General features: G+C 45.3%; 1 protein-coding gene across 1 annotated transcript; it reads left to right on the top strand.

Annotated features, from left to right (window-relative positions):
- The first annotated feature begins 14,599 nt into the window (after positions 1–14,599).
- MMP28 (matrix metallopeptidase 28) lies at positions 14,600–109,078 on the top strand. Its single transcript, XM_030186051.1, has 8 exons — positions 14,600–14,812; positions 39,954–40,033; positions 58,550–58,743; positions 59,384–59,605; positions 72,853–73,095; positions 90,201–90,347; positions 98,191–98,358; positions 108,486–109,078. Exons 1-8 carry the CDS (start codon positions 14,600–14,602, stop codon positions 108,878–108,880), a joined length of 1,662 nt encoding a protein of 553 aa, XP_030041911.1. The 3' UTR covers positions 108,881–109,078.
- The last annotated feature ends 35,101 nt before the right edge of the window (positions 109,079–144,179 follow it).

Raw genomic sequence — 144,179 nt, forward strand, 5'->3', positions numbered from 1 at the left:
AGAAAAGCCAGCTGCGCCCAACTCAGTCCCTGGAGTATCTGGGAGTTCGATTCGACACCCAAGTGGGCAGAGTGTTCCTGCCAGACAATCGGATTGTCAAGCTTCAGGCTCAGGTGGACCAGTTCCTAGTAGCCTCTCCTCTTCGGGCTTGGTACTATGTGCAGCTGTTGGGCTCTATGACGGCCACGATGGAAGTAGTGCCCTGGGCCAGGGCTCATATGAGACCACTACTACACTCTCTGCTGCAGCGCTGGACTCCGATGTCGGAGGATTATGCTGTGCGCCTTCCCTTGGACCCAGCAGTGCGCAAGGCGCTGAGCTGGTGGACGCAGACAGACAAGTTGTCTGCAGGAATGCCTCTGGTGACCCCGGAGTGGATTGTCGTCACGACGGACGCCTCTTTGTCGGGCTGGGGAGCCCACTGCTTGGGAAGGACAGCGCAGGGGCTCTGGTCTCCTGCAGAGGTAAAGTGGTCTATCAACCTCCTGGAACTCAGAGCCATTCGGTTGGTGCTTTTGGAGTTCATCCCGGTACTGGCGTTGAAGCCAGTACGGGTCCTGTCGGACAATGCCACGGCTGTGGCCTATGTCAACCGCCAGGGAGGTACCAAGAGCGCCCCTCTAGCCAAGGAGGCCATGAATCTATGCCAGTGGGCGGAAGCGAACCTGGAACAGCTGTCAGCGGCCCACATTGCCGGAGTCATGAATATCAAGGCGGACTTTCTCAGTCGCCATACCTTGGAGCCCGGAGAGTGGCAGCTATCTGTTCAGGCGTTCTTGGACATCACGAAGCGCTGGGGCCAGCCGAGCCTAGATCTGATGGCGTCATCGGCCAATTGCCAAGTGCCGCGCTTTTTCAGCAGAGGACGGGACCCTCGATCCCTGGGAGTAGATGCTCTTCTCCAACAGTGGCCGACACAAGAGCTTCTCTATGTGTTCCCGCCCTGGCCCATGTTGGGCAGGGTGCTAGACCGGGTGGCAAAGCATCCGGGCCGGATAATCCTGGTGGGTCCGGATTGGCCTAGACATCCCTGGTATGCGGACTTGATCAGGCTCTCAGTGGACGAACCTCTGCGACTGCCAGTGGAGCAGGGCCTGTTACATCAGGGTCCCGTGGTGATGGAGGTTCCCTCCCCCTTTGGTCTTACGGCCTGGCTATTGAGCGGCAGAGTCTAAGGAAGAAGGGCTTCTCAGACAAGGTCATCGCCACTCTGCTGAGAGCGAGGAAGCGCTCTACTTCTACTGCTTACGCCAGGGTTTGGCGTACCTTTGCAGCGTGGTGTGAAGCAGGTTCACTTTCTCCATTTACTGCTCCAATTTCTTCAGTGCTGGCGTTCCTGCAAGAAGGTCTGGAGAAAGGCCTGTCGCTCAGTTCCCTGAAAGTCCAGGTAGCGGCCCTGGCTTGCTTCAGGGGCCGCCTGAAGGGTGCTTCCCTGGCTTTGCAGCCAGATGTGGTGCGTTTCCTCAAGGGAGTTAATCACCTGCGCCCTCCTCTGCACTCAGTGGTGCCTGCGTGGAATCTCAACCTGGTGCTAAGAGCCTTACAAAGCCGCCTTTTGAACCCTTGTCGAGGGCATCTCTGAAAGACCTGATGTTGAAAGCAGTCTTTTTGGTGGCTATCACTTCAGCCAGAAGAGTTTCCGAGCTCCAGGCACTCTCTTGTCGAGAGTTTTTTTCTGCAGTTCACTGAGGCAGGAGTGACTATTCGCACAGTGCCTTCCTTCCTACCCAAGATTGTTTCTCGCTTCCATGTGAGTCAGCAGCTCTGTCTCCCTTCCTTTTGTAGGGAGGACTACCCAGAAGAGTATTCTGCTCTCAAATATCTGGATGTGAGACGGGTCATCATCAGATACTTGGAAGTTACCAATGATTTCCGGAAGTCGGATCATCTGTTTGTCCTGTTTGCAGGTCCTCGTAAGGGTCTGCAGGCTGCTAAGCCTACAGTGGCAAGATGGGTCAAGGAAGCCATTGCAGCGGCTTATGTGGCCGCGGGGAAGGTGCCGCCTATTCAGTTGAAGGCCCACTCCACTAGAGCTCAGGCGGCCTCGATGGCAGAGGCCGGGTCCGTCTCCTTGGAAGAGATTTGCAAGGCGGCAACTTGGCCGTCAGCCCATACCTTCTCCAGACATTACCGCTTGACTGTGGCTGCTCGGGCAGAGGCCCGGTTTGGAGCTTCAGTGTTGCGGTCAGGGATTTCAATGTCCCGCCCTGGGTGAGTACTGCTTCGGTACATCCCACCAGTCTATGGATTGATCAGCATGATGATATGGAAGGTAAAATTATGTATCATACCTGATAATTTTCTTTCCATTAATCATAGCTGATCAATCCATAGCCCCTCCCAGATATCTGTACTGTTTATATTCTGGTTGAATTTTAGGTTCAAGTTTAGTCTTCAGTTACTTCAGGAGGACTTCGTGTTCAAGTTTTTTCAATGGATTCTTCAAGAGTTGAGACGAGTTTGTGTTACAGTGAGCTGCTGCATTCCTCTCTCCTCCGTTTTACGGGGCTGGATTGAGACTTAAATTCTGCCGGCACTCCCTCCCGCTTCGTGCGGCTGTAGGGCAGCTTTGTACCCCTCCCGCTTCGGCGGTGTTAGAGTCAGTCAGCTCCTCCCGCGGTTGCAGGATAAGCCAGATCCCCCCGCATCGGCGGGGTGGTGTCCCTCCCCCGCTCCGCGGGGAAGAGCTGGATGGATTCCCCTCCCCCACTTGTGTGGGGATGAGCTGGGTTAATTCCCCTCCCCCGTTTCGGCGGTGGTGAGCTGGGCAGAGTGTCCCTTTGTGGGTGTAATTCTCTAAGTGCTGAGTCCTGCGGATGGAGCTTTGATATCGACATACTGAGGAGTTTCCGGCAGCACATGACCACATATAGGGAGGCAAAGTTTGCTCTCTATCTCCACCTGCTGGTAGACGGACACAACCCACCAGTCTATGGATTGATCAGCTATGATTAATGGAAAGAAAATTATCAGGTATGATACATAATTTTACCATCATTGTATTTTATAATTATGGCAGCTCTTCATGAGACATTATGCTCTGTTCAAATTATTAAATAAACTTTCCATGACTTAAGTACACCACCCTTTCCAATAGGATAGTCAGACAGCTTACGGATGTTTAAACACCAGGACACATTAGAAGAAATAGTGGTAGAATAAAAAAGGTATGTACCTGCCTCTTCAACAAACAAGCAGTTTTCCTCAGTGACTCTCCGGATTGGTCAAGACGCTTGGGTTATGCATGCCTACCAGCAGAGGGAGTGTGAGAACACTAAACTTTGCACACTATATGTAACCTGTGCATAACCCCAGCCATCCAGTATTTCTCAGTCTCCAGCAGAGGCTATAGCAAATGCCAGTTCCAAGCCAACAGGGACGTTGACCCAGTTGTGAGCAATGGCATAGCTAGGTGGAGCCACGGGGGCCTGCGCCCCCCCCCCCCCCCCAGATTTCATCCAAGCCCCCAACTCCCGCCAGCTGAAGCCTTCAGCACCGGTCTCCGGCGTGCCGCATTCGCTGCCCTGTGCTTTCTTCCTCCTGACGTCCTGTACGTTCCTTTAAGTGAAACTGAGCATGCTCAGTTTCACTTAAAGGAGCGTGCACAGGACGTCATGAGGAAGAAAGCACAGGGCAGCATGCCAGCGAACAGCGCTGAAGAAGGCTTCGGCTGGCGGGGGTTGGGGACCCCCGCTAGCAAAGGTATTTGCTTCTGTGGGGTGCTGCGAGGCAGTGGGGGGAGGTGCAGCGGGGTGCAGACTAAAATGTCCCGTCCCCCCCACCCCCACATACACACCTCAGGCTCTGGCCCCCTCCCACCACGAGGGAGGTTGTGAGAATAATCATCCTGCTGTCCTCGGAGAATACCTGCTTTGGGTAAGTATCTTCGCTTTTTTGCTCTAATTGGATTCCATCCTTTTTCTGTATAATGTTCCTCTGTGTTTATCCAACACATCCTTGAATTCTGTTACTGTTTTTGTCTTCACAGCCACTCTTGGGAAGGCATCCACTATCCTTTCTGTGAAAAGTATTTCCTGACATTGCTCCTAAGTCTCCTATCCTGCAACCTCAACTCATGATCTCTTGTTCTACCACTTCCCTGTCTCTGAAAAAGATGGTTTGCATATTAATATATATTAAATATTTAAGCATATGTATCATAGCCCCCATCCCTCCGTTTCTCTAAGATACAGATACTGTGGTTTTCATATGTGTTTAGAAACAAGTTGCTTATCAATTTTTGGACAATTTTCAGATTAACATATCCAATTCGTTCCCCTTCCCCCCCAAAGGAAGCTGCGACAGTGCCCTTTGCCAGAGTCCTGAAGCAGGTGAAGATGATGTATGCCTCCCCACCCAACCTGTACAGCAACAAGATGGTCTCTGTATAGAGTTCAAAATGCTCTGGACTTCAAGAAGCTGAAGCTTTCTCACCTTTTCATGGTTATTAACTCTGTTCTCAACAAGGCGAATAGTTCATAGAATTTCATCTTGGTGCCCCCAGGAAGAGATGTAAGAATCTTGGAGTCATTTGAGAAGATTTTATCGAATGTCTTGCCCTTTCATAGCATCTTATCAGCTATTTATGGACATGCACTTGCGGAACATTGTGTGCAATGTGGCAGAGATTGCTGGAGTGTGGAAAATACATGAGCCATGTAACTTACACATTTTTCATAAGGCATCCAGTGTCTCCACAACTAGCTTTCACAGAACTGCATGACTACGGACTTGAAGCAAGAAGCGCAGGAAAAGCTGATGGACTTAGAGGCATATTTTCAAAGCACGTTGGGAGGCTAAGTTCCATAGGTTTCTATGGAACTTTGGGAGGCTAAGTGCTTTGAAAATATGCCTCTTAGTGTGCTGTGGAGAAAAGTTGCAGGAGGCCTTTACCCTCATTAAGCAGCACGTGGACCTTTTAAGACCCTCTCCAGGCCCATCTTTGGGCATGTGCAGAGTTCTCGTTTGAAATCCGTTTTGTTAGGCCACATGCTGACACGCTGTTACATCATTCTTTGCTGTTTGGAATAACTACAAATTAGGAAGCTCGCTACAACATCTGTGTAATGTTATCTTTGCATTGTATCTCTCTTGACCACCGCCGCCGAAACACAGCTGTGTTGAAGCCAATTCTTTGTGCCACTTAAACCTGTAGTTGAGTGAGATTTACTTTGTGTTGGTTTCCTATTGGAGTTCCCAAAATTTCTAAGAGTATATGGTTGATTGACCCTTGTCTTTCTGATATTTTTCCTCGCTGCTCTGGTCCCCAGAAGATTCTGTTAGGATCTCTTCCTTTTACTTCCACTGCAGTCAAGGTCTGACATGTTTCTTGTATTGTAGTTTATTGCTTTGGAGGGGGGGGGGGGGTTCTTGTTCTTGAAGTTGCTGTACAATTTTACTTGTGTATTTAAAATTATAAGTTCAACTTATTTCTGGTTGTTTTAATTGGTGACTTATGCAATTGATATGCTGCTATATGTTACATATACCCTACCAACTGTTCTATCCCTCAAGCCCACCTGAAATGCTTTTGCCTTTACTTTATTACAGGAGAGGCAGAAATAAACTCATATTTTTAGCAGTGTATTGTAAAGGTGGTTTCTATTCTCATCACTAAAGTTTTGTTGTAATTCTCAGGGTGTGGACAGTGAACCTAACATCAGTGGCCTCTCTCCAAGGAGCTCATCACAGCTGCTGCAGGGGAGGAGCTGGAGGAAAGTTCAAACCTCCATGTCCCAGAGGGAGGGTGTGTGTGTGCTGAGTGCAGGCGCACTTGTGTGCAGACAGAGGAAGGGAGTGTGTGCTTAAGTGCAGGCAGTATTACGCAGAGTACTGGGGGAAAATGCAGCTCTTGAGGAACTGGCTAGCAATCCTCCTGCTCCTGGATCACCACCTCCTGGATGCTGGGAGGCTGGTCCTAGAGGAGTCCAGTCAAGGCACAGCTGAGGTAAGGCAAGTGCACCTCTAGCTCAGGCTGTTCTCTAGTAAATGTGTGAACTTGTCTGCACACTGCCAACTATTTCAGTATACTGGGTGATAAGAAAGAATGGCTGGTAGTGTATGAAAGCAACAGCAAAAGCTTTAAGGTATGTTCTTTACATAGTACTAGCAGAGTGCATTCACTAAACTCTTGCAATAGGATGTTTCTGGATTTAAGCAAGTTTCAGCAGTAGTGTGAGAAAAAAAACCCCCCACAAAATCAAGTTCTGCTCACTAGTATCCCTGACTCCCATTCTCCGCCCCCCCAGGCTGATGCTCAGAACTTAACGCTGGCACTAGAGCTGATAAGTTCTGGACTAGTGCCGGCATTAATCAGCACAGTGTTCAGAGGGCCGCAATGCAGGAAACCAGCCACGCCAAAGATTAGTGCAAATCATATTTAAACGTCAAATGGATGTAAATGAGGTAACTTTCTATTTCCAATGCTCAGAGAAAAGTGCCCAAACAAACCCTGCCCTTAACGCTGGAAACCTAACGCCAGCTCAGAGCTGGCCTTTCAGGTGTTTGAAGAGAGGATTTCTAATTTTTTTTCAGCTTAAAATCTGCTAGGAAGTGCTGGAAGTGAAAAACAAATGTGTTTTGTACTTAAACATAAGCCTTTCAATTGAAGAAAAAAAATGGTAACAGCTTATGTTTAAAGGCTCAGAAGAACAGTGCTGATGTATGCTTCATTTCTGGTACAAGAGCTATGCTTACCACAAAATTCTGCGCATGTGCCAGGCACATTCCGCCCCCTTACTTTGTCTCACAGCATGCATACCATTTTCATATTTTTATCCCATTACTAAAGTTTTGAAACCTTTGAGCACTGAGGAGCTAAGGTTTGGTGCTGTTCTTGCAGTATGGATTTGGCGCTGTTACCTATAACGTGGGAGTTCTGAGCATTGGCACTACTCTGGCTCTTGGATAAGCTGGGATTTGCATGATATGGAAATCTCATATGCATATTCATTGTGGCTATCCTAAAAACCCAACTGGCTGGGTCTACTAGTGCTGGCCAGACTTATACGGTCTGTGCCCTGAAAAAGACAGGTACAAATCAAGGTAAGGTATACACATGAGTTTATTTTGTTGAGCAGACTGGATGGACCGTGCGGGTCTTTTTCTGCCGTCATCTACTATGTTACTCCAAGCACTTCATTAGGCTTCTTTGTCTACACAGTATTTGGGACTAGGGGGCTGATGTAGAAAGGTTTGTATGAGAGCATAATCCTGTGCTATGCAGAAAGTTACATGTGTTCAAACTTGCAGCTAATTGGGAGTGGGGGGGGGGGGGGCAGGAGCATGCCCGACATATGCTTGCAAAGGTTTTCATGGTAAGCACATGTCCAAAGGAAATGCCAGTACACATCGACACCTGTTCTTTTGCTCCTAATGTGAGCCTTGCAGAAATTTGTTGTTGACTCTGCCCCCAGGCTGGCCACTAAATACCTGGTTTTCACATTTAATGGTCTGTGGTGGTAGTTGCACTGACCAGTTATGTACTGCTGCATACCAACAGATAGCCCCACACAAACAAACAATGTAATTGGCCAGGGGCTCTTTCTGGGCAGTTAAATCACTTTAAATATTAGACCTGCATGGTCTTTCCAGTCTATTCAACAAGATGGACAGAGCCAGCATTATTGCTTCAGCATAGTCACATTCGTTATCAATGTATGATTAAACCAACAATCCAACAGCATTGCTAACTAACATTTTACTCACTAATTTCAATCTTAAAATCCCCATCCTCACTGAGCAACAACTCATACTCATACCTTATGATATGATTGTATAAAAGTCTGCCCGACACCTTACTTCCCAACTGTTGGAGTTGCCATTAAGACCACTGCAGCTCATCTTGTCACACACTGTCACACACACATTCTCAGTCAGTCAGTCAGTCAGTCACTGCCCCATGTAAAGTTCTTGTATTTTCTAAAGGCCTGTGGCAGACCCCTCACACTACTCCCATTCCTGTTAAACTTCTCAACAAGCCTTCTCTACCCAGGAAAGTTCACTAGTTTCGATGGCGCTCTAAAATATCCACTCTTTAGCTGTCATTCTGGCTTTGAGACAGTTAATGTAGAAATCTGTAGAATCCTGGAAAACTCCAGCAGCCTCCCGAGTCCTGAGCACATCGGATAGGGCCCCCTAACCTTGTGGGCTCATGCCAATTTGCCTGTGCTTTACCACATCTCTCATAGCCCTCTGCAAATTCAGAGAAGGAGGCTTAAGATGAGGATTATTAAAAGGTCCTCTGTTCCTAACTAGTTGAGGTGGAGGAGTGGCCTAGTGGTTAGGGTGGTGGACTTTGGTCCTGAGGAACTGAGTTCAATTCCCACTTCAGGCACAGGCAGCTCCTTGTGACTCTGGGCAAGTCACTTAACCCTCTGTTGCCCCACGTAAGCCGCATTGAGCCTGCCATGAGTGAGAAAGCATGGGGTACAAATGTAACAAAACAAAAGTGTAAAATCAAATACGGGGGGGGGGGGGGGTGCAGACGAGAGTATATTAAAATTAAGTCTGAGAAAAGAGACTCACAGAACTCAAAATCAGAGAAAATGATGGCTGACTGGTCACCCAAAGTTGGTGTGCAAATATGGGGGGTGGTGCGGATCTGTTCATAAACTAATTAGTTAATGAGATGTTATAATTGGTGTTAATTGGCACTCAGGATTTACAGTGGGTATGAATATTCTATACCATATGTGACAGCAGTATGGTTCATCCAGTATGTCCAACAGTCACACTCGGGACAGAGACCATAGAAATCCAGCCAGCTCTGTTATAATGTTCCAACTACTGGAGTTGCCGTCGAAGCCCACTCCAGCCTATCCGAATCCATCTTGTCATTGGTGGGACCCAGACCATAAATGTCTGCCCAGCACTGTTTTCAGTTCTGGCTACTGGAGTTGCCGTCGAAGCCCTTTCCAGCCCATCCTAAACTGGGTTGCCATATACAGAGAACACAGCTGGAGTCGCCATATAAGCGTCACTCACATCCACACACGTAGCCATGTAAGGTGTGGGGTTTTTTTTAATACCATCCATTTTCTAATTAGATATCCTCTGTGTTCATCCCCTGCCTTTTTGAATTCGTCACTGTTTTTGTCTCTACAACCTCCTTCAGGAGGGCATTCCAGGCATCGCCCACCATCTCTGTGAAAAAGAATTTCCTGACATTACTTCTAAGTCTACCACCTTGCATCCTCAGCGCCTGTCCTCCTGGTTTTATCATTTCCTCTAAATTTTATGGTCTGCAATTCCAAAGGGGGGCATGGCCATGGGAAGGGATATGGGTGGATCAGGTGCATTCCTAGGATTTAGACACATTATAGAATACCTCCAAATCCATGCCTAATTCGCTTTAGTTGTGTTCCAGCATCCCACTGCAGCTCCTTGTGACTCTAGGCCCCTGTAGGCCTTGATCTGTTGCCCCAGGTGCAAAATAAATACCTGTCTATAATATGCAAACCACTTTGTAACCAAAGAAAGGTCCCCCCCCCCCCCCCACCACCACCACCACCTTCCCTTTACACTAGGTTTTAGCTGGTGTAAGTGCTTTCACTTAACGTTAAGGCACAAGGTCCATGCTAAGTTAATATTCTGCAGAGAGTGCCCTTTACAGCATACTGGCTTAGTGTGGATCTTCCCAGTACCTAACTTTGGGCACCATTTACTAAATTCCTGTCTATATGGCTTATCTAGTCTTGCTCATCCATACCAACTACTAAGCTTTGCAATCCTTTCCTTTATGCTTATGTTATGTATGTTTGAATTCATGTCGTTTTTGTCTTCTACACCTTTGCTGGGAGACTGTTCCAGACATTTCTGAGTCTGTCACCTTTATCCTATCCCTCTTTGTGCTAGAGCTTCCTGCTCTGGAGTGGGGAAGCCTGTTTTGCCTGAGTTCATACTTTTATATTACTACTACTATTTAGCATTTCTATAGCGCTGCACAAACATAGAAGAAAGACAGTCCCTGCTCGAAGAGCTTACAATCTAGTAGACAAAAAAATAAAGCAAACAAATCAATTAATGTGTAGAGGAAAGAGGAGAGGAGGGTAAGTGGAGGCTTCAGAAATTTAAATGAAACAATACTTCTATCACACTTGGGAGCCCTTGGTTTGCCTTTGGCCATTGTCTGAAAGAGAAACAGGGTTGCCATTAACACTCAATGGCTGCACTGACTAATCTTCATTTCTAAAGCACTATCAGGAGTAAGCATGTTCAAACACGTGAGACACTCCCTGTTTCACAGAACTTAGAAATATTTGCAGCTATAATTTTACATTTCTGTAGAATTGTAATAGTATCAAACAGAAAATATTGTAAAGCAATGTTGTTGGGCTCATGCCTTTTCAGTAATAGCTCTGAATTGACTACATCTGAGGCACCCTAATTTGCAAGATTGCATCTGTCCCTGCAGCAGGAAGGAGAGAATTGCACTTATGTGATGATGAAACTTCCTATGAATTCTTATTTGTTATATCAAACTTTAATGTACACAGTTTGAAGTGTGACACCGAAATACGAGCCAAGCTCCACACACAGTCATTACATGTTTCTATCCTGTGCATAAAACAAGTCAGTGACCTCACCCTCATTGGTGAGCAGGTCCAGAACAGTAATATGTTGCCCACTTGAATACCATGCTTACGTGTCTCAGTAGAAATTGCAGACAAAAAAATGAATCACCCTTTGAAATTGATAGTTTTAATTTGTTGTAAAAGTGAGCTTAGTGCATATCATCAGCTTGTGGGCGGCTTCCACTTATGATTACCTTGCTGGTGAGAAACTCCACTAATCTTGGGCCTTTGAATGTTAGATTCACATGTTGCAGTAGCATTTCTTTTGCTTCAGAAAATTCCTTCGAGAAATGGCTATTAATTCAGCTGTGAATATTCTCTAGGTAGCTTTTTCTCCACACCTTGTTCTTAGTCTGTGCAAACCATTCTCCAGTGCATTAGATTAGAGAGACAGAAACTGAGGGGGGGGGGGGGGGGGGGGGGGGAAGGGACTTGTATATTTACATAAGGAATTGGGCAGGGTAGGAACAGGGGTGATGGTACTGGAAAAAAGGAAAAATTAACTTTCCCTTCAGCTGCTTACAGAGCAGTAATTATTATGTAATTTCTTATATAACACCTGAAAGGTATTGAAGCAGTGTACATTCTGGTACTGTAGATATTTTTCTGTCCCTAGAGGGCTCACAGTTTCTGTATCTGGTACAATGGAGAGTTAACTGATTTGCCCTCGGCTGCAATGAGATTTGAACTGGGCTCCCCTGCATCTGAGCTGCTTATTAGGCTCCTCTTCCTCCAGTAATGACTCATGGAATATTAATTACCCTCAACCCAACTCTGCATCCAAAGGCTGTTGAAACTGTTTTTTAAAGCTGTTTTTCACTTGGCTCTGATTGTGTTTTCAGCCTGGTGCTATGGGATTTCCGTAAATTCTACTATACTAATTGAGATTATATTTACTTTTCTACCCTCCATCTTTTATCTCTTAGTTTTGTCATGTACACCACTCAGAACTTTCTCTAATGAATGTAGCAAGTTTTGAAGTTGAAATTAGATTTTCCCATGTCCTTGCTTGTGAGAATGGGCTCCTTTGGTCCTGCCTTTATCAAGTGAAGTAACCTGCTATGACTTGCAGTAGAAGATAAACACAATGATTCTGTACAACCTGGAAACACCGAATGCAAATGTTATTCCAATTGAAAACGCACCAGTGAGTTCACAGTAAGGATCCTGAAAGGTAACTTTAAAACAATACAAGAACGTAAGACCTTTGAAGTTAGAATGATTGAATATTTTGACACCCAACAGACAGGACTTAATAAGGATCTGGGTTTTCTAGCCCATTATAAACCATAAAGATGTATTTCTCTGTTTATCACCCTCCTCTCACCTTCCCACACCATCCTGTTAGAATATCAATGAAATGCTTTGATGTCCCCATGCATACCCCCACCCTCCCACTCTGTCAGACTGTCAAAGTAATGCTTTGATGTTTCTCTTACATGTACTATCTGCTACCACATTTGCTTATTTCCGATCTGACGAAGAAGGGCAACCTTCGAAAGCTAATCAAGAAATGTATTATGTCCAATAAAAAAGGTGGTATCTTATTTTCTTTTCCTTGTTTTATTTTGTTTGATTTCTATTGATAGTAGTAAAACAATGTAAAGTTGGGCTTAGTAGTGTATGATAAGTTGAGCTATAAAATATATGACTAGGATAAAAGAGGGTAGATAGGATAGTGTAATTTGGGAGAAAGGGTAAGGAGGGATAAAATTAAGGAGAGATGGAAAGAGAAGGATGGGAGGTTGGTATTTAAGTCAGAACAGAATTGGGGGTGGAAGTTGGCGAGATTAGGTTGGGGCATTTGGGTAGGCTTGCTTAAAGAGATGAGCTTTCAGCATTTTTCTAAAGGGCAAGAAGTTGTTTATTAATCGGATTGGTCTGGGTATAGCGTTCCAAAGCTGGCTGCCCAAAAAGGAGAAACGGGATGCGTAGTAGGTCTTGTACTTAATTCCTCTACAATTGGGAAGGTGTAGGTTAAGATAAGTTCATGAAGGAATAGATCTGTTTCTAGCAGGGAGGTCGATCAATTCATTCATGTAGCCAGGGGATTCACTGTGGATGATCTTGTGGGTCATTGTGTTGATCTTAAAATTTATTCTTTCTTTGATGGGGAGCCAGTGAAGCTTTGCTCGAAGAGGTGATGCACTTTCGAATTTTGATTTGCTAAAAATAAGTCTGGCAGCCGTGTTCTGGGCAGTTTGAAGTCTTCAGTATTTGGTTTTGCATCCTAAAAAGATACTGTTGCAGTAGTCGGCGTGGGTAATAACAGTAGACTGTATCAGGTTCCGGAAAGTGTTGAGTGGGAGATAAGGCTTCACTCTTTTCAATATCCACATCATATTAAACATTTTCTTCGTGGTGAGCTTAGCGTGGTTATCAAAAGATAAATGGCTGTCTATCGTTACTCCCAGTATCTTTAAGTTGTCAGTTATGGGGAGTTTGACATCAGGGGTGTTGAGAGTAGTCGGGAGATAAGGGGAGTATTGGGAAGAGAGAACCAGGCACTGCGTTTTTTCTTAATTTAATTTCATTTTAAAAGCATTAGCCCAGGAGGTTAGAGTGGTAATGGTAGTATTGATTTTGTCATGAATTTCAGATAGATTGAATTTAAAGGGGATATATATGGTGACGTCATTGGCATAAATGAAAGGATTTAGACCATGTTTGGTTAGTATTCTGGCCAAGGGGATCATCATAAGGTTGAAAAGTATCGTGGAGAGTGGAGATCCCTGTGGTACTCCACATTCTGATGACCATGGGGATGATAGATTTGTAGCTCCTTTGACTTGATAGGATCTGGTAGTAATGAAGTTATTAATCCAGTTGATAATGTTTCCACCAGTCCCAAGTTTGTCCAAGTGTTTGGTAAGGATTGAATGGTCAACCATGTCAAAAGCGCTGGATAAGTCAAATTGTAAGAGGATGATGTTGTATCCGTTTGCTATTTCAAGTTTGAATTTAGATATTAAGGTTAGAAGAACCATTTCAGTGCTGTGGGCAGGTCGGAAGCCCGACTGGGACTCGTGGAGGATGGAGAATTTCTGAATATATTCATTAAGTTGTGAGGTCACTCTGTTTTCCAATAATTTGGTGATTAGAGGTATGGATGCAATTAGACGGTAGTTGGTAACGTCATTCACAGGTTTCTTTGTATTCTTTGGGATAGGTGTTAGTAATATGTTACCATGCTTGGTGAGGAAAGAGCCTTTTTGAAGTAAAAAGTTTAAATGGGAGGTGAGATTGGAGATAAAGCATGAAGGGGCGCTTTTCAGAAGGTAGTTGGGGCAGGGGTCAAGGTGGCATTGTGATCTAGAGAGTTTTGATATGGTTATGATGACTTTTTCAGTAGTAAGGGGGGTAAAATTAGTCCAGTAACGGTCAACAGGTGTTTCATCAGTTCCAGGGTCCAGTACGTCAAGGAAGGTGTCAATAGTGGAGTTACCTTTAGAGATCGAGTTACGAAGATTAGTTACTTTTTCTCTGAAGTATTTTGCCAATTGATCTGCAGAAGGACGATTTAAAGGTGATGATGTCACTGGATCTGTGTTTAAGAGGTTTTTTATAAGTTGGAATTGTTTCTTCATATCTGTGCCAAACGTTGAGATTTTTTGTGTATAATAGGTTCTTTTAGCATGTTTGATGGCGTATTTATATTTCTTTGTGATTGTTTCCACGTGATAAAGGCAAGATTATCTCTGGACTTGCTCCATGCTTTTTCCAGCTTCCTGGTTTGAGATTTTAAATTTCTCAGCAAATCGTTAAACCATGGCGATAGGTTTCGTTTACGTGTAGTCATGGATCGTAGAGGTGCAATTTCATCCAATATCATTGTGCACCTATTATCCCAAAGTGTAAGAAAGAGATCTGAATTAGGTGGATTGACCAATTGTTCGCATAGATATTTTGCCAGAATTTGACATTATCGATCCGTCCTCTGGTAAGGATGGTGGTAGGGACGTGAGATGTGGGCTGACCTTTTCTGCGCCATTGCAAGGTGAAGGATGATTTGTAGTGATCCGACCATGGAATCTACCTTCATGGATTTCATATCTAATTTATGCATCAGCAACCCCAATGTAATTATTTTAGGTGATATAAACTTTCACCTAGAGGATCTCAAGTCTACCCGTATCCAAGAATGCATGGATCTTCTCTATGTGACCTCACCATACCTCCGTGAAGTATTGGTCGGAGGAGAATTTATGAGAAATGATGTCAAGAGAATGGCCCCTGATGTGAGTGGGTTTTCACGGAGGTATGGTGAGGTCACATAGAGAAGATCCATGCATTCTTGGATACGGGTAGACTTGAGATCCTCTAGGTGAAAGTTTATATCACCTAAAATAATTACATTGGGGTTGCTGATGCATAAATTAGATATGAAATCCATGAAGGTAGATTGGTTATGGTTCCAGTTGCATGGGGTCTATAAAATAGAATGCAAGTTAGTGAATCACATAATGTAGGGTTGGATATTTTAAATGAGGCAATTTCTAGTTGAGGAGTGATGCATTCTGAGATGGTTTCAATGAAAAATTTTGATCTATAGATTAATGCAATTTCTCCACCAATTCTGTCTTTTCTGGGCCAATGTACAATTTTGTAGCCAGGAGGGCACAGTTCAAGTATGATGGGGTCGATGGAATTACGGATCCAGGTTTCGGTGATGAAGAGCAAGTCAAGATTGTCAGATTTGATCCAGTCAGTTATAATTTCGGTTTTATTAGCTGTTGATCTGGCATTAACGTAACCAATACGTATATATGTGTTAGGCGGGGAGAGTCTGATAGGTACGGACGGGGAGAGGGATCTTGGGGTGATAGTATCTGAGGATTTGAAGGCGACGAAACAGTGTGATAAGGCGGTGGCCGTAGCTAGAAGGTTGTTAGGCTGTATAGAGAGAGGTGTGTCCAGCAAAAGAAAGAGGGTGTTGATGCTCCTGTATAAGTCGTTGGTGAGGCCCCACCTGAAGTATTGTGTTCAGTTTTGGAGGCCGTATCTTGCTAAGGATGTAAAAAGAATTGAAGCGGTGCAAAGAAAAGCTACGAGAATGGTATGGGATTTGCGTTACAAGATGTATGAGGAGAGACTTGCTGAACTAAACATGTATACTCTGGAGGAAAGGAGAAACAGGAGTGATATGATACAGACGTTCAAATATTTGAAAGGTATTAATCCGCAAACGAACCTTGTCAGGAGATGCAAAGGCGGTAGAATGAGAGGACATGAAATGAGATTGAAGGGGGGCAGACTCAAGAAAAATGTCAAGAAGTATTTTTTCACGGAGAGAGTAGTGGATGCTTGGAATGCCCTCCCGCGGGAGGTGGTGGAAATGAAAACGGTAACGGAATTCAAACATGCGTGGGATAAGCATAAAGGAATCCTGTTCAGAAGGAACGGATCCTCAGGAGCTTACTCGAAATCGGGAGGCGGGGCTGGTGGTTGGGAGGCGGGGATAGTGCTGGGCAGACTTAGACAGTCTGTGCCAGAGCCAGTGGTGGGCAGACTTATACGGTCTGTGCCAGAGCCGGTGGTTGGGAGGCAGGGCTGGTGGTTGGGAGGCGGGGATAGTGCTGGGCAGACTTATACGGTCTGTGTCCTGAAGAGCACAGGTACGAATCAAAGTAGGGTATACACAAAAAGTAGCACATATGAGTTGTCTTGTTGGGCAGACTGGATGGACCATGCAGGTCTTTTTCTGCCGTCATCTACTATATTACTATGTATAGATGAGTAAGGTTTAATAGTATTTAGTGATGAAGGAATATTTATGATTTGTCTTGTTTTTTTGAACTTTGGTTTTAATTATTTTAGGTATTTTCAATATTGTAGGATTTATTGGATTTTCGTCTTCTAATGTAGTCAGGTAAGGCTGTAATGGATTTCTGTAGTTGTCACGTTTTCAAAGCAGGAACTGGGTTGTGAGCCCTTGGGCCGCTGCCGAGGAGCAGCAGTGGCAGGCGAAACCATCCCACACCGGAGACTAGGCAAATCTCAGGCAAGCAGTTAGGCTTCACCTGCACTTGGCCACTTTTCACCCAGAGTTGAGCTCTGGGCTTCAGGTGGCTGGCAGGACTTGCTGGACAGGGCAGGACTGGATAACAGCAAGGCAGCACAGGGACTGAGGGTCAGAGGGGAAAGGGAGGAACATGGGCAGCAAGGCAGGAGACTGGGCAAGGAAGGGAAAGCTAAAGGGCAGAAGAGAAAGCTGCAGAACAGCCACTAAACAGGGAACAAACACTGACTAACAAGACACAGAACTAAGAGCTGCAAGCAGCCCCAAAGCCAGAACACAGACAAGCAGAAACTAAACACAGAATTACAAACAAGAAACCAGGCAAGGAAAGCAAGTAAAACCTAAACTAAACACAGACTAACTAGAAACAGGCAAGAATCTCAGGCAAACAACCGGACTAGCAGAAGTGCAACAAGCACCAACATACCAGGGCCTTAGACGCAATGCAAAGGCAGAGAGGTTCCAAATGGCTAATAAGCCCAGCAGGCAGCTGAGACTCAGGTGCAACAATCACCAGGCAACTACTACTACTACTACTATTTAACATTTCTAGAGCGCTACAAAGTGTACGCAGCGCTGTACAAACACAGAAGAAAGACAGTCCCTGCTCAAAGAGCTTACAATCTAATAGACAAAAAGTAAAGCATTTAAATTTAAAATATTTAAGCAGTCAAGCACAAGAGAACAGTCACAGAAGGACAGAAGATGTTGAAGGGTGGTCAGTGTGATTAGGTGTAACTCTGGTTGGAGTAGTGGGAGAAGGTGATAGGAGATATACTATAGGATGTCATTCTGAGGCCAGGCTAAGTCTAAAGCAGGAGAAGGTATTCTCTGCAGCCTATCTGTGAGATGGAAAATGCTCTCTGAAGCTGCTGCTATAAGTTGTTAGTTTTCTCTCCCTGAAAGAGATCCAAGCCACACCCACGAAGTTCAAACTGTCAGTGGGGAGGGTGAGGGGAGGAAATGGCAGTGCTTGATGAAAAAGAGAGCTCAGTTTGATAGGAGATATACTATAGGATGTCATTCTGAGGCCAGGCTAAGTCTAAAGCAGGAGAAGCAACTAAGGGTCGGGCAGCCTGGAAGATCCGGACTGGACTCAGCTGAAATCTGGAACGGGTAACAGCACACTGACAATCTAATACAGCCAGCACACAGAGACAGAGACAGAACTAACTCACAAAGAACAGACAGAAGCCCGCTCAGAAGCTGACCACAGGAAATAAGGTGAGTCTGAGAGGGGTCACGGCCACAGACGTGACAGTAGTTGAGATCATTTTGTGAAGATATGGTTAGTTTGCTGAATCTTTTAAAGTGATGTTGAACTGGTATGAAGTTGATATCAGGAGGGAGGGCTTTTGAGGTTGAAAAGATAAGAGCAAATGAGTGGATAGCAATAAGAGTATTTAGGAAGAACATTTTGTTATATGTCTTGGATAAACCAAGCCATGCAGGAAATCAGCAGCTCTGCTTTCCATCGTTCTGCCTCAGAAGCTGAACCGTGCCATGCAGTAAAGCAGGAAATCAGCAACTGTGCTTGCTGTCTGCTTGCCTCAGAAGCTGAATAGAGGGAGAACGAAGGATCAGTGAAGTCATATCATGGTCTGCCTAGGCCTTTTTAAAAGCCCACTTACCACTGTTTGCTGTTAAAAGTGGGCTGATCGGGAGGCAGAGGCTGGGAGAAGGGAGTCAGTCCCAGAGTTGCCAGCGTTGATGACGAGGGCTCCTCTCCAGAGCTGCCATAAAATCCAGCTCATCAAAGGTATGTGCTCCTGTGCATCGCATGGAATGCTCATTAGAATACTAATAAGCTGCGTGTAATACATTTGCATAGGGTTGTTGGTAGCTGCTACGGCAAACGGTTAAAGCCACGGAAAACCCCAGCCAGTCAAGTTTTTAGGATATCCACAATGAATATTCATGAGAGATTTGCATACCAAGGAGGCAGTGCATGCAAATCTTTCATGAATAATCATTGTGGATATCATGAAAACCTGACTGGCTGGGGTGCCTCCAGGGCCAGGTTTGGGAACCACTTCATTAGATGCTACATAACGTTTGCTTTTATACTGGCTACAGCAGGTACAAACATTGCAAACCCAGTAAGCTTTATGCATCAAGCTCATAGAAACATGGGCAAATAAAGGCCAAACAGCCCATCCTCAATCTCCTCCTCATCTCCCTAAGAGATCCTACATGCTTCTCCCACGCTGTCTTGAATTTAGACAGTCTTTATCTCCACCACTTCCACCGGGAAGCAGGGGGTGAAGGTCGGGGGTATGTTGGGCACTTATACATGCAAGTTATACCATTATAGAATTCATGCTGCTTGTACATTATTCCAGTGCTTAAACTTCAGATAACTCAAATGAACATAAGAATAGCCATCTAGCCCAGTATCCTGCTTCCAGCAGTGGCTAATACAGGTCACAAGTACCTGGCAGAAACCAAAATTGTAGCAACATTCCATGCTACCAATCCCAGGGCAAGCAGTGGCTTCCCCATGTCTGGCTCAATAGCAGACTATGGACTTTTCCTCCAGGAACTTATCCAAACCTTTTTTTTTTAACCCAAATACGCTAACGGCTGTTACTACATCCTCTGGCAGCGAGTTCCAGAGCTTAACTATTTTTTGAGTGAAAAAATATTTCCTCCTATTTGTTTTAAAAGTATTTCCATGTAATTCCATTGAGTGTCCCCTGGTGTGACAAGGTGGTGGCCATAGCCAGAAGATTGCTAGATTGTATAGAGAGAGGTGTGACCAGCAGAAGAAAAGAGGTGTTGATGCCCCTGTATAAGTTGTTGGTGAGGCCCCACCTGGAGTATTGTGTTCAGTTCTGGAGGCCGTACCTTACTAAGGATGTAAAAAAAAATGGAAGCTGTGCAAAGAAAAGCTACAAGAATGGTATGGGATTTGCGTTACAAGACGTATGAGGAGAGACTTGCGGACCTGAACATGTATACCCTGGAGGAAAGGAGAAACGGGTTATATGATACAGACGTTCAAATATTTGAACGAACCTTTTCCGGAGATGGGAGGGCGGTAGAACGAGAGGACACGATATGAGAGTGAAGGGGGGCAGACTCAAGAAAAATGTCAGGAAGTATTTTTTTCACGGAGAGAGTGGTAGATACTTGGAATGCCCTCCCGCGGGAGGTGGTGGAGATGAAAACGGTAACGGAATTCAAGCATGCGTGGGATAAACATAAAGGAATCCTGTGCAGAAGGAATGGATCCTCAGAAGCTTAGCCGAGATTGGGAGGCGGGGCTGGTGTTTGGGTGGTGGGGCTAGTTCTGGGCAAGACTTCTACGGTCTGTGTCCTGAAAATGGGGCTAGTTCTGGGCAAGACTTCTACGGTCTATGTCCTAAAAATGGCAGATACAAATCAAGGTAAGGTATACACAAGAAGTAGCACATATGAGTTTATCTTGTTGGGCAGACTGGATGGACCGTGCAGGTCTTTTTCTGCCGTCATCTACTATGTTACTATGTTTGGACTTTTTGAAAGAGTGAAAACTCAGTTCGCGTTTACCTGTTCTACACCACTCAGGATTTTGTAGACCTCAATCAACTGTCTCTTTTCCAAGCTGAAGAGCCCTACCCTCTTTAGCCTTTACTCACATGAGGAATTCCATCCCCTATATCATTTTGTTCGCTCTTTGAACTTTTTCTAATTTCACTATATCTTTTTGAGATACGGCGACCAGAATTGAATGCAGTAGGCAAGGTGAGGTTGCACCATGGAGTAATACAGAGGCATTATAATATTCTTGGTCTTATTTACCATACCTTTCCTAATAATTCCTAGCATCCTGTTTGCTTTTTTGGCCACCGACGCACACTGGGCAGAAGATTTTAGCATATTGTCTACAATGACACCTAAATCTTTTTCTTGAGTGCTGACTCCCAAGGTGGACCCTAGCATCAGGAAACTAGGATTTGGATTATTCTTCCCAATATTCTTCCCTTTCATCTGTCTGCATGAAATTTCGTCTGCCATTTGGATGCCCTGTCTTCCAGTTTCCTAACATCTTCTTGCAGCTTTTTCACAGTCCGTATGTGTGTTAACAACTTTCAATAGTTTTGTGTTATCTGCAAATTTAAGCACCTCATTTGTCATTCTGATTTCCAGATCATTTATAAATATGTTTAAATAGAACCGGTCCCAGTACAGATCCCTGCAGCACTCCACTATTCACCCCATTCACTCTTTTTTTTTTTTTTTGCCTAATAAGTTTCCACCTTGAACCTTGCAATTGTGGGTTCTAAATATAGCCCTTGTACTGTTGTAAGACAACTTTGATTTGTTATCCCATAGTTCTATAATGGAGCTGGGGAACTGAAACCCTGCCTGAGGAATCAAACCCATTGCTATGTGTCAAGTTTTTTTTTCAGTATGCCTCAGGGTGCTCTGTTAGAATTCAATAATAACATAGTTTCTTCTCTCCTTGCTATGAAAACCTTAATGAAATTTGGTCAACAAATTCATGCTTTAATTTTTTTTTCAGTCCATGATTTTTTATTAATTTATATTTATATTAATTCATATTTAACCATCATTAGAAAACCCCCTCCATCCTTATTTTATTAATTTTTTTATACTCAGTGCCGTAGCGAGGGCTAATGGCACCCGGGGCGGGTCGCCGCTGCGCCCCCCCCCCCCGGGTGCAGCATGGCGTGACCCCCCCCCCCCCCGGACCGCATTCTTACCTGCGGGAGGGCCAATCCGCCCCGAGTGCACGTCACTCAGAGCTGCGTCGGCCCCGCTGGTTCCCTGCTCTCTCTGCCCCAGAACAGGAAGTAACCTGTTCCGGGGCAGAAAGAGCAGGGAACCAGCAGGGCCGGCACCCCCGAGCGCGTGCACCCGGGGCGGACCGCCCCTCCCGCACCCCCCTTCCTACGCCACTGTTTATACTTAGCTTATTTTTCTCAGTCCAACAATTTAAAAAAATATATTTTATCAAAAAGAATCTTATCTTGAATAAGGGTTGATTCTTCTTAATATAGATATTTATCACCCTCACACAGCTTAACAGCCACTGATTCAGTTGGGCACTTTAAATACACTTGAATATGTTTAGGAGCTGTTAAGCTGTTGAGGGTGATAAGTGAATCTGTATTAAGAAGACTCAACCCTTCTTCAAGAGATGTAAATCTTTTTGATAAGGTAATTTTTTTTTATTGTTGGACTGAGACAAGAAAAGTATTTACAAAAGTAATAAAATAAGTATGGAGGGGATTTCTGACTAATGATGGTTTAATGTAGTTGCTGCATGTACACCAAAGTAGGAGGCACTACTTCACTGAAGTCTTTCCTCTAAAATGCAAAGAGAGTTTTTGAAATTGTTTTGTAGCATGCTGTAAGGAGACAGACTATGGTTGGTAGTTTGCATTTTTGTCAGCCAATTTGTTTGGGGTGCAATAAAATTGTAGCATTAAGCAGTCTGTTTGGAGGTCTGTGGAAGAAGCGCATTACAATATGAAGTAAATTATAATGCATGTTTTTTCCTGTGGGAAGAATGAGGCGTGGGAGCTGATTGATGGAAAATTTTGACCCTCCTTCACTGAGCATTGTTGGAGAAACAAGACTCAAAGGCCATGGGAAAAAAAAAAAAAGAAGCATTCGGACATGGATTGGAAGTAGGTGAAAGGAGAAAGCAGTAGCCAAAAGCCACCAGTCTTCATAAGAGACCTGATTTTCACAGGCTGCCTTAGACAAACTAATCTCAACAGCAGCTTGTATGTTCTTATTGGACTAGTGACAAGCTAAAAAGGGTGAAAGTCACCATTCCACAAGTCCAAAAACGACAAGCTCCAAGGCCATTTAATTTTAGTGTTCCAAACTAGTTCATCAGGTGAAGACCAAACACAGGCTGTGTTTTGGCACAATAGCCTTCATCAGGGGTCCTGCATGGAAGCAGTGAATCTATAAAACCAATATATGAATAAACAGCTCTGTCACAAACTGTAGTGCATAGCTATCATAGAGCTCTGCAGTCGCAGTGATCAGCTTGTAAGCAGTGTTTGGGTTTTCTCCTGTATGTTCTATTGATGAATAAACAGTGGAACACTAAAATTGAAAGTCCTCTGAGCTTGTTGTTGTTGGGACTTGTGGATGGTGACTTCCACCCTTTTTGGTTTGTCATTTCTAACTTTCTGTGTAAGGTTTTTGTTCTCTCTCTCTCTTCATCTTGTTTGAATAGTACCACTAGACAGCTGAAGAGTGTGGCCATCCAAATAAAGAAAGTGACAAAGTGGATGCAGTAGCCCTTTGTATGTCACACTGTGGTATAAAAGAAACCCTGAAGTTGGTCAGAAGCTTCCTCACAACAATCGACGTGAGAGATCAGATGCAACCCTGAGCTGTTAGCACTCAGTATCACACTGAGCAACTTCCTACAAGGACAAAGGAGAGATGGCCCTAAATTGCCTCTATCCCCAAATAGCAGGTCAAGAGCTAATAATGGTAACAGGAATACTCTGAGATCGGCAATTGTGGCAAGAGGCAGCCCATAAAGCAGCATGTGCTCTTCCTTGAGAATGACCCTATATAGTATAGTATAGTATGCGTGGGATAAACATAAAGGAATCCTGTTAAGAAGGAATGGATCCTCAGAAGCTTAGCTGAGATTGGGTGGCAGAGCTGGTGGTGGGAGGTGGGGCTACTCATTCTCCCCGTCTCATCTGCCCGCAACCTCGGAGTCATCTTCAACTCCTCCCTCTCCTTCTCCATGCATATCCAGCAGATAGCCAAGACCTGTCGCTTCTTCCTCTTCAACATCAGCAAAATTCGCCCTTTCCTTACTGAACACACCACCCGAACCCTCGTCCATGCTCTCATTACCTCGCTCCTTGACTACTGCAACCTACTCCTCACTGGCCTCCCACTTAGCCATCTATCCCCCCTTCAATCTGTCCAGAACTCTGCTGCACGTCTTATATTCCGCCAGAACCGATCTACTCATATCACCCCTCTCCTCAGGTCACTTCACTGGTTTCCAATCAGATACCGCATTCAGTTCAAGCTTCTCCTCACCTACAAATGCACTCAGTCTGCTGCCCCTCACTACCTCTCTACCCTCATCTCCCCTTACGTTCCAGTCCGAAACCTCCGTTCATAGGACAAATCCCTCCTCTCGGTACCCTTCTCCACCACCGCCAACTCCAGGCTCCGCTCATTCTGCCTCGCCTCACCCTATGCCTGGAACAACCTTCCTGAGCCCTTACGCCAAGCCCCCTCCCTGCCCATCTTCAAGTCTTTGCTCAAAGCCCACCTCTTCAATGCTGCCTTCAGAACCTAACTCTCACCTCTCAGGAAATCTAGACTGCCCCAATTTGACTACCCCTATCAGACTGACTGTTCACTTGTCCTTTAGATTGTAAGCTCTTTGAGCAGGGACTGTCCTTTATGTTAAATTGTACAGCGCTGCGTAACCCTAGTAGCGCTTTAGAAATGTTAAATAGTAGTAGTAGTAGTACTGGTTGGGAGGCGGGGGTAGTGCTGGGCAGACTTCTACGGTCTGTGCCCTGAAAATGGCAGATACAAATCAAGGTCAGGTATACACAAAAAGTAGCACATATGAGTTTATCTTGTTGGGCAGACTAGATGGACCGTGCAGGTCTTTCTCTGCCATCATCTACTATGTGGTATAAGATCATGGGAGGACTAATTGATGAGCACTGAAATGTATTCTTTATTGGAAAGATATGACTTTGGATAGATTACAAATTCAGCAGGACACAAATCACACCTTTGAATCATTGTGGGTTGAAATTCCATGTATAAAAGGGAAAAGGACGGTGATAGGAGTGTCCTACCGTCCGCCTCGCCAGGATGAGCAGGTAGACGCAGAAATGGTAAAAGAAATCAGAGACTCAAACAAAATGGGCAATGTGATAATAATGGGTGACTTCAATTATCCAAATATAGACTGGGTAAATGTAACATCGGGACATGCTAGAGAGGTACAATTCCTTGATGAAATCAAGGACAGCTTTATGGAGCAGCTGGTACAGGAGCCGACGAGAGAATGAAAAATTCTAGATTTGGTCCTTAGTGGAGCGCATAATCTGGTGAGGGACGTTATGGTACTGGGGCCGCTTGATAATAGTGATCATAATATGATCAGTTTTAATATCAACAAACACGTGAACAAAGGGGAGCCGGTTGATATTGTGTATCTGGATTTTCAAAAGGCGTTTGACAAGGTACCTCATGAAAGGCTACAGAGGAAATTGGAGGGTCATGGGATAGGAGGAAAAGTCCTATTGTGGATTAAAAACTGGTTGAAGGATAGGAAACAGAGAGTGGGGTTAAATGGGCAGTATTCACAATGGAGAAGGGTGGTTAGTGGGGTTCCTCAGGGGTCTGTGCTAGGACTGCTGCTTTTTAATATATTTATAAATGATTTAGAGATAGGAGTAACTAGCGAGGTAATTAAATTTGCTGATGACACAAAGTTATTCAAAGTCGTTAACTCGCGACAGGATTGTGAAAAATTACAGAAGGACCTTACGAGACTGGGAGACTGGGCGGCTAGATGGCAGATGACGTTTAATGTGAGCAAGTACAAGGTGATGCATGTGGGGAAAAAGCAACCCGAATTATAGCTACGTCATGCAAGGTTCCACGTTAGGAGTTACGGACCAAGAAAGGGATCTGGGTGTCGTCGTCAATAATACACTGAGACCTTCTGCTCAGTGTGCTGCTGCGGCTCGGAAAGCGAATAGAATGTTGGGTATTATTAGGAAAGGTATGGAAAACGTGTGAGGATGTTATAATGCCTTTATATCGCTCCATGGTGCGACCGCACCTTGAGTATTGTGTTCAATTCTGGTCGCCGCATCTCAAGAAAGATACAGTGGAATTGGAAAAGGTGCAGCGAAGGGCGAGTAAAATGATAGCGGGGATGGGACGACTTCCCTATGAAGAAAGATTAAGGAGGCTAGGGCTTTTCAGCTTGGAGAAGAGACGGCTGAAGGGAGACATGATAGAGGTATATAAAATAATGAGTGGAGATAGGAGCGGGTAGATTTAGAGGGCAACAATGGAAATTTCCATCACATATTGTGGGGGAAGCACACTTTCAGGAACATCTTAGGCAGAAATGGCAGTTGTTTGCAGACACTAATATACAACATGAGGAAGACGCTCTTCTCTATTGGGAAACATCTAAGGCAGTTATGAGGGGGGAGGTTATCTCTTACATGTGTGCCAGGGCAAAGAGGTTAGCCCAGGGTATTGTCCAACTGGAACATAAATTTCAGGTAGCAAAACGAAAATACTTGGCGGCCCCCTCAACCAGAAATAGAGAAGAGATGGTATCGGCTCTTACAGCATTGAATTCACTCATTCATGAACGTACAAAAAAACAACTGTTTCATAGATCATTCACTTTTCACAGATTTGGTAATAAATCAGGGAAATTATTGGCTAGAGTAGTAAAGAGGTGGGGGGTAACAGGTTCATCCCATCCTTGATAAAGCCAGATGGCACCCGTGAGACTCGACCGGGAGGGATAGTGCAGATCCTACATGATTTTTATGCATCCCTCTATAGTAACCCAAGTGAGCGGAGTGGACCGGACTTGGTAGATTATTTAGAAGATTCAGGCATCCCACAGTTAACGGAGGAGGCAAGAGATCGGTTGAACTCTCCTTTGAGCGCTACGGAAATTCAGAAAGTGGTTAAAGCGTTAAAAAGGGGTACGGCCCCAGGCCCGGATGGGTACACGGCAGAATATTATCAGTGTATGTTGCCGCAGTTGGGTGGAGCTCTGGTCTCTTTTTTTGATGCCTCGGTGGAGGGGGGAGGGGTTCCACGGCATTCCAATGAGGCGTGGATCACTTTGATACCGAAGCCGGGGAAAGATCCAGAACGCCCGGAATCATACAGTCCGATTTCCCTCATCAATGTTGACCTTAAAATATTAGCTAGGGTGTTAGCAGAGAGGTTAAGTCCGCACATGGCCACATTGGTGGGAGAGGGGCAGGTGGGATTTGTGAAGGGTAGACATTCATCTATTAATGTACGTAAAGTTTGCATGGCCATAGCTTATAGTCGCATGTCACAAGAACCTTTGCTCTTGGTGAGTCTCGACGCAGAGAAGGCTTTCGATAAAGTACGTTGGGATTATCTGTTTGGAGTCTTAGAATATGTGGGCTTGAGAGGCTGGTTTGCACGTGCGATTGCTGCCTTGTATTTCCATCCTCAGGCCGCTATACTGGTAAACGGGACCCGCTCGGACAAGTTCCAGATAATGAGGGGAACGAGGCAGGGGTGCCCTCTTTCCCCGTTGTTGTTCCTGCTCTATCTGGAACCTTTGCTACGCACGATTCAAAGAGACCCTGGGGTGGCGGGAGTTGAGATGCCCTCCCTCTCAGTAAAAACTTTGGCATTTGCAGATGATATCCTGCTGACTTTGACAAATCCTTGCAGGTCGCTGCAGGGCCTCCTGGATATTATTGGAGAATTTAGCTTCTTCTCGGGGTTTACCCTCAACTTACAGAAATCAGTGGCATTCCCAGTGCAGGGCTCGATTAGAGAGACGTGGGTGGGGGAATTTCCCCTTACCTGGTCTAGGGGGCCCTTAAAGTATCTGGGAGTATTAATCCCTGTGGATTTGTCAGATTTGTATAATATAAATGTTGAGCCGCTTCGGCGCAGCACTCAGCACACACTGCAGAGCTGGCATTCGTTTCCGTTATCCCTTATGGGGAGAATTGCATTATATAACATGATATTGATACCAAGATGGACTTATATGCTCCAAATGGTGCCGTTGTGTCTGTCACAAAAGGATGATCGGTGGGTAACACGACTGGTAGCAAGGTTTATATGGCAGGGTAAGAAGCCACGTATGCGAGTGGCCCAACTCTTTTTACCAAGAACAGGGGGGGGGCTGGGGTTGTTGAGTATTAGACTCTTCTCAATTGCTAGTAACATGCGACACCTCACGGATTGGTTCCGGGGATCATCTTATTTTTCATGTACGGGAGCCGAGACGCAGCTGTTTGCCCCAGATCACTTTAGCGCCTGGTTGCATGCGACGCCGGGGAGTCTTCGGACTCCGCCGGCTTTTGCATCAATAGTGATGCCTCTGAGGAAAACTTGGAGGTGGGTCTGTAAGTTCTATGGTATATCTGCAGAATCCTCTCTGTTGCTGCCAATACAAGGTAATAGAGACTTCCTGCCGGGCATCAATTCAGAGGGATTTATTGGGTGGGGGAAAAAAAATTTACAATATTTATATCAATTATATGATTCGGAGGGCACTCTGAGGTCTTCGACAGAACTACAGTTGGAGTATGGGGTTAGGGGACTAAATTTTTTTTCTATGTTCCAGTTGCGCCACTATCTGAGATCTTTGCCAGCCATTACTTTGACAAAACAGGCGTGGGAGCAATTAGTTACCATATTGGGACTAGATGCACAATTAAGGGTTCCCCTTAAATATTATCATGTTTCATTGCGGGAACATTTGGGAGAGGTGGAATATGGTAAATTGGCCACCTGCTGGAATACAGAGCTAGCGATGAATCTTCAGAGGGAAACTGTAAAGGTCTGTCTTTTGGACACCAAAAGACTGACGGAGAATGTGACGTTGCAAGAAACACATTATAAATTTGTAATGAGGATGTATATTTCACCCCATAGAGCTCATAAGGCAGCAATGGGGACGGAGGACAGATGCAGGAAATGCGCTCAGTCCCCAGCTGACTTAGGACATATGTTTTGGAGGTGCCCGAAGATCCTGGGGTTTTGGCGCCAAGTTAGTCAGCATGTGTCTGGGCTATGGGGGGTAGTTTGGAGACCAGCTCCAGCACAGCTGTTTGAGAAGTTCAGAGTGTCACCATCCGCTCCGCGGGGCCTTAAATGCTTCTTGAAAAAAACAGTCTTGGTTGGGAAGAAGTCGATTCTTCAACAGTGGATAACTGGGGATCCGCCTACACTGCAACAGTGGAGATCTAACATGATACACCTCTGCGCATTGGAGCGTAAGGGAATAGAAGATCTAGCCTCAACATCAGGAGATAGACTTTGCCAAGTTTGGTCCCCTTTTTGGGACTCATTGACTGCAGTAGCGCGTAGTAGAATTTTGAATTCCTAAGTGCGCTATGTGAGAAGTCTGGGGGGGGAGGGGAGGGTGGGGGGAGTTGGGATATCCAAGGGAAGGGGAAAGGGGGGGTGGAGGGGGGGGGGGGGAAAGAAAATGTATTTGTACTGTTTTGTATTTGACCTGGCTGAGAAGATTTTAGTGATGTATGGAGTATTCCTCCAAGGGCAGTATTGTGTTTTGTTTCTCTTTGCAACAATAAACATATTTAAACATAAAAAAAAAAAAAATAATGAGTGGAGTGGAACAGGTGGATGTGAAGCGTCTGTTCACGCTTTCCAAAAATACTAGGACTAGGGGGCATGCGATGAAACTACAGTGTAGTACATTTAAAACAAACCGGAGAAAATGTTTCTTCACCCAACGTGTAATTAAACTCTGGAATTCTTTGCCGGAGAACGTGGTGAAGGCGGTTAGCTTGGCAGAGTTTAAAAAGGGGTTAGACGGTTTCCTAAAGGACAAGTCCATAAACCGCTACTAAATGGACTTAGGGAAAAATCCACAATTCCAGGAATAACATGTATAGAATGTTTGTACGTTTGGGAAGCTTGCCAGGTGCCCTTGGCCTGGATTGGCCGCTGTCGTGGACAGGATGCTGGGCTCCATGGACCCTTGGTCTTTTCCCAGTATGGCATTATTTATGTACTTATGTACTTCCCTCTAAAATCTTTGGTGGTTATTTTAGAAGCTCTATTTGTGTTTTGACCATGTAAAAACTGGAATTTAGACATTAATATAGCATGAATGTCCAAAGCCAGGATATGGATGTCTATAATTGCAGTATATCCATCTGGTGAGGGGCGTGGTCTAGGTAAGTGTTAGGTGGGACTAGGGAGGGGCTATGGATGTTTGATTGCAGAAGGCAGGAGCGGACTGCCGCTCGCCCCACTCCCATCATGGCCACCACTGCTGCTGTTTCAGAAGTGATGGCAAAAACAGAGAAAAAGATTGCAGGGCCGCACTGTTCCTGCTCACAGCTGCCAGTGCCGCCTTCCTCTGACATAATTTCCTGTTCCAGAGCCAGTCAGCCGCGAGCGGGAACAGTGCATCCCTGAATTCTTTTTCACTGTTTTTGATGCCGCTGCTGAAACAGCAGCAGCAGCAGCAGCGATGGCCTTGGCAGGGGGGTACTGGGTGGGAGTGGGGAGAGTCTGGTATGCCAGTGGTGGGGAGGGGGCTTGGTGTTGATGGGGCTGAAAAAAAAAAAAGACAGACACTGGATGGAGGGGGGAGAGGGACAGAAGCTGGATGTAGAATGGGAGGGAGAAAAGATGGGACAGATGCTAGGTGGATGAGGGAGGGGGATAGTCGGTGGATAGAAACGAGGAGAGAAGTGGCAGACAATGGATGTAGGGAGATGAGGAGGGTCAGATGCTGGATGAGAGGAAGAGAGGCAACAGATGTCAGATGGAAAGAGGGAGAGGAGGGACAGACACCGGATGAGAGGGAAAGGACGAACGGACACTGGATGAGAGGGAGAGGAGAAACAGACACCGGATAAGGGAGAGAAGAGAGGGAGAGGGCAACACTGGGATGGCAGGCATCGGCTGCAGCAGTAGGGGACGTTGAGCCCAGACCATACTCAGTGCCCGAGGGCCTGACCACTCTCAGTCTGCCCCTGGCAGAAGGGGAAAGGACATCTGTCATGAAACACCTAGCCACCCGCCTGGGTTACCCCATGGCCACTTAGACCCAACACACAAACCACCAGGATTCTTTATCAGTCCAGACAGGCAGAACGAACAAACAAATGTGTTTATTCTCAGAACTTGAAACAGTGGACAAAAAAAAAATAAAAATGTGCAAATAGCAAACAACAAGTAATTGAAAAATGGATCAATTAGAAAACTAACTAAACATATGCATACTTCCTAGAAAGTACCTGTGGAGATCAGGACATATATCTGTTCACAGAGCTTCAGCAAAAAGATCTCTCTCTCTTCTCCTAGGCTGAAACTGAAGCAACAGCCAGCATCAAACTCCAGGCCAATCAGAGCCCAGAACAGTTAAGTTTCAAATAAAAACTGGGTACATCACTACAGGCACTTCCTATTATCTGTGTGCCAACCAGGGGCATAAATAGACTTGACATTTTGGGGGTGCCCAGAGTTAACATGGGGGGGCACTAGGCATACAGGTTGAGTAGTGCTTGGTATACTCCTAAATAATGCCTTAGAATGTTATTGATGATGGATTTCTAAGTAAACAGTCTGCATCAATATAAATCACATACACACTCAATACCATATACTTTGTGAAGTAAAATGAAATCCTGCAAAGATATTTGTTAGAGCCCATGTAGCAAACTTTAACAGTACCAGTTCTGAACACACAAATACCAATAACTGTACAGTACCTTTAAAAAGGCAGCAGTAAAAATACAGAACAGCAATATGCTTCCTATTGGAAAAGCCAGACAAGTCTGGATCCCCGCACAAACTATGTACCAGCAGAATCTCTCACCTTGGTCACTCATAGAACACAGACCAACCCTCACCAACCAAAGGTTAGAACAGGAAACACTGAGAAATGACATCCTCTATAAGGAATATAGCACAGGAGAAATAAAAAATAATAATAAAAAAAAAGCATTATCTACTGTTAGGAGCAAAATGCAAGAACATTTTCTACCCAAAACAAAACCCACAAATAAATTATCTGGATACCCATGAAATGTTAAAAAAACTTGTGGGACACAGTCTCTCCAGCAACAGGTTTTAAAAATATTCTGTAGAGGAGTGTGGTAGCCATGTTAGTCCACTCTTAAGGTTATCAATAGAAATCAAACAAAATAAAACATGGAAAAAAAATAAGATGATACCTTTTTTTATTGGACATAACTTAATACATTTCTTGATTAGCTTTCGAAGGTTGCCCTTCTTCGTCAGATCGGAAATAAGCAAATGTGCTAGCTGACAGTGTATATAAGTGAAAACATTCAAGCATTACTATGACAGTCTGACAGGGTGGGAGGATGGGGGTGGGTAGGAGGTATGCATGGGGACATCAAAGCATATCATTGATATTCTAACAGGATGGGTGTGGATAGGTGAGGGGTGGGGTGATCAACAGAGAAATACAACTTTATGGTTTATAATGGGCTAGGAACCCCAGATCCTTGTTAAGTCCTTTCTGTTGGGTGTTAAAATATTCAATCATTCTGACTTCAAAGGTCTTACGTTCTTGTATGGTTTCAAAGTTACCTTTCAGGATTCTCACTGTGAAGTCACTGGTGTACTGGTCCTGTAAAATGCTGACCAACAGGGGTGGGAACCCTACTGGCACCAGTATTGTTCATGTGATGTCTATGTAAATTGAATCTTGTCTTAAGCATCTGGCCTGTTTACTTCTTGTGAAGTAAAATTAAGTAAAATATTCTGCAAAGACATACCATGTAAGTTAAGCGGGCATTTGCCAAATAGTAGTTAGACAACATTCTTGTAGTGTATACGTGTGTAAAGGGACATGTACACATTCCAAACATTTACACCTGTAACAAAAGTAAAGCACCTCTTGCCCAGCCAGATCCATCAATATGAATCCGAGTAAATCACAGGAAGGGTGGGGGAACACATCAGTGCTGATCAATATTACCCCCCCTTCCCTTAGCACTAACATCAATGAAACATGAATATAGGGACGTAGATCAAATCTGGATACCCCTACAGTGTATACCACCTTAAATCAGGGATAAGGCTGAGCAGAGGACTGGGAAAAAGCCAGATCCCCGAGCTTTGAAGTGTTATAGACTGGATCAGGCAGATCCAGGAGATCTGGCTTTTACCCAGCAACAACAGCAGAGGCTGTGTTCTTCAGAGCCTTAAAAGGTACACACATTCAATAAGAAATTTTTTTTTAAAGATAGTAGGAATATGCAGAAATTGTCCCATAGCCAAGCATCTTCCCTGCCCTTCCATACCCCCACTCCCTCATTGACTGGCATCACCCTCTCAGAGCCCCCCCCCCCCCTTCTCCTCTACTCTACCAGTATCCCCACAATCCAAAATCAATTCCCACCCCCCACCTGGCATCAACTCCTGTCCCCAAAGCCCCAGTATAAGATGTTAATTTTTTATTTATTTCTTTTTTTACCTAGACAGCAGGCAGGCACTAGCAGTGGTGGAAGAGGCCCAAGTTAAATTCAGGCAGTAGTGGCAGCGGGGCCACGGACAAGGTATCCATCAGCTCAGCAGCAGTAAACATTTTCTAAAACTGGTCCGGTGCAGCAGCTGCCAATTTTGGGCTCTTCTTTGCGCTGCAGATATTCAAATTGGCAGGCTCACGGCTCTGTGATGAGCTTTTTGCAGCTCACTCTTCCAAAGATTGGCTGTGGTGGCTCTTCATCAGATCATCGCAGCAGCAGCTTATTTTTATTTCATTTGTTACATTTGTATCCCACATTTCCCCACCTATTTGTAGGCTCAATGTGGCTTACATAGTACCAGAGAGGCCTTTGCAAGCTCCGGTGTGAACAAATACAGTGTGATGTGGTGAAATCAAGTTCATGTGGCACAGCCACATTAGGGAATCGGAGAACGGAAGAGTTGTGTTATGCCGATTTTTAAAAAAGGTTCCAGAGAAGATCCGGGAAATTATAGACCGGTGAGTCTGACGTCTGTGCCGGGCAATATGGTAGAGACTCTGTCTATGTTTCACTTTCTACTCAGCCTCCAACTGGACACAGGCCCTTCGGATCATGCTCTGTCTGTGTATCATCTATGTGCATCACTACTTTTGTACATCCAACTACAATGAAATCATACACATTACAGCACTCCTCGAATTGTAACACAGAAGGAGTTGTATACCTGATTACCTGTCCTTGTGATCTAATTTACATAGGTAAAACTATTCGCAAAATTAAAACTCGAATGATCGAACACAGGAGTAACATCAAAAGGCAAGATGTCTCAGCACCTCTAGTACAACATTGCATGGAATATTCCCACAGTTTCTGAGATCTCCGTTTCTGTGTATTTAAAGTTCCAACAAAACCTTGGAGAGGTGGTAACTTCGATCAAATCCTACCACAGCAAGAACAGCTCAACACAGTACATCCAGCAGGTCTCAACAACGAGTTGGACCTAGCTGTCTTCACATAAACTGTTTCATTTTTAAACATCATTTACAGATTATTATTTTTCATCTTTTTGCTCATGGGAAGAAGGAGAGATATATACGTATATACACTTTTTTGTACTTTCAATTTTTCATATTATCTCTGCAATTTTTTAAAATAATTTTTCCACTTTTTTATTTTTGATTTTTTATTACCTGTTAATTTGGGAGCACTTGGAAGAATTGGACATGAGTTGTTATTTTTTTTAATATATTTTTTATGATATTTTTTTATTTTGTGATTTTAATTTTTAATTTTTATTTAACTGACTGTTATTTTTCTTAATATGCCACTTCTTTATATATGCCGTTTATGTACATTTTTTCCAGCCCATATCATTACCAAGCATGCCCCTTAATTGTTTAAAATTTCATACATTATTTTATGTTTAACTCTCAAGCATACCTCTTAATTGTCAATATTTCATACATCACTTTGTCTAATTTTCAATACTTTAAATATATTTCAATACATCAGAATTGGCATCTGAGCTATTATATGAATGGATATGGTTATCTATTTAGATCCTGTCTTCCTATAAAAATATGCTATATTAATAAAGTATGTTAGTTGCTATAAAACATGACAGCTCCTGAAATTTCATGTTCGAACACAGAAACACAAGGTTTATCAGACAACGAGTTTCATACCTTAAGACACACATCATTCACTGGATGTGTACTGCACATGTCATTGTCTTTTATTTGCGTTACTGTCTGAGTATTCATTATGTTCCCTTGTGACGTTCACTCCATATAATTTATTACTTTTGACGCGATTACGTCACCTGTTCGTTTTTAATAGCATTCTCTTTTTTTTGCAATTCAGGCCATGTGAGCCATGCTATTTACAGCTTTGAATTTTCCCTTATATCACATATGTTTTCCCAAAGGATTTTAAATGTAATTTAGATGATGACATCACTACGCCATCTCCGCCCCTTACGCCCACAGCTTTTGGCGCCTTTCTAGAATTAAATTATATGCTTGGCGTTCTTCTCACTTTCATTTTCGCTTTTAAGCACATGAGAGGGCTCTCCTTAGAGCCATGTTTTTGCGATTGCTGGGAACGGCGATTTTGTTTATATCACACGCTGGGGTAACCAGACATCTTCATTCTCACCATCTTTTTATGATTTTACAATGAGTAGTAACTAGATACATTAGCACTCATAATGTCGGTAACCCTACTGCGATGCACAGCGGTTCTTTATATCTTGTGCTGGGCTGAGCAAATGCTTCCTTACTGATTACCATATTGCGATAAACGATATCAAGTGCTGGGGTGAGCAGATTTTTCGTTTTTTCATTTCGATTATCTTTCTGAGCTAGGCATATTATCATTTGCAATTTATGACCCAAAAGACGCTATTCTACTGATTTAAGTATGAACCTTTATACTCTACACAGCTCTATAAGATGTATTTCACTCTACCTGCACAGGCATTGAATTTGACTCCAAGTACATCGTACTGTGTCCCCCCTTTTGGTGAGAATATTGCCTCTAATATCTCAATATTACCCTAATGAGCCGGATATCATTAGGAATTACTCATCATAATTAACTATTGACTATTTGTAGACATCTCTTAGCAATCATAAAGTGAATCTTTTACTTATTTTAAGTAGAATCTGCATTTTATGTGCAAATTAATATTGTCTTACAAAATACATTTAAGTTCGCTTTTTTATAACAATAAGTTCATATTATTTATATACATATTTTTTGATATTTTTGATGCTATATTATTCCTCTTTAAAACTTAAATGTACAAGATAATTTATTTATGTTTATGTATATTTATGTGGTTGTTTTTATCCTTATATTTTACTGTTAGACCCCTGAAGCAGGCGCTGTTTAGCGCCGAAACACGGCCCGTGTCGGGTCATCAATAAAGAACTTTTATTGTCCCAGTCTTGAAGGCCCAGTGTTGCTCTTTTTTGTCTAGAGACTATTATAAAGAACAAAATTACAGAGTATATTCAAAAGCATGGATTAATGAGACAAAGCCAAAATGGATTTAGTGAAGGGAAACCGTGCCTCACCAATCTATTACATTTATAAGTACATAAGTAATGCCACACTGGGAAAAGACCAAGGGTCCATCGAGCCCAGCATCCTATCCACGACAGGGGTGAACAAACATGTGGATAAAGGTGAGCTGGTTGATATTCAGGCATATTTTCAAAGCACTTTGGGAGGCTAAGTTCCATAGGTTTCTATGGAACTTTGGGAGGCTAAGTGCTTTGAAAATGAGCCTGATTGTGTATCTGGATTTTCAGAAGGTGTTTGACAAAGTACCTCATGAAACACTCCAGAGGATATTGGAGAGTCATGGGATAGGAGGAAGTGTCCTATTGTGGATTTAAAACTGGTTAAAGGATAGAAAACAGAGAGTAGGGTTAAATGGTCAGTATTCTCAATGGAGAAGGGTAAATATGGGGTTCCTCAGGGGTCTGTACTGGGACCACTGCTGTTTAACATATTTATAAATGATCTAGAGATGGGAGTAACTAGTGAGGTAATTAAATTTGCTGATGACACAAAGTTATTCAAAGTTGTTAAATCGCAAGAGGATTGTGAAAAATTACAAGAGTACTTTACGAGACTGGGAGAGTGGGCATCTAAAAGTCAGATGCTGTTTAATTTAAGCAAGTGCAAAGTGATGCATGTGGGAAAGAGTAACCCAAATTATAGTTATGTAATGCAAGGTTGCACATTAGGAGTCACCGACCAGGAAAGGAATCTAGGCATCATCATTGACGATACATTGAAACCCTCTAATCAGTGTGTAGCGGCAGCGGCTAAGAAAGCAAATAGAATGTTAGGTACTTATAGGAAAGGAATGGATAACAAAAGTGAGGACATTATAATGCCTTTGTATCGGTCCATGGTGCGACAGCATCTCGAATATTGTGTTCAATTCTGGTCGCCGCATCTCAAAAAAGATATAGTGGAATTAGAAAAGGTGCAGAGAAGGATGATGGAAGTGATAAAGGGGATGGGACGACTTTCCTATGAGGAAAGGCTAAAGCGCCTAGGGCTCTTCAGCTTGGAGAAAAGGCGGCTGGGGGGGGGGATATGATAGAGGTCTATAAAATAATGAGTGGAGTTGAACGGGTAGACGTGAAGTGTCTGTTTATGCTTTCCAAAAATGCTAGGACTTGGGGGCATGTGATGAAGCTATAGAGTAGTAAATTTAAAACGAATTGGAGAAAATGTTTTTTCACTCAATGTGTTATTAAACTCTGGAATTCGTTGCCAGAGAATGTGGTAAAGGCAGATAGCTTAGCAGAGTTTAAAAAAGGTTTGGATGGTTTAATCCACTATTTCTGGGAATGAGCAGTATAAAATGTTTTGTACTTTTTTGGGATCATGCCAGATATTTGTGACCTGGATTGCCCACTGTTGGAAATAGGATGCTGGGCTTAATGGTCATTTGGTCTGTCCCAGTATGTCAATACTTATGTTCTTGTATAGGGGGGAGGGATAGGGGAGTGGGGTGTTGAGGTGGAAAAAGAAATTTTAGGATAAGGTACAATTGGTGGGTGCATAGGCGCTGACTCCGTGGGTGCTGTGGGTGCTCGAGCACCCCCAATATTTTACCCTCCGGAAGTTCGTTCCCTCCCTCCCTCCGAGTTCCAGGGTCAACGTCCGTCCCTCCCCCCAAGTTCCAGGGTCATCTGTCGTCCCTCCCTCCGAGTTCCAGGGTCCCTGGTCCCTCCCTCTGAGTTCCATGGTCGTCCCAGGATCCCCCCTCCCTCTGAGTTCCAGGGTCCCCCCCTCCCTCCGAGTTCCAGGGTCTCCCCCTTCCTCCCTCCCTCTGAGTTCCAGGGTTCCCTACCTCCGAGTTCCAGGGTTCCCCCTCCCTCCCTCCGAGTTCCAGGGTTTCCCCCTCCCTCCCTCAGAGTTCCAGGGTCTCCCCTCCCTCCAATTCCAGGGTCCCCTCCCTCTGAGTTCCAGGGTTCCCCCTCCCGCCCTCTGAGTTTGAGTCCCCCCTTTGAGTTCCAGGGTCCCCCCTCCCTCCACATTCCAGGGTTCCCTCCCTCCCTCCCTCTGAGTTCCAGGGTTCCCTACCTCCCTCCCTCCCTCCCTCTGAGTTCCAGGGTTCCCTACCTCCAAGTTCCAGGGTTCCCTCCCTCCCTCTGAGTTCCAGGGTCCCCCCCCCTTCCCTCCGAGTTCCAGGGTTCCCTCCCTCCAAGCTCCAAGCCCTTGCAAAAACAGGAAATGAGGGCGGGACCAGAGCTGAGAGAGAGAGAAGGGAATACTGAAGTAACCGCAGAGCCTGCATGCTTTTTACCGCTGCTGCCGGCCGCCGTAACCCCAACGAGGTAAGTCAAGATGACTTTTAAAATTTGGAGGGAGGGGGCCTGGAACTGGAGGGGAGGGAGGAAGGGACGATGACCCTGGAACTCAGAGGGGGGACCCTGGAACTCGGAGGGAGCGAGGGAGAGAAGACCCTGGAACTCGGAGAGAGGGAGGGATGACCCTGGAACTCGGAGGGAGGGAGGGATGACTCTGGAACTTGGAGGGAGGGGGAGGGAAAGGAGAGAGAGGGGAGGGAGGGGGGCCTAGAACTCGTAGGGAGGTGGAGGGGGATGAGGGAGGGGGATGGGGACAGGGGAGGGGGAGAGGGAGGGGGAGGGGGGACAGGGGGAATGCACCACCTGCAAAAAAAAAACAAAACATTTCAGCACCCCCAATCATTTTGAAAAGTTGGCTCCTATGGGTGGGTGGCCGATAGCAACAGGATAAGGGGTGGAGAAGGAGAGAAATTGATTGGTTAGTGTTTACCAAAAAAAAAAAAAAAAGTAGGTGGAGTTGTGGGATAGGTTTCTGAATAATTTTGGCAGGCTAGTGGGCATTGGTTATTGGGAAGGGTAGGGTATGTGAGGTCTTGGTGACTTTTCCCTCCCTTCTGGTGTATTATCTTGTATGTTGTAGGTATTTATGTTTTGTAACTGTGGATGAGATTTGTAGGTGTGGTTATATATTTGGAAAAGGGGAGTGGGGTGATAGGTGACAGCTTGTGGTTATTGGCCCCAGATGTGGCTAAGGTATGAGCATTTACTAAAATAGTTGTAGGGAAGTATGGCACTCGTGGGTGACACCGCTATGAGTGGAGACACGGCCTGATGTCACCATGGGTCATGCTCTCGTATGATGCTGAAAAAGGTTATGAAAGTCATGGTGAGCTAGTTTCAACACCAAATAGCTCCCTGGGGATGTGAAGCCACATTGGGACATTTATCTATTGTATGCAAATTGAATTGAGTTATAATATTTATTTATTTATTAATTAATTATTTAATAAAGCTGAAGCCAAGTTTTTTTCCACAGAAATTTAGTCCAGCATGTGTATTTGATATTGGTTCTATGAGTTAATGGTATCAGCAGGGACAGAGTGTGAATGGTTGCCCTTACTGACACCTATTTTACGGTTGGGCTCATGCTCTAATCCTGTGTTAACCAGTTAGCGTGTGGTAATGTGGATTAGCACAGGAGCACCCACTCTCTGCCCCTCCAACAAATATTTTAAAATATTTTTTCAGCACGCTGCTAGTGTTCACTGATTTGGAACTTACCACAGGCGCCTGAGTATGTCTCGTGGTTCTCTTTTACTAAACCATACTAGCGATTCCCGGCATGGCAAATTGCCACAACCCATTCAGGAATCACTAGCATGGTTTAGTAAGATGCTTTTACTGCAGTTTTTTGTAATATTTGTACCCCGCGCTTTCCCACTCATGGCAGGCTCAATGCGGCTTACATGGGGCAATGGAGGGTTAAGTGACTTGCCCAGAGTCACAAAGAGCTGCCTGTGCCTGAAGTGGGAATTGAACTCAGTTCCCCAGGACCAGAGTCCACCACCCTAACCACTAGGCCACTCCTCCACTCCACTAAAAGGGCCCCTAAATTTATAATGTGTAAAAACATTAGCAGCATTCATAAGCGGCTTAGGAAGGAAATGCACAATTGAAACATTTCTAATGGACAAAAATTGTATCTTCTTTTTTTTATTTTGGAAAGTTATTGCTTTGCAATTGTATTCCAAAGAGATGCCTTTTCTAGGTGCTTTGTGAAGTAGAGAAGCCACTGTTTAAGCTTTTTCACTTATTTTGCCAGGACTTCCTCCAGAAGTATGGATATCTGGAGAATAAGGTTATTACAGAATCCGGTTCTGCACAATTCACGGAGGCATTGAGGTATGTTTGCATGTGTTGTACTTGGGAAGAAATTCGTAATGCAAATCCAGCATTGCCACTTGATGCAGGCCCTGTTGACCAGCCTGGTTTTATATTATCACCTTGGACGTCACACTCCATCCTTAAGGGCCACCAATAGGTTAAATTTTCAGGATATGCATATTGAATATGCATGAGAGAGTTGCATACAGTGGAGATAGTGGGCATGCTGGTCCTAATAGTGCATCGGTGTCTGTATCTAGCTGGTGACTGGCAGCCTTCTTTTCTGTCACCCAATAAGCATGAGTTGGCGGATTGTCCTACCATTTTGTTTCAAGCTATCTGCAGACCTAGAGTCTCCAGGCTGCACTTCAGACCTGCTGTTTTTTCCTGAGTACTTCCTGCACCTGTTCTAGCGCACGAGGTACTCAGACCTTCTGGCACCAGATCCTGCTATAGGACTAGAGTCGTTTCTGGTAGTTTCTAGAAGGGAACCTAGAAGCAGGGAGAAGTTGGACCTTCTGAAGGGGTGTTGTTGCTAGTGGCAGTAGTATACTTCTCCAAAGATTTAAACTCTGACTTTGCTGTCAAAAATTTCCTTGGAACCTCTCGTGCCACTGACATACCCGTCAGGGGAGACCATTCTTGCCAATGCCTGCAACTGGCACCTGAGAGAGAAAGAATCAGCCCATCTATACCCAACTGGTTAGACAGTCGCAGCACTTGCAAGAGCAAGGATTCAGAGGCTGGGGCATTTAACAGGTCCAAAACCTGCTATAGTAAGAAGGTGTGGGGACCATTCTCACCACATATAGTCTCTTTGGAAGGAGTAAAGAGAATCCACGCGTGGAAGTAATGAGAGTGTGAAAGTAATCACCTTGGTTTATCAAGAATAACACTGCACTACAACACCAGCAAAAAGAAAAAAATGAACTGAGTTTAAGCATAGATGAGCAGCGTATCCAACCCTGACCGCACCCAGCACTTCCAACGATAGCAAAGCTAAGTACTTCTATATGGCAGTGTGCTGTCTGAATTGTAAGAATTTAGTTCTAGTATTATACAGGCAGGAAGGGAGGGCTGGCAGTGCAATGATGGTGGTAGTGGTGTTGAGATCATAAGCTGCCCTATAGCTTGACTCATGCACCTAGTTCTGAGCACTGTTTATATTTAGCTATATTGCTTACCACTATCTACACAGGGTTTTTTTAAGTTATAACCAGTAGAGTTATACAATAGGTTTCTGTTTCCTTCTCTTTTATTGATTACATTTTAACTGCCAGACCCTCGACCATTCTTCTAACGTTTGGAGATCCCTTCTCATCGTTTCTACTCCCTCCAGGGTATCCACTCTATTGGCTATTTTCATGTCATCTGTGAAAAGGCAAACCTTTTCTTCCAACCCTTCAGCAATATTTCCCACAAATATATTAAACAAAATAGGCCCCAGCACTGACCCCTGAGGAACTCCACTGCTCACCTTCCTTTCCTCCGAGCAGATTCCATTTACCACCACCCTCTGCCACCTTTTGGTAAACCAGTTTCCTATCCAGTTCACCACTTTTGGTCCTAAGTTCAGCCCTTTCAGCTTATTCACGAGTCTTCTGTGGAGAACCTGATCAAAGGCTTTGCTGAAATCCAAGTAGATTACATCTAACGCACGTCCTTCATCCAGTTCTTTGGTCACCCAGTCAAAGAACTCAATAAGATTCATTTGGCAGGATTTTCCTTTGGTAAAGCCATGTTGCCTCGGGACTTGTAACCCATTGGCTTCTAGAAAGTTAACTATCCTTTCTTTTAGCAGTGACTCCATTATTTTTCCTACCACCGACATGAAACTTACCGGTCTGTAGTTTCCCACTTCTTCCCTGTCTCCACTTTTGTAAAGAGGGACCACATCCGCTCATCTCCAATCTATTAAATAAATCCTTGAGGTCCCACCAGTACCTCTCTGAGCTCCTTCCGTATCCTGGGATGTATCCCATCCGGCCCCATAGTGTTCTCCACTTTCAGATTCTCCAGCTGTTTATAAACTCTTTCTTCCATAAATGGCGCAGTATCCACTCCATTTCCAGATGTTACCTCGGCAACCGACCGCAGTCCTTCACCAGAATTTTCCTCCGTGAACACCGATGAGAAGTAATTGTTTAGCGCATTCGTTTTATCTTCATCACTCTCCATATAGCCATTCTCATCATCTTTCAGTCTTGCAATTCCATTCCTATCTTTTCTCCTTTCTCCAATATATCTGAAAAAGGTTTTGTCACCTCTCTTTACATCTTTAGCCATTTTTTCTTCTGCTCGCACTTTCACTAGCCGTATTTCCCTCTTCACTTTTTGTTTAATCTGATAATCTTTTCCATGATCCTCTCGTTGCGTTCTTTTGTATTTCTTGAACAAAGCCTCTTCTGCTCTTATATTTTTCAGCTGCTTGTTTGGAGAACCATATAGGCTTTCTGCATCTCTTGTTTTTGTTTGCTTTTCTTGCCTAAAGATCAGTTGCCATATTTATAGCAGCTTTTAGTTTTGACCAGTGATTTTCCACTTTTCCCATGCCTTCCCACGATAAGAGCTCCTTCTTCAGGTATTCCATCAAAATCAGTATGTTTGAAATCAAGTACTTTAAATTTTGTGCGTCCGCCTTTGCCCTTATGTCAAACTGGTGTGATGATCACTATTACATAGGTGGGCACCGACCCGGACATTGAAAACACTTCCTCCATTCATGAGCACTAGATCTAGCATTGAGCCTTCCCTTGTGGGTTCCATCACCATTTGTCTGAGCAAGGCACTTTGACAGGTGTCCACAGTCTCCCTACTTCTTTCCGATTCTGCAGACGGGACGTTCCAAGCCATGTCAAACAAATTGAAATCTCCCAACAGTAGCACCTCCCCTTTCATACCAATCTTTTGAATATCTTCTATCAGATCTTTGTCTAACTTCTTCGCTTGTGCTGGAGGTCTGTAGATAACCCCCATGTGGATACAGGTTCTGTCTTCTCTTTCCAGGACAATCCATAAAGCTTCTTCCTTTCCCCAGGTTCCCCACATTTCAGCCGCTCTGATATTGTCTCTCACATACAGCGCCACTCCTCCACCTCTTCGGCTCTCTCTATCCTTCCTAAAAAGATTATAGCCCAGTATGGTCACATCCCATTCATGGGAATCGTTGAACTACGTCTCTGTAATAGCAACAATATCCAAGTTTTCTTCAAACATCAGGGCTTGCAAGTCTTGAACCTTTTTACTTAGACTACGAGCATATGTGGACATAGCTTTCCATGTGCTTAGTGAGTTTAGGTGGTTTTCTATATTTACATGACCTTTCCCTCTGCCATCATGTTTATTCTAGGAGTGACTTTCCGAATTCCCTTGTTTCCTTTTGTCACCCCCACCCTCTAGTTTAAATGTCTAGACACATACTGTCTGAGTTTTTCCCCAAGGATCCCTTTTCCCTTCACAGAAAGATGTAGCCCATCATTACAGTACAGCCTGTTAGTTTTCCATGTATTACTCCATGTGCCTATATATTTAAAACCTTCTTCTTTACACCAAGACTCAAGCCACTTATTGAATTCCACTGTGTTGCATAGACTTTCCTCTCCCATCCCCCATATAGTAATTACTTTAGAAAAACCCACAGTCCGAACCAAAGATTTCAGTCCCTCCCCAAGCTTGTGGAAAATTCTCTGTGCTGTAAACTTGCTATTGTTGGCCAGGTCATGTGTCCCCAGGTGAATTACATCAGCGTTTGAAGCCTTGCTCTCTTCTTGGATCACTTTCAATATTTGGTCAGTACATCTGGTAGCTGATAATCCTGGAAGGCATTTCACTAGGTTGGAACCCTTGAACTGTGTTCCTAAGTTAATGCCTCTGATAATGGAGTCTCCGATCAGTAAGAGTTTTCTGCTTTTCATCAATCTGTCATTGTTTGGGGGATGTTTCTTGGGTTGTGCTACTTTCATTGCCTCTGGTTCCACCACAGTACTACTTTTTCCAGCATCATGATGACGCAACGCAAGAAAAGAATTTGACAAGGGCAAAGGTTGGGAGGGGTGAGTGCTTCTGTGTCACAGATCTTAGTCTACCAGAGCCTACTGTGACCCATCTATTCCTCTGTTGTTTCATTCTCTGTGGATGTGGTGGTAGTAAATTGGCTGGGGAAATGAGTAATCCTGGATGCTTCTTTAATTGTAGCTAATTCCCAGGGCTGTGCTGATACGGTAAGTGGGGTAAGCACCGCAGGGGGGCGCCGACCTCTGGAGGGCGCCGCACCTGAGCTCCGCGCCACCGAGGCCTTTAAATCTTTTACCTCCGGTCACAGCAGCGTCAGTGAAAGCACTGTCGACGTCTCCCTTCCCTTCGCGCTGGTTGGTTCCCTCAGTGTCCCGCCTTCTTCTGCCATCAGAAGAAGGCGGGACACTGAGGGAACCAATCAGCGCGAAGGGAAGGGAGACGTCGGCAGCGCTTTCACTGATGCTGCTGCGACCGGAGGTAAAAGATTTAAAGGCCCCAGGGCGCGGAGCTGAGGTAAGGGAAGGGCAGAGAGGCATGGATAGGAGGGCAGGGCCCAGGGAGAGGACAAATTGCTAGAAATAGAGGGGAGGGGAGAGAGGAGGATTGCTAGCTATGGATGGAGGAGGGAAGGGCAGAGATGGACATGGATGGGAGGGCAGGGCCCAGGGAGAGGACAAATTGCTGAAAATGGAGGGGAGGGGAGAGAGGAGGATTGCTGGCTATGGATGGAGGAGGGAAGAGCAGAGAGGGACAAGGATGGACATGGATGGGAGGTCAGGGCCCAGGGAGAGGAGAAATTGCTGGAAATGGAGGGGAGGGGAGAGAGGAGGATTGCTGGCTATGGATGGAGGAGGGAAGGGCAGAGAGGGACAAGGATGGACATGGATGGGAGGGCAGGGCCCAGGGAGAGGACAAATTGCTGAAAATGAAGGGAAGGGGAGAGAGGGACAAGGATGGACATGGATGGGAGGACAGGACCCAGGGAGAGAGGAGAAATTGCTGGAAATGGATATAGAGCAAGAAATGAAGAAGAAAGGAGGAAAGTAAAGAAATAAATGGAAAGGAAGCCCTGGAAACGGAGTTAAGAGGACAGATAGCAGCAGAATCAGATACTGGGCCAGCATGATCGGAAAAAGAAAGTCACCAGACAACAAAGGTAGAAAAAAATCATTTTATTTTCATTTTAGCGTTTGGAATATGTCCACTTTGAGAATTTACGTCTGCTATCATATTTTGCAATGTATAGCAATTTGTTTCTAAGAATATTGCTGACAATTCCTTTCAGTGTGGCAAGTGGTGAGCGATCATTTTCACGGGGGGGGGGGGGGGGGGGCGCCAACTGATAGCCTGCAGGGGGGCACCAGAGACCCTAGGCACGGTCCTGCTAATTCCTTCTTGAGTTTGTTGATCTCATCTTTCAGAGCTGATATTTGGAGACAGGACAAGGTCTAAGGTTCCAGATAGTTTGCCTTAGGATTAAAGCAGAACATGTATTGCACTGAATGAAGGTCATATCGATGTGATTCACAAGTGTGAAAAGGTGTACTATGATGGGGAATAACAAGGAGAATTGGATTGACCAATTAAGTGTAATGAAGATACTTGTCCCTTGATTGTCCTATATAAAGGGAGTTCATCTAGGGGTGGGTGGCAGGGACTAGGACACAGGTGACCTCAGTCTGAAAATGCCCAACTTTGCTCAGACAACTCTCAAGGTAAAACCAAGTTCTGTTTTTTTTTTCTTTTACCACACAGCTGTATACAATTGCCCTTCCTGCAGAGGTACACAGTCTATGAGTCACCAGATGTGAAACCAAATTGATTGAATTAAGTCTCTGGCAGTGAAGATTCAATACACAATTCTAATGAATGCCTTTAAGACAGACACCACAGTCACTAGATTCTGTGTAACCAGATTGAATGGATTAAGGCACAGGTTCAAAACACTTGGCACAGGTTAGAACATAGTTTCAATGAAAGCACCTTTAAGACAATTCCAGCATATAAAAAGATGAAATCACTAGTACAGAAGTTTAAAACACAGTTCAATAAAAGCCCTTTAATACAATACCAGCATAAAAAATATGAAATCACAGTGCAAGAACAATTTTAAGTTATAGGCAATAGGATGAAGACAGATTAGAACTTTTAGAGGTTAAACCCTCTGCAAGTTAAAGGACATGGTTTTTTCCCTAATAGGATAGAATTAAAAAGGGGAAAAATAGAATAGAGTCAGTAGTTTATCAAGAAGTTATTAAGAGCAGGACACAGGTAAACTCAGTTTACAATCAAGCCAAGTCTGAAAATGCCCAACTTTGCTCAGACAGCTCTCGAGGTAAAAAGTCATACAAGTTGACATTTTAGCAGAAATATATCAATCTAAGCTCCAAGGGTAATTCACTCCATATCTTAGCTGGTAGGAAAAAATTAACATATAACTAATTATACCCTTCCAAATCACACTCATGGATATTCATTAGGGATATCCTGAAAACCTGACCTGTTGGTGGCCCTCAAAAGCCCAAGGCACTATAATATGCACGAAATGTAGTCATATTTTTCATCAAAGAATCAGAACCATAAATGAAATGGGACAAAAGTAAAACAGAGTAACTTCTCTAAATTGACTTGGATGAGATGACAGTCCTATACACCTCTTCACACACATGATCTACTGTAGGTGATGAGGTTGAACTTAGCCAACCATTAATTTTGTCCTTCTGTCATGCATTGGTGTGCTAAATGTCTGTGTAATTTTCTGATGTACTTTTTAGAGCTTTATGTTAATTTAATACCCTTACCCTCTTTTGAAAATCTCTGCATACACATGGCCCTTCCTGCCAGAGTGTATGGCATCTTTTCCTGCAGACTGACTCTGTAGATCATCCAGCTCATTTTCGAAAGGGATCGCCGGCGATCTTCCGACACAAATCGGGAGATTGCCGGTGATCTCCTGATCCCGGCCAATTCGGTATTATCGAAAGCCGATTTTGGCCGGCCCCAACTGCTTTTTCGTCGCAGCGCCGGCCAACCTTCAAGGGGGCGTGTTGGTAGGGTAGGAAAGGCGGGATGGGGGCATGGTTGTGGGATGGCCGGCTTCACCTTATAATGAAAAAAAAAATGGCCGGCTCAAATGAGCATTTTGCCGGCTGGACTCGGTCCATTTATTTTTAGGACCAAGTCTGAAAAAAGTGCCCGAACTGACCAGATGACTACTGGAGGGAAGCGGGGATCACCTCCCCTTACTCCCCCAGTGGTCACCAACCCCCTCCCACCCAAAAAAAAAAAAAACTAAAACTTTTTTTGCCAGCCTGTATGCCAGCCTGAAATGTCATACTACTACTACTACTATTTAACATTTCTAGAGCGCTACAAAGTGTACGCAGCGCTGTACAAACACAAAAGAAAGACAGTCCCTGCTCAAAGAGCTTACAATCTAATAGACAAAAAGTAAAGCATTTAAATTTAAAATATTTAAGCAGTCAAGCACAAGAGAACAGTCACAGAAGGACAGAAGATGTTGAAGGGTGGTCAGTGTGATTAGGTGTAACTCTGGTTGGAGTAGTGGGAGAAGGTGATAGAAGAATAGAAATGGGTGAGGTAAAGTAATGAGTGGGTTGATAGGGAGGTTATATAAGACATGTCACTCTAGGGGTGGGTGGGTAGGATTAAGTCTAAAGCAGGAGAAGGTATTCTCTGCAGCCTATCTGTGAGATACCCAGCTCCTTGACAGCAATATGCAGGTCCCTGGAGCAGTTTTTAGTGGGTGCAGTGCACTTCAGTCAGGTGAACCCAGGCCCATCCCCCCCTACCTGCTGCACTTGTGGTGGTTAATGTTGAGCCCTCCAAACCCCCCCCAAAACCCACTGTACCCACATGTAGGTGCCCCCCTTCACCCCTTAGGGCTATGGTAATGGTGTACAGTTGTGGGGAGTGGGTTTGGGGGGATTTGTGGGGGGGCTCAGCACCCAAGGTAAGGGTGCTATGCACCTGGAAGCTATTTTTGTTTTGTTTTTTAAATTTTTTTAAGTGCCCCCTAGGGTGCCCGGTTGGTGTCCTGGCATGTGAGGGGGGCCAGTGTACTACAAATGCTGGCTCCTCCCACGCCCAAATGCCTTGCATTTCGCCGGGTTTGAGATGGCCATGCCCGGTTTCCATTATGGCTGGAAAATGAAGCCTGCCATCTCATGTAAACCCGGCCCCGAAGCTGGCTGGCCATCGAATTGGCCGGCGCCGTTCGATTATGCCCCTCCACGTCTGCCAAAGGCTGATTTCAAGTTTTGATGGGTTTACCTGGCTTAGGGTGATCTGTTTGACAAGACAGTTGTGAAAAATTACAAGAGGACCTTACGAGACTGGGAGACTGGACGTCTAAATGGCAGATGACATTTAATGTGAGCAAGTGCAAAGTGATGCATGTGGGAAAGAGGAACCCAAACTATAGCTTCGTAATGCAAGGCTCCACATTAGGAATCACTGACCAAGAAAGGGATCTCGGTGTCGTTGTTGATGATACGTTGAAATGCTCTGCTCAGTGTGCTGCGGCAGCTAAGAAAGCAAATAGAATGTTAGGTATTATTAGGAAGGCAATGGAAAACAAAAGTGAGGACATTATAATGTCTTTGTATCGCTCCATGGTGCAACCACACCTCGAATATTGTGCTCAATTCTGGTCGCCGCATCTCAAAAAAGATATAGTGGAATTAGAAAAGGTACAGAGAAGGGCGAATAAAACGATAAAGGGGATGGGACGACTTCCCTATGAGGAAAGGCTGAAGCATCTAGGGCTCTTCAGCTTGGAGAAGAGACGGCTGAGGGGAGATATGATAGAGGTCTATAAAATAATGAGTGGAGTGGAACAGGTAGATGTGAATCATTTGTTTACTCTTTCCAAAAATACTAGGGCTAGGGGGCATGCGATGAAGCTACAAAGTAGTAAATTTAATACGAATTGGAGAAATGTTTCTTCACGCAATGTGTAATTAAACTCTGGAATTCGTTGCCAGAGAATGTGGTGAAGGCAGTTAGCTTAGCGGGGTTTAAAAAGGGTCTGGACAGCTTCCTAGACCATTATTAAATTGACTTGGGAAAATTCACTGCTTATTTCTGGGATAAGCATCATAAAATGTATTGCGCTTTTCTGAGATTTTGCCAGGTATTTGTGACCTGGATTGGCCACTGTTGGAAACAGGATACTGGGCTTGATGGACCTTTGGTCTGTCTCAGTGTGGCAATACTTATGTACTTAATAAAGTGAGAGTCACGTATCCGGGAGTCAGGGCTGGCAGAAAGGTATCAGATGCTTTAGATGAACCTTCAGCTATGCACCCCTCCCCCACCACCACTTCCCTAGGCCAGCTCAGTGCCTTTACCTCATTCCCGTACTCCGGCATCTCTTCTTTCCTTATCCTGGCCTGCTTCCTGCTTTCTCATATGAAACAGCAACCAGGACACAAACGTGACCTCTGACATTAGCTCTCTGCCTCTGGCCATGATTCTCCTTTTATACCCTTTTCTCTCATAGGCTAGTATTGGAAGTACAAAGTCAGCATATTCTAACATATTCCAGCATATTCTAGTAAATTCTATCTTACAGAAGCAAAGTTCTTCATAACATATTTGCTTATCATAAGTGAGGTCACTAAGGTTATCCTACTTTGCAAAAAACATCTTCCCAGGAGCCAAAGTTGTGTCTTTTCATTATCTGCTTTCATGGTCAGCAGCAAATTCCCCCTTACATTACTACATTCATGCACAGTATTCTCCTGCCACACATATCTCTGTTATGACTCCATATCTGCCTGTCTCTCCAACAGAAGGGCAAGCTGACATGAGATTCACATTCTGTGTAATTCTTGTTATTTAGCTTCTCAGTGACTCTTAACCTGTCCGTAGCCTGTTCACAGAGGCCTAGCTTTGCTCATAATTCTCAGTTACTGTTGTAAAGTTATTTTATGGTTCATGACCTGCATGTCCCATTTAAACAATTCCTCCCTTGAAGGTCTTTGTAAGCAAGACCTTCACCTTACCAGTGTTTTTATTATGACACCTACAGTAGTCCTGCTCCTAGGTGAATATTCACACCTCAAGATCTGTGTGTTCTCAGCAAGCAGATGATCAGTGCTCCAATTCCAGGCTGTGTTAGGTTGCAGGCCTGAGAATCCCTTAGTAGGGGGAAAGACTGAGTTCTGACTTACCCATTATGGCTAGGCAATTGCATGAGCACCAGGAGGTGGATAGTAAATAGGAGAGACACTAGTGTACTATAATTGTGAGGTATGGTGGCTAGGATGTGTAACAGATAGAGGGTAATGTGTAGCAAGACAATAAGGTGTAGGTGGAACCCTTTAAAACAGCCACCCATGGTCTTATTAAGTTACCCATTGGCACTTGGTTACAAGGGACGATGGTCTTGCGTGGATGCATTATATATGACTTTCATTAAGAGCATCATCTATAAGGTTTATATGTGCAAGATCAGCATACAGTTCAGGTGTAACAGTACGAATCATTTTTTTTCATACACTACATATTGTCCCATAGGATCTTGCTTGCTCAAAGCGGTTTCAATTAAGCGTTCCACTAAACTTCTAGCACAAGGTATAATGCAACAGCCGAGAAGTATAAAAACAACAATCACAACAATAATTGTGGTCAGTCCAGACATGAGGCAGTTTTTCCACTTTCCAAAGGCATTGTCCAACCATCCTATCCAGGAGGTATCAGTGCCTGAGTTTTCTGCCAACACATCAGCCAAAGTAGTAAGTCTTTGCAAAGCTGTGGTTATAGTCTCCGATCAGATGTGCTTAATGAGAGAGCAGGATGCACATTATCCCTTTCAGCTTCTAAGCAGCTTGTACATCAAAGGAATTAACACAATTTGAAGTGCCTATATACAAATGCTAGAAGCCTTAAAAATAAGATGGAAGAGTTAGAATATGATGAGGTAGACATAATAGGCATCTCAGAGACTTGGTGGAAAGTGGACAATCAACGGGACACTGTGTTAACAGGGTACAAATTGTACAGCAATGATAGAGAGGATCAAATTGGAGGGGAGGTTGCGCTATGTGTTAAAGAGGAAATTGAGTCAAATAAAATAAACATTCCACATGACACAGATAGCAGCATGTGTGAAGGGAAGGAGTATTCTTATAGGGCTGTACTACTGTCTGCCGGGAAAGAACGAACAGATGGATAAAGAAATGTTTACAGAGATTAGGAAAGCTGGCAAATTGGGCAACACTATAATAATGGGTGATTTCAATTACCCTGATTGTCCCCAAAGGGATAGTAGAATATAATCAACAGTAATAGCAATGCAATTCTACTAAGATACAACCGAGTATTGGAGGTGTACAATCGCTAGTATACATGAAATGTGGAGAAAAAAAGACTTCAGAAACCCTGGAGAATACTCCTTATGTAAGAATCACCTTTCAATTTTCGAGTACTCCTGTTCTTCAATCATTAGTCTTCACAAAAAAAACTCCACTTTTCTTATTCATGAAATACATGCACATACTCCTTCCACAATACTCAATGGTAAAGGCTTATACCAATTATACGCATTCGGTGAATCAAATGTTACTTAGCTTGAATGTTCATAAAGCTGTCAATCCAAACTGTCTTCAACAGCATACAGCGTTCACAAAGCCCAACAGGAGACCCTGTTTCGCCACAATTAGGCTGTTTCAAGGGCCAGAACTTTAGTCCAGACAGCTATCTTCCATGTTCCTTACTTCACCGCATCAAACTGCCTCTCGTCGGCGTCCTCAACGTGAACCCCGCTTCCTTCCTATATATACGTCATATCCTTCATCCCAGACGCGATACGTCCCCAGCAACAACTTTATTGACAAGTGCACAACTCACAAAAAAGCTTTCCACTCAATTGAGATGTTCAATCCCTTAGGGATTACGGTCTGCAGCATGTATATCCATCTCTGTTCTATCTGTCTTAACTTCTTCCTTATATCTCCTCTGCGTTCTGAAACCTGAATTTGCTCCAGAACTACACATTGCAAATCACAAAAATCATGATGTTTCAAAAGGCAATGAGAAACCAAAGGTTCATATGTCTTCTTAGCTTGTATACAGTGTCTATGTTCAATTAACCTCGTCTTTAACATCCTAGAAGTTTGTCCCACATAGTATAGATTGCAAGTACATTTCAATAAATAGATCACATTCTTTGATTGACAATCCGTCAAGGTTTTTAAATGATAAGACTTGCCCGTATGTGCATCCGTGAACTTATCAACTTCCAGCATGTTATGACACACCGAACACTGCCCACATGCTTTATGCTGTCCTATCCTGGCAGCCCTATTATGCTCACGATTCCATGTATCAGCAGCACATAACAAATCATTCAAATTGCTCTGTCTTTGGTAAGCAAACAAAATCCTTAAATCACGGAAACAAGGATAAATATGCAACATTGCCATATGTTTTTTAATGATCCTCACCATTCTATTAGTATGTATATTATATTTTGTTACAAAAGTCACCACCTCTTGTTGCTCCGCTGCATTTATGTCAGGATTGAGCAGCCATTCTCTGTGGTTAAAAAAAGCACGTTTCCTTGCTCGAGATACTAAGGACTTAGGATAACCTCTATCTTCTAAATTTCGTTGTAAATGAGAAGTCTGTTGAAAATATCCCTCAGTAGTTGAACAGATTTTACGATATCGCAAAAATTGTGCAAAAGGAATATTCGTTTTGCAATGACTAGGGTGCATACTTTGAAAATGTAATGTGGTGTTCCTATCAGTAGGTTTAATGAACACAGACGTCTCCAATTTGTTCTGGACTATGTTAACCTGTACATCCAAGAAGGAAATGGAAACATCACTATGGGCATATTCAAATTTGATAGTCTCATGGCACCCATTTAAGTATGTCACGAATTTATGTAGTTCAGTAGAAGTACCATTCCATAGGACAAAAACGTCGTCTATGTACCTCCACCAACATTTCAAAAAACGATTCCATCGTGATTTGTACACCCATAGACGTTCAAAATGTTCCATAAATAAATTTGCGATGGTGGGCAAACAGGCTGCTCCCATAGATATTCCCGTTTTCTGTATGTAATATTTTTTATTACAAGTGAAATAGTTCTCAGATAATGTAATCCTAATCAAATTCAATACAAATTCTGTGGGAACCAAATGAGGCCGCTCTCTTCTGTCCAATGTATATTCCAAAATCCCAATCGCTTCATTTTGAGGGATCGAGGTATAAAGCGAGCAGACATCTAACGTCACCAACAACGTGGTGCCAAGCATTTCAGCTCTCTTCGTTTCCAAAAGTCGTAAAAAATGAGAACTATCCTTCACATAAGAGTCAATCTCAGACAAAAAAGGTTGCAAAATCTTGTCTATATATTGTGCTGGACGTTCTAATAACGACCCCCTAGCTGCCACTATAGGGCGCCCAGGTGGTTTGAATAGGCTTTTATGAATCTTAGGTAAGGTATAAAAAATGGGAATTTTAAAGCCACGAAAATCCAAAAAAGCAAATTCTTTCTTAGTAAGAAATCCTAAGCTTCTACCCTCAATCAACAAATCTTGAAGAAGAGCTTGTATCCGAATCGAGGGGTCATCAACCACTTCTTCATACGTGGTCGTGTCAGATAATTGTCGATACAATTCTGCCATGTAATCAGCTGTATCTTGAACCACGACAGCCCCACCTTTGTCAGCCTTACGAATGACAATGGCGATATCATTTCTCAAATCTCTCAAAGCAGTCCGTTCTTTGACATTTAAATTTAAACCCCTCTTCGGTAAAACAGCCTCCTCTCTCTCTAAATCATAAAGAATGCATTTTTTGAACGTAGCTAACCCCGCATCCAGAACACCTGAAGGGGTCCATTTTGAAGGTTCACTTACGATAGACCTATCTAATGTATGTTCTTGATCCGACATTGAAAAAAACAATTTCAAATTCAACTTGCGAATGAACTTTTCCACATCCATACGTATTTGGAAGGCATCATGAAAATTGGTCGGTACAAATGTGAGTCCTCTACTTAACACACTCATTTCTTCTTTTTTCAACACTCTAGTAGACAAATTTACCACTGCTGGCCGTGCCGCTGTGATCTCGTTTGTGGCCGCTGACCCTGGCCTCTGTATCCTCTTCCTCGAGCCCGCCAACCTTTGTTCCCCTGCCTTCCTCGCATACTGTTGTCCTTCTCCCCAGACGTCTCATCTGCATCTTCCCCGCTACTGGAACTATTAGATGTAAATTGAAACCTAGTTTCTTTTTTATTATTGCCTTTTTCTGTTTGTTCCTTTCTCATCCACGGATATACATAGCCTTCCCCATAATCACGTTCATCACGTTGGAATTTTTTTATCTTTTGCATTTTTAATTCTTTCTGAAATTTTTCAATTTTAAATGTTAACTCCCTATGCTCCTCTACATAAGTACTAGAGGCTTCTTGAGCTTTCAATAATTCATCACACCGCTGTTTTTCAATAACAGTTTGCTCCTGCGATCTTTTAACCAAGAGCACCATTAAATCCAACGAACACCTATTTAGTATCATGTTCCACTGTGAGACAAACGTTTCATCTTCTTGGAACATCCTTGGTCCTCTCAACATGCGTAAACCTCTAGGAATTATCTCTTGCCTGCAATAATCCGCTAGAGAAGCGCTGTGTAATTCCAATTTTACAAGTGTCTTGTGCAAATTCAAAATTTCTGACCATTTATCAACCCCATCTGTTGCTGTTTTATTCAAGGATAAACCAGGTATATTCAAAATTTCATCCTTCTGATTTTGCAGGAAGCCAAACCCTGTTCTCCAATCTTGCGCCATTATAATTCTCCCTCACGTCAGTTACACTGATTGTCCCCAAAGGGATAGTAGAATATAATCAACAGTAATAGCAATGCAATTCTACTAAGATACAACCGAGTATTGGAGGTGTACAATCGCTAGTATACATGAAATGTATACTAGCGATTGTACACCTCCAATACTCGGTTGTATCTTAGTAGAATTGCATTGCTATTACTGTTGATTTCAATTACCCCAATATTGACTAGATAAATGTTACATCAGGAAGTGCCATGGAGATAACATTTCTAGATGTAATGAACAGCTGCTTCTTGAAGCAGCTGGTCCAGGAACTGACGAGAGGGGGAGCCATTTTGGATCTGGTCATTGGTGGTGTGCAGGGCATAGTGCGAGAGGTGGCGGTGTTGGGTCCCGTGGGAAACAGCATAACATGAGGCACCAGAGATCCTCTTGGAGGAGGGTCCTCTGGCCTTGCCCCAGACTCCTCCCCTCCTCACAAAAGGAGGAAGTCTCCCTCAGGGAGATGGCTAGGTTCATCCCATTTGATTTGATGATGAGCCCTGAGCTGATTTCAGTTTGATGCAGTCCCCTTCTCCACTAAGGAAGCTGTAACAGTGCACAGAATCCTTAAGCTCATATAGAAGAAGCAGTGGGTGACACCAGATGAACAAGAAGGCCCACTATCTATATAGAAAATCTCCTGGATTCGGGAAGCTCCAGCTTCCTCACCATTCCATGGTGGTCATATGTACTCTCAAAAGGGCCAAAAGCTCCAAGACTTATTTCTCAGGACTTTCAAGGAGGGGGGAGGCTAAGACCTTGGAGTGTTTTCAGAATAAGTTTTATCAGAATGCTATGCTTATCTGCCGTAGTTGGCAGAGTTTGCTTATACTCTTCCTTAAGCAAAAGCTAAGGAACTCCTCAGCTTGTAGCGAAAGAGTAGGAGTATGGAAAACACATGGTATGGACAATGTATGATGCTTTTGACATGCTATGCAGACTCTTCTGGGTTGTGCAGACTCATCTGCTTGTGCACTTCAGACCTTGAACCAGCAGTTCAGGAAAAGCTGGTGAATGCTTCATGCTATGAGGACAGCCTTTTTGGTGACAAGGTAGAGGTAACAGACCTCATCAAGAACCATTCTGAAACCTTCAAGTCACTGTTCCAGCCCACTCCTGGCTCAGCATCTGCATCTGGGAGGTATTCTGGATAAAGGCAGTGGAGGACCTACCACTGGAGAAACAGGGGTGATATGATACAGACGTTCAAATATTTGAAAGGTATTAATCTGCAAACGAGCCTTTACCGGAGATGGGAAGGCGGTAGAACTAGAGGACATGAAATGAGATTGAAGGGGGGCAGACTCAAGAAAAATGCCAAGAATTATTTTTTCACGGAGAGAGTGGTGGATACTTGGAATCAGGAGCGTAGCTAGACACTCAAGTTTGGATGGGCCTGGACCCAAGGTGGGTGGGCAGCACTCCGCCTTGTCCTACAAGTGATTTGGTTTCTCCCTCTCTTGTCTACATGCCATATGGTCTTTCAAACATCCCCTCTCCCCCATATACCTTTTAAATAGCAGATTTTCACCGGCAGCAAACAGTTGTTGGGAGTTTTTGGCTGGTGGGGCCTGGGGTCCCTGCCAGCCACATTATAGGTGTGCTGCTACTTGGTGGGCCTGAACCTAAAGTGGGTGGGCCTGGGCCCACCCCAGCCCACCCTTGGCTACGCCACTGCTTGGAATGCCCTCCTGCGGGAGGTGGTGGAGATGAAAACTGTAACAGAATTCAAACATGCGTGGGATAAACATAAAGGAATCCTGTTCAGAAGGAATAGATCCTCAGAAGCTTAGTTGAAATTGGGTGGCAGAGCTGGTGGGGGGAGGCGGGGGCTGGTGGTTGGGAGGCGGGGCTAGTGCTGGGCAAGACTTCTACGGTCTGTGCCCTGAAAATGGCAGATACAAAAGGTAAGGTATACTCAAAAAGTAGCACATATGAGTTTATCTTGTTGGGCAGGCTGGATGGACCGTGCAGGTCTTTTTCTGCCGTCATCTACTATGTTACTATCCAGATCATTTTCGAAAGAGATCGCCGGTCATCTGCCGACACAAATCGGAAGATGGCCGGCGATCTCCTCATCCCGGCCAAATCGGTATAATTGAAAGCCGAATTTGGCCGGCGCGAACTGCTTTTTCATTGCGGAGCCGGCCAACCTTCAAGGGAGGGTACAGAAGGCGGGGCGGGGCTGGGGTGTTGTTACCAGATGGCCGGCTTCACCCTATAATGGAAAAAAGATGACTGGCTCGAACAAGCATTTGGCCGGCTGGACTTGGTCCATTTATTTTTAGGACCAAGTCACAAAAAAGTGCCCCAATTGACCAGATGACTACCGGAGGGAATCGGGGATCACCTCCCCTTACTCCCCCAGTGGTTACCAACCCCCTCCTACCCTCAAAAAAATAATGTAAAAAACATTTTTTGCCAGCCTCAAATGTCATACCCAGCTCCCTGACAGTAGTATGCAGGTCCCTGGAGCAGTATTTAGTGGGTGCAGTGCACTTCAGGCTGGTGGACCCAGGCCCATCCCTCCCTACCTGTTACACTTGTTGTGATAAAGGGGAGCCTTCCAACCCCCCTCAAAACCCACTGTACCCACATGCAGGTGCCCCCCTTCACCCCTTAGGGCTACGGTAACGGTGTGGAGTTGTGGGGAGTGGGTTTTCGGGGGGATTTGGGGGGCTCAGCACCCAAGGTAAGGGACCTTTTTTTTTTTAATGTTTAGAAGTGCCCCCTAGGGTGCCCGGTTGGTGTTCTGGCATGTCAGGGGGGCCAGTGCACTACAAATGCTGGCTCCTCCCACGCCCAAATGCCTTGTATTTCGCCAGGTTTGAGATGGCCGGGTCCGGTTTCCATTATGGCTGAAAAACAAAGCCGGCAATCGCAATATTTACCTAAATGTTGATTTAGCAGGGCCCAACCGTATTTCGAAAATACGGTTGGCTCCGTCCGTTTGCGGAGCTGGCCCCGAAGATGGCCGGCCATCGATTTGGCCGGTGCCGTTCGATTATGCCCCTCCAAATTACTATGTTCTCCAGGCAACAGAGAGCCCAGAAGTCCCAACCTGCTTCCAAGTCAAAACAGGGAATGAGTGTTTGACTGGCTCCAGATGAGCATAGTCACAATTCCCATATCGGTCCCAGACAGCCTTACAGTAGAGGCTGAATTTTTTCTAAGCAAGGTTGACCCCTTTTAATGCCCCATGATTCAGGATCAAGACTGGCTATGCTCTCTTGACTTGAAGGATGCCTAAACTTGGACTGCCCCAACTTGACATTTTGTCCTTTAGATTGTAAGCTCCTTCGAGCAGGGACTGTCCTTCTTTGTTAAACTGTACAGCGCTGCGCAACCCTAGTAGCACTCTAGAAATGTTAAGTAGTAGTAGTACATCCCAGTCACAGAGATCTGAGATTCTGCTTGATAAACATTTGGTCTGACCTTGTATGGCAAGTCTGCCTGCAGGAAGGATAACTCACCATATCTCTAGATCCTCTCTTTAAACACTTAATGCCAGCTATGCATCTCATCACAATGACTTATTGCCAGATCAATTGTGAATCTGCTCTTCTGTGAAATGATTGTACTGTCATGGAGATGGGAAGGGGCTCCTTAGTGCTGTGGCATTGATTGTTTCCTGTTCCTTCCAGAGAGTTCCAGTGGGTCTCCCATCTCCCAGTTAGTGGGGTGCTTGATGCTGCTACATTCCACCAGATGGCCAAGCCACGCTGTGGCGTTGGAGATGTTGAAAGCCATGGTCAGTGGGCAGAGCGGGTGAAAGCCCTGTTTGTGGGGAGAGATTCCAAGACTGGGAGAAAGAAGCGCTACTTGAATTTCTATCAAAGTAGGTTTTCTGTGTTCTCTTCCTTTCTGAGTATAACAGTAGGGCACTGCAGAACCTCGGCCAGAGGAATAAGGTGACCACTGATTTCTCTTCCAAATGGTTATAATTGATCACATGTAGCAATGATTTCTATAACACATTGTTATCAATAGAAAACAAACAAAATAAAACATGGAAAAGAAAATAAGATGATACCTTTTTTATTGGACATAACTTGATACGTTTCTTGATTAGCTTTCGAAGGTTGCCCTTCTTTGTCAGATCGGAAATAAGCAAATGTTTAAAAAATGTCTTTATGCCTAATCTAAATGCTAATAATGTCAGCATACCCCTGAGCTCCTGAGGTAGTTTGTTCTAATAAAGGGGACCTAAAGTGCTAAAAGCTTTATTCCTCCATCTCACACCGGGGCAAAGCTCTAAAGGTGGAATATCCAGCAATCTGTGGAAGGAAGATCTAAGCATATGGGAAGGGACATACTGATGAATTACACTGATAAGTATCCAGGTGATTGAACATTGAATAGCTTATTCTCATCAATTTAAATAAACACTGTTCTTTATACTGGGGAAAAAAACAGGTTTATGATAAGAACTGTTTGTGTATAGATGATCTAAAACTTTACTGTTTTGCACATTGCAGGCAAGAAGTGGTATAAACATCACCTGACATACCGGATAGTGAACTGGCCGTGGTATCTTGCAGAACAGCAGATGAGGATGGTGGTGAAGACAGCCTTCCAGCTCTGGAGTAATGTGTCTTCTCTCGTGTTCCTAGAGGTATTGGAGGGCCCTGCAGATATCCGGTTAGCTTTCTTCCATGGTGACCACAACGATGGACTAAGCAATGCCTTTGATGGGCCAGGTGCTGACTGGTTCTTATTTATGATGTGATAGATTATGATGTCGGTTTTTGCATTTAAAATTACCTATCTTTTCTAAATCCAGGTTCCAGGCAAGAAACATTCAGTACAGTGAGTAGGTCCCTGCCCCAGAGGGTTTACAATCTCGATTTGTACCTGAGGCACTAGAGGGAGAACTGACTTGTTCTAAAACCAGACTATTCCTCCACTCTTGCAGCTCATTTGCATATCTTTTGTTCTCCCACTTTTGCCATAACAACCTCCTTTTAAGAAGATCTTCAATCTCCAAAACACATTTATCTCTGTATACAACAGGGGCATCACCCTCCTGACAATGTCATGGTCCTGATGCAAAACAGTGTCAGAAAGCAGAAAACAGAGGAAGTGACGTCACGATAGCAAATGGAGCAGTGAAAACGGAGCTCCCGTCTACCAGCTTTAAAATAGCGATTATCTAGCGCTCCTACCCCCAGGGGAACGATAGAAGAAGCAGATTCCGGCAGGTGAAGCAAAGTGGAATCGAGCGATGTCACAATCTAAGCTTAAAACGCCAGATTTAGCAGCGTTTTCATACCAGCAAAAAGAAAGAAACGGAGGGCAGGCGGCGGAAGAAAATGGCGCCCATGCCTCGAGAGCGGAGCGGACTGAACCAAAACAAGCACGAGGCAGCCCGCCGATTGAAAGAACGGAGGTAGAGCCGGAGATTTGGGCAAAATTATGCACGTGGTTTCAAGAAATAAAAACAGAACTCAAGGAAGTGCGAAGGGACTTTGCACAGCTGAGTTCAGAATTAAGAGGAGAAATAACAGAACTTGGCAACCGCGTGATGGAGGTTGAAAATAATCAGGAAGAACAAGCAGAAACAATCAAGGCAGTAGAGCAGCAAATAAACGAGAGAAAAACAGAAGCCAGATACCTCATGGACAAAATCGAGGATCTGGAGAACCGGAGCAGGCGCTCCAATATTAGAATCCGCGGGGTGCCGGAATCTCCCGAATTTAACAACTGCGAAGAGGTGGTGCAGTCTATTGCAGCGCAGGTATTGTCCACAGAGGATAAGCCATATGATAAAGCTTCAGTTCGACTAGAGCGTGCACATCGCGCATTGGGCGCGCGAAAATCAAACCAGCCTAAAGACATAGTGGCATGCTTCAAAGACTTTAAAGTTAAAGAAGCTGTGATGAGGAGGGCGAGAGTGGCGAGCCCCGTGACGTGGGAGAGTTATCCGATTGAGTTATATCAAGATCTATCTGCAATGACTCTAAAGCGCCGGGGAGAATTGCGGCCACTAACAGCGCAGCTAAGGGAGGAAGGCGTATCATACAAATGGCAATATCCATTTGCGCTCACCTTCATCCGAGAGGGAAAACAGAGGAGAGTGGCATCGCTGGAGGACGCGCAGGAATATTTGAAACACACGGAGACAGCGGAAGACCCTCGCCAGTACGAACAGGAAGGTACAACACGATCCATCAAACCCAAATGGCAAAGAGTATCGCAGGGGGGTGGACGTTTGAGAAGGCAGATATCCGGGAAACACTTGCACCCACAAGCAGGAAAGTGAAAGGAGCAACAGAGAATCCTGAAGGAAAAAGTAGAACTGAACAGCGGAACAGATAAATGGTGAGAGAAACCATCTCATGGGGGAGGACATACAGAATAAGCTGAGAGACGAAGGGAGACGTCACCCCTCTCAGCAACAGACATGACTCAAGAGGTTATTGGGGCATGTCTTAATTGGAATGGGGTGGGAAGGGAAGAGGGGAAGGGATGGGGACAGTGTTTAAGTGTCTGGTGGTGGCTGAATAGGCAAACAAAATGGGTCAGAACATGCAAAGTCAGTTTAGTTGTGTAACATTCCAGGGCCTCAATTCGCCAGTAAAGCGTAAGCGAATGTTCAAAGAGATGTTGCGATTAAAAAGTGACATAATTATGTTGCAAGAGACGCATTTAAAGAAATGTCATGAGAAATTGATAGCCCACAGGAGGTATCCGAGGGTAATACATTCAACCAGCAGCCAAAACTATAAAAAGGGGGGAGTACTTGTGGCATTCTTGGATACACTGCCCTGGAAAATTACTAAAAGTGTGTCTGATAAAGCGGGTAGGTTCTTACTGGTAGTAGCATCACTGTGTAATGTTCAGTATACATTTGTTACACTATATGCACCTAATGAAGGACAGGGCAAGTTCCTGGAAGAGATTGAGCAAAAAATACAACAGAATGTCCAAGGGCAGCTTTTAATAGGAGGAGATTTCAATTTGACATTAGACAACCAGTGGCGTAGCCAGAAAACCAATTCTGGGTGGGCCTGAGCCCAAAGTGGGTGGCACAAAAGTTTCTCTGCCTCGCCCTACCTTCACCTCAAAATATAAATACTTTAGCTAATGAGGATCCTCAAACTCTGTCAGCTGAAGACTTCCTCTGAAAGTGGCCAGAACTTCCCTTTACCAAGCTTGGCAGGCAGCAGCAACATCCCTAAGCGACCAAAGCTGGCACCCCTTGCATCCTTAGTTGTCAGTAACTCAAAGATGCTGTCGCCAACTGCAGAGCTTGGTAGAAGGGAGCTCTGACTGCCTTTGGAGGATGGATGCTTGGGGAGCCCCATCAGCTATAAAGCAAGGGTAAGGGCCAGTGTTAGACATGCTCTGGCCCAGGTAGGAAAATAAAGGAGGGCACTCTCTCCAATCCCCTCTCTTCCCTGCCTCCCTTCCGATTTCTGTACCTGCCATTACTATCACACTGACAGACCCTCACCAAAAACAGAACAAGGGATCACAAGTTAGAAATAAAAATATTTACACAAAAATTGAATTGAGAACCCCAAGAAGTTAAACTTAACATGTACTACAACCCTGAAGAAATAAAAACAAAAATGCATTTCTGAACACAATGCAAAGACATTTGCTATGCACTTTTCACAAAGCTAACATATTCCATTTAAACATTCAAAATAAAATGCTTTTTTCTACCTTTAATGTCTGGACATTTTATTTTTTCATTATGTTGCTTCTAATTTCCTGGCGTCTACTAATTCTCCTTCAAGTGACTGCTGTGCATTTGTCTTTTCTCCTCTCTACTGTCTATTCCCTCACTACATCTACCTCCGACATACTGATCATTCCTTTTTAGCTGCTTCCTCTTTTTTTTTTATTTTCTGCCTCTGTCAACTCAAATTTTACTCTCTTTCCCGCCTTTCTCCTTCTTTTTACTTTACAGCTGCCTATCAGATCGTCATCTTCTTCTCTCACCCACTAGCTCTCCCATTACCCAACTCACTCCTTCTCCAGCCATTCCCATTCATCTTTAATCTACTCCCCATTACTATATTTCTATCTTCTGTAATCACTATCCTCTCATCCATTTCCTTGCCACCCTCTTCCTCCTCCCCCCTCCAGCATCTCCCACATGGTTCCACCATTCCCAGCATCTTCCTCCATCCACCCTTCTAGCTCCCTGTCCCTTCTCTTCACTCCACCCCTGTCCCTTCTCTCCTCCCCATGGTCCAGCATTTCTCCCTCTCTCTTTCCTCCCATTGTCTGGCATCTCTCCATCATTCTCATTTGCTCCTGGATCCAATATCTCCCTCTCTCCCCTCTCCTATGAATCTCCCCTGCCTCTCATCCAACCCCATGTCCTACATCTCCCCCTCTCTCCCATTGTCCACATCCTTCTTTCCCCCTCCCTTGTACCCCAGATCCAATAGCTGTCTTCCCCCTCCTTCCCATGCAGCATTCTCTTCCTTCCTCCACCATGTCCAACATTTCTGTCTCTCTCCCATTGTCCACCATCTCTGTCTCCCCCTCCCTTGTGCCCCAGGTCCAATATGTCTTTCTCCTCCACCCATACAGCGTCTCTCCCTTCTTCCCATCCACTGTCATGCCCAACATTTCTCCCTCTCTTCTCCGTGCACCATCTCTCCCTCCCCTCCAGCCCCATATACAAGATTTCTCCCTTTCTTGCCCCCCTCTACCCCTTTGTCTCTCTCTCTCTTCCTTCCCTCCACCCTCATGCACCATCTCTCCTCCTCTTCACCTGTGTCCAACATTTCTCCCTGTGTTCTCCCTCCCCCTCCATGCAACATTTCTCCTTCTCCATCCACCCCATATCTCTTGTCCCTCTCCCCCTCTCCCTCCAGGCAGCATTTCTCCCTCTCCTCCCACTAAACAAGATTTCTCCCTCTGCTCCGCTGCCTGCCCAGTACCTTGGCTGAGTGAGCACCAAATGTAGCTATGCGCACCTCTCCCCAGGCTCCGCTTCGCCGCATGATCGTCGCTCCCTGCACTCTTCCTCTCGCCCGCCACGCTGCACGCTGCGCAGGCTTTCACACAGGCAGCCGCGCTCCCCCCCCCCGCCACGTCCATCCGGTCCTCTGATGCACTTCCTGTTAGGACCGGATGGACGCGGCAGGGGAGAGCACCGCCGACTGCATGAATGGCAGCATCGCGCGACAGGCAAGAAGCAGAATGCTGAGCGATGCAGCGAAGTGGAGCCTGGGGAGAAGCAGCGAGCGAAGGATGTGAATGGGCGCCTGGGCGGGCCTGGAGGGAAAGTGGGTGGGCCTGGGCCCACCCAGGCCCACCCGTGGCTACGCCCCTGTAGACAACTCAACGGGACAGGCGGGGTATGCTAAGAAAGATAGAGAGATTTTGAAGAGATTTATAAAGAGGTGGGGCTTGGTGGATTTATGGAGAACAACACATGTACATGATAAAGACTATACCTTCTATTCACCCACACACAACTCCTATTCGAGAATAGATCTCTGGTTGGGGGATGGGGTAGTGGCGCAAGCCATGCAGAAGGTACATATAGAAATACGTACGTGGTCAGACCATGCCCCGGTATTTCTCAGGCTCAGGTTTTGGAGAGAAGCAGGAGGACAAAGATATTGGCGGTTAGATGAGGCACTCTTAAACGAGCCGGAAAATGTGGGAAAGATTGAGCAGTATATAAAGGAATACTTGGAATTTAATGATTTGGGAGACATCCACCCAGAGAGCTTATGGGAGGGTCTAAAGGTAGTACTGAGAGGTCAGCTTATCGCCCTCAAGGCCCATCTGAAAAAAACAAAAGAAGCTAAAGAAAGGGAACTAAGGGAGACGATAGAGCAGGCAGAGCGACAACATAAAGCAGATCCCATGGATAAAAAAGCAATGATTGAGCTTCATAAAACTAGAATGCAACTTAATGAATTACAGATGGCAGAGGTGGCTAGTCAACTGCAACAAGTGCAACAGGAATATTATGAGCTGGGGGATAAAGCGAGTAGACTATTAGCGAACAAATTTAAAAAACAGGCTTCCCGTAATCAGATACATAGTCTTATAACACAGCAAGGCCAAACGGTCACACTAACAGGTGACATTCAAGCTACTTTCCATGAATTTTACACTAACCTGTACAAATCTGAAGTGGAGGTAGCCCCCAATAATATAGAAGAATACTTGCAAGGGATAGAAATACCCCAGCTGTCACAGGGGGAAAGAGAAAAACTTTCGATGCCCATAGAGCTGGAGGAGATCAAGGAAGCGATTAGAGCACTCCCCCATGCTAAAGCACCAGGGCCAGATGGCTTCCCAGCTAGAATATATAAATTGTATGCAAATACTCTGGCACCACTGCTACTGCGGCTCTTCCGGTCATTTGACCAGGCGCGGGAGCTACCTTACTCCTGGCAACTGGCAGCAGTGACCTTATTGCTTAAGCTGGGCAAGGATCCACAGCAATGTGGGTCCTACAGGCCAATATCTCTCTTAAATATAGATTATAAAATATTCACAAAAATATTGGCAAATAGGCTGCAAAAGGTATTGCCCAGGCTAGTCCACGAAGATCAGGTGGGGTTTATATCAGGCCGTCAGGCCTTTGACAACACAAGATGCTTATTACATGTACTACAGCAGATGAGAGACGAACAGGAGCCAGCCATAGTACTTTCGATCGATGCAGAAAAAGCATTTGATCAAGTGGAATGGCCATTCTTGTTTGCACTGGTTCAGAGGATTGGAATAGAGGGAGGATACTTGAAATGGCTGCAATTATTATACCAGGCCCCATTGGCAGTACTAAAAATCAATGGCTCATATTCAGAGCCAATAAAACTCCAAAGAGGTACCAGGCAGGGATGTGCAGTTTCCCCGTTACTGTTTGCCCTAACAATTGAACCACTGGCCTGTAACATTAGAGCAGATACAAGAGTCAAGGGAGTAGTAAGAGGGAAGAGGGAGCATAAGCTGATGTTATTTGCAGACGATATCCTGATGACATTGACAAACCCTGAGCCCTCTGTGCGGCGGGCAGTAGAGATAATGAAGCAATATGGGGAACGATCAGGTTTTAAGGTAAACATTAGCAAGACCGAAATCCTTAACATCACAATGCCTGGGCAGGAGGTTACGCAGATGAAAGCGGCATTCCCGTTCATATGGGCCACAAAATCCATCAAATATCTGGGGATACAGATTACACCTAAAATGGAAGATTTATATGAGGCAAATTTTCCAATGAAAATAACAGAATTATTAGCAGAGCTTGATAGATGGGAAGGTTTGAACATCTCATGGATGGGGCGTATAAATGCCATTAAAATGATGATGTTGCCGAAATTATTGTATCTGTTTATGGCACTACCTATCCCAATCCCTCGAAGTTTCTTTGCTCGCCTCAATAGAAAGATGTTTGCTTTCATCTGGAGAAAAAGGCCACCACGGGTGAGGCGTGCCATAATGTTTTAACCGCAAGAGAGGGGTGGGATGGGAGTCCCGAATTTCTTCATATACTACCAAGCGGCCCAACTGAGAATCTTAGCAGATTGGCAACCGGCAGTCAATAAAAAATGGTTACATTGGGAAAGGTCCTGGTTGGGGATGAGAGAAGTGGGGGATATTCTGTGGCTACCAAATAAAGAACTGAGGAGTATAGGGCAAAGGGCGCCCATAGGGGTAGGGCATATTCTGTCCACCTGGCACCAAATCAGGAAACAGTGGTTCCCAGAACGAACATACTATCATCAGACAGGAATACGAAAGGCCCCAGGGTTCCCATTAGGAGCTACTGAGATAGCCTACAGACACTGGACACGAGCAGGGCTACACACACTGGGCCAATTATGGGAGAATAATAAGATAATAGGCTTTGCAGAATTACAGGAGGAATACGGTCTGCAGGCCAAAGATCAAGTATTTTACTGCTGTATACGTAATTATATACATACCAGGGCCCGAGAAGAGTTGGAATTGGGGGAAACATCTCTGGAAGTAGCTCTGAGAAAGGGAGGGGGGAAGGGAAGTGTATCACGCCTATACCTAGCATTGCTACAACGAACAGACCCCCAGGTAACCTATGTTAGCAGATGGGAGGGAACATTGCAATGCACATTTTCAAAAGAAAGCTGGAAGAGAGGCTACCGATACTTGTTTAAACCCTCAATGGCTCAGAGTGCAATTGAGAATGGTTTCAAAATATATTACTGGTGGTATTATATGCCAGATAGACTACAATATTTATACCCAGAGACATCAGGAGAATGCTGGCGATGTGGAGCCAGAGGCACTTTTATGCATATTTGGTGGGACTGTCAGAGGATAGCAGCATATTGGAGGACGGTGATCACATTGATAACTAAAGTGCTACAACACCCCTACCCATGCAGGCCGGAAAATTGCCTCCTACATTTGAAACCGATATCATTAACAGGACTCCAACACAAGCTGGCTACGCAATATCTAGTGGCAGCCAAAATAGCAATAGCAAGAGACTGGAAAAAACCACAGCCACCTGAAATACAAAAGGTGCTGCAAAAAGTTGACTTTATGTATCAGATGGCAAAACTAACAGCCATAAGAAGAAGGAGAATGGGAGCCTTTGACAAACTCTGGCAACCATATGAACAATCTCAAGAACAGAATCCAGCACCACCATGACACGGGGGGGGGAGGGCAAAGGGTAATGAAGCAGGAGTGTACTAAGAATTTCAGCTGTATGTAGTAAATTTTGAAACGTTGTAACTCATGATAATGTTCTATATTATAAAAAACCAATAAAAAGGATTTGGAAAAAAAAAAAAACCCAGAAAACAGCTTAGAGGGGTGGAGAAACAAAAGCAGACAGCCAATCGGCTGGGGAAAGCCCCCCTTTATGATGTCAGCTGGAGAGCTTTCAGCAAGGAGGAGATTCCCAAGTGTGCAAGTAAGTAAGCCACAGGAGGAAGGTGGAGCCAGCATCAGGGGAAAGGGGAGTGTGCAGCCAGTATCAGAGCACTACAGGGAATAGGAGAGAACTCAGCAGCGGGACAAAATGATTAAATAATTCCTGGGCACGCACAGAACATGGACACTTACTGAGAGACTGTTCTGTGTATGTGCTAGGTGCTTTCCCTACCGATCTGAATTTTTTGTAGTGGCAGAAATGGCGCATGCTGGGGGTGGGAACTTCTCCTGCGGTAATTCTGGATTGGCGCGTGTGTGCCAATCCTTTAGTAAAGGGCCCCTAAGTGCACTGCAGATAATGTGCATGCACTTACCACCTACTTAGGTGGCATTAAGTGATCTGCATGATTTTCCATGGTAGTTTAATGTGTGGTCATTTATGATGTGTTAATTGCAAGGTACAGTCTATACCCCACTTCCTGCCCCTTTCTACACCATGCAGTTAATGTGGGAATTTGAACGGAATGTTAAGGTGTCACATTGATACAAACAACAAAAGAAGAACACACCAGGACACACAAAGAATGGAGACAGGCAAGTGGAGAAACAACCACACAAACCATATGCTGTTATTAGATAGACCCAACACAGCCATGTTTTGGCTGAATGCCTGCATCGGGGGCCTTTGCTAAATGAACGAGATTATATGGAAGCTGAATGTCATCAGGATTCCTCATACACTGCAAGAGCAGTTCCCAAAATCTAAATCTATTGCTGTGTGCTTCATTGGCCAAAACTGCAGTGCAGAATTATTTATCCTCTGGCAGCTCCTTTCCACCTCTCTGTTTAATTAACATTTTTTTTAGCATATAAAGATTTTTCAACACTTGAAAAGCACATAGATATGACCTTTTTAAAAAAATACTGTCAACTGTAGAGAGAGTCCCAAACATAGTGGTATGTTTTGATTTATAATGTAAAAGAAGAAGGAAGTTTTTGGTTTTTTATGGTTCTATAGTTTTTAACCTTTGATTTTTTTTTTATTTGGTTCAACATTTTTAATTTAATTTTTGTTTCTATTCTTCGAAGCATTTGCACGTGTACTTTGTTTAAACTTGTAAGAATCAATCCATAGCTTGTGTTGCAACCATGGTGGAGCTGGTGGGGGGAAAAGGGGTTGGTGGTGGGGAGGCGAAGATAGTGGTGGGCAGACTTATACGGTCTGTGCCAGAGTCGGTGGTGGGAGGCGGGGCTGGTGGTTGGGAGGAGGGGATAGTGCTGGGCAGACTTATACGGTCTGTGCCCTGAAAAAGACAGGTACAAATCAAGGTAAGGTATACACATATGAGTTTATCTTGTTGGGCAGACTGGATGAACCGTGCGGATCTTTTTCTGCCGTCATCTACTAAGTTATGTTACTATGTTACATTGATATGGAACGTGCTTATCAATCTTTTGATGGATATACAAATATATATCAATAAAATACATATTTTATTGATTGCTCTGCACACAATCTATTTAGCTAGAAGGTTGTTAGGCTGTATAGAGAGAGGTGTGACCAGCAGAAGAAAGGAAGTGTTGATTGGCCTGTATAAGTCGTTGGTGAGGCCTCACCTAGAGTATTGTGTTCAGTTTTGGAGGCCGTATCTTGCTAAGGATGTAAAAAGAATTGAAGCAGTGCAAAGAAAAGCTACGAGAATGGTATGGGATTTGCATTACAAGACGTATGAGGAGAGACTTGCTGACCTGAACATGTATACCCTGGAGGAAAGGAGAAACGGGTGATACGATACAGACGTTCAAATAATTGAAAGGTATTAATCCGCAAATGAACCTTTTCCGGAGATGGGAAGGCGGTAGAACTAGAGGACATGAAATGAGATTGAAGGGGGGGCAGACTCAAGAAAAATGTCAGGAAGTATTTCTTCACGGAGTGAGTGGTGGATGCTTGAAATGCCCTCCCGCGGGAGGTGGTGGAGATGAAAATGGTAACGGAATTCAAACATGCGTGGGATAAACATAAAGGAATCCTGTTCGGAAGGAATGGATCCTCAGATGCTTAGCGGAGATTGGGTGGCAGAGCCAGTGGGGGGGGGGGGGGGGCTAGTAGTTGGGAGGCGGGGCTAGTGCTGGGCAAATTTCTACGGTCTGTGCCCTGAAAAAGACAGGTAGAAATCAAGGTAAGGTATACACAAAAAGTGGCACATATGAGTTTATCTTGTTGGGCAGACTGGATGGACCATGCAGGTCTTTTTCTGCCGTCATTTACTATGTTACTATGATATGTTAAAAAAAGAAAAAAGAACAAAAAAGTAAAAAGAAAGAAAAACTGTTTATAAATAATAAAGTTGTGCTCAGTTTTTTTGGTCTATATAATGAGTCAAAGGTTCGAGATGTAAAACAACGCCCTGTTCACATCATTGCATGCCCTACCTCCAACCTAGTTTTAACACAGCCAGCTGAGAATAGTTATTTATAAAAAATACGAGAAATGTTCACTACTTAGCTTGGATGGTATAAAGTTTTTATCCGTCTGCTTGGTGTGCAGATGTTTATGTAGCTCCTCGGTCAATGTAATACTTTTTCAATTCAAAATCAGTGTTTAGCTCAGTCCATAACTTCAAGCAGAACTCAGTGTCCAAAGTTCCCAGTTGGGGGGGGGGGGCAGTTGAGGACGTCCAAAATGTTTGAAAGAAGGACGTCCACGCCTTCGTTATGCCTCCGCTGACACACACACACCTCCCCCCCCAGGGACCTGCATACTGCCCCCCCCCCCCCACAGGGATGGCTAAATTACAAGGGAGTGGAGTGGAGGAGTGGCCTAGTGGTTAGAGCACTGGTCTTGCAATCCAGAGGTGGCCGGTTCAAATCCCACTGCTGCTACTTGTGATCCAAAATCCAAATAAATAAATAAAGAGGGTGTCAGAGGCATAGCAAAGGCATGGATGTCCTTCTCACAGATACATCCATATTTTGGACATAGCTGGGAAGGATCAACTGCTGTCGCTTCCCCTCCTTAGGAAGGAAATCGTGTGCAAATGAGCTAACAGCGAGCAGCTCATTTGCATGCAATTTCCTTTACGCATAGCCGCTCCTTTCCTTTTCCATTCAGTTAGTGGGGCCAGTGCACTACGAATGCTGGCCCCTCCCATGACCAAATAGCTTGGATTTGGTCGTTTCTGAGATGGGCGTCCTCGGTTTCCATTATCGCCAAAAACCGGGGACGACCATCTCTAAGGTCAACCTAAATTTCATGATCTGGGCGTCCCCGACTGTATTATCGAAACGAAAGATGGACGTCCATCTTGTTTCGATAATACTGGTTGTCCCGCCCCTTTATGGGGCCGTCCTTAGAGATGGGCGCCCCCGTTCGATTACCCCCCTCTATGTTACTATATATTTGTTTTTAGTGTGTCTTGCCATTATGTCTGATGCAGCCATGTTCTATTTAATTAGATTTTGATAAAGGTTTTGACTTTGGTGGTTTATTTCCATCAGCTCTTTGGTCTATTGTTCTTCAGTTGTGGTCCTTTGCTTCTCCGCCTGTTCTTTCTGATGTCAGCATATATTACCAATGGCCGATAAAGAGATTACAGTTAGTTCAGAATACAGCTGCTCGGTTGATTTTTATTTTATTTTTTTATTCAGCTTCAGAATTGTTGCAAAGACTTCATTGGCTACCCATATATGAAAGATTGAAATTCACACTTTGCACATTGACATTTAAGATATGCTGAGGCCCCTCGTTATTGAAGGGGGGCAGACTCAAGAAAAATGTCAGGAAGTATTTTTTCATGGAGAGAGTAGTGGATGCTTGGAATGCTCTCCCGCGGGAGGTGGTGGAAATGAAAACGTAACGGAATTCAAACACGTGTGGGATAAACATAAAGGAATCCTGTTCAGAAGGAATGGATCCTAAGGAGCTTAGCCGAGATCGGGTGGCAGAGCCGTTGGTGGGAGGCGGGACTGATGGTTGGGAGGCGGGGATAGAGCTGGGCAGACTAATATGGTCTGTGCCCTGAAAAGGACAGGTACAAATCAAGGTAAGGTATACACAAAAAGTAGCACATATGAGTTTATCTTGTTGGGCAGACTGGATGGACCGTGCAGGTCTTTTTCTGCCGTCATTTCATGTCATTTACTATTTGATGGATCACATTGCTGCATCACTGATGGATCACTGGAGTTAGAACTAGAAATTTAATGTTATTAGCGTTTTGGATGTGTTACCAAATTTAGGATATTTAATCTCTCTCTTTATTATCAAATTGTTTCCGTACGGAACATATTACCATTACAACTTCGTATCTTGTCCAGTTATGTTTTTGGAAAGCTCTTAAGACATTTTTATTTACAGAATCAATATGAGTTGATTTTACGTCTAGCTTGTGTATGCTGATTTGTGATCAGATCATTTTGGTGTTTATTGTGATCTGCATGGTATTTGCAGAATGTAAGCAGTACATAACATAACATGGTCCATCCAGTCTGCCCAACAAGATAAACTTACACCCAACATATAATTAAACTCTGGAATTTGTTGCCGGAAAAAGTGGTGAAGGCGGTTAGCTTAGCAGAGTTTAAAAAGGGGTTGGACGGTTTCCTAAAGGACAAGCCAATAAACCGCTACTAAATGGACTTGGGAAAAATCCACAATTCCGGGAATAACATGTATAGAATGTTTGTACGTTTGGGAAGCGTGCCAGGTGCCCTTGGCCTGGATTGGCCGCTGTCGTGGACAGGATGGTGGGCTTGATGGACCCTTGGACTTTTCCCAGTATGGCATTACTTATGTACTTATGTATGATATGATGTGATATAACAAATGCATATTTGATCTTGATCAGTCCTTGCCATTTTCAGGGCACACACCATTAAAGTCTGCATGGCACTAGCTTTACTTTTCAGCTACTAGAGTTGCTGTCGAAGCTCGGCTAAGTTTTTTTTACCCCAAGTAGTTTGCTATACAGTATTAGCAAGAATCATTAGCTGGATATCCAGGATGTGGTGTTTTTTCCATGAAGTAATGGTATTTGGTGCTTCTTACTGATAGAGGGATGGGGGTGGGTGGGATGTCTGTTTTCTGTTGATGCAGGAGGTGCCTTGGCACACGCATTCTTTCCTCGCCGTGGAGAGGCACATTTCGATAATGACGAACAGTGGTCCTTGAACAGCAAAGGTCGAAACCTGTTTATTGTCATAGCGCATGAGATTGGACACACCCTAGGCCTGGAGCACTCGCCTGTCAAGAATGCGCTGATGTCGCCTTATTATAAGAAGTTGGGAAGAGACTTTGTCCTGAGCTTTGATGACATCATAGCCATTCGGGACCTTTATGGTAAGTCTGACATAGCACGCTGCAAGACCTGCAGAAAGTTAAAGTATATAGGTACTCAGAGAAACCATGCATTTGTTCACTTGGGGGTAATTTTAAAAAGCATTTCCAACTGTAAAGCATGTTATACTAACAGAAAAGGGCTCCCAGAAACTTGCATGAGAGTGTACATGTGTTTGCATGGAAAGAGGAGGCATTCTTGGGCGTGCACTTTTATGTGTAGAAGGGGTAGAGCTATTATGTATGTGCGCATTTTATAAAATACACAGGAGCACACACATCGATTACATACACACATTTACAGTTCCTTTGGAGCAGGTGTACTGTAAATTTATGTGTGGGCACTTGTACTCACTGGAGATCATTTCAGGAAGTTATTTTATAAAGACACATAGGCTTATATCTTACTTTTATAGTTTATACCTCTGAACTTTTCACACAGGTGCCCTGGAGTGGCATAAATTCTACCCAGGCAGCCAGTGTGGGGCAGGGGCATGAAGGAGCAGCCCACTGTAGCAGTGGCATAGACTCAACATTTGGTGGGCAGTATGTATATAGGTGTGAGTAGTGTTTCTTGGGATACTCCTAAACAATGCCTTAGAGTGCACTTAAGTACATAAGTATTTCCACACTGGGACAGACAAAAGGTCCTTCAAGCCCAGCATCCTGTTTCCAACAGTGGCCAATCCAGGTCACAAATACCTGGCAAGATTCCCGCCCCCCCCCCCCCCCCCAAAAAAAAAAAAAAAAAAAAAAAACTCAATACATTTTATGCTGCTTATCCCAGAAATAAACAGTGGATTTTCCCCAAGTCAATTTAATAATGGTCTACGGACTTTTCCTTTAGGAAGCCGTCCAGACCCTTTTTAAACCCTGCTAAGCTTACCGCCTTTACCACATTCTCTAGCAACAAATTCCAGAGTTTTATTACACGTTGAGTGAAGAAACATTTTTTCCGATTCGTATTAAATTTACTACTTTGTGGCTTTATCGCATGCCCCCTAGTCCTAGTATTTTTGGAAAGAGTAAACAAACGATTCACGTCTACCCATTCCACTCCACTCAGTATTTTATAGATCTCTATCATATCTCCCCTCAGCCGTCTCTTCTCCGAGCTGAAGAGCCCTAGATGCTTCAGCCTTTCCTCACAGGGAAGTTGTCCCATCCCCTTTATCATTTTCGTTGCCCTTCTCTGTACCTTTTTTAATTTCACTATATCTTTTTTGAGATGCAGTGATCCAATAACACCTAACATTCTATTTGCTTTCTTAGCCGCCGCAGCACACTGAGCAGAGGATTTCAACGTATCATCAATAACAACGCCGAGATCCCTTTCTTGGTTGGTGACTCCTAACGTGGAACCTTGCATTACATAGTTATAGTTCGAGTTCCTCTTTCCCACATGCATCACTTTGCACTTGCTCACATTAAACGTCATCTGCTATTTAGATGCCCAGTCTCCTAGTCTCGTAAGGTAATTTTTCACAATCCTATCGCAATATAACAACTTTTAATAACTTTGTGTTGTCAGCAAATTTAATTACCTCACTAGTTACTCCCATCTCTAGATCATTTATAAATATGTTAAAAAGCAGCGGTCCCAGCACAGACCCCTGGGGAACCCCACTATCTACCCTTCTCCATTGAAAATACTGACCATTTAACCCTACTCTCTGTATTCTAACCTTTAACCAGTTTTTAATCCACAGTAGGACACTTCCTCATATCCCATGACTCTCCAATTTCTTCTGGAGTCTTTCATGAGGTAATTTATCAAACGCCTTTTGAAAATCCAGATGCACAATATCAACCGGCTCGCTTTTATCCACATGTTTGTTCACCCCTTCAAAGAAATGTAATATTTTGGTGAGGCAAGATTTCCCTTCACTAAATCCATGTTGGCTTTGTCTCATTAATCCATGCTTTTGAATATGCTCTGTGATTTTGTTCTTTATAATAGTCTCTACCATTTTGCCCAGCACCGATGTCAGACTCGCCGGTCTATAATTTCCCGGATCCCCTCTGGAACCTTTTTTAAATATCGGCATTTCATGGGCTACCCGTACCATGCTCAATTTTAAAGTTAAATATTTTTAGCTCCGCCAGTTCATTTTTTAAGTCTATCAGTACTCGGGGATAAATACCATCCGGTCCAGGAGAATTGCAACTGTTCAAATTGTCAAATTGCCCCATTACATCCTCTAGGTTTATAGAGATTTCATTCAGTTTCTCTGTCTCATCAGCTTTGAATACCATTTCTGGCACTGGTATCTCTCCCAAATCTTCCATTTGATGAAGGATTTCTAATAATCAGGCTGCCCAACAGGTGTCCTGCATCAACAGAAACTACATACTTACTTTGAGCCTATGTTGCAAACCTTAACACCACCAATTCTGAACACACAAATACGAATAACAGTACCTTTAAAAAGGCAGCAGTGAATATACACAACAGCAATATGTGTTCCATTGGAAAAGCCAGACATGTCAGACAGATATAGAGCTCCACACAAACCACATGCCAGAAAAATCTCACCTCAGCCACATGCAGAACACAGATCAACCCTTATCAATTATAGAATAAAGGACCAAAAATGTGAAATTGACCTGTACCCATCATCAGCCCTGTACCCCCATCTCTCCCTGTATCTTGACATCAGCCCTACCCTTCTCTTTCCAACCCCTATCTCTCCTTGTATTTGACATCAGCTCTACCCTTTCAAAACCTCATCCCTCCCTGTAGCTCGACATCAGCCCTATCCTTCCCTTTCCTATTCCCCTATCCATCCCTGTAGCTCGACATCAGCCCTACCCTTCCAATCCAACCCTGTAGCTTGGCATCAGCCCTACCCTTCCCTACCCTCCTCATCCATCTCTGTAGCCCAGAATCAGCTCTACCCTTCATCCCTGTAGCCCGGAATCAGCCCTACCCTTCCCTTCCTACCCCCATCCATCTCCATAGCCCAGCATCAATCCTTTCTTTCTCTACCCTACCCCTTCCCTTCCATCCTTATAGCCCAGCATCAGCCCTTCCCTTCCCTTCTCTTCTCTACCCTACCTTCCACACCTCCCTGTAGCCTAGTTTCAGCCCTGGCCTACCCCTACCCATCTCCTGTAGTTTGGCACACCAGCATTAAATATAAACCTTTTGCTTTTTAAACCAACTTGACGTTAACTGATCTGCACACAAGCGAGCTTTAACTAATGAACAGCAATATCTGAAACTGTGGAAGGAGTGGCCTAGTGGTTAGGGTGGTGGACTTTGGTTCTGGGGAACTGAGGAACTGAGTTCGATTCCCACTTCAGGCACAGGCAGCTCCTTGTGACTCTGGGCAAGTCACTTAACCCTCCATTGCCCCATGTAAGCCACATTGAGCCTGTCATGAGTGGGAAAGCGCGGGGTACAAATGTAACAAAAATAAAAATAAAATATATTAGGAAAGATACTTGAGAAAAGGAAAGATCTTATGGAAGTTTAAAACCAGTTTTATGTGCCAGCATTCCTTGCTGACCACATTCCAAAGACCAATTAAATCAAGTACCTTACCATTGTCTTTCTAATACCTTTCCCTGACCAAGAGCTAACCCTCCCCTCTGGGTGGACTTGTTAGCAATCAAAGACAGTTACTGAATTCAGAAGGAGAAACTGGTCATTGTATTAACATAGGCAATCTATGAACACCATAACATTTTAAGCAAGCATAAGAAAAATTAAGAACTGAAACTAGCATAAAGTGACTGCTGTAGAATTGATCAGTAACCTAGAAGCAGGATATCAGAGCGATAAGAATCCCCAACCTGAGTTCTCTGTTGGCATATATGACTCCCCTCTGCTAATTACCTTTAAGGTACTCTGAATTTAGAATCTTCCAACTTGATTGCTTAATGTCGCATCTGTGACACCTCCCTGCTAACTACCTGAAAGTGCTCTGAAGGTCCCCCATCCCCCCCTGCCTCCCCTCTGTCTCCAGCCAAAGCAGGAACTAGGAGCCTGAAGACCAATGGGCAAGGAGAATGGGAGCAATTAGTTGCTAGGAGACAGATTAAAAGAGGACCCTTGACTCAGAGCTATACCCCCCCCCCCCCCCATCTCCTCTGTTCACTTCACTAACATATCACTGAAACCGGAGCCACTGCTGATCTCAACAGCTCAAAGGCAAGCTGAAAACACACAAGACTAGAACATCAGATTCCATACCAAAGAACAAAGAACATCAGAGCACGGCCTATTAATAACCCACAGTAAACTGAAACCAAAATGAATACCTTCAAACTACTCCTAGTAATCGACTCCTTAACACTGATCCACCTAACACTAACCATCTCATTTGCAGAAAGTAACATCTTACCCATATTACATAATCATCAAAGACTGATCAGATACACCACACCTCATCAAACTGACAACAACTTAAACAAAGGAAAAACACCAACATGCAAACAACCACAACAGAAGTGAAAGAAAGGTACTAACAAACCCACACAAACAAAGAAACGACAACTAACAAAAATCCACACAACACCAAACGCAGAAGACCTATACCAAACAATTCAAGTGAGTTATATCAACGCCAGATCCGCTGTAAACAAAACAACAATATTAAAAGACTGGATCAGGTCAGAAAACCTTGATCTACTTTTCATCAATGAAACCTGGATCCATGATCAAAAGGACCCTATAATCTTAGATCTGTGCCCTCCAGGATACAAAATCATACACTGGAGCAGAAAGGAAAAGAGAGGCGGAGGCATAGCACCAATCTATCGATCCCACTTTACCACCGAAACCACTGCTGAGTCCATAACACCTCAACTTGAAATTGCCTCAATCAGAATCCACAACAAAACCCTACGCAATCACTTGAATTGTGTCTTGTTTTACAGACCATCAGGTAATTGAACGAAGGCCATTCTTCATGGACTTCATTTCAAACACATGTAACCAACTCCAATACACTAGTATTAGGAGACGTTAACCTCTATAGACCCAAACTCTATCAACGCGCGAGAATGTAAGGAATTCCTCTACTTATGGGATCTCAAATGGCCACATATGCAAGCAACCCATGTCAAAGGGCACACACTCGACCTCATTTCTCACAAACTGCCAACAGACCAGAACCTAATAATAACAGACATTAAATGGACAGAAACAACATGAAACGATCACTATAAACTAAACTTATCCCTAAACTGGCGGAAGAAGGGTGCATACCTTATACAAGAACACACAACCTACAGCACAAGAGGTCAAGTAGACACGAAAACATTCTGCCAACAGATATACAATAACGAATGGACAGCACAAACGGACTCCATATACTACCTCATAGAATGAGATAAAAGATGCAAAAGCATACTAGATGAAATAGCACCCTTACGAACAAGAACCTGCACAACTCGATACCATGGTTCAACGATGAACTGAAAAAGCTAAAAACACAATCCAGGAAACTCGAATGAGTATGGAGAAAAACAAAAGATAGACAAGAAAAAGCAACACTGGGCCTTCAAGAAAGAGACAATGGCAGTCCTTTATTGTGAAAAAGACCCGACACGGGCCGTGTTTCGGTGCACAAGCGCCTGCCTTAGGGGTCAAAGTGTGTTCAGACAGTCTGAGTAAATTACCAAAGTGTGTCTTCACCAATATATGAGCAGGAATATTCAGACAGTCTGAGTAAATTGCCAGCCACCACTGAGCGTTTGTTCAATCCTAACAGACGCTGTCTGTGTGAAAACTTTGACCCCTGAGGCAGGCGCTTGTGCGCCGAAACACGGCCCGTGTCGGGTTTTTTTTTAACAATAAAGGACTGCCATTGTCTCTTTCTTGAAGGCCCAGTGTTGCTTTTTCTTTTCTATATTGTATGCTTGTATTACCCTCTCTTTTGTGATTACGAAAAACAAAAGATGAACATACACTCAACACGTGGAAACAAACACAAAGAAAATACAAATACGCAATAAGACAGACCAAACGATCATACTATAAAACTAAAATAGGGACAGATTACAAAGACACAAAGAAATTATACCAACTCGTGAACAAACTCCTAGACACCACCTTGGTCACTACAACGAATACAGACATCCCATCTGCAGACAAACTTGCTAAGTACTTCAATGAAAAAATTGTAAACCTATGCAACATGCTACCTCAGGACAACACCGATACCGAAAACTTTCTTAATGAGTTGGACCCAACTTTTGGAGAATACGCAGCTGACCGAACCTGGTCAAACTTCGCTCTCCTCACCGTCAAAACAGTTACCCAGGCAATTAATAGGTTCTCCAACACACAGTGTAAACTAGATACCTGTCCCAACTACCTAATAAAATCCACCCCTGACCGCTTCATAGCAGACCTCACATGCCACCTAAAATACATGCTTCAGCAAGGCCTCTTCCCTAAGGAAAATGGCAACATCCTACTCACCCCAATACCAAAAGATACCAAGAAAACAACAAATGAAATCACTAACTACTGTCCAGTAGCATCTATCCCACTGGTAGTCAAACTGATGGAAAGCATGGTAACCAAACAACATACTAATTATATAAATAAATTCTCAATATTATATGAATCACAATCAGGATTTCGCCCCCTTCACAAAACTGAAACAGTACTAATAACTCTCCTAGCCAAATTCAAGCAGGAAATAGCAACAGGCAAAACCATCCTTCTCCTCCAATTCGACATGTCTAGTGCATTCAACATGATAAACCACAATATATTACTAAGACTACTAGATTACTTCAGGATTGATGGAATATATTTAGTTGGATCAACCTAATGATGACCCCACTAGCCAAGTCCTTATCCAACCAAAGGTCTTTCATCTATACAGATGATGTCACAATATACATTCCTTACAAACATGACCTGACAGAAATCACCAACGAAATCAAGCTCAGCTTGAACATCATGGACTCATGGGCAAATGCATTTCAACTAAAACTCAACAAAGAAAAAACACACTGTCTCATCCTCTCATCCCAATACAGCGCTGACAACCCAATAAGTATTAATACCCCAGATTACACCCTCCCTATCTCAGACAGCCTTTAAATCCTCGGCATTACAATGGACCGTAACTTAACACTAGAGAACCAAGTGAAATCCACAACAAAGAAAATGGGGTTACATTATAATGCTGTACAGTGAGCGGGAAAGAAGGGACCTGCATACTAGATGTTTTTTTAACATTTTATTAGCTTGTAGAGTGACCAGGTCAGTTGTGTCACTGTGACATCACTTCAACTGTGTGGCTAGCAGATCTCCTATCCACAGAGAACTATTGTTACAGGTAAGCAATTTTTATTTACTTACACATCAGGGATCCAGCAGCTCCAAATCTTTCCCTCTGCTGAATGAGTTCTTTCCATGCGGCAACAAGAAACTGCAACAGACTGGGGCTGACTGGAGATAGCCTGTTGTAATCGCTGCAGTCGGAGCAGGCTCTCTGCTGCCTGAATTTAACAGCCGGCATGCAGATATTTTTGGAAAAGATAACAATCGGCTTCAGCACACCACTGTGCATAGGTATCATTTTCTTTGAAAATCTGTTTGGGGGAGCAACTGCCCCCCCCCCCCCCAAAGCTACACCTCTGAAATGAATATAACTACATTTCTTGAAGTGCATTGTGTGAAGCTTTACTAAACATAAAATTGATTTGATTAAATTGAATAACAAATTATGAAAAACACGGCATAGTACATATTGAGGGGCATTTTCGAACGGGGACGACAATCTCTAAGGGCGCCCATCTGTGAGGACGTCCCCGCGAAGGGGCGGGCATCCCGTATTATTGAAACAAGATAGGTGTTCATCTTTCGTTTCGATAATATGGTTGGGGACGCCCAAATCTCAATATTTAGGTCGACCTAAGAGATGGTCAATATTATTATTATTAACATTTGTATAGCGCTACCAGACGCACGCAGCGCTGAACACCTGACATAAAGAGACAGTCCCTGCTCAATAGAGCTTACAATCTAAAAGTAATACAGACAAACGACAATTAAGGGCAATGTCAATTGAGATAATTAAGTCAATTAAGACAAGACAATTAAGGGCGAGGGAAGTACTGGGTGAGAAGGAACAAGGGGAGGCAAATGAGTAGAAGCTAGGAGCCAAAAGCAGTGGTGAAAAGGTGCCGGTAATCAGTACCCCCAAATACCCCCTCAAAAAGAGCCCTGCCCATTTCTAAGGTCGACCATCTCAACATTTAGGTCGACCTAAGAGGTGGTCGACCCAAATGTTGAGATGATCGACCTTAGAGATGGGCAGGGCTCTTTTTGAAGGGGGTATTTGGGGGTACTGAGTACCGGCACCTTTTCCATTGTCTGCTAAAATTGACCCATGGATCCCAAGTTTTAATGAAACAGCTCAGGTTCTACACACCAATTCTGCTTGTCATAGATTCTGTGACTGGTTGCAGGGGGCCTAGCTATTGTGGGGTTGGTCCCTCAGTGATCATCCCACCCCTGAGGGGTGGCCTAGCATTTGAGTACTGGCACCTTTTTTGCTAGAAAAAACGCATTTCGCCGATAATGGAAACCGAGGACGCCCATCTCAAAAACGACCAAATCCAAGGCATTTGGCCATGGGAGGAGCCAGCATTTGTAGTGCACTGCTCCCCCTGACATGCCAGGACACCAACCGGGCACCCTAGGGGGCACTGCAGTGGACTTCAGAAATTGCTCCCAAGTGCATAGCTCCCTTTCCTTGTGTGCTGAGCCCCCCAACCCCCCCCCCCCAAACCAACTACCCACAACTGTACACCACTACCATAGCCCTTAGGGCTCACATTTACCACCACAAGTGTAACAGGTAGGGGGGGATGGGCCTGGGTCCTCCTGCCTGAAGTGCACTGCACCCACTAAAAACTGCTCCAGGGACCCGCATACTGCTGTGATGAAGCTGGGTATGACATTTGAGGCTGGCATAGTGGCTGGAAAAATGTTTTTTAAATTTTTTTTGGGTGGGAGGGGGTTGGTGACCACTGGGGGAGTAAGGGGAGGTCATACCCAATTCCCTCCGGTGGTCATCTGGTCAGTTCGGGCACCTTTTTGAGACTTGGTCGTGAAAAACAAGGGACCAAGTAAAGTCGACCAAATGCTCATCAGGGACGCCCTTCTTTTTTCCATTATCGGCCGAGGATGCCCATCTGTTAAGCACGCCCCAGTCCTGCCTTCAGTACGCTGCCGACACCCCCCCCCCCCCCGTTAACTTTGGTCATCCCTGCGATGGGAAGCAGTTGAGGACGCCCAAAATTGACTTTCGATTATGTCGATTTGGGCGACCCTGAGAGAAGGACGCCCATCTCCCGATTTGTGTCAGAAGATGGGCGTCCTCTTTCGAAAATGCCCCTGATTGTCTCTTTACATATCACACTGCTTAGGCCCCATTTTACAAAGCCGCACTGGCGGCTTCTGGTGCTGTAATGCCGACACAGCCCATTCTCTCTGTTTATGTTTATTGAGTGTATTGATGGTGTTTTATGTAATTTGATTATATTTGTTTTATTGTACTCCGCCCAGATTTTTAGATGGGCGGATTATAAATTTTTATAAATAAGTAAATTCACTTTGAATGGGCTGTGTCAGCATTGCTGCATGGCAGCTGTTAGTGTGGCTTTGTAAAAGGGGGCCTTAGTTACTGTATATAGTTATTGTTTAGGGCAGGGGGTATATAAATTTGTAATAAAGAGAGCCAGTTTCTCTGTTTTGCAGTAGTTTGTTTAACATTAGCCCTCCCCCTAGCTCCCTCTTCCCGGTGCCACCAATCCCTGTAATGCATGAGCTGAAGAACACTGGCTGTCACCTATCAAGACTCAATGGCTGCTGGAAAGAAATTATACGGAATGGATCAAGAAATTACAAAAGAACGCAATAAGAGGATCACGGAAAAGATTATCGGATTAAACTCAAAGAAGCAAAGAGGGAAATACAGACTAGCGAAAGCGGAAGAAAAAAATGGCTAAAGGTGTAAAGAGAGGTGACAAAAGATCTTCTTCAGATATATTAGAGAAATGAAAGATACGACTGGAATTACAAGACTGAAGATAATGAGAATGGCAATGTGGAGAGTGAGGAGGATGACGTGAGCGTGATAAACAATTTACTTTGGTGTTCACAGAGCAAAATCCTGGTGAAGGGCCACAGTTGTTTGCTGAGGGAAAATCTGGGAATGGAGTGGATACTGTGCTGTTTGCAGAAGAAAGTTTATAAACAGCTGGTGAATCTGAAGGTGGACAAAACTATGGGGCGGATGGGATACATCCTAGGATAGTGAGGGAGCTCAGAGAGGTCCTTGCGGGACGTCTTAAAGATTTATTTAATAGATCTTAGAGACGGAAGAGAGTCCGCAAGATTGGAGACCAGCAGATGTGGTCCCTCTTCACAAAAATAGAGACAGGGAAGAAGTGGGAAACTACAGACCAGTAAGAGCTGGTGGTTGGGAGGCGGGACTAGTGCTGGGCAGACTTAAACGGTCTGTGCCAGAGCCGGTGATGGGAGGCGGGACTGGTAGTTGGGAGGCGGGGATAGTGCTGGGCAGACTTATAGGGTCTGTGCCAGAGCTGGTGGTGGGAGGCGGGGTTGGTGGTTGGGAGGCCGGGATAGGGCTGGCCAGACTTATACGGTCTGTACCAGAGCTGGTGCTGGGAGGCAGGGATAGTGCTGGGCAGACTTATACAGTCTGTGCCGGGGCTGGTGGTTGGGCGGCGGGGATAGTGCTGGGCAGACTTATACAGTCTGTGCCAGAGCCAGTGGTGGGAGGCGGGGCTAGTGCTGGGCAGACTTATAGGGTCTGTGCCAGAGCTGGTGGTGGGAGGCGGGGTTGGTGGTTGGGAGGTGGGGATAGGGCTGGCCAGACTTATACGGTCTGTGCTCTGAAGAGGACAGTACAAATAAAAAAATAGCACATATGAATTGATCTTCTTGGGCAGACTGGATGGACCGTACAGGTCTTTTTCTGCCATCATCTACTATGTTACTATGTTACTAAGTCTCACATTGGTGGTAGGAAAAATAATGGAGTCACTGCTGAAAGAAAGGATAGTTAACTTTCCAGAAGCCAATGGGTTACAACACCCGAGGCAGATCCTGCCAAACGAATCTTATTGACTTGCATTGTTTGGGAATTAGACTCACTTGGAAGCACAGCAGAAGAAAAACTAATTGCACAGACTGGTCTATTGATTCTGAGGATTACACCCTTGGGATGAGAATCACCAGAGCACCTCAAGATAAGTAATGCTCCTCCTCTATTGCTGCAGTTTCTTTGCTGCTAGATAGTGTAAAATAAATGTTCTCATTCATTAGGTTGGAAGGGCTGAAGTGCGGTGCTATGATGTGGCAGTAGGTGTCATTGCAACTACCTAAGACTCCAGCCTGCGTAATACACTACAAAAACTGAGCACCCATCAGTTTTTTTTTTTGGTTTGGTTAGCTCTGAAAAATATTTTTGTATTTGTGAGGTTTCTGGATTGCCATAGTTAAAATTTAATGCCAAGAAGTGCAGAGTGATGCTCTTTGGGTGGAAAACCCAGAAGAAAGATACTGAATAGGAGTGGGAGAGATTAGTAAACTCGACTCAGGAGAGAGACTCAGGTGTTGGTGTCAGAGGATATGGAGGTGAAGAAACAATATGACAAGGCGACGGCTGTAGCCAGAAGGATGCTAAGCTGCATAGAAAGGGGTATAACCAGCAGAAGAAAGGAGGTGTTGATGCCCCTCTACAAGTCATTGGTGAGGGCCCACTTGGAGTATTGTGTTCAGTTTTGGAGGCCGTATCTTGCTAAAGATGTAAAAAGACTGAAAGCAGTGCAATGAAAAGCTACAAAAATGGTATGGGATTTGCATTGCAAACCATGCGAGGAGAGACTTGCCGACCTGAACTTGTATACCTTGGAGGAAAGGAGAAACAGGGGTGACATGATACAGACGTTCAAATTTTTGAAAGGTATTAATCCACAAATAGACCTTTTCCGGAGACAGGAAGGTGGTAGAATTAGACGACATGAATTGAGGTTGAAGGGGGGCAGACTCGGGAGTAATGTCTGGAAGTATTTTTTCACAGAGAGGGTGGTGGATATTTGGAATGCCCTCCCACGGGAGGTGGTGGAGATGAAAACAGTAACGGAATTCAGACATTCATGGGATAAACACAAAGGAATCCTGTTTAGAAGGAATGGTTCCGTGGAATCTTAGCAGAGATTGGGTGGCAATGCCGGTAATTGGGAAGCAAAACCAGTTTAGGGCAGACTTCTATGGTCTAAGCCTTGATCATAACTGAATAGATATGGATGGACTGGAGTGTAAATTTTAAGGGGCTTTGACATTAGCTTCAGAACTTTTAGTACAAGAACAGTGCTGGGCAGACTTCTGCACTCTCTTACCTGATACATATAAAGTATCACATACCATGTAAAATGAGTTTATCTTGTAGGGCTGACTGGATGGACCATTCAGGTCTTTATCTGCCGTCATTTTCTATGTTACTATGTAATATCTGTCTGAAGGTAATATAACTCTCTAAAAGCTTAACAGAATAAACCAAATTTGTTGCGGGGGAATCAATATCAAGTTTGTAATTGGCTCAGATCACACTGAAGGTTCCAGAGAAATAAAGTCCCTCCGAAACTAGTCCAATGCAGTTCGTTTCTAGTGCATAGTAGAAATATTGATATACTGAAGCACAGTATTTAGCTCTGCACACCCCTAACCCTGCTGGACTGGCATTTTGCGATTCAGGTGTGTACTTCATTTTCTTTAGAACATAAGAGTAGCCATACTGGGTCAGACCAATGGTCCATCTAGCCCAGTACCCTGTTTTCCAAACAGTGGCCAAGTCAGGTCACAAGTACCTGGCAGAAACCCAAATCATGGCAACAATCCATACTACAAATCCCAGGGCAAGCAGTTGCTTCCCATGTCTATCTCAATAGCAGACTATGGACTTTTCCTCCAGGAATTTGTCCAAACCTTTTTTTAAACCCAGATACGCTAACCGCTGTTACCACATCCTCCGGCAAAGATTTCCAGAGCTTAACTATTCGTTGAGTGAAAAAATATTTCCTCCTATTTGTTTTAAAAGTATTTCCATGTAACTTCCTCTAGTATCCCCTAGTCTTTGTGCTTTTGGAACAAGTAAAAAATTGATTTACTTCTACTCGTTCTACACCACTCAGTGGCATAGCCAATGGGGCGGGGAGGGGGAGAGGACCTTGGGAGCCTGGGCCTTTCTTCCCTCCTCCAATTGTTGTTTTGGCTTGTGGGGGTCCCCAGGTCCCACCAGCAGAAGGCCTCAGCGGCCCTGGCCCTCCTCCATCGGAAGCCTGGTAGTTAGCAGCACTTTTCCTGGGCCACTACCATACCCCCCCTCCCCACTCATGCAGGGTTTTTTGTGTAGCTGAGCATGCATGAGGGAGGCCCACCCTCAAGCATGTGCATAAAGTGAGCAAGCTCGGGGGAGGGGGGGCAGGCCTCTCTGTTGTATGCTCAGTTATGTCAATACTGAGCATGCTGCCAACTGCCAGGTTTCCGATGGAGGAGGGCCAGGGCCGCCGAGGGTGGGGGGCAGGGAGGGTGAAATTCCCTGGGCAATCATCCAGGTCCCGACTCTTGGCATGGACAGGAGCAAGAGAGGACAGACTGTGGGAGCAGGGTAGCAGGAAGCGGCTTGCTGGTGCTGGGCCCAGCCCCCCCCCCCCCCCCCCCGGAGGCAGAGACAGGAAGGTAATGGGGTGGGCAGGAGGGGGCGGTAGCACGAGTGGGGAAATGTCTTGGCAGCCCTGAGGAGAGCTGCTGGCAGAGCGTAGAGACCCCTGGTGCAAAATTTTGTGCCTCCTCACTTTGGGCTCAGGCTTCCCCTAAACCTGAGGTCTGGCTAAGTGCCTGCTTGTGATCTGTATGGCTTTCTTAATGGTTGCTGTGTGTGTTAATATCCCAACACTGGCTCCTTATTCATACCCATATAAACTTTTAGCCCTTGTCCATAAAGCCCTTTGCTCTGGCCAACCTCCTATTCTTGCATAATATTTAATACTGTACTCCCGTCCCGGACACTTCACTCCTCCAAACAACGATTGCTAACATAGTAACATAGTAGATGACGGCAGAAAAAGACCTGCATGGTCCATCCAGTCTGCCCAACAAGATAAACTCATATGTGCTACTTTTTGTGTATACCTTACCTTGATTTGTACCTGTCCTTTTCAGGGCCCAGACCGTGTAAGTCTGCCCAGCACTATCCCCGCCTCCCAACCACCAGCCCCGCCTTTCACCACCGGCTCTGGCACTGACCGTATAAGTCTGCCCAGCACTGTCCCCGCCTCCCGCCACCGGCTGTGCCACCCAATCTCGGCTAAGCTCCTTAGGATCTATTCCTTCTGAACAGGATTCCTTTATGTTTATCCCATGCGTGCTTGAATTCTGTTACTGTTTTCATTTCCACCACCTCCCGCGGGAGGGCATTCTAAACATCCACTACTCTCTCCGTGAAAAAATACTTCCTGACATTTTTGTTGTCTGCCCCCCTTCAATCTCATTTCATGTCCTCTCGTTCTACTGCCTTCGCACCTCTGGAAAAGGTTCATTTGCGGATTAATACTTTTCAAATATTTGAACGTCTGTATCATATCACCCCTGTTTCTCCTTTCCTCCAGGGTATACATGTTCAGGTCATCAAGCCTCTCCTCATATGTCTTGTAACGCAAATCCCTTACCATTCTCGTAGCTTTTCTTTGCACCGCTTCAGTTCTTTTTACATCCTTAGCAAGGTACGGCCTCCAAAACTGGACACAATACTCCAGGTGGGGCCTCACCAACGACTTACACAGGGGCATCAACACCCCCTTTCTTCTGCTGGTAACACCTCTCTCTATACAGCCTAACAACCTTCTAGCTACGGCCACCGCTTTGTCAACACTGTTTCGTTGCCTTCAGATCCTCAGATACTATCACCCCAAGATCCCTCTCCCGTCCGTTCCTATCAGACTCTCTAACAATACCAACTTTCCAGCAGCTCCCATTAGTCTCATTTCAGAAAACCATGTTCCCTGTACTGGGTCCCACATTATGAAATACTCAGCCTAGCGCATTAGAATTACAACTTTCTCATTCAGATTTTAAGACAGAGTTAAAGACTTACGTTTTTCAACAAATCTATGGGTTGTGTTGATTCTGACTGAATTAAACACTTTACAGCAGGATGATTGTTAAAGTTCCTTTATTTCAGAACAAAAGGTACTGCTAGCAATGAAGAAAGTTCAAAAGAAGGACCACTGGCAAATTAGAGTCACTTGTCCTTCATGAACTTCCTGCCTTCCAGAGCAGGCAATCTAGAGTGCATCAGAAGGTCTACTAATAATCAACCTTAAACACAGGATTCAATAGGTCTGCAAGAATACATAGGAATAAAATACAAAGACAGAGGTCTGTTTCAACGCTGTGAAATATGATACTTTCATAACTATAAAGAAGTCACTTGGAACTTAGGAGACAAAAGGAAACATCGTTAATTAGGTAGGCTTAATCTTTAGAAATGTATCTGGCACCTGGGGTATTTCAAACCCCCAAAAGCAATAGCTTGAGGTCTTTATGGGGTTAGGGAAGGGGCTGATAAGAGAAAGTCAGTCTCAACATTCTCTACAATCAAATGAGTTATTTTTCGTTTAATTTCTTTACGCTCAAATTAACCATTCCTTTACCACATTCCACAGTTACCAACCTTCTTTCCTAAGGAGATTGTCTTCACAGTTTAGGCCTGCTCCCTTCCCTCTCCTTGCCTTGCTCCTACACCTCTTTTCCCTTGCCTTCTATTTCCTTCTTTTTCTGTCCTATATGATTTGTAGTTCTTTTCCTATAACTATTATTGTGATTATATTGTAAACCACTATGATGGCTTGTTTACCTTGGTGTGGTATATCAAAATTAAACCTGTAACCAGTTTTAACAAGTTTGATTATGTACACTGACTTGTAGAAGAATTATAGACAGTGTTTATATCAACTCTAGGATCCCTGATTCTGTTTCATTACAGGTATTGTATATCTATAGCAATAAGCATATTATTAAATGTTAGAGGTGGAGATAAGAAATTATACATTTATATGTAATTAGTACCCATTTATATTTGCATAGGTTATAATTGAGTATAGGAGACCAGGTTTTATTAAATGCTGAAAGGGAGCCGCATTTTTCTGCAGCAGCTTTTTCATATTTAGCGTAAAGACATACTGTATTCCACCACGTATCATAAGATAACTTCGTAAAGCCCTTCCAATTTTGACATATCAGTTTTAAAGCAACTTGAATCAATATACGTAATAATTTGGTACTTAATTTTCTATCTTTTTGTTATTTCAAAATTAATAAAAATGATTGAACCAAAAAAAAAACCTGAAACCAGAGGCCCGTTTTACTAAGCCAGTATAGGTTTTACTGCACAGTAGATATTAGCATGGACACATTCTAACAGCTACCAACTAGTTGTTTCAAGTGAGTAAGAGAGGTATTTGGGCGTGATAGGTGGAGCGGAGGAGTTGCTCTCTGTGACGTTTACTAGTTGTCATGACTGCTGATAGCTTGGCTGTACGGTACTTAATGCCACATCTTGTTAAACAAAAGCTGCTCTAGTCTAGTCCCAAAAGCTGTCCTAACCTTCTGGCACAACATGAATCAACTGCAGTGGCTATTCCCACTTCCATCCCCACTTCCATCCCCCTCCACCAAGCTATGTGGGAGTCTGACCCCTAACAATGAATCTGCTATTAGGAGTCATGAGTGCAATTTGGCTCCTGGTGAGAGCCAAGAGGGACTGCTCCCTCCTCGCCCCTCTAGACTACCAGGGATTACGAACGTAAGAGGAGGATTGGCTTGGAATGAAGAGAGGGATTTAAATCTTATGTTTTTATTGTTACTGGTTTAGAATTTCCCCCATTTTATCAATAAATAAATATATAAATGAAGACTGGTTGGAGAGATTATTTTCCATTGTTTAGAGAAGAGACAGACATCATGCCTGATGTCCAGGGAATGCAAACTGTTCATTCACCCGTTATCAGATATATGGCTGAGTCCTATTGCTGGAATTGCATTACAGGAGCACTCCCTGGTGGCCAGGCTATACAACTTCCAGGAAATCAGATCCTGCGTTTCCAGGAGTGGAGCTCCAGCATCCACAGTGGGACAAAGACCATGCCGTTGGGATCTTTCTACTGCCAGTCCTCATTTGATGCCATTGCTGTAGGTAAGCTGCACAGGAACTTTCGTTTGCTCAGGTGGGTTCACCTAAACTGTATACCTTTAGAGCAGGGGTTGAAATCTGCATACTTGCCAAGTCTCCCGCTTGGCGGGTCATCTCCTGCAATCCTGCCAAAGCGGGAAAGTCTCCCACTGAATTCCGCCGCTTCTGTTGAGCACTGGCAGGAACAAGAACAAGCACCACACTGAGCCAGAGCCACTGCCACCGCTTCTCTCTACAAAAACAAGCGCTGTTGGCTCCGCTGCCCTTGCTGATGTCAATTTCCCGTTCCGGGGGCAGAGGACCAGCAGAGCCAACAGCACATGCCTGAAGGCTGCTGCGGCCCTGCGCTTGTTTTTGTTATTGTGTCGAGCTGGAGGGAGAGAGGAAACATGGATGGAAAGGGTAGGGGAAGGGGGAAAGGGTGTCCATAGGGAGGTGTCCATAGAGGAGAGAAAGAAAGAGTGAGGACGCTGGAGGGTATAGAGAGAGAGAGAGAGCCAGAGAGAGATGGGGAGAGAAAGAGCCAGGGGACATGGAAAAGAGCAGGAGAGAGATGAGGAGAGAAAGAGGGGACATGGGAAAGAGCAGGGGATAAGGGGGAGACCCTGGCTGGTCAGATGGGAGAGGTAAAGAGGAGAAATGCTGGATGAAAGGAGGGAAAGAGGAATAATGCTAGAAGGAGGGGGCAGAAAGAGGAAAGATGCTGGCTGGAAGAAGGGTACAGAGAGAGAGAGAGAGAGATGAGTGGAAAGATGGGGAGAGAAAGAGGGAAATGGGCAGGAGGGAGAGAGAAGCTGCTGGGGAGAAAGTGGGGGAGACCCTAGCTGTCAGACGGAGAAATGCTGGACTCTTGGGCAAATTCATTCAAACTGAACACTGAAAGAACACACTGCCTCATCCTCTCATCTCAACATAACCAGTACAAACCCACAACCATAAACACTCCAGGACACACCCTCCCTCCCTACCTATCTACCTCAGACAGCCTAAAAATACTTGGCGTCACAATTGACCGCAACCTTACCCTCGAGAACCAAGTAAACTCTGTAATAAAGAAAATGTTCTATTCAATGTGGAAACTGAAATGATTAATTACACGAGTGAAGAACTATTTTCTCCAATTCGTTTTAAATTTACTACTTTGTAGCTTCATCACATACCCCCTAGTCCTAGTATTTTTGGAAAGCGTAAACAGACGCTTCACATCTACCCGTTCAACTCTACTCATTATTTTATAGACCTCTGTCATATCTCCCCTCAGCCTTTTCTCCAAATTGAAGAGCACTAACCACTTTAGCCTTTCCTCATAGGGAAGTCGTCCCATCCCCTTTATCATTTTTGTTGCCCTTCTTTGTACCTTTTCTAATTCCACTATATCTTTTATGAGATGCGGTGTCCAAAATTGAACACAATATTCGAGGTGCGGTCGCACCATGGAGCTATACAAAGGCATTAAAACGTCCTCATTTTTATTTTTCATTCCTTTCCTAATAATACCTAACATTCTATTTGCTTTCTTAGCTGCCACCGCCACACACTGATTAGAGGGTTTCAATGTATCATCAACGATGACGCCTAGATTCCTTTCCCGGTCGATGCCTCCTAATGTGCAACCTTGCATTACATAACTATAATTCGGGTTCCTCTTTCCCACATGCATCACTTTGCACTTGCTTACATCAAACATCATCTTCCAGTCTCGTAAGGTCCTCTTGTAATTATTCACAGTCCTCTTGCGATTTAACAACTTTGAATAACTTTGTGTCATCGGCAAATTTAATTACCTAACTAGTTACTCCCATCTCTAGATCATTTATAAATATGTTAAAAAGCAGCAATCCCAGTACAGACCCCTGGGGAACCCCATTAACTACCCTTCTCCATTGAGAATACTGACCATTTAACCCTACTCTCTGATTTGTATCTTTTAACCAGTTTTTAATCCACAATAGGACACTTCCTCCTATCCCATGACTTTCCAGTTTCCTCTGGAGTCTTTCATGAGGTACTTTGTCAAACTCCTTTTGAAAATCTAGATACATAGTATTGACCGGCTCACCTTTGTCCACATGTTAGTTTACCCCTTCAAAGAAATGTAGTGAGGCAAGATTTCCCTTCACTAAATCCATGTTGGCTTTGTCTCAGTAATCTATGCTTTTGAATATGCTCTGTAATTTTGTTCTTTATAATAGTCTCTACCATTTTGCCCGGCACTGATGTCAGGTTCACCGGTCTATAATTTCCCAGATCACCTCTGGAACCTTTTTTAAAAATCGGCACTACATTGGCCACCCTCTAATCTTCCGGAACCATGCTTGATTTTAAAGATAAATTGCATATTACTAACAATGGTTCCGCAAGTTCATTTTTCAATTCTATCAGTACTTGGATGAATACCATCCGGTCCAGGAGATTTGCTACTCTTTAATTTGTCAAATTGCGCCATTACATCTTCCAGGTTTATAGAGATTTCATTCAGTTTCTCTGACTCGTCAGCTTTGAATACCATTTATGGCTCCAGTATCTCTCCCAAATCTTCCTCGGTGAAGACCAAAACAAAGAATTCATTTAATCTCTCCACTATGGCTTTGTCTTCCCTGATTGCCCCTTTTACCCCTCGGTCATCTAGTGGTCCAACTAATTCTTTTGCTGGCTTCTTGCTTCTAATATACCTTTAAAAATGTTACGACGTGTTTTTACCTTCAATGCAATCTTTTTTTCAAAGTCTCTCTTTGCCTTCCTTATCAGCGCTTTGCATTTCACTTGCCATTCCTCATGCTGTTTCTTTGATTTTGTCAAGGAATTTTATCTCCCTAGCATGCCCTGATACATTTACCCAGTCAATATCGGGGTAATTGAAATCACCCATTATTATTGTGTTGCCCAGTTTGTTAGCCTCCCTAATTTGTGATAACATTTCTACAACCATCTGTTCATCCTAGCCAGGCGGACGGTAGTACACTCCTATCACTGTCCTTTTCCCCTTTACACATGGGATTTCAATCCTTAGGGATTCCAAGATGTGTTTTGTTTCCTGCAGAATTTTCAATCTATTTGATTCAAGGCCCTCCTTAACATACAAAGCTACCCCTCCACCAATTTGATCCACCCTGTCACTACGATATAATTTGTACCCTGGTATGACAGTGTCCCACTGGTTATCCTCCTTCCACCAGGTCTCAGAGATGCCTATTATATCTAATTTTTCATTTAGTACAATATATTCTAACTCTCCCATCTTATTTCTTAGGCTTCTGGCATTTGCATATAGACATTTCAAACTATGTTTGTTGTTCCTATTTACATCTTGCTCATTAGTTGCCCCAGAGCCTACTTTCAAATAGGGCTAGACACTTTGTGAAATAACACAAACCCCTGCAAAAAGACACCCAAAACCTATACTGAAAACTTACCACACCATAACAGCCCTAACCCACCTATGAAAAGACAGTGCTAGAAATATTACAGTGGGACCTAGAGAAGTGTTTCCCTAGGTGGTCCTGGAGTACTCCCTTGCCATCCAGGTTTTCAGGCTATCCACAATGAATCTGCATGAAAAAGATTTACATGTAATGGAGGCAGTATATGCAAATCGATGTCGTGAATATTTATTATGGATATTCTGAAAACCTGACTGACAAGGGGGTACTCCAGAACTGCCCTAGAACACAAAACTTTCCACACCATAACAGCCCTAACCCACCTATCAGACGACAGTGCTATATATAGTACACTGGGCTCTGGAGCACCAATATACCTGCTATTGGGAAACTAGAACAAGTTGCACTGTTACACATTCCTACACAAATTCTACATGCTAGCAGAATCCTTCGCCTCAGTCACACATGCAGAACATGGACAGACCTTCATCTATATAACATAAGAGTAGCCATACTGGGTCAGACCAATGGTCCATCTAGCTCAGTATCCTGTTTCCAATGTGGCCAACCAAGGTCACAAGCACCTGGCAGAAACCCAAATTGTGACAACATTCCATGCTACCAATCTAATGCAGAATAGGGAGCCACAAAAAAAAAAAAACAACAAAAATTGAAATAGAGACCCCTCCCTGCCCAAGGAAGCCAGACTCTAAATAGTGCAATACTGGTAAAAAAGAGACAGAAATGCATTTTCTCCTGTACTTTGCAAAATACAAATAGAAAAAATTACATTTTACAAAGCAGGTCCATCTCAGTCCTTACAAAGTATTAAATAAAAATAAATTTTTTCTACCTTTCTTGTCTGGGAATTTGGCTGGTCCCAGTCTTTATTTCCATGTTCCATGAGTCAGCCTTACAAATTCTTTTCCAGGTTGGCCTTTCCATTTCTTCTCTTGACTCTTTTCTTTTCTTCCTTTCCTTCTCTACATCTGTCTCTAAGTGCACCATCCTTTTTCCCTCTGCACCACTATTTGTCCTGTCCAGCATCTCCCTTCTGTGTCCCTTGTCCCTATCCTCCCCCAAGTTCAGCATCTGCCCCTTCTGTGTCCCCGTCTCCCCCCTTTTCAGCACAAGCCTACCCGGTCTCCTCATCTCCCCCTTTCTAGCATCTGCTATCCTGGTGTCCCCACATCTCCCTTTTTCTAACATTGTCCTGTGTCCCCATCTTCCCAGCATTACCCCTGATACCATCTTCCCCCTTTTCTAGCATTACCTCTTTGTTCCCACCTCACCCCTTTTTCACCATTGTCCCCATATCCCCCTTCCAGTGATGCCCCTCTGTGTCCCTATCTCCTCCTCCCCTTTTCAGTAGTGTCCCTATCTCCTCCCCTTTCCATTAGTGCCCCTCTGTGTCCCTATCTTCTCCTCCCTTTCCAGTAGTGCCCTCTTTGTATCCCTATCTCCTCCCCCCCCTTTCCAGTAGTGCCCCTCTGTGTCCCTCTGTGTCCCTATCCCCCTCCATTTCAGTAGAGCCCCTATCTCTCCCCCTTTTCCATAGTGCCCTATGTCCCCATTTCTTCTTTTTCTTGCATTGCCTCTTTGTGTTCCAATGTCCCTACCCTCTCCCTGTCCAGTATTGACTCTGTGTCTTTCTCGCTCCTTGTCCAGCATTTACTATATCCTTCTCTCTCCCCATGCTAACCTTCCCCGTCTCTTTCAGCGCTCCCCATCCTCCTTAGGGCCACATATCTCCCTGGGCCACATATCTCCCTGGCCTGCTCCCACGGTCCATCCTCTGGCAGCTCCAAGGAGGTTTTAATAGACAGGAGACGTGGTGACATCAAAATGTTAAAACCAATTAGGTCAGTCTCAGTTTCCCCTTCCCCGCGCAGCTGTCATCGCCACATTCTCAAAAGAAAGCAAGCAAACCTATGAGTTGCTGCATCCACGTTGTCACTCTTTATTATTGGTAGAATTTATATTTAATCTCACTTATATTTTCAAACATGTCGATTTCTGCAGTATACGGATGTACACAGAAGTATAATAACAGAATAACTTTTCATAGGAAGAGTAATAATTTGTTATAAATCGTAATCAGTGTGTTATTTGGAGGGGTTGGTTATAGGGACACTCTAGCATGTGTTATATGTAAGCCACACTGAATCCGACTTTGCTTGGGATAATGTGTGATATAAATGTAAAAAAAAAAAAAATCCTTTATCCTCCACAACACTGCCTATCCTGCTGGATAATGATGGCACAAGGAAAGCAAGTTTGGTCCAGTGAAGACTAGCTCAAAATAACTTGTTCCTTAGCTGGGCCCTAGTATTAGCATATTAAAAATGCAACCATACCATGCCTCTGTGGCTATGTTCCACTAATGTTAAACAATTAACTGGATTTCTTGAAAGGATTATATAAACGTAGGATGCATAACTAGGGACACAAACATATACTTATTTATCCAATATCATAATTCCTCATGTACTGCCACAAAACAACTTTTTTAGGGTGGTTAGTGTTCCTTTTATTATCGACCAGATAGAGATAAGAGTTTTCAGTTTTGGCACAGTATAAGTCATCATAAGAACGAAATACAAGAAAACAAATGGACTGCATTAGGGGCTTATTACCCATTTATGTTTAAACAAAAGAGATCTGCATGGAACAAAATATTTAATTTTATTTTGACTTATAAAACCACCTGCCCCTGAAACATGTTCAAAACAGAATAATCCATTTGTGTATCTAAAAGGTAAACGTCTACAAAACAGATGAAGATGTGATTCCATGTGCCCCAATGAAAGGAGAGTTCAATTCTACTTCCATTTAATTTCAGTATATTCTATCATCTTTATAACTAACATCAGGCTTCCCAAAGCAGATTACAATAAAGAACGAAAATGTGTATGCAGCAGATCATGTTTGCTTCTTTTGAACCGAACGGCAACAACGGCTGCGTGGGGGGGGGGGGGGAATAGATTACCCAAATTGGCTTCACCCTCTCTTCTGCCCATCTCTCCCATCTGCATGGTCACTTTTTACTTCCCTGAAGCCTTCTCCCTCCTGCACCGGCGAATCGCTTCACAGTCAGCACCGGGGCCTCTCCTCAGGCGCATCCCGCCTACTCTAAGCAACTTCCTGTTTTCCGCAGAGGTAGGACGCGCCTGAGGAGAGGCCCCGACGCTGGCAGAAGGCTGACTGTGAATCGCTGGTGCTGGAGGGAGAACGCTTCGGAAAGTAAAAGTAACCTCGCGGATGGGAGAGCGCGGGCAGAAGAGATAGGAAAAGATTAAAGACTCGGGAGGGAGCAGAGAAAAAATATTTATTTAGTTGCGGCGCATAGGCGCCATTTTTTTCTTAACAGTTGTTTAGGGGAGTGACCGCTCCCCCTGCACCCCACCTAGCTACGCTTCTGCTCCCACATTTCCTATGTCATTGGTAACCACATGTACCAAGACAGCCGGCTCCTCCCCAGCACCATCTAAAATCCTATCTAGGTGACACGTGAGGTCCACCACTTTTGCACCAGGCAGGCAAGTGACCAGATGATCCTCACATCTACCAGCCACCCAACAATTTACATGCCTAATTATTGAATCACTAACTTCAGTAGCTGTTCTAACCCTTCCTTCCTGGGTGGAATTTCTCGGAGACATATCCTCAGTGGAAGAGGATGTTGCATCCCCTGGTGTGCAGGTCCTGGCTGCAGAAGTACTTCCTACATCACCAGGGTGATGCTGTCCTTTTAGAAGGCCTCCCTCCTCCAAGGCAGCACAGCACCTTCTGTAGTGAGAATGAATAATTAAAATCACTTGCACAGTGGTGTACCAAGGGGAGGCGGTGGGGGCGGTCCGCCCCGGGTGCACGCCGTTGGGGGATGCTATGCGCCTGTTGGCCGAGTCTGCTCGTTCCCTCTGCGCGGAACAGGTTACTGCACCCGGGGGGGAGGGTGTAATTTTGCCTGTGGGGGGCCGCACTGCACTCGGGGGGGGGGGGCCGCATCGGCGATCCGCTCCGGGTGTCAGGCAGCCTAGGAACGCCACTGCACTTGCATACACAGCTAAACTGAATCCACCGCAAGACTCGAGGCTTTACAGCACTGGCACCACTGACTTACGGTAAACACATTGCCTTGCCCTTCCAGGAATTATAACCAGCTGGCACTGTATTTAAATTTATAGTGGAATTTTTTTTAGAAGCTCAGATTTTTGTTCCATTCCTCCAGTGTTACTGATAAGTGAGGTTTTAAGGCATCCTCTCCAGTCAAACTTCTTCAATAGATTTGCAAATTAGAGTTGTTGAAGGTGTCAGAAACTGCTGCACTAGTGACTCTGACTCTGATCATGGAAATACCATCTCTGCTCAGGATTAACAGGGCATACTACATAATGGATGGGAAATCCTGTTTGATGTGAACTTTATTGTTTTTTTAATCTCATTTCTTTTTGTTTCACATGCAGATTTGAATCAGGATCTTTACATCGTCAAAGGACATCATGTCTGGGTTGTGTCCCCAAAAGGCAAGGTCTCGAAACCTCAGCTGCTTCGGAAGAGGTGGCCTGGTCTGCCAACCACGATCGAGGCTGCTGCCGTGTCCCAGGAAAATGGCAGGTTCTACTTCTTTAAAGGTAAAGATTGGAGGAAGACACAAAGTGGTGGAGGCCAAGTTTGAGCAGAAAAGAGCCTTGACCCTTGTCAGGGTATTAGGAGTCCAGCCATTACTAAAGAAGCAGAGACCGACCACCAGATCATAAACTAACAAAGAATCATCAAAACAGAAAATTATGGCAAAGACTATATGGCCTATAGATCCTATGTTCTTTCCCAAACTTTCTTAAGTAGAGGAGTGTGGTAGCCGTGTTAGTTCACTCTCTTAAGATTATCAATAGAAATCAAACAAAATAAAACATGGAAAAGAAAATAAGATGATACCTTTTTTATTGGACATAACTTAATACATTTCTTGATTAGCTTTTGAAGGTTGCCCTTCTTCGTCAGATTGCAAATAAGCAAATGTGCTAGCTGACAGTGTATATAAGTGAAAGTTTCACTTATATACACTGTCAGCACATTTGCTTATTTCCGATCTGACGAAGAAGGGCAACCTTCGAAAGCTAATCAAGAAATGTATTAAGTTATGTCCAAACTTTCTTGAAGTCAGATACTGTCTTTGTCTCCATCACATCCACTGGGAGGCCATTCCACGCGGCTAAGAAAGCAAATAGAATGTTAGGTTTTATTAGGAAAGGAATGGAAAACCAAAATGAGGACATTATAATGCCTTTGTATCGCTCCATTGTGCGACCACACCTCAAATATTGTGTGCAATTCTGGTCACCGCATCTCGAAAAAGATATAGTGCAATTAGAAAAGGTACAAACAGGGCGACAAACATGATGGGATGACTTCCCTATGAGGAAGAGCTAAAGTGGCTAGGGCTCATCAGCTTAGAGAAAAGATGGCTGAGGGGAGATTTGATAAAATAGACGTGAATTGCTTGTTTACTCTTTCTAAAAATACTAGAATTAGAGGGCGCACAATGAATATACAAAGTAGTAAGTTTTAAACAAATTGGAGAAAATATTTCTTCACTCAGCATGTAATTAAACTCTGGAATTTGTTGCCAGAGAATGTGGTAAAAACAGCTTAGCGGAGTTTTAAAAAGGTTTGAATGGCTTCCTAAGGGACATGTTTGGCCTGGGCCTCCAGGATGGTATTTTTGAACATTTTGAAGGCGGTTAACTTGGCAGAGTTTAAAAAGGGGTTAGACGGTTTCCTAAAGGACAAGTCCATAAACCAGTACTAAATGGACATGGGAAAAATTCACAATTCCGGGAATAACATGTTTGTACGTTTGGGAAGCTTGCCAGCTTCCCAAACGTACAAACATTGTATACATGTTATTCCTGGAATTGTGGATTTATCCCAAGTCCATTTAGTACTGGTTTATGGACTTGTCCTTTAGGAAACCGTCTAACCCCTTTTAAACTCTGCTAAGCTAACCGCCTTCACCACGTTCTCTTGCAATGAATTCCAGAGTTTAATTATGCGTTGGGTGAAGAAACATTTTCTCCGATTTGTTTTAAATTTACTACACTGTAGTTTCATCGCATGCCCCCTAGTCCTAGTATTTTTGGAAAGCATAAACAGACGCTTCACATCCACCTGTTCCACTCCACTCATTATTTTATATACCTCTATCATGTCTCCCCTCAGCTGTCTCTTCTCCAAGCTGAAAAGCCCTAGCCTCCTTAGTCTTTCTTCATATGGAAGTCGTCCCATCCCCTCTATCATTTTAGTCGCCCTTCGCTGCACCTTTTCCAATTCCATTATATCTTTCTTGAGATGCGGCGACCAGAATTGAACACAATACTCAAGGTGCGGTTGCACCATGGAGCTATATAACGGCATTATAACATCCTCATCCATACCTTTCCTAATAATACCCAACATTCTATTCGCTTTCCGAGCCGCAGCAGCACACTGAGCAGAAGGTTTCAGTGTATTATCGACGACGACACCCAGATCCCTTTCTTGGTCCGTAACTCCTAACGTGGAACCTTGCATGACGTAGCTATAATTCGGGTTCTTTTTTTCCCACATGCATCACCTTGCACTTGCTCACATTAAACGTCATCTGCCATCTAGCCGCCCAGTCTCCCAGTGTCGTAAGGTCCTTCTGTAATTTTTCACAATCCTGTCGCGAGTTAACGACTTTGAATAACTTTGTGTCATCAGCAAATTCAATTACCTTGCTAGTTACTCCCATCTCTAAATCATTTATAAATATATTAAAAAGCAGCGGTCCTAGCACAGACCCCTGAGGAACCCCACTAACTACCCTTCTCCATTGTGAATACTGCCCATTTAACCCCACTCTCTGTTTCCTATCCTTCAACCAGTTTTTAATCCACAATAGGACATTTCCTCCTATCTCATGACCCTCCAATTTCCTCTGTAGCCTTTCATGAGGTACCTTGTCAAACGCCTTTTGAAAATCGAGATACACAATATCAACCAGCTCCCCTTTGTCCACATGTTTGTTTACTCCTTCATGAATTAAATGTATTTTCCTTACTCTGGAAAAGGACAGAAAATCAGGTGAATAGACAAGGAGCAAATGTCAAAGATGGGCAGAGGAAGGATCGAGTAAAGGAGGGGCAAAGAAGAGAAAGAAAGGGTGGCTCTGGCATCTTGGTTGAGGGATCAGACAGAGGAAAAGGTGGCATTCCTCCCCTTGCTCCTGCCCTGCTCTCCTTCAGTGTCCTTACTCCCCATCTACCAGACCACTTTTTCTCCCTCTGTCCAGTCCTTTTTATATCCAGAAGCCACAAAAACATATCCATCCTTATCCTAGCTCCTTTTTCACAGATACCCCAACAACTCTTTCTCACAACCCCCAACCAATAATTCCCCTGCCCCTAGTTCATTTCACCAAAAACAAATTCCAGCTTGTGTTTCTCAAATACCTGCTATGCTAAGCATGACACAGGAGAACTATTTCATCTTGGGATATATCATCAGGGTTGGCTTAACTATTGGATCAGGTGAGGCTCTGGCCTTAAGGACACCAAAATAACCAGCCTCTGACCTCACCTGGTCTGCAGGTTAAGCTTTTTCCCTTCCCCATGGGTCCAGCAGTGCTCTTTCACCTATCTGCCTCCCCTGTGGTCCTGTAAAGTCTGTCAGTTGCAGGCAGCAGTAGCGGCATCACAGGCTGCCTTTGGCCAGCCCCTGGGTCTTCCCTCTGCCGTGTCCTTCCTCCTCTGAAGCAATTTCCTTCGGGCAGGATGTGGTAGAGGGCTAGCCAAGGCGCAAATGGTGAGAGAGAGAGAGAGAGAGAGATATTAAAAGTCTGCATGAAAATGGGTTAAGAATACCATCATGGAAGCTCAGACCAAACGTGTTTCACAAACTAAAAAATGGTTGAAGTACCATTAAAGCCAAAAAGACATCATTTAAAACATGGAAATAAGGACAAAATGAGGAAACTAGGAAGGCACAATAAGCACTGGCAAATTAGATATAAAACATTAATAACACAGGCCAACATAGGATTTGAGGAGAGACTTGCCAAAGAGGCAAACATTAAGAATAAGAAACCTATGAGAGAGTCAAAGGAACCATTAGATGACTGGGCTTGCAGTAGATTCATAAGTTGGAAGGTGGCAGGTTTTTCTCTCTCAAAAAGTTGGCAACCCTGGAGCCCACCTATCCTATACATTGGCCCACCCAAAAATTGCCTTCTGGCTATGCCACTGATCTTACATGGAACAAAGCTTAAAATCAGCCAAAATGACCACTGTTATGGGCCTTGTAGAAACAGTTCCTAGCCAAATGCAAATCATATGTTTTTTAAAGCCAGAAGCATCTCGCCCTTCGCAGGAACTCTCTCTTGCCTACTAGAATAAGAAAGTTCATCAGCAAGCTGAAACTAGCTGTGGTTCCCACACAAGAAAGAAGAAGGGAACTAGGCACAAATTTGGGGTGCACCTCATCACCGATCTGACTGCTACAGAGGCCTGAGAAGAGTTGCATACCCCACATGGCAACACAAAGTCCTCTCCTGACATTGCTCAACCCTCAGCTTACTACTACTACTTGATATTTCTAAAGCGCTACTAGGGTTACGCAGCGCTGTACAATTTAACATAGAAGGACAGACCCTGCTCAAAGGAGCTTACAGTCTAAAGGACAAATGTACAGTCAGTCAAATAGGGGCAGTCTAGATTTCCTGAAAGGTATAAAGGTTAGGTGCCGAAAGCAACATTGAAGAGGTGGGCTTTGAGCAAGGATTTGAAGATGGGTAGGGAGGGGGCTTGGCCCAACGCCAACAGCAGACATGCAATCCTAGCACCTGCTATCTCTCTCGCTTCCCCTACCCCCATCAGAGCTGCCCATAAAGCTTAGTAGGGGAAATAGAACGCACTGCTGCTAGACTTCACCCGCAAAGACCTGCTAATCAGTAGCCGCTGCCATGGGCTACCCGGCTGCATTCCATACTACTATCTCCACTGTGGCCAGGAGCATCTCAGTAAGTCTGCCATGTCTCATGATCCTTCTATTCTTTCTTTTATCTTTTTCTTTTTGGCAGTGCTGGCCAGAGCCAGACAGAGAAAAGGGGGAAGAGGAAGGAACCATGGTATCTAAGATCCTATACCTAAAAACTTCCCCCCTGCAAGGGTCCCATGGGCCACACTGACCATCTCAGGATTGGAACCTGTAAACCCATTCTCTGGAACAGGGTTCCTTCCAGCTCCATCAGGGAAGGACCCAAGGGCCAATCCCTAAGAGTCCCCAAATTTGTCTTCTTTTTCATTATAATTTTGTTTTTAAAAGAAATGGAGAAAAGGGGGGTATGAGGAATAGTACTCATGCTGGTAAGGGCTCTGCAGGAATCCTGACTGCCTGCCAGCCAGTCACACTGAGCAAAGGCCCATAGACTGTAGCTCAGGGTTTGCGAAGGGCCTGGAACACTCGCCTGTACTAGAAGATCTGTGGACCAGTAGAATAGCCAGATGACCAATTTAGGGTTGGCCTAAAATTTCTCCTCCTCCTTGTCACCTCCTCCCCCCCCCCAACTCAAAGAAATACCTGAACTGGTGGGGCCCAGATAAGTGGTACATCCCAAACTCTCCTCCCTCCCTTTGTCTTGCATCTCTCTCCTTCGCCTCTGCCTCTGGGTATGGCAACACTCCCCCCTTTCTACTCTGCTTCAGCAGTGATGCACATCCGCTGCCTGTGCTGGTCATGCAGGCTTCCCTAGAGCTGCCAAGTTACCCATTCCAGGAGGGAGACTTTGTGGTCAGTCCTGATTTTAAACTTACATCCCAAAGCAGTGTAGTATTTGAAGTCCATGATTCTATCTATTGAAATCAGTGCTACAAATTCCATAATGCACTGGATGAAGTTGGCAGAAATCCAGAACCGGCCAAAAAAATCTCCCTCCTGGAATGGGTAACTTGGCAGCTCTGCTTCCCTCTGCTGTGTCCTGCCAGAGAGGAAACTGGAAGTGGCATCAGTGAGGGCAGGACATGGCCCAGGGAAACCTGCGGGGCTAGCACAAACAGAGGATGTCCATAGCTGCTGCTGTCAGCAAAGGTGCTGAGGTACAGTGGGGAGGGAGGTTTTGCTGGGCCTTGGGGGAGGGGAGGGGCAAATGCTGGCTCCAGGGTGAGAAGAGGGTATCATGTCCCCTACCTCAACGCAAGCAGCGTCCTTGGGCTGCGCAGGGTCCCGTCGACACGCACACTTGACTGGCACAGCCCTGAGCCATGTGTGTGTAGTTCTTCTCTGGCTGCAGGCTCCTTGATTGCTTTGCTTCCAGTCACCTGGCTCTGCTCTCTCTCTGCCTGGCTTCCCTCCTATTGGTCTTCCGGTTCCTCCTTCCCCTGCTCTTGTCCTGTGGCTGTGCCCCTTCTCCCTGCTGATGTCAGACGCCAGCACTTTATCAGCTGAGTTCTCCCTAGACTCCTTGCTTTGGCTTCTACTTTGGTAGGTGTTACTTGCTCAGTAGTGGGCTTCTCCTCTACTTTGTTCTTCGTTACTGACTCTGCCTGTACCTGGATTACTCTTGTGTCTGCTGCCTGCCTACTGATTCTGCCTGTACCTGGATTACTCTCGTGTCTGCTGCCTGTCTGGCTGTCCTGTTCATAACCCCGCTTCCTGCTCCATTTCGTAAGCCCTGCAGGCCGCCCGCACCTAGGGGCTCAACCTCTGGGGAACAGTGGTCAGCGCAGGTGAAACCCGGGTTGTCCGGCTGCCAAGCAGAACCTGGTCCAAGTACCGGGCTCGGCAGCGCTCTAGTTGCTACAAGAACTCACAGGTCTGACAAAGGGTGAGGGGAGAGCAAGGCTGCCACAGTTGAACTGTTTTTGTGGCCAGACAAGGTGGACCTGTGCCCACCCATATCTGCACCACTGCTCCACTGGCTTCAGTCTGAACGTGCAGAGTGCCAGTGAGTCCTGCACGTATATGGGGCTCTGATGGAGGTATAGGAATTTGCCTGTTCCCCTTAACAACACTCCTTCACGGGCCACATTAAAAGGCTGGCCCTAAAGACCTACTGGGGAGGTTGTTGTGCACTAAAGGTGGTTAAAACCACAGAAGGGAAAGAAGGAACCTCCCTCCAATATAAGCTAACGTCATTATAAAGAAGATGTTTTATTCTATGTGGAAACTTAAACGTATAAGACTTTACTTTCCGAGGGAAATATTCCGTAACTTGACACAATCAATGGTATTGAGCTACACAGATTATTGCAATGGAATATATGCGGGTTGTAAAGTACAGCTTATGAAAAAACTCCAGACAGCCCAAAACACAGCTGCCAGACTGATATTCAACAAAAAAAAGATTTGATAGCGCTAAACCTCTTCGATTGAAACTACATTGGCTCCCTATCAAGGACCGCATTATCTTCAAAATTTGCTCTCTGGTCCACAAGATAATCTACGGTGATGCCCCAGGTTATATGATTGATTTAATAAATCTTCCAGCCAGAGACAGAATCAGTTCATCACATACTTATCTGATCCTTCACTATCCAAGCTGCATTGGATTCAGATACAAATCAACCTATGCATCCAATTTTTCTTAAGTACACAAATGTGGAATGCATTACCAAAGAATGTGAAAACGATGCACGACCATCAAAACTTCAGGCGATCTTTAAAGACCTATCTGTTTTGCAAGGCCTACCCAATTGATTCTACTTAAATGCCTCAACTCTACAATGCATCTATACATACATTGCAGTGGACATTTTTATTTCTCATTTCCTTGTACCCATTTACCCCTACCTTACCTGACCCTTTTTCTAATTGTATTTGTTTAATACCTACCATACTTGGCGTTCACCATTACGGTATTTTGTAAGCCACATTGAGCCTGCTAATATGTGGGAAAATGTGGGATACAAATGTTACAAATAAATTGGGATTTATTAACCATCTTTATGAAGAGATTCACCCAAGGCGGTGTACAGCAGGTACAGTTTAACATAAAACTTACAATTTTGTTAAGAGCATAACTTCTACCATGCATGCAGGGGCGTAGCTACGGGTGGGCCCGGCCCACCCAATTTCAGCTCAGGCCCGCCCACCCAGCTGATCTCTCCAGACTGGCAGCAGCGGCGAACTGGCTGGCGGCGGCAATAAAAGCATAAAACAGCGAAGCTCTTCGATTCCGTCCTTCGCTTTCCGTTTCCTGCCCTCTCAGCGTCCCGCCTTCCTTTGATGTCATTTCCTTTCGGGCGGGCAGGACGCTGAGAGGGCAGGAAACGGAAAGCGAAGGACGGAATCAAAGAGCTTTGCTGCTTTATGCTTTTATTGCCGCCGCCTGCCAGTTCGCCGCTGCGACTACAGAAGGAAGCCATTGATTTATAATCTCTGTTTCTACTCCCCTGCGCAGCCGTCGCCATTCACTTAAAGCACAGCAAGCAAACCAGTGAGCTGCTGTGCTGCCTGCATCCACGTTGTCTTCTTTATTCAGCAGAGGGTGGTGAGCAGAGGGAAGGATGGGACTGGGAGGGGTAGTGAGCTGAGGGAAGAAGCAGAAGATGGATGGGACTGGGAGGGTTGGTGAGCAGAGGGAAGGATGGGACTGGGAGGGGTGGTGAGCAGAAGGAAGGAGCAGGAGATAGATGGGACTGAGAGGGGTGGTAAGTACAGAGTATGGGGAATGGGGGACTAATGAAGTGGGTGAAAGATGGGGGAGGAATTTAGGAGACTGGGTAAGGGAGAGACAGAGGGGGGGAATGGGAGTGCTGGAGAGGGAATGAGAGGGAGATGGTCAAAGGGGAGAGAGGAGCATCGATGGACATGGATGGGAGGACAAGGACCAGGGAGAGAGGAGAAATTGCTGGACGTGGAGGGGAGGGCAGGGGAGAGAGGAGAATTTCTGGATATGGATGGATGGAGGGGGTCAGGGGAGAGAGGAGAATTGCTGGATATGGATGGATAGATGAATGGAGGGCAGGGGAGTTGCTGGACATGGGTGGATAGAGGGGAGGGCAGGGGAGAGGAGAGTTGTTGGACATAGCTGGATGGAGGGGAGGGTAGAAGAGAGTTGCTGGACATGGATGGAAGGAAGGACAGTGGAGAGAGGATGGTTGCTGGACATGGGTGGATGGAGGGGAGGGCAGGGAGAGAATTGTTGGACATGGATGGAGGGGAAGGAAGGGAAGACAGGAAGGAGATGCACATGGATGGAGGGGAGAAAGAAGAAATTCTGGACATGGATGGAGGGGAGGGAAGAGAGAGGAAGGATATATGAGGGAAAAAGAAGAGAGGAGAAAAACAGCTCATGGATGGAGAAAATAGGCAGAAGCTGGATCCACTGGACAGTCAAGTCTGCGGAGGACCCAGCTTTTACTTACAGATGTAGGGCAAGAAATGAAGAAGAAAGGCAGAAAGTAAAGAAATAAATGGAAAGGAAGGCCTGGAAACGGAGTTAAGAGGACAGATAGCAGCGTGATCAGAAAAACAAAGTCACCAGACAACAAAGGTAGAAAAAAATCATTTTATTTTCATTATAGTGTTTGGAATATGTCCACTTTGAGAATCAGGTGCTCAACATTAAAAGTTTATATTTATTTATTTATTTACTTATTTATGGCATATTATCCCACATTAAACATGAATTAGATTGGAACCTGGGATCATTTAAATTTTTTTTTCCTGGAGAGAGTAATGCATTGCCTCCCCCCCCCCCCCCCCCCCAGGCTCTCTCCCCGGCTATAGCCAGCTCTGCAATTTTGAGGGGGGGGGGGCGCAGAGGTGGACCGGGGAGAGAGCCTGTTGTTAAACATTTACCAGCAAACCACTGTCTAGTGCCCACCCATCCAACCTGTTGGCCCACCCAAAAATTGACTTCTGGCTACGCCACTGCATGCATGTCTAATATACCACAAGCTTCCCCAAGATAGGAAAAGGATTCTTATCTGAAGAGTGTAAGACTTAGCAGGAGCACTGCCTTTCCTTGTTCGTTACTGTTGAGTTAAAGTGATCCCCTGCGCACACTGTGACATTTTTAGAACTGGAAAGGAAACAGACCATGACTTTCGTTTTAAAACTACTGAGTTAACTGTTCCTGCAACAGATATCTAGATGTTTTCTTTGATTATACTATAAAAGAGAATTGTTCACTTTTTACCCATGCTCTGGCTGTGTTTGTGAAGCCCTAAGCCTGCTGCTACGATCAGACTACGATCAGTGGCCTTGTGAAGTTTGGACCAGATTAAAGATGGTGGAGGAGGAGGCAGATTGACCCACATGCAGGTGATTTCCTAACATGACCTTCTCCCCCCCTACTCTCCCACCAACAAGAGAAGGGCAGCGTTTTTGACCTACATCGAGATGCTGCCCTTCTCTTATTGGTGAGAGACTGGGGTAGAGGGTCCTATTAGGAAATCACCTGCTGGGTGGTGGACTTTGGTCCTGGGGAACTGAGGAACTGAGTTCGATTCCCGGCACAGGCAGCTCCTTGTGACTTTGGGCAAGTCACTTAACCCTCCATTGCCTGCCACATTGAGCCTGCCATGAGTGGGAAAGCATGGGGTACAAATGTAACTAAAAAAAAAAAATGTAGGGTATGATACTGAAGAAACAGCAAAAGTTGAAAGCCACCATGTGGACAGGATTTAAATGCACTTCTAGATCTTTACAACACTGTTTCCACACACTGAAGCTAGTGCTGTGCTTTTATGTTTATCCAGTGAAACAGTCTTATCCTGTGTTTGCTTCTTCTGTGCAGGAGGGCATTGCTGGCGGTACAAGGATTCTGTACTGGAGCTTGGTTTCCCCCAAAGGTGCCGGAAGGGCGGTCTTCCACGGCATCCTGATGGTGCTCTGTATTACCCACCACTTTCCCACCTTGTGGTCTTCAAAGGATCCAAATACTATGTGGTAAATGAGGAATTTCTAGAAGTGGAATCATATTATCCCCGCAGCTTGCATGACTGGAAGGGGGTCCCTGTCGCAATCAATGGTGCCCTGGCCCACCATGATGGTTTCACCTACTTCTTCAGGCACGACCAGTACTGGAAGTTCGACCAGAGCAAGCTTAAGGTAGTGGCCACTGGGAAGTGGGCAACAGAGCTACACTGGATTGGATGCCAGAGTGCCAAAACTGGAGACACTGTCGTGTGATGCCCATACGAAATATATAAAAAGAGCTGGAGGAAAATTGAAAGCAGCAGACAAAGAACTTTGAGGAGAAATTACCATTGATGCCCTCATTTGGACTCATGGCACTAACTCTGTGTCATACTTATATTACTCAAGGATAGTTCCAGGTGTAGAAAGGGACAGTTGGAGTGCAGTCCTGCAAGGCTCAGGTTGCCCAGCAGCAGTGTACCAAGGCGGGGCAGTCCACCCTGGGTGCACACCGCGCGCCTGTCGGCTCCGCTAGTTCCCTGCTTCCTCTGCCCTGGAACAAGTTACTTCTAGTTCCGGGGCAGAGGGAGCAGGGAGCCAGCAGAGCTGAGAGCTGCGTGGCTGCTACAAGCAGCCAAGAATGCACCCGGGGGGGGGGGGGGGGGGTTGCGCTGCACCCGGGAGGGAGGTGCGCATCGGCGATCCACCCCGGGTGGCAGCCGACCTAGGAGCGTCACTGTTGCCCGGCCTTTTGATCAATTTTGATCTCTTTTAAGAAAAGTCAGTCACTTAGGGGCCCTTTTACAAAGGTTTGTCAAAAACTTGCCTGCGGCAGTATGAGCACATGTTTTTGGTGCACGCTGGATCCTTATTGTACCGCATCTGGAAAAGAGGGATTATTTTAATAGGTTGGAAAATGGACGTGTGTCAAAATGAAAACCAGCATGCGTCCATTTTCGTCTTGAGACCTTACCACCACCCATTGACTTAGTGGTAAGATTTCACATGCTACCCATGCGCCAAATGCTGTTTACTGTTGGGTAGGCGCCCCGTGGTAGAAAATAGAAGATATTTTCTACCACATGTTTTTGGTGCACACCAAATTCATAATTACCACATGGTAGCTGGGCAGTAATGCTGATTTGGCGCACGCTGGATGCACGTGGGCCCTTACATGCCTTTGTAAAAGGGCCCCTTAGGGTGGAAATATACATTTGTAATTGAGTACTGTCCTCAAGAGGACAATGTGGTACCATTGTATTGTACAAAATTCATGGGCTTAGCATAAGCATCCAAGAAAACAAAAAGGCAGACGATCTGCAAATTCCAAAGTGGAAAAATAGAACAAAGCAGATCGTTAAAAAACAAAATATAATTTATTAATGAGAACCAAAGAATTGTAAATAAATCAGCCCGACACAGGCTGTGTTTCGCCCAGCAGGGCTGCTTCAGGGGCTACACAATGATCCTTTACTGTCACAATATAGTGGATATATATTGATGAAAACAACTGCAAGAAATGTACAGAAGATCGCAATCATTGATCATCTGCATTATATATTGAAAAAACAGCTCGGTCAAATAGACCAAAAAAGAGTACTGACATGAAATCAATCGGACATTCTCTTGACAAGAGAATACAATCTGTAGTATCAGAATCAACAAAGGAGGTATGTGGTAGGACAAATGAACAAGGGGTAAATGGGATAAAAGAGGTATGAGAGAAAGGATAGGGATAGGTAAGGACGTAGAGCAATAAAGAAGAGATAGGGGAAGAGTATGGAGGGTAAGAAGATTGGTAGGAGGTAATTTCTAAGTCATTGTTGTTAATGATAAGATGAATCGGTAAATGGATGGGTTGCTTATGTTTACTTATGGTAGGTCAAGTCGTTCGGGTAAATCTGTTTGAATAGATGGGTTTTCAATAGTTTCCTAAAGGGAAGGTACTCACTAGTTGATCAAATGTATCTGGGTAGAGCATTCCAGAGTTGGGATCCCAGGTAGGGGAAGTTAGATGCATGATATGTTTTATACAGGTTAAGGTATGTTCGTGAAGATGTCGACCTGTTTTAAAAGATTGACCCATGTAACTTGGTGATACTCCATGGATGATCTTGTGGATTAGTGTGATGGCCTTAAAGTTGACTCATTCTCTAATAGGGAGCCAATGAAGTTTCATACGGAGAGGTGTTGCACTTTCGAATCTAGGCTTCCCATAAATAAGTCTAGCTGCCGTGTTTTGGGCAGTTTGAAGTTTCTTCGTGATTTGGGCCTTACATCCAACAAAGATACTATTACAGTAATCAGCGTGGGTGAGTACTGTGGATTGTACCAAATTGCGGAAGGTATTCAAGGGGAGATAAGGTTTCACACGTTTCAACATCCACATCATGTTGAACATTTTCTTGGTGATGGATGTTGCGTGGTCTTCAAGGAATAAGTATTTATCCAATGTAACTCCAAGGACTGGCGTCGGCATTTAAAAAGGAGATAGAGCAGCTTTTAAACTAGAAATGGGGGGAAGGCCGACAGTCGCTCAAAAGCGCATGGTTCGGGCTAAGGTATCTTGCAAAGATACCTCACAAACAGGGAAGATAGGGTTTCCTGATAGTGAGGTTGCACAACAGACCGTGGTAGGCCAGGTGCCCTTAAATACAACTAAAGATCAGACAAAAGATGGCAAATCAGTAGTGTCCAGTACTAAGCATCAGGCAAATAGGAACAACAAGCATACTCTGAAATGTCTATATGTAAATGCTAGGAGTCTAAGAAATAAGATGAGAGAGTTGGAATATATTGCACTAAATGAAAAATTGGATATAATAGGCATTACTGAGACCTGGTGGAAGGAGGATAACCAGTGGGACACTGTCATACCAGGGTACAAAGTATATCGTAGTGATAGGGTGGACCGGACTGGTGGAGGGGTAGCATTGTATATTAACAAGTGCCTTGACTCAGATAGATTACAAATTTAGCAGGACACAAATCACACCTTTGAATCATTGTGAGTTGAAATTCCTTGTAGAAAAGGGAAAAGGATGGTGATAGGAGTGTACTACCGTCCGCCTCACCAGGATGAGCAGGTAGACGCAGAAATGATAAAAGAAATCAGAGACGCAAACAAAATGGGCAATGTGATAATAATGGGTGACTTCAATTATCCAAATATAGACTGGGTAAATGTAACATCGGCACACGCTAGAGAGGTACAATTCCTTGATGAAATCAAGGACAGCTTTATAGAGCAGCTGGTGCAGGAGCCGTCAAGAGAAGGAAAAATTCTAGACTCGCTCCTTAGTGGAGCGCATGATCTGGTGAGGGACGTTATGGTACTGGGGCCGCTTGATAACAGTGATCATAATATGATCAGTTTTAATATCAACCTTGAAGTGGGAGGTCACGAGATGCAGTGAGCGGCAGAGGACGTGTCTCACTCTAGCTGCTCAAAGCCTCGCTCGAAATTCAAGCTTTTCGGCTGTCTCCACTCTCTGGAGTAGCTCCTACTGCACATTAACACCTTCCTTAGTGCATGGACAAATATATTAAGAGATCTTCGATGGCTCAAGCGGCGAAAAGTGGAAAAAAAAAGGAGGACAAAACAAAGGTCGACGAGGCCAATATGGCGGTGGTTTCGCCAGCATCTTCTCCCCCCCCCCCCCCCGCCCGAGCACGGAGGCACTCATCCCGGAGCTCACGGAAGTGGTTGTGCGGGCCTTAGCTCCTCAATTTGAACAGTTATCAGCGCAAATAGCGGGCATAACAGCAGTGACTTAAGAACTTTCACGCCGCATGGGTGAGTTGGAAGCTCGAGTGACTGATGTGGAGGAGGGGCATCAAGAGCACGCGGGCAAGCTGGAGCGATTGTCCCGCCTGGTACACGACTACTCAGAAAGAATGGAAGACTTGGAGAACCGCTCCAGGCGGGACAACCTTCGTTTTGTGGGCTTTGCTGAATGTCAGACGCCAATTTAAAATCCACATTGGAAACCTGGCTACAGGCGACCTTTTCTGAAGCGGGAGAGGGGAGGCCGATCCGACTCGAGCGAGTCCACCGAGTGGGCCCTAGGCCAGTGAGGGAGATGCGCCCTAGAGTGGTCATTGCAAAATTTCATGACTACTCGCAAAAGGCAGCCGTCTTAAGAACCTACAAAGTTTGCAGAGACACCATTAAATATGATGGCTCCCTCATTCATATTTTCCAAGATTATTCAGCAGCCCTAGCGGCACAGCGACGGGCGTTCTCGACAGTCTGTACCCGCCTGGTGGATAAGAAGTGCAGATTTATGCTACAATATCCAGCTACTCTATAAATCATGGAGAATGGCGTCTGGAAAGCTTTCACCAAACCAGAGGTAGCCTCAGAGTGGCTGAACAGACAAGCTACGGGACCAGCAGATTAACTAGTGCACTTAACCTGTGGTTTCTTGATGACATGTTGATGACTGCACAAACGCTGTTAGATTCTACCTGTTGAGAATTACGAGTTACTGTTTGAACTTTACCTGGCAGTTGGAGCACTGGTCTAAACACTCGGGCTTTCCCTGGAGAATTGGCAAAATATCTGAGACTGGATATACCCAGGTGGTGGCGAGACAATGCCAAGACTAGAACACTAACAGGTGTATGTCAGAGACATTTGATCCTCTCGGGCTCACTGTGTGCGCACCAGGTTAAACCGGAGGCATGGGGGCCCGGGGGGGAGGGGTCTGTTGCCCAGATTGCGGGGTGATTGGAGAGAGTGGAGGAAGGTTCGAATACTGTTTCATGGTAACCATGTTTGACTGAGAGCGAGGCTTTACTAGCACCCATAGACCCCACACCAGACGCAACTTGTACTAGGTGGCGACTGGTGGGGTAGACCTAGGTTTGGTCGTACAGGGAATAGTGTTGGGCAAGGTATAGGGGGGGGAGGAGAAGTGGGAGGGAGGGGAGGGGGTGGGGAAGGGCCTGTAGTGTGGGGGGGGGAGGGGGAAGGATACGAAATTGGACATCACCTAGCTTCTGAGATCTCACATTCAGTGCTGGGCTCACCGCTCGCGAGGAGATGGAATATCTCCTCTGTTGGGCCTATATTCCATGAGAGTGATGACCGACCTCCACTCACGGGGAGGTGGAATACCTTCTCTGGAAGCAGCGGTGATCGAGACGCCATCGTAACGGTAGCCACGTGGGACGCCTGTCTGTTGCCCATTGCCCCCATCTGTGTCCTGAGAGGTGGAACACCTCCTCTAGAAGGAGCAACGTTCCACACACCGTTGCCCGCGTGGAGTCTCCCCTTCTGCGACCTGGTCCACTCACAGAGTCAAGGAGGTGGAATATCTCCTTCTCTATCAGAGGGAACACTTACTGAGACGTGCCTAGCTCCACAGAATCTCCACCGACGAGTGCCCTGCAACCTGAAACTCTCTGGTATTAACTCTCGCTGTTCCAGTCTCCCCTGCAACGTTTTGATCTTACCCTACCTGCTTATACTGCTGCTGCCTTCCACCATGGCTTTGCCCTCTACTGCTGCTATATAGCGCTATGAACTTACATTAGACTATTTGATCTCCTTTAATTTTTTATATGTCTCATTGACTCCAGTCGCTACCTAAAATCCTACTGCTCTGTATCATGCTGAAATTCTACTACCCAATTGCTGATTTAATTCTGCAATTTTGTAGACCTTGAGGCTTAAATTGCACCTCACTGCAAATCCTCATTTATCCGCTTATTAATTGCTGCTCTACAATCTGCAATATTGCTATCATTTAGCATTTTATTTGCTTTATTAATTACTGCTCTACAATCTGCAATATTGCTAGCATTTAGGCTTAGCTGCATCTCACTGTAATCTACTTTAATTGTTGATTGAACTGCATTTAGCATTTAGGCTTAGCTGCATCTCACTGTAATCTACTTTATTGTTGATTGAACTGCTTTAATGCTAATGTTTATATCCTCAAGTTGTTTACCTCGACTTCTGATGTATACTGATAACCTACTTTAACTGTGGCTTGAATTCCTTACTCTATCTTCACTGCTGATTGAATTCCTTAGACACTATCACTCCCTGTGCCTTAGCTGTTGCCTGCTGTCCCAGTCCTAGCCTTCCTGCCTTCCTCCTCTACTCCTATCACCTTAGCCACTTCACATCTCCCCGCATCTGCCTTAGCCTTTACATGGCCCCTATACACATTCTCTTCATCGCCCTGTCCCTTCCTAACCTCTTCCCCCCTCCCCTTCCACTGTCTACCTCAGGAACTCATTGCCCACCCTTGTCCCCTCCTATCCTGCTCATTACTCCCCTACCCTACCTCCCCCCGCCCCCCACCACCTCCCCAGCTCTCCTGCCCCCCTCATCATTCCTAGCTCTCAACCTTCTACACTTCCTCCCCACCATTAACCCCTCCCCATTCCTCCTTAACACATCCCGTCTTCGTCATCTTCGTCGACCCTCCTCCCCCGCCCTCCTCCGCACTCTCTTACTCCTTCTCCTACTTTCCGCAGGCGACATCAATCCCAATCCAGGTCCCCCTCACCTCTCCTCTCTATATCCACGTAACCAATCTCAGAATGCCTCCAATCTCATCTCCATTCCCCTTCTCCCCCCCCCGCTTCCCTCCCCTTCTCGTGCGCCCTATGGAATGCCCACTCAGTATGCAACAAACTCTCCTTCACCCACGATTTATTCATTTCCCGTTCCCTTCAACTACTCGCTTTGACTGAAACTTGGTTTACCCCTAACGACACTGCCTCAATCGCAGCCCTATGCCATGGAGGATATCTTTTCTCCCACACTCCCCGCCCAGACGCACGCGGTGGAGGCGTTGGGTTTCTTCTTTCATCCTCTTGCAGTTTCCAACCCCTCCTCCTGCCACAGTCTCACTGCTTCTCATCCATCGAAACTCATGCCATCCGTCTATTCTACCCGACACCACTCAGAGTTGCAGTCATCTACCGCCCCCCTGATAAGCCCCTCTCTTCATTCCTTACTGACTTCAACGCTTGGCTCACCATCTTTCTTGATCCCTCATCTCCAACCCTCATTCTTGGTGATTTTAACATTCACGTTGACAACCCTTCCAACTCCTACGCTTCTAAATTCCTCACTCTGATATTCTCCTTTAACCTCCAACTATGCTCTACCACCCCTACTCACCATAATGGCCATTGTCTCGACCTCGTTCTCTTCTCTTCCTGCTCACCTTCCAATCTCTGCACCTCAGTCCTTCCTATCTGAGATCATCACCTTATCACCCTCACACTTCATCACCCACCCCCTCAACCTCGCCCAACTTTAACCACTGCCTTCAGGAATCTCCAAGCTGTCGACCCCCCTACCCTATCCTCTCACATCTCCAATCTCTTCCCTTCCATCTCGTCTTCTGAATCTGTCGACACGGCTGTCTCTACCTATAATGAAATTCTCTCCACTGCTCTGGATACCCTAGCACCATCTGTCCCTCGCCCCACTAAGCGCATTAATCCTCAGCCCTGGTTAACCCCTTGCATCCGTTACCTTTGCTCCTGCACCCGATCTGCTGAACGACTCTGGAGGAAATCTCATACCCTGTGAGACTTCACCCATTACAAATTCATGCTATCCTCCTTCCGGTCCTCCCTATTCCTTGCCAAACAGGAATATTATTCTCAACTAACCAATTCTCTTGGCTCCAACCCTCGTCGCCTCTTCGCCACCCTCAACTCCCTACTTAAAGTGCCCTCCGCTCCCACTCCCCCCTCACTCTCTCCTCAAACACTAGCTGACTACTTCCGCGATAAAGTGCAGAAGATAAACCTTGAATTCACTTCCAAGCCTTCGCCTCCCAGTGACTTCTTAACATACTCCCTCCACCAACCTAACCTGGCCTCCTTCTCCTCCTTCCCTGTGATCACCGAAGAGGAAACTGCTCGCCTTCTTTCTTCCTCTAAGTGCACGACCTGTTCCTCCGATCCCATTCCCACCAATCTGCTTAACAGCATCTCTCCTACAGTTAACCCCTCAATCTGTCACATCCTCAACCTCTCTCTCTCCACTGCTACTGTCCCCGACACCTTCAAGCACGCTGTAGTCACACCACTTCTCAAAAAACCATCACTTGACCCCACCTGTCCCTCCAACTACCGCCCCATCTCTCTTCTACCCTTCCTCTCCAAACTACTTGAATGCGCCATCCACAGCCGCTGCCTTGATTTTCTCTCCTCTCAGGCTGTCCTCGATCCGCTTCAATCCGGCTTTCGCCCACTTCACTCGACAGAAACTGCACTCTCTAAAGTCTGCAATGACCTGTTCCTTGCCAAATCCAAAGGTCACTATTCCATCCTCATCCTCCTCAACCTATCTGCCGCCTTTGACACCGTCAATCATAATTTACTTCTTGACACACTGTCCTCATTCGGGTTCCAGGGCTCCGTCCTCTCCTGGTTCTCTTCGTATCTTTCCCAACGCACCTTCAGAGTATTTTGTAATGGCTCTTCTTCCACCCCCATCCCACTCTCTGTTGGGGTTCCTCAAGGATCTGTCCTTGGACCGCTTCTTTTCTCGATCTACACCTCTTCCCTGGGCTCGCTGATCTCATCACATGGTTTCCAGTACTATCTCTATGCCGATGACACTCAGCTTTATCTCTTCACTCCTGACATCACGGTCGAAACCCAGGCCAAAGTTTCGGCCTGCCTCTCAGACATCGCTGCCTGGATGTCCAACTGGCATCTGAAACTGAACATGGCAAAGACTGAGCTCCTTGTCTTTCCACCCAAACCCTCTTCTCCTCTTCCCCCACTTTCCGTCTCTGTTGACAACGCCCTCATCCTCCCCGTCTCTTCAGCCCGCAATCTTGGAGTCATCTTCGACTTCTCCCTCCTTCTCTGCCCATATCCAGCAGACAGCTAAGACCTGTCGCTTCTTCCTCTATAATATTAGCATAATCCGCCCATTCCTCTCTGATCAGACCACCCGAACCCTCGTGCACTCGCTCGTCACCTCTCGTCTTGACTATTGCAACCTTCTTCTCGCTGGCCTCCCGCTTAGCCATCTATCCCCCCTTCAATCTGTCCAAAATTCTGCCGCACGTCTTATCTACCGCGTGAACCGTTACTCTCATATCACCCCCCTCCTCAAGTCGCTTCACTGGCTCCCAGTCCGCTACCGTATACAGTTCAAGCTCCTCCTATTGACCTTCAAGTGCACTCAATCTGCAGCCCCCCATTACCTCTCTACCCGCCTCTCCCCGTATGTTCCCACCTGTAACCTCCGCTCTCATGACAAATCACTCCTATCCGTACCCTTCTCTACCACCGCTAACTCCAGACTCCGCCCCTTCTGCCTCGCATCACCTTATGCCTGGAACAGACTTCCCGAGCCCATACGCCATGTGCCCTCCCTGCCTATCTTCAAGTCCTTACTCAAAGCCCATCTCTTCTCCCTTGCTTTTGGCACCTAACTACCTCCCCCAGTCATGATACCTACACTGACTACATAGTTTGTAACCTTTAGATTGTAAGCTCTTTCGAGCAGGGACTGTCCTTCCCCATGTTAAACTTGTACAGCGCTGCGTAACCCTGGCAGCGCTATAGAAATGCTAAGTAGTAGTAGTAGTAGCTTGGACTGTGGAGGTCAGCCAGAAGGAGCTTGTACCACCTACACTGCGAGGGTCATGGAGAGTGCATATCCTAGGTGAGCTCTGCTGCCGTACCGGGCTAAACAAGAATGTGTGTTTACTAAGATATGTTCATATGCCACTTCTGTTACAAATACAAGGCTGCTGGGTGAAGGCTGGGCACCCGGGAGCCTTAGGAGTACAAAAATTATCTATTTTGTGTAAATGGGTTAGCTCGGATTATGGCTAAACTACCATCTCCCCGGTTACTGTCATGGAACGTATCTGGCATTTCCTCTCCAATAAAACATACAAAAATCTTGACAGTGTTGCAGCGCCACCACGCTGGGATAGCATGCCTTCAAGAAACCAAATTAACGGACGCAGAGCATCAAAAGCTTAAACAGCGTTGGGTGGGTGAATGCCATTTTGCTTCCTCGGGAAGTAAAAGAGGAGGAGTCGCAATTTTAATACACAAAAACCTGCAATGCACCTCAAAGTTAATTTGTAAAGATAGAGACGGCAGATACATACTCCTACACCTAAACATAATGGGACAGGAAGTTTTTCTTCTCAATGTCTATGGCCCTAATGTATGTTGTGATAAACACAGTGACTGCCCTTACATGAGGAGGCCGCCAGAGGGCGCTCTCCCATGGAAAACCTAAAAATGCCCATTCTGGCCACTAGAGGGAGCCAAAGAGTATAGTCCATGGTAGTGACCAGAAGGAGCGGATAGGGGGTGCTCGTGGCATAGGACCTGTACTTCCCTGGGGAGGCCACCAGGGGGACTCTCTGAGTGGAAGCTGGAAAGGTGGAGAGAGTTCTGGGTGCGGACCTTTCTGGAAGCCGGGGGGGGGGAGAGGCCTAAAGACAGGTGGGATGGATTATTGGGCACCCTATAAAAGCATCCTCTAAGCCATGGGAGGAGAGAGAAGATGGGGGAACCTGCAACACCCAGAGCCTGAGGATTACTCGCAGGAAGACTGAGGAAAGAGGCCTGCTGAAGTAGAGCTCAAGAGAAAGGTTAGGAGAAGGTTCCCTCCAAACCCAATGAGGTACGTACCTGGTGGGGACCAGGCACTGGGTACTAGGGGTATGAACAATTGCTACTGAAGTGTTTAAAAGAACAAACAGCCGTGGGGTGGAGGATAGGACCGTAAGGTTAATGTGAATAAAGAAGGTCCTATCCAGGGGAGGAGGCTGTTACACCCTGAGACCCAGATGTCCCCAGTAAATGGTCTCAGGGGTGAATCGCAGTAACAGATTAATAGTGGACAAGCCAGGTTCCCACAAGACTGTAACCTAGCTAATAAACTGAATTTACATGCAACCAGCTAATTTGCATATTTTTGCAAGCAGAGGAAGCTGTGAGATCTTCCAGAGAAGGGTGACCTGGGGGCCCCACCAGAAGAACTGGTAAGGTGGGTCGGTTACCAGGTGATACAGCGGGGAGGCCGGGCCAGGACTGCAGGTTAAGGAAGAGGTCACCCTGAGGGAAAGGGGAGGACCAAACCTAGAGGCCTGAATGAATGTAGTCACAGAGAAGGCTGGTTTTAAGGTGGTTCCCTGAGGCAAAAGGCTGGTGAGGCCAGGCAGGAGCCACTAGAGGGCCAATGCACACCAGAGAGCGCCCCGGTGGGGGTTACAAAGGGCACTATCCCAGATGGGACCTGGTTGTTGAATAACCCCCTGAAGACAAGGACACCAGAGAATCCCTGCTACCCTTGACAGTTGAATAACAGTGACTGACAGTTGAAACCAAGGGAAGAGCAGAGGGTTGGTGGGACCCAGGCAATAATTGTATCCCCAGGGAAGGGTGCAGAAAGGCCCACTGACTACAGGCGGGTTCTGGGCGACTAGAGAACTCAAAGTGAAGCTGAGTGGAAAAGGCGTCAGTCTCCAGAAGAGGTCTCCTGAGTGGGGATAGTGGGAGCGGTCGAGTTCCAGAGGCAAGTCAGCAGAGTGCCACGAGGTCTCCTGTGTCATGCTCACACGCTCTTGTGTGGGTGAAGACAGACAGCACGGAGAGGTGCAGGTCGAGAGCAGACAGCACGGAGAGGTGCTTGCTGACAAGTTCTTACAATGTTTAAATCTTTTTATTAATTGGTATTCTCAAAAAAAGAGATACATTCATGTACTGCAACCATAGCACATCACAATGTAATACAACATGTTAACTGCTAATAACTGTTATTCTGAACTTGATGTCTGGGTATTTCTTTTAAACAACCGTTACTACCTCTTCCCTCCCCTCCCTTCCCTTCCCTATCCCCTCCCCTTTTTACCCCCCCCCCTCCCCCCTCCCTCCTCTACTCCTCGATTTAGTGGCTTTCTAAACATAGCAGGGCCTTTTCAGTATCACATATGTTTAACAATTAAGTAGTCTGCTCCTGGCTGCTGGTTGAAGAGTGTCCCAAAAATTACTCCAGGTGTTTGTCAGTTGTCTACCCGCTTCTGATTCAAAGTCTTGCACTCCGCGTCTCTCTAATTTCAACATCTCTATCATTTGTACCCTCCATTGGGCCAAAGTTGGGCTGGCACTCTCTCTCCAGTTTGTCAGTAGTACTCTTTTCCCCTGCAGCATCGCTCGTTGCAAAAACCCCTTCAAGCCCGGCACTCGGAGATCTACATTTTTAAAGTCTTCAAATAAAAGCAAGGGTTGTAAGGGCACTGTACAATTCCAATACTTCTCAATGGCTCCCACCACCACTCTCCAGAAGTTTTGCACCTGCGGGCATATCCAAAACATATGGCTCAGGGTAGCTGGATCTTGACCACATTTCAAGCATGCCCCAGAGGCTCCGAACTTTGCCTTATATGCTCGATTAGGCGCCACATAGAGTCTCAATGCAAACTTGTATTGCAGCTCCCAGTCACGAGGGAACGTGACACTTTTCCGTGTACTAGTCAGAAACCCTGTGAACAGAGCCTCCGTAACCTCCTCTCTGAGGTCTGTCGTCCACTTGTGTGCATAACCTCTGTAATCTATGTCCTCCGTCGAGTCTAGGAGATTTCTGTGAAAGAATCTCAGTGGCACCACACTCTGGGCCCCCAGAGTCAGCGCCGAGCTTATAATTTCCTGCACATCTTCAGATAAGTTCATCCAGCCCAAAGAATGTACATAATGTCTCACTTGGTAATATGCAAGGGGGTCTGCCCTCTGTAGCCCAAACTCTCGCTGCAGCTCAGACAGTTTCTTAAGTTGCCCTTCCTCATCCAGTATCTGATATAGATATTGAATCCCTCGCGAATGCCATTCAGCAAATGTCCTGGAAGAGGTCCCCACCGGAAAGTCCGGGTTGTGTTTTAGTGGCAGAAAGGGCGTTGCTGCAGAAGAGAACCTGTGCCACCGGCACAGCCATCTCCATGCTTCTCTTGCTGAGCTGATGAATGGGTTTTTCCTGATTTCCAGCTGCGGCCTTCTCCCCGTGGTGTGTAACAGCCATCCCAGGTGCTCCTTAGGAGACAGCAAGGTCTCTATGGCAGTTGGCGTGAAGTTCTGTGTGCCAGCCAGCCAGTCTCTAATGTGCCTTAGTATACAGGACACCCCCAAATACCTTACATTCAGCAACCCCATTCCCCCATGGGCCCTAGGCTTCTGCAATACCGTTATTGGCAGTCTGGGGCGCCGGCCTCTCCACAGGAATTCCTGAATCAGTTGAGACAGCCTCCGCTCCTCCCTCTTCCGCAAATATAGTGGTAACATTTGGAATAAATACAGCCACTTGGGCGCTATCAACATATTAAACAGCGCTATGCGGCCCATTAACGAAATGGGGTAGGCGCCCCAGAGTTGCAGAAGCCTTCGAGTCTCCATCATCAGTGGAAATACATTCAGTTTGTACAAAGTTGACAGATCCCCTGACACCTGAACTCCTAGGTATTTAATATTACCTTCTGCCCATCCCAGTGGGAATTCCCCGTTCCAACTATCCCTTATTCCCTCTCCCAATGGCAACCCCTGCGATTTTGTGAGGTTAAGCTTAAAGCCTGAGAGGTTCCCGTATCTTTGCAGCACCTCCAACAAACAGTACAGGGATGAGTGGCCCACATCCATCAGCAATAATAGATCATCTGCATATGCCAGAATTTTTGTTGCTACCCCTTGGATTCTTATTCCCCGTATCCCTTCCTCTGCCCGCACCTTGCACAACAACGGTTCCAATGAGAGCACAAACAGCAAAGGGGACAGGGGGCAGCCCTGCCGTGTCCCACATTCTATGTCTAGTTCCCGGGTTCTGACTCCATTTATTATAAGCATTGCCTTTGGTGATGAGTATAGCGTTCGTATGGCCTGCAGAAACCAGCCCGATATCCCCACCCACTGCAAGGTTTCAAACATGAAGGGCCAGAGCACCCTGTCAAAAGCGCGCTCTGCGTCTAGACTGACTATAAGACCACCCTCTCCCTCCACCGCTGCATGGATCACAGTCGCTAACAGCTTGTGTACATTGAGCACTGACTGTCGACCTCTGACAAAGCCCACCTGGCTATCATGGACAAGCCGGGGCAGCAGGGGAGCCAACCTGTCTGCCAGTATTCGTGACAAGATTTTTAGGTCTACGTTGATCAGCGATATCGGTCTATACGATCCAGGACTCAATAGGTCTCTCCCTCCCTTCGGTATTAGGCTGACTAATGCTGTGTTCGCCTGTGGGGGTAAAGTCTCGTGTTCTATCACCTCCATATAATATTCCCACAGCGGCCCTGTAAGTTGGTTCCCCAATAATTTATAAAATTCACCCGAGTAACCATCTGGTCCAGGTGCCGAGTAGAGTTTTAATGCCTTAATAGCTTTCTGGATTTCCTTAGCAGCTATCGGCTTATTTAACCCTGCTGCCTCTTCAGCAGTAATTTGTGGCATCTCCGAGTTTCTCATGTTGCAGGAATTACCACTATTGTCAGCAGAATCTGTGGTACTTCAGAAGTCAAACAGCACACACCAGAATGAGGGAGAAATCTTCTTTATTTGCCAGCAAACAAAGTAGGACATCAGCTCTAGCTCTCTTCTTCTCTTTCTCAGCTCTCTGTGTCTTGTGGCTTCTGTCTGTCCTCTTCAGCTCTCTTCTCTCCTTCTTCTGACGTAAACTGCTTCTGCTCCCAGTTATATACAGTTCTAAACCCCCTCCTAGCCCCCCTTACTTTCCAGATGGTAAAGAATAGATTGATTACCCTGTCTGAACCAATCATCTGTATACATTTATTCCAAAATATCAGTTACATAGGTTCCAGACATTTCCTAAACTGACCTATGACCTGGGGCCTCTCACACTAGACAATGTGGCACCTATCTCTTGGCATTTTATTATTCACATAATCCCAGTCATAGCTTAAACTGGGTTCATTTAGGGGCTAAGGGGCCAGTCTTGCTTAATGGCATACAGTCCTACATTTTGCTATAATCCATCAAGGAAGTAAGTTGACTTTTCCTGACCTCTTTCACCTATTAGCTTCCTTCACAGAACTCGCTAGGACTGTGGATAATTCAAACCAGATAATGACCTTTTCAACTGCAATCTTACTTGAAAAGTAACACTGAATTAAAAGATATTCTACATAGAAATAGAACTTACTAATTACCAGGGGCGTAGCTACGGGTGGGCCTCCACCCAATTTCAGTCCAGGCCCGCCCAGCGCCAGCTCCCATTGCCGGCCACTGCTGCTTGTCCTGATGAGCAGCAGTGGCCGGCGCTACAAAAAGAAGAAGCGCTCAGCTGACTGAGCTGAGCGCCAACGCATCGCTAAGGAAGAGAAAAAAATGTTTTTAAAAAAATGCGGCACCGCAAGCAGCCTCGAACCATTGGCTGCTGGCTCTGCAGGCTCCTTCCCTCTTACGTCACTGCCCCTGCTTCGCTACAGGGGCAGTGATGTAAGAGACGGGAGGAGCCTGCACAGAGCCAGCAGCCAATGGTTCGAGGCTGCCTGCAGTGCCGCATTTTTTTTAAAACATTTTTTTCTCGTGGGGTTAGCATTGGCGCTCAGCTCAGTCAGCTGAGCGCTTCTTCTTTTTGTAGCGCCGGCCACTGCTGCTCATCAGGAAAAGCAGCAGTGGCCGGCAATGGGAGCTGGGGCTGGTGGGCCTGAATGGGAGAGGGAAAAATGGATGGCAGGATGGGGGGAGAGAAAGAGGGAAACTGGAAGGATGGGGAGAGAAAGATGGAAAACCAGATGGCAGGATGGGGAGAAAGAGGGAAAACGAAGGATGGGGAAAGAAAGAGGGAAAACAGCATGGGAGGATGCAGAGAAAGAGGGAAAACAGAAGGATGGGGAGAGAAAGAGGGAAAACAGATGGGAGGATGGCAGAGAAAGAGGGGAAACGGAAGGATGGGGAGAGAAAGAGGGAAAACAGATGGGAGGATGTCAGAGAAAGAGGGGAAATGGATGGATGGGGAGAGAAAGAGGGAAAATGGAAGGATGGGGAGAGAAAAAGGGAAAACAGATGGGAGGATGGCAGAGAAAGAGGGAAAACGGAAGGATGGGGAGAGAAAAAGGGAAAACAGATGGGGAGGATGGCAGAGAAAGAGGGAAAACGGAAGGATGGGGAGAGAAAGAGGGAAAACAGATGGAGGATGGCAGAGAAAGAGGGGAAACGGAAGGATGGGGAGAGAAAGAGGGAAAACAGATGGGAGGATGGCAGAGAAAGGAGGGGAAACGGAAGGATGGGGAGAGAAAGAGGGAAAACAGATGGGAGGATGGCAGAGAAAGAGGGAAAACGGAAGGATGGGGAGAGAAAGAGGGAAAACAGATGGCAGGATGGCAGAGAAAGAGGGGAAACGGAAGGATGGGGAGAGAAAGAGGGAAAACAGATGGCAGGATGGCAGAGAAAGAGGGGAAACGGAAGGATGGGGAGAGAAAGAGGGAAAACAGATGGCAGGATGGCAGAGAAAGAGGGAAAACAGATGGCAGGATGGGGAGAAAGAGGGGAAAACGGAAGGATGGGGAAAGAAAGAGGGAAAACAGATGGCAGGATGGGGAGAAAGAGGGAAACGGAAGGATGGGGAAAGAAAGAGGGAAAACAGATGGGAGGATGGCAGAGAAAGAGGGAAAGCAGAAGGATGGGGAGAGAAAGAGGGAAAACAGATGGGAGGATGGCAGAGAAAGAGGGGAAACGGAAGGATGGGGAGAGAAAGAGGGAAAACAGATGGGAGGATGGCAGAGAAAGAGGGGAAACGGATGGATGGGGAGAGAAAGAGGGAAAACAGATGGCAGGATGGCAGAGAAAGAGGGGAAACAGATGGGAGGATGGCAGAGAAAGAGGGGAAAACGGAAGGATGGGGAGAGAAAGAGGGAAAACAGATGGGAGGATGGCAGAGAAAGAGGGGGAAACGGATGGATGGGGAGAGAAAGAGGGAAAACAGATGGCAGGATGGGGAGAAAGAGGGAAAATGGAAGGATGGCGAGAGAAAGAGGGAAAACAGATGGGAGGATGGCAGAGAAAGAGGGAAAACGGAAGGATGGGGAGAGAAAGAGGGTAAACAGATGGGAGGATGGCAGAGAAAGAGGGAAAACGGAAGGATGTGGAGAGAAAGAGGGAAGACGCTGGATGGAAGGGTAGGGAGAAAGAGGTGACACTGGATGGAAGGATGCAGAAAGAAAGAGGGGAGACTATTGGAAGGATGGGGAGAGAGAGGGGAGACACTGGAAGGATGGGGAGAGAAAGAGGAGAGGCTGCATGGAAAGGGGGAGTAGTGAAAGATTGGAGAATAAGAGGAAGGGGCATGGGGAGAACAAGGGTGAGAAAAAGATGAAAAGCCATAAGTAGATGAAGGAAATTAAAGAATGGATAGTAAGAATGAATTAAATCTGGACACAGAGAGAGGCAGAAAAATATTGAAGAAAGCAAAGAAAAAGGAGAGAAAAATGACAAATGGCCAGGAAACCCTGGCAGAAGAGTTAAGCGAAAACGAAGGAAAGCAGAATCTAGAGACTGGGAGCAACACAATGAGAAAAAGTAAATGGCCATACAACAAAGGTAAAGAAAATAATTTTATTTTTAATTTAGGATAAAGTAATATGGTGTTAATAAAGTTTCAGAGACCAATACTTCCTTCGTTAGGTCAGGAGAGGATACCGTAACAGCATTATACTGACCTGAGGCAGGAGGTTTTGGCCTCTGAAAGCTCACTGAAAAGGATTAGGCTATTAAATATATTGTCTGAAATCTGATGCACTGAACAGCACTTTACCCTGTGTGACAAATGCATCTGAGTGTGACTACATTTTGCTGGGGGGGGGGGGGGGGTAGAGAGAAAATTTTGTGCCCACCCACTTTGGGTTCAGGCCCACCCAAAATTGGCAGTCTGGCTACGCCACTGCTAATTACACAGAATAAAACATATTCTAAAATAAACAGAAATCAGAATTCCTTCTAAGACAAAAATCTAAATACTTATAATGGTATCTATAATATCTAGAATATCTATATCTAACCTATTTCCTTCTAACCAGTGTTCAATCTAATCCTTTTAAAACTACAGTATGTCTTGCTTTGCTGATCCCCTCAAGATTTAATGGCCTCCAGATGTGGTAAAATAATATCTATGAACTAGCCTTAACCATCCATCACTCACAAGGGGTCAAAGAAAGTTTCTCTCTCTGACCTTTCTAACCTTTAGCCTAGCAAAAGCTAGATTTCTAAGTAATTAAAACCATATGGCATTCCTCCATCACTTGCAAGACTAAAAAGTTAAATACCATATAATTTCTCTGCCCATGCTGTCTCACTCAGATAGGTTCTTATTGCCTCTAAGTTCCCTTCCCCTCCTTTATACAGTGCTGCAAAATGACTCCAGAGTGTCTCAGCTATTTCTTCTGCCCTTGTCTTCACCTGCCCCGCACTGTCTTTAATTGCCGCAATAAAGTGTGACCCACGGGCCCCCTTCACCATCCTCGCTAGGCGCCCCCCTACTATATCTCCATACTTGTGCATCTTGTATTTCCTGTATATTAGTGAGCGGGTCATTCGCTCATGTAATAGCTCATTTAGCGCTACTCGTGCCACCATCAGCGCTTCATAATTCCCTGTAGTAGGTGACTTTATATGTCGCCACTTTGCCTCTCTGAATTGGTACTCTCTGTCTATAATGCCTTTTGCAATGCGGCGGTTACGCTGACTTACATATGCAATTATGTGCCCCCGCAAGACTGCCTTTGCAGCTGCCCAGAAAAGCACTGGGTCATCCGCATGCTGAGCGTTGAAAGTGCAGTAGTCTTCCCACTTTGTAAGCAAGTACTTCTTAAAGTCTGCCGAGTGGTAAAGGTAAGCTGGGAACCTCCAACTCCCCTGTGCTCTATAGTATGGCTGCGCTTCAAAATCCACCCATACCATTGCATGGTCTGAGAGGCCCCCCGGCCCTATTTTTGCCCCCTGCACTTGACTAAAGAGTTCCTGCGAGAGGAGGATATAGTCTAATCTAGAGTGGGTCCTATGGGCCCTAGAGATGTGTGTATAGTCCTTCTCCTCCAAATTCAGCAGCCGCCACGCATCTACCAGCCCCGCTAACCTGCAGAAGGACTCTAGCAATGACGGACCAGATGGAGTCCCTTTGTGTTTGGGCCCAGAGCGATCCATTTCCCAGTCAAAAACCTGATTCATGTCCCCTGCCACTATTATGGGCAATTCTGGAAACTGTTGGCACTTAGCCAATAGCTGAGAGTAAAAAGCCTTATTTGGTCCTATAGGTGCATAAACTGCTATCAAGAGCCGATCCCTGCCTTGTAGTCTGAGTTTGACCCCCACATATTTCCCTTCTGTATCTTTGAATAACGGTGTAGCTTGGCAAGCTAGGGCCTTGTGAATTAAGATAGCCACCCCTCCCTTTCTACCATTTGCTGGAGAGCAGTGCACTTCTCCCACCCATTGCCTTCTCAACTTTTCACTTTCCTCTTGTGAGAGTCTGGTCTCCTGGATACAAGCTATTTGGGCCCCATGACGTTTCAGAGCATCTAGGATCTTAGTTCTCTTTACTGGGGACGTGACCCCGCAGACATTCCAGGAGACCACCCTAACCTCTCCTCCCTGTTTCTTAGCCAGGGGCAAGACTTTGGTTCTCTTTCGGTTCTCTCCTTATACTGCTCCAGGGGCGCCCAGCCTCCCCCCCAAAGCTTTGCTGTTCCCAACTATCAAACTCCCTTAGCTTACTTCCTGCGTGCTGACCCTGACTGTCCTGCCACAAACTCGCTGCGTGTGATATGCCACATAGTTCCAACATTCTGCTCCCTAATCCCTCCCATCTACCCCCCCCCTTCCCCCCCTCCCCCCTTCCCTCCTTGCCCTTTCCCATACAACTGTAGTTCTGGGTCCATTTTTCTACAGTCCTAGAGTCACTTCAATGCTAGTAGCCCCCCCACCTCTGTAGCTTATCCAAAGTACCCAGGTTTCACCCCCTGCTATTATGGGGTGTTTCCAACCATCATTACACTGAAAAATACAATTTCACAGTTTCTTTGTCATACCTATACACAGGAACTTCACTTCTCGCTGCTATTTGCATGGACATTGTTCATATTATTCTGTATCTCATTTATAAACGCTGAGGCCCCTGCCACTTCCTCGAAAGACCTCCAGCGCCCCTCGTGCTTAATCTTGAGGATGGCTGGGTAAATCAGCATGAATTGTATGTGGGCCTCATGCAGTCTTTTGCACAGCGGGGTGAAGTTTCTCCTCTTTCCCTGCAGCTGTGCCGAGTAATCCTGAAATATTCTAACTGTGTGTCCTTCATACTGAGTAGAATCCCTCTTCATCCGGTATCCCTGCAAGATTTCCACTTTATGCAGATAATTATGTACTTTCAGGATAATTGCTCTCGGAGCCTGCCTCCCTTCTTGCTTTCTGCCTACGCGGTGGATCCGCTCTAGGCATAGCGGTCCCGCATGGTCCGAGAGCGCAAACTCTTCTTTTAGCCATTTTTCTATTTTGGTGCATAATACTCCATCCCCCACTGATTCAGGGACACCGATGATCCGGAGGTTTGCTCTCCGTGACCGATTCTCGAGGTCGTCTAAGGCCGACGCCATGTTTTCAATCTTCCCCAGCGCTCGCTCCAGTTTCTGAGCTGCCGGTGCCTCTGCATCCTCCAGCGCCGAGACCCTTCGCTCCAGCTCCGTTGCTCTTTGCACTGTTTCACCCAGCAGGGTTTCCATGTTTGCTAGCCACCCTTCCAGCCGCTCCCATCTCGGCTCCATTGCCTTCTCCACCGCCGCGGTGAGTTGTGATAGCTGTTCCAGCGAGAACACAGGGGTTTCCGGCGCTTGCTTTAATTCTGCCGCGCTTTCCGCGCCTCGGGCCTTCTCCTTTTCCTTTTTCTGCCCTCTGCTCGCCATTGCTTTCCCCGATGTTTCTACAAATTTGTCCATCTGCTATGCGCTGTTTCGTTGGATGCTCTGTCGATTCCCGTCCTGTTTGTATTTATTTTGAGGTTGCGGTGGTAGGTTAAGAGGTGTTGGGGCCTAAGAGAGCCTGAGAGCACGTCTCACTCCCTCTACAGCATCACATGACCCATGGCCCTAATGTATACGATCATTCTTCTTTTCAACATTTAGTTCGGTTAGGAATTCAATATGGGCACACCCCATGGATAGTGGCAGGAGACTTTAATCAAGTCATGGACGGGTTACAAGATCGCTCGGGCCCGACAGCAGGCTCAGCATTTGGGAAAGGTAAAGGATTGGGATATTTGAGTACTGCCCTAGACCTCATAGACCCCTGGCGGTTAACACACCCTACGTCCAAAGATTACACACACTTGTCGAGAGCATATGGTTCATGGTCGAGAATAGATTACATATTGATATCCTCAGCTTTGTTCTCCCAAGTGCCACGTGCAGAAATTGGAGTGATGGAGGTCTCAGATCATGCGATGATTTGGATTGAACTGGAGTTGGGGGCAACTAAGTTGCGTCATCATGTCTGGAGGTACCCCAGATACCTGACAGATGACACGGCCTTTCAGGATTACTTGAAACAAAGATGGTCTTACTTCCTAGACACAAATGGTGACCATGTACAAGAGGCTAGGTTGTTCTGGGAGACTTCCAAAGTGGTGATTCGCGGGGATATAATTGCCTATTTGTGTGCCTGTTCGAAGCGATTGGCAAGAGGAGTGAAGCACTTAGAAAACACATATCGAGTTGCGAAGCCGGCACACATAGCTCACCCCTCTTAAGAGACCAAGGAGGTTATGCTGGCCTCTTTGGCAACCCTCAACACGATGATTCATGAGAAAACAAAGAAACAATTCTTTCATAGATCTTACTCCTTTCACAAACACGGTAATAAATCCGGAAAACTGTTAGCTCGCCTTAACAAAACCTGGGGAGGAAATAGACTTATCCCAACACTACGGGACACAGAGGGCAAACAAACGAATAACTCAGAGGAGGTAGTTCGATTGTTGGAACGATATTATGCAAACCTGTATGCTACCCCAGAACAACATTCAGGCCCTTCCATTGAAGATTACTTGGCAGACTCTGGAATGCCGCGCTTGAACCCCGAGGTACTAGACCAACTAAATATGCCAATACGAGCCTAGGAATTACAAAAATTAGTGAAATCACTTAAACGAGGGTCTGCCCCGGGCCCGGATGGGTTTGGGGCTGAATACTATCAGTTGTTATTCCCACAGGTGAGCGGCCCCCTCCTGGACTTCTTCGACGAATCCATTAGGTGTGGAGGATTTAGGCGAGAGTCTAATGAAGCCTTGATTACCCTAATCCCAAAAGAAGGCAGACCTCCAGAAAACCCGGGATCTTACAGACCTATATCACTAATAAATGTGGATTTGAAGATTTTAGCGAAGGTTCTCTCTGAGCGTCTGTCCCCTTTAATACCAGGTTTGGTGGGAGAGGGCCAGGTAGGGTTTGTGCCATAATGTTAGGAAAGCATGTTTAGCTATTGCGCAGAGCTTTACCATGAACGAGCCGTTGTTGCTGGTCAGCCTAGACGCGGAAAAGGCTTTTGATAAGGTGCGCTGGGATTTACCTCTTTACCGTTCTCCAACACATTGGTCTACGTGGGTGGGTACTTAATGCTATAGCAACGTTATACGCTAACCCAAGAGCCTCCTTGTTGGTTAATGGTATTCGATCAGACTCCTTTCCCATATCGTGTGGCACCAGGCAGGGTTGCCCGCTTTCTCCAATCTTATTTTTGTTATACCTCGAACCCCTGTTGCGCACCATTCAAAGAGATCCAGATATTACAGGGATCAATTTACATACACAGGAACTCAAAACATTAGCCTTTGCAGACGATATACTGGTAACATTGACAAGGTCCCAATCCTCCCTACCCCACTTGTTTGGTGCTCTTGAAGAGTTTGGCTGCTACTCGGGTCTATCTTTGAATAGGGGCAAATCTGTGGCATTACCAGTTCAGACCCGGATCCGTAGGGCCTGGGAGGGCACCTTTCCGCTGTCCTGGGCAGAGGGCAAATTGAAGTATCTTGGAATATGGCTAACTGCTGACTTGAAATCTTTATATGACCTAAACATAGAACCTCTTAAACTGAAAACTAGACAGACACTGCAGACATGGACATCCCTGCCCCTCTCCCTGTTGGGGCGGATAGCCCTTTATAACATGATTCTAATCCCAAAATGTGTTTATGTGCTGCAGGTGTTGCCCATAGGCGTAGTTTGACTGTTTCATTTGGGGGGGCAAAGAATGGGCGGAGCATATTAGCATATCATTTGCATATATAAATATGCAAATGAATATGCTAATATGGAGGAAGGAAATGAAATTTACAGGCAAAATATCACAGATGCACATTTCAAAAAGCTGACACATTTCAATTAATAAATTATGAATAAAATACTTTTATTTACCTTTGTTGTCTGATCATTTAGTTTTTCTATTCGCTTTGATCCCAGTGTCTTCTGTTTTATGCAGTGTCTTCTTTCCAGTAGGCTTCCCTCTGCTCCCCACCCTCCCAGTCCCATCCATCTCTTGCTCCTTCCCTCTGCTCCCCAACCCTCCCAGTTCCATCCATCTTCTGTTCCTTCCCTCTGCTCACCATCCCTCTGTCCCATCCATCTTCTGCTCCTTCCCTCTGCTGTGCCTGACCTCTCCCAATCCCATCCATCTCCTGGTCCATCCCTCTGCTCACCACCCCTCGCAGTCCCATCCATCTCTTGCTCCTTCCCTCTGCTTCCCACCCCTCCCAGTCCCATTCATCTCCTGCTCCTTCCCTCTGCTTCCCACCCCTCCCAGTCCCATTCATTTCTTGCTCCTTCCCTCTGCTTCCCACCCCTCCCAGTCCCATCCATCTCCTGCTCCTTCCCACCCCTCCCAGTCCCATCCATCTCCTGCTCCTTCCCTCTGCTTCCCACCCCTCCCAGTCCCATTCATTTCCTACTCCTTCCCTCTGCTTCCCACCCCTCCCAGTCCCATCCATCTCCTGCTCCTTCCCTCTGATTCCCACCCCTCCCAGTCCCATTCATTTCCTGCTCCTTCCCTCTGCTTCCCACCCCTCCCAGTCCCATCCATCTCCTGCTCCTTCCCACCCCTCCAGTCCCATCCATCTCCTGCTCCTTCCCTCTGCTTCCCACCCCTCCCAGTCCCATTCATTTCTTGCTCCTTCCCTCTGCTTCCCACCCCTCCCAGTCCCATCCATCTCCTGCTCCTTCCCTCTGCTTCCCACCCCTCCCAGTCCCATTCATTTCCTGCTCCTTCCCTCTGCTTCCCACCCCTCCCAGTCCCATTCATTTCCTGCTCCTTCCCTCTGCTTCCCACCCCTCCCAGTCCCATCCATCTCCTGCTCCTTCCCACCCCTCCAGTCCCATCCATCTCCTGCTCCTTCCCACCCCTCCAGTCCCATCCATCTCCTGCTCCTTCCCACCCCTCCAGTCCCATCCATCTCCTGCTCCTTCCCTCTGCTTCCCACCCCTCCCAGTCCCATTCATTTCCTGCTCCTTCCCTCTGCTTCCCACCCCTCCCAGTCCCATCCATCTCCTGCTCCTTCCCACCCCTCCAGTCCCATCCATCTCCTGCTCCTTCCCACCCCTCCAGTCCCATCCATCTCCTGCTCCTTCCCTCTGCTTCCCACCCCTCCCAGTCCCATTCATTTCTTGCTCCTTCCCTCTGCTTCCCACCCCTCCCAGTCCCATCCATCTCCTGCTCCTTCCCACCCCTCCCAGTCCCATCCATCTCCTGCTCCTTCCCTCTGCTTCCCACCCCTCCCAGTCCCATTCATTTCCTGCTCCTTCCCTCTGCTTCCCACCCCTCCCAGTCCCATCCATCTCCTGCTCCTTCCCACCCCTCCAGTCCCATCCATCTCCTGCTCCTTCCCTCTGCTTCCCACCCCTCCCAGTCCCATTCATTTCCTGCTCCTTCCCTCTGCTTCCCACCCCTCCCAGTCCCATTCATTTCCTGCTCCTTCCCTCTGCTTCCCACCCCTCCCAGTCCCATCCATCTTCCCTCTGCTCCCCCCCCCCCCGAGGTCCAAGATGGTGACTCCGTTTACCCCCTCTCTTCCTCCCTCCCTCCCTCCGGCGCAGGCAACAGTCTTCAGCTTTTTCAGCGTTCCTGGCAGCGGTAGCGATGTACACGCTGCCTTCGGTCTGCCCCGGAAGCCTTCTCTTCAAGTTCCTGTTCCCACCTATGCGGGAACAGGAACTTGAAGAGAAGGCTTCGGGGCAGAGCCAAAGGCAGCGTGTACAACGCTACCGCTGCCAGGAACGCTGGAAGACTGCTGCCTGCGCCGGAGGGAGGGAGGAAGAGAGAGAGGTAGACGGACACGCTCCTCTCGGTCCGCTTGGCTTCCCTGCCCTCTCTGTCTGCGTCCCGCCCGAAAGGAAATGACGTCAGAGGAAGGCAGGAGCAGACAGAGAGGGCAGGGAAGCCAAGCGGACCGAGAGGAGCGCGTGCCTGCATGTGGTTTTTTTTTTTTTTTTAAACTAATGGCGCGGCGGCGCCTCGCGTCGTTTGGGGGGGCATTGCCCCCCCTCGCCCCCCCCCAGTCTACGCCTATGGTGTTGCCCCTGTTCCTTAAGCATAAAGACGACCTGATGTTGACAAGGGTGGTTACCAAATATCTTTGGAACGGGAAAAAACCAAGATTGCCAGTATCTAAATTATACCTCCCCAGAGTTAAAGGGGGGTTGGGACTTTTAAATCTCAAATTCCTGTCTGTGGCCAGTAATATGCGACACCTCTCAGATTGGTTCCGTAACACGAGTTATTTCTCGTGCACGACAATGGAAACCAAAGTGTTTTCCCCCCGTCATTTCAGTTCATGGCTGCATGCTAAGCCAGGGGCAGTAAATACGCCTCAGTACTTCTCATCAGTGGTGTCCCCTTTAAGACAAACTTGACGTTGGCTAGGCCGTAAATGCGGCTACCCTACGACTTGTACTCCGTTGCTGCCCATACGAGGCAATGACCACTTTCCCCCGGGGAACACAGCCCGTCTCTTTTCAGATTGGGAAACACATGGAATAAGATACATTCACCAGTTATACTCAGAAGAGGGCACTTTAAAAACTATGGAGGATCTGGATAGAGAATTTGGTACAATTAGAAGAGATTTCTTTGCCTCCTTTCAATTACGACATTATTTGCGATCTCTTCCACCCGAACACCAGAGTTCACAGATATGGGATAGACTGCTGTCTCTTTTAGCTTTGGATGCTCAGGGGGCCGTCCCCTTAAAATACTATCATTCAGAAATCCGGGAACAACTGGGTGAGAATGATTATGAGCATTTGGCTTTACAATGGAATCAAGACCTACCAGTGAATATTCAGTCTGAGTACTTGAAGGCATGCTTTCTGGACATTCCCAGAATCTCGGAGAGTGTGGCGCTGCAAGAAACGGCGTATAAATTCCTGGCTAGAATGTTTTTTTCCCCACATAGAGCATGGAGAGCTCGTATGGGACGGGAAGACAGATGTCTGAAGTGTGGTCGCTCTCCAGCAGGCCTTGGTCACATGTTTTGGACCTGCCCCAGAATAACCCGTTTTTGGGCACAGGTGTGTAATCATGTGTCAGAGTTGTGGAAGCTCACTTGGCGACAGAAACCACACCTATTATTCCATAAATTTCACTTGACCCAAAAACCGCCTAAAGGGCTGCGTCCGTTTCTTAAAAGAACGGTACTATTGGGTAAGAAGGTCATCTTAAATTTATGGATCTCACCAGACTCTCCAACTTTGTCTCACTGGCAAGCGAGAATGATCTTTCTATGTTCTATGGAACGTAGAGCAGTGGGTGACCTGGCCTCACCCAGAGGCGAGCTATTTTGCCTGACATGGGCCCCTTTTTGGGACTCATTAACGGAGGTGGCTAGAAGTAGAATTTTGAATTCTTAAGGTTTGGGCCGACGAGTTTGCCCCAGTGCGGTGGCAGGGAAGGGGAGGTGACATGGTGTTGTGATAAGATGGAGGAGATAACGTATAAGAAAGTGATGGCGATTACCTTTGCCTCTTCAGGACCTTCGTAGCTACGAGTTACACTCCGGGGTACCACCCTGGATGAACAGTTATATCAGCTGGATCTAAAGCACATTCATACTTTGTAACTTAGATATGACCTTAGTGTTGTGTAACCCCTTAAGATGAGGGACTGATCGGTAACTAACTGACTCCATATCCACAAGGGAACTTTGGGGATGGGGTGGGGGGGGGAGGGGGGATTATAGGGGGGGAAGGGGGGGGAAATAAGAAAAACTGTCTAGACTACTAGAGGCTACCGGTTGTCTGTTACATGGTCATTGTTATTATGTTGTATTTTCTGGTATAGCTCGGTATATTGTATTATTATTTCTTTAATAAACAGATTTAAACATAATATCAACCTTGAAGTAACTATACACAGGAAGTCAAATACGTTAGCGTTTAACTTTAAAAAAAGGAGACTATGATAAAATGAGAAGAACGGTGGGAAAAAAAAAAACTTAGGAGGACAACTGAGAGGGTAAAAACTGTACAACAGGCATGGACGCTGTTCAAAAATACCATCCTGGAGGCCCAGGCCAAACATATTCCACTAATTAGAAAAGAAAGACGGAAGTCCAAAAGACAGCCGGCCTGGTTGAAAAGTGAGGTGAAGGAAGCTATTAGGGCTAAAAGAAATGCCTTCAGAAAATGGAAGAAGGAACCGTCTGAAAATAACAAGAAGCAGCATAAGGAGTGTCAAAGCAAATGCAAGGCGCAGATAAAGAAGGCCAAGAGAGATTATGAAAAAAAGATAGCATTAGAGGCAAAAAAAACATAGTAAAAACAATTTCGGTATATTAAAAGCAGGAAACCAGCAAAAGAATCAGTTGGGCCGCTGGATGACCGACGGGTAAAAGGGGGCAATCAAGGAAGACAAAGACGTAGCGGAGAGATTGAATGAATTCTTTGCTTCGGTCTTCACCGAGGAAGGATTTGGGTGGGATACCGGTGTCGGAAATGATATTTCAAGCGGACGAGTCGGAGAAACTTACTGACTTCACGGTAAACCTGGAGAACGTAATGGGGCAGTTCAGCAAACTGAAGAGTAGCAAATCTCCTGGACCGGATGGTATTCATCCTAGAGTACTGATAGAACTGAAAAATGAGCTTGCGGAGCTACTGCTAGTGATATGCAATTTATCCTTAAAATCGAGCGTGGTACCGGAAGATTGGAGGGTGGCCAATGTAACGCCCATTTTTAAAAAAGGTTCCAGGGGAGATCCAGGAAATTATAGACCGGTGAGTCTGACGTCGGTGCTGGGGAAAATGGTAGAGGCTATTATTAAAAACAAAATTACAGAACACATCCAAGGACATGGATTAATGAGACCGAGTCAGCACGGCTTTTGTGTGGGGAAATCATGCCTGACCAATTTACTTCAATTCTTTGAAGGAGTAAACAAACATGTGGACAAAGGGGAGCGGGTTGATATTGTATATCTGGATTTTCAAAAGGCGTTTGACAAGGTACCTCATGAGAGGCTACAGAGGAAATTGGAGGGTCATGGGATAGGAGAAAAAGTACTATTGTGGATTAAAAACTGGTTGAAGGATAGGAAACAGAGAGTGGGGTTAAATGGGCAGTATTCACAATGGAGAATGGTAGTTAGTGGGGTTCCTCAGGGGTCTGTGCTAGGACCGCTGCTTTTTAACATATTTATAAATTATTTAGAGATGGGAGTAACTAGCGAGGTAATTAAATTTGCTGATGACACAAAATTATTCATAGTCATTAACTCACGAGAGGATTGTGAAAAATTACAGAAGGACCTTACGAGACTGGGAGACTGGGCGGCTAGATGGTAGATGACGTTTAATGTGAGCAAGTGCAAGGTGATGCATGTGGGAAAAAAGAACCCGAATTATAGCTACGTCATGCAAGGTTCCACGTTAGGAGTTACGGACCAAGAAAGGGATCTGGGTGTCGTCGTCGATAATACACTGAAACCTTCTGCTCAGTGTGCTGCTGCGGCTCGGAAAGTGAATAGAATGTTGGGTATTATTAGGAAAGGTATGGAAAACAGGTGTGAGGATGTTATAATGGCGTTATATCGCTCCATGGTGCGACCGCACCTTGAGTATTGTGTTCAGTTATGGTCGCGGCATCTCAAGAAAGATATAGTGGAATTGGAAAAGGTGCAGCGAAGGGTGACGAAAATGATAGCGGGGATGGGACGACTTCCCTATGAAGAAAGACTAAGGAGGCTAGGGCTTTTCAGCTTGGAGAAGAGAGGGCTGAGGGGAGACAAGATAGAGGTATATAAAATAATGAGTGGAGTGGAACAGGTGGATGTGAAGCATCTGTTCACGCTTTCCAAAAATACTAGGACTAGGGGGCATGCGATGAAACTACAGTGTAGTAAATTTAAAACAAATCAGAGAAAATTTTTCTTCACCCAACGCATAATTAAACTCTGGAATTCGTTGCCGGAGAACGTGGTGAAGGCGGTTAGCTTGGCAGAATTTAAAAAGGGGTTAGACAGTTTCCTAAAGGACAAGTCCATAAACCGCTACTAAATGGACTTGGGGAAAAATCCAGAATTCCAGGAATAACATGTATAGAATGTTTGTACGTTTGGGAAGCTTGTCAGGTGCCTTTGGCCTGGATTGGCCGCTGTTGTGGACAGGATGCTGGGCTCGATGGATCCTTGGTCTTTTCCCAGTGTGGCATTACTTATGTACTTATGTACTTATGACTTTCAGATTGTTGGATATCAGGAGTGGTGAGAGTCGTTGGATGGAATGTGGAATATTGGGAGGAGAGGATTAAGCATTGAGTTTTGTCTTTGTTCAATTTCATTTTGAAAGCGTTGGCCCAAGAAGTTAGGATATTCATACCATTGGTTATTTTGTTGGAAATTTCTGCCAGGTTTGATTTGAAGAGAATAAATATGGTAACATCATCAGCATAGACAAAAGGGTTGAGACCATGTTTGGAAAGGGATTTAGCCAAAGGAATCATCATAAGGTTGAATAGAATTGGGGATAGGGGAGAACCCTGAGGCACACCGCAATCTGATGACCAGGGAGATGATATTGCTGTAGATGATTTGACTTGATAGGATCTAGAGGTAATAAAGCCTTCAATCCATTTTATAACATTGCCACCAATTCCCAACTTATCCAGAAGAATACAATGGTCAACCATGTCAAATGCTCCAGACATATCAAACTGCAAAAGGAGTACGCTATTTCCGATTGATATTTCTTGCTTGAATCTGGATATTAAAGTAAGCAATACCGTTTCCGTACTATGGGTAGGACTGAACCCTGATTGAGATTCATGAAGGATGGAGAATTTTTGTATATATTTGTTGACTTGAAAGGTCACTCTGTTTTCCATTAATTTAGTTATTAGGGGGCTGGAAGCCACTGGTCGGTAATTGGTAACATCACCTATAGGTTTTTTGGAGTCTTTGGGTATTGGTGTGAGTAATATGTTACAATGTTCTGTAGGGAAGGAACCTTGTTGTAACAAGAAGTTAAGGTGGGCAGTGAGATCTGTGATGAAGCGTTCAGGGGCGTCTTTCATTAAGTGGCTGGGGCAGGAGTCAAGATGACAATGGAATCTGGAGAGTTTAGAGATCGCCTTGGAAACTTCTTCGGTGGTGAGGAGGGTGAAACTTGTCCATGATCAGTCAACCGGAATTTCATTAATGTTGGGATCCAATTCGTCGAGAAAGGTATCTATGTAGTTACCATCATGGGGAATTGAGTTACGAAGATTAGTAATTTTATTATAAAAGTGTTTAGCCAGTTGGTCTGCAGAGGGGCAGTTTGAAGGTGAGAAGGTAACTGGATTAGTGTTGAAGAGGCTCTTTATTAATTGATATTGTTTCTTTATATCTGTGCCATTGGTTGTGATTTTTTTTTAGTATAGTAGGTTCTTTTTGCTCTTTTTATGGCGTTCTTATAAGTTCGCTGTGACTGTTTCCAGGCGTTAAAGGTGAGGTTGTTTCTTGATCTACTCCATGCGTTTTCTAGTTTTCTGGTTTGTGATTTTAGGTTTTTTAGTAGGTCATTAAACCATGGTGATGGTTGGCGTTTACATAAAGTTCTGGATCGAAGGGGAGCAATTTCGTCTAGGATGAGTTTGCATCTGGTGTTCCAAACTGTAAGGAAGGAGAGAGAGTTAGGTTGTGCTGACAAATTGTTGTTATATATATGTTGCCAGAAACTGTCTTTGTCAATCCGTTCTCTAGAGGTGATTGTTGAGGGATTTTGACTTAAAAGCATATCCTTTGTGCGCCAATATAAGGTTAGTGTCAATTTATAATGATCAGACCAAGGGATATTAAACCATTTGATATCAGATATAGTTATGTTTTGGTTGTTGGAGAATTTGTAAGAAATTATGTCAAGCGAGTGACCTTTAATGTGAGTTGGTTGCACTGGAGGAAGGTCAGTATTGCAGTTGAAAGAATTCCATCCAATCGCAGGTATTTGGGGAGTCTTCTAAGTGTAGATTTACTTAGTTAGTTGGTCACATAGTTTAAGATTATGGAATTTGAATGAAGCAATTTCTAGCTGAGGTGTGATTAACTTCAGGGACGAAGTACGATTTATAAATAATTGCGATCTTCTGTACATTTTTTGCAATTGTGACAGTAAAGGATCATTGTGTAGCCCCTGAAGCAGCCCTGCTGGGCGAAACATGGCCTGTGTCGGGCTGATTTATATACAATTCTTTGGCTCTCATTAATAAATTATATTTTGTTTTTTAACGATCTGCTTAGCATAAGCATCGCCATGCTGGGACAGACCAAGGGTCCATCAAGCCCAGCACCCTGTCTCTGACAGCGGCCAAAAGAACAAGCATTTCATCCCGCCCATCCCAGTGGATTATTCCTACGTCCATTTAATAACATTCTATGTCCTTTTCCTCCAGTAAGCCTATTGCACTGACTCAGGGTTTTTCTTCCGGACAGTAATTAGTCTGGACACACCTAATGGTTTCTTCTGAGGCACTGCACATCTTGCTGGAAGCAGAGCACTGATGCAGAAAGTAGCCACTGCAGAAACAGAAGCTGGCCAGTGGGCCAGTGACCTAGTTGCTGAAGTGAGTCTTTCCAGGGGTTTTGCATTTACAGTTCAGAGTGCAATATGATTCATAGTCCCTGCTTCTGTTTGAAATCAGCACCACAGACACAAAATGCATCAGAGTGGCCCAAAGTCTCCCTCCAGACCAGGTCACTGGTCAGTTTTTGGGCTTAATGTAATCTGCGGTTAAAGATTATTTTGTTTACCTGAAGGGGGAAGCTCACTTCAGGTGGGGAGTGGGGGCTCAGGGCTGGCCACAACTAGTCCACAATGGAACTAAAACCAGTATATAAGATAAATTGTTTAAAAATGGTTTGATGGTTGTGTATGATTATAAGTTACAGAATTCAGGTGCCCTGAAGTCCTAAAGTGGTGCTGTGACCTTTGAGGAAGTTTGATATATAAAATTCTTTAAACTGTGTTTCTCTTTGAGGTTTAAGAGAGGTTTAAGAGTGCAGATTTTCACATAATTCTCCTCACAGTATGGCTATCAGATGTTGTATGATGTTAAAAGTGAACATGAGAAGTTTCTTTAGGATAATTTTGACTGTTTTAACTGTGAGCTGTGCAGGGCTCACTCTTTGGCAAATTTGCATAGCTTGAATCTGATTGACTGCACAGCTCACTACAGGAACCTGTTTCTGGGGAATTTTCTCGAGCCTCAAAGAAGACAGTTGGACTCTGAACAGGCAGGGTGGATGTCTGAGTAGGGTTGCCATATTTTGTCCCCCAGAAAGGAGGATACATGCCCCGCCCCCTTTCACACCCCACCCTGACCCCTTTCTCGCTATCACTCCACCCCTTCACATTTTCCCTCCCCCCTGTCACACACCCCATCACTCCTCTCCCCGTCACCCCCCCTCCCCTTACCTTACTACTGCCCTGGTGGTCTAGTGACCTCTTTGGGGCAGGAAAGAGCCCCCTCTTTCCTGCCCAGAGCGCTGCCCTGCATGCATCTGTCCTGTTGTTGATCTCGGCGCCGATTCAAAATGGCCGCCGAGAGTTGAAGTCTTGTGAGGTCACTTCAACTCTTGGCGGACATTTTGAATTGCTGCCGAGATCAGCAACAGGAAGGATGCATGCAGGGCAGCGCTCCGGGCAGGAAAGAGGGGGGCTCTTTTCTGCCCCAAAGGCGGAACAGGTCACTAGACCACCATGGCAGTAGTAAGTAAGGAGAGGCTATAGGATGGCCCACCCACCAGCCTGCCCGTTTGTCCAGAAATCCGGACAAACGGGCAGATTAGCAAAACCCGCCCTGCTGCCTGGACATGTCCTCAAAAAGAGGGCATGTCCGGGTAAATCCGGATATATGGTGACCCTATGTCTGGGAGGTTAAAGTGTGAGTTGAAGAAATAAATAATTTGTTTAACTAAAATATGAAGAAGTTTGGTGAGTGGAAATGAGAGCTAAAATGTGACTGGATTTTGGATAGACTAACCTTTTTGGGACCCTTTGGTGAGAGGAAGTTCTCTTCTAAAATAAAGTGTAAAGTAAAAATTTGTTCTGATAATTATCAGAAGTACATAAGTACATAAGTAGTGCCATACTGGGAAAGACCAAAGGTCCATCTAGCCCAGCATCCTGTCACCGACAGTGGCCAATCCAGGTCAAGGGCACCTGGCACGCTCCCCAAACGTAAAAACATTCCAGACAAGTTGTACCTAAAAATGAGGAATTTTTCCAGTCCATTTAATAGCGGTCTATGGACTTGTCCTTTAGGAATCTATCTAACCCCTTTTTAAACTCCGTCAAGCTAACCGCCTGTACCACGTTCTCCGGCAATGAATTCCAGAGTCTAATTACACGTTGGGTGAAGAAAAATTTTCTCCGATTCGTTTTAAATTTACCACACTGTAGCTTCAACTCATGCCCTCTAGTCCTAGTATTTTTGGATAGCGTGAACAGTCGCTTCACATCCACCCGATCCATTCCACTCATTATTTTATACACTTCTATCATATCTCCCCTCAGCCGTCTCTTCTCCAAGCTGAAAAGCCCTAGCCTTCTCAGCCTCTCTTCATAGGAAAGTCGTCCCATCCCCACTATCATTTTCGTCGCCCTTCGCTGTACCTTTTCCAATTCTACTATATCTTTTTTGAGATACGGAGACCAGTACTGAACACAATACTCCAGGTGCGGTCGCACCATGGAGCGATACAACGGCATTATAACATCCGCACACCTGGACTCCATACCCTTCTTAATAACACCCAACATTCTATTCGCTTTCCTAGCCGCAGCAGCACACTGAGCAGAAGGTTTCAGCGTATCATCGACGACGACACCCAGATCCCTTTCTTGATCCGTAACTCCTAACGCGGAACCTTGCAAGACGTAGCTATAATTCGGGTTCCTCTTACCCACATGCATCACTTTGCACTTGTCAACATTGAACTTCATCTGCCACTTGCACGCCCATTCTCCCAGTCTCGCAAGGTCCTCCTGTAATCGTTCACATTCCTCCTGCGACTTGACGACCCTGAATAATTTTGTGTCATCGGCGAATTTAATTACCTCACTAGTTATTCCCATCTCTAGGTCATTTATAAATACATTAAAAAGCAACGGACCCAGCACAGACCCCTGCGGGACCCCACTAACTACCCTCCTCCACTGAGAATACTGGCCACGCAATCCTACTCTCTGCTTCCTATCTTTCAACCAGTTCTTAATCCATAATAATACCCTACCTCCGATTCCATGACTCTGCAATTTCTTCAGGAGTCTTTCGTGCGGCACTTTGTCAAACGCCTTCTGAAAATCCAGATATACAATATCAACCGGCTCCCCATTGTCCACATGTTTGCTTACCCCCTCAAAAAAATGCATTAGATTGGTGAGGCAAGACTTCCCTTCACTAAATCCGTGCTGACTTTGTCTCATCAGTCCATGTTTTTGTATATGCTCTGCAATTTTATTCTTAATAATAGCCTCCACCATCTTGCCCGGCACCGACATCAGACTCACCGGTCTATAATTTCCCGGATCTCCTCTGGAACCTTTCTTAAAAATCGGAGTAACATTGGCTACCCTCCAGTCTTCCGGTATTACACTCGATTTTAGGGACAGATTGCATATTTCTAACAGTAGCTCCGCAAGTTCATTTTTTAGTTCTATTAATACTCTGGGATGAATACCATCAGGTCCCGGTGATTTACTACTCTTCAGCTTGCTGAACTGACCCATTACATCCTCCAAGGTTACAGAGAATTTGTTTAGTTTCTCCGACTCCCCCGCTTCAAATATTCTTTCCGGCACCGGTGTCCCCCCCAAATCCTCCTCGGTGAAGACCGAAGCAAAGAATTCATTTAATTTCTCCGCTACGGCTTTGTCCTCCTTGATCGCCCCTTTAACACCATTTTCGTCCAGCGGCCCAACCGACTCTTTGGCCGGTTTCCTGCTTTTAATGTATCTAAAAAAGTTTTTACTATGTATTTTTGCTTCCAACGCTAATTTCTTCTCAAAGTCCTTTTTTGCCCTCCTTATCTCCGCTTTGCATTTGGCTT

The sequence above is a fragment of the Microcaecilia unicolor genome, chromosome 13 (genome assembly GCF_901765095.1).
Source record: "Microcaecilia unicolor chromosome 13, aMicUni1.1, whole genome shotgun sequence".
Lineage (NCBI taxonomy): Eukaryota > Metazoa > Chordata > Amphibia > Gymnophiona > Siphonopidae > Microcaecilia > Microcaecilia unicolor.

Bases quoted from the DNA above. Each gene is read 5' to 3' on its own strand.
- MMP28 (XM_030186051.1), top strand. From the start codon at position 14,600: ATGGAATCTACCTTCATGGATTTCATATCTAATTTATGCATCAGCAAC. The intron at 40,034-58,549 runs GTATGTTTGCAT...TGTTCCTTCCAG, and splicing joins CAATTCACGGAGGCATTGAG to AGAGTTCCAGTGGGTCTCCC. The intron at 58,744-59,383 runs GTAGGTTTTCTG...TGCACATTGCAG, and splicing joins CTACTTGAATTTCTATCAAA to GCAAGAAGTGGTATAAACAT.